This window comes from Phaethon aethereus (assembly GCF_964289735.1).
Source record: "Phaethon aethereus genome assembly, chromosome: 4".
Taxonomy (NCBI): Eukaryota; Metazoa; Chordata; class Aves; order Phaethontiformes; family Phaethontidae; genus Phaethon; species Phaethon aethereus.
Window position 1 is genome coordinate 15,969,801 of NC_138578.1, and position 121,896 is coordinate 16,091,696.

The window sequence follows — 121,896 nt, forward strand, 5'->3', positions numbered from 1 at the left end:
AAGTGAGCTGCCCTCCGCAAGAATAGAGCGAGAGGAGGCAAGGTATGCGTACTTCTGTGAGTACTGCTGGGGTGGAAGCTCTCCGGCTTTCAGTGTTTGCGCAGCAAATTCAATGTCAACATACGTACAGACAGCAGATCTCAGAGGAGTTAGAGGTAAATAGCCTTTCTTTTTGAGGTTTCTAGAAAGAGCTGCAGAGCTAAGGGAGTTCTTTGAGTTTTTGGCCTGTCATGAATTGGCAGATGACTTGAGAGGAGGGAGTCCCTGGTCCTTGTGCCAAGAGCGAGCTTTGAACCATGCAAGCTTTTGGCAGCTAGGGAACATTCACGCTAGAGGCTTCAGAGTCCTGGCCTCTCTTTGGCTGCCAGTGACAGTTTTTGGTGTTCTACTTTATTTTTATGTGGTCATTAAAAGTAAAAGTTAGGTGTCTCAGTTCCTCTCTTAGTCTAGCCCAGGAAGCTAAAAAAAGTCCCATGGGAAGCACATTTTCTGAACTGTACAAAATACCACCCCACTCGTTTTGGTTTGGCTCCCTAAACGTCGAGGAGTCTTGAAGTCTCTGCCACCAAATAAGAGCCTGGATCTTGACAAGCTATCAGTTAGGTGACAAAAAACTAATGACAACACTCAGGTGACTTGTGCTGCCAGTGGCAAATATAAAAGTTGAGGAACTGGCTATTACAGTGACAGAATCAAAAGTCCTGATGGAAAACGTCCAGTTTCTAAAGAATGCTCAGGAAAACCTCTGTGTGTAAAGGATTTTGGGAACCAGATCCAAAGGCAGTCGGTCAGAATGTGGCCAGTAGCGCTCATCATCAGGAACCACAAATTCTGCTCCACAGGAAATTGCTGTGTCTTTTAGAACTTGTCTGACAGCAAAACATTCCACTGGAAGAAACCTCTGAGCCATCCCAATTTCTGGATTTTTTTTTTTTTTTTTTTTAAATTCTTCTTTCTTCAGAAGTGTTAGTCAGTAGCATTTACCCTGAGAGCAGGATACTGGCTGGAACTGAGGAGCGAATGGGCCGATCTAGCAGGGTGAACCCTTTTACCACATAGAGAAGTGAACTGTGGGCAGAATGAGCTTTTCATGTAAGTGGAGAGGGCCAGGGGAGGGTAACAGCGATGATTACAAGTACAACGCAGCCTCTGCTTGTGGCGAGAGCAGACAGAGCGGGACTGTCCAGCTCAAGGGCCTGCAGCAGGCAGACATGAAATAGCTTGGGGGAGGCTAGTCGGGAGCTATTTTCCAGTGCAAGTAGCGAGGGGGAATTTAGTCTTATCGCTGCAGCAAACAACGTACTTTTTTACATAGAGGGCTTACATGTAGCTTGTGGAACAACACGGTGCTGGACATACGGATAGGTTTAAAGAAAAGACCGGGTTCGGTGACAACAGGTCAGTCCTGCCCGTGTGTTGTAAGTACTGATGTCTCAGGCAGTCACGTTAGGAGTACGTCAGATATGATGTACTATGGCAGCACCAAAGGGACTTTAGTTAATTAAATAGACCTTAGAAGTAAACATGAATGGACTCTTTTTTTTTTTTTTTTTTCCTCTTGTTAAACTCCTTGTTACACAAGATGAGCTGGGCCAGGATACTGGGAATGCCGCGGAGGGGGGGGTCTTTCCAGGTACACACGCTGCCACGACTGCAACAAGCCCATGAAGCTGCTGGAGCTCAGCACCAGGCGAGGTGATGTGTGGGGCGCTTGAGTGCGCCGGGACCATCCACCCGAGTACTGCCAAACCTGTACGCGCCGACGGGCTCGCTGTCGTAAAGCAGAGCTGCTGCAACCGAGTTAAGGTACTTGCGAGAGCTTTAGATGGTGGGTACGCACATGTAGGTGTGTATAATAACCTTTTGCAGTGCACATGGCGTTGTTTTCCTGATAAAATTGGATGTGAATTAAATTCTATTATGCAACTATTAGCGTTAATACACTGGCCGCAAGAAAGTAACAATGTGTTTATCGCAAAATGATTTTATCCATAAAATGTGATATCCCAGTTTTGGGAAGCGATTAAGTGCGCCCTTAATTATATTTTCCTGGTTGAAGTGGCTGGGAGGGTTGTTCTTCCTGACTCTGTCCATCCTGGAGAAATCTGTCGCGTTGAATAAGAATGAAACTTGACTGGTAAAAATGCAATCTTATCCCACTATCACCATATAACTGGATCTTATTTATTTTTAACTGAAATGTCATCTGAAAAGATGCAGTGCGCATTTTTATATCATGTTAACATTATGTTTAGATCTTTTCATTAAGTTCTAGGTATGCAGTCCCATTAAAAATAGGCAGCTAGGTATAGAAACATCAAGTCTTAATGCTTGCTTACTAAATATTCAGAGGGTAAACAGGCACTGCTCTCATAACACCTGCGAATAGAGCTATTCTGGTACGTTTTAGAGGTGTTACTGGCATGAGTGACAGCCACCAATGTATGCATATTATTTCAGAATCATACTGACGGAGGGAGGACTCCTGCAAGTATTTATCTTTACTTATATTCCCGTGCCATTTAAACTTTATTTTCTCAATTTCGGGAAAAAAAGATACTGTGATTTTATTGCTAAAGCAACTACTGCTTCTACCTGTAATGGAGTGCAGTTGTACGCTGTGCACTGGAAAGTCTAGATATCAGGAAAGTGTTAATCCCTGCAATACAAGAAGAAATACAAGACATGTACAGTTTATCGTAATTTATTTTGGTGGTTCTAGCAACACATTCTGCATTAATCTACCCACACAGTTTTAGAGAAGTTAGTCCTACAAGGAAGCCAAAGGACTGTTTGCTTTCTCCTCAAGCAACACTCGCTCTCGGTACCCAGACAACCTCTGTGTGTGTGACGCCACGCAGCGCAAGATGTGTGACGGCGTGAAGGTGCCCGAGGCTGGCCCTGGCGCTGCCGGCAGGGCAGTGCTCTGCTCCAGCCCTTCGGTCTGGCTTTTTGGCAAATCAGTTGACGTTGGCCGTTGCATTTGTAAGCGCTGCTGTGGTGGGCAGTCAGGCAGAGAGGAGCAGCAAGCCTTTCCTGAGTAGGGGCTAAACCAGGCTCCCGTGGTTATTTGTGGCAAAATGCTTAAGGAGGCAGCGAGAGCGAGCCGGGGAAACCGTGCTCGTATTCATGCATGTAGTTACGCATAAATAGGTTCTAAAGTCCTGCTTAACTATGCGTGAGCGCGTTAGTTACAGCTTTGACCCTCCCAGCTGGCTTCCTGTTAAATCTGGTAAAAAGCAAATTCTTCAGTCTAGCGTGTGAATGAACATTCCTGTCTTAAATAACAGGGAAAGAATAAAGAAAGTATTTGATTTTTTTTTTTTGGCCAGCCAGAAAGCTGGGTTTGGTTTTGGTCGCATTAAGCTGTGCTGCAAACATTGGCGTGAAGGTCTAGGGGCTTGGCGCTAAGAGAGCATTTTTCTACCTTTATTTAAACAGGCACCTTCCCAGAAGAGTAACAGCCCAAAGTTTGCAGTTCCAGTGAAATGCTGTCTGAGAAGTGCTGGGGGAAAAAAAAAAGGTATGTGATAGAAAGTAGGGGTTTGAAAAGTAGAGCAGAACTACATGCAAATGACACAGGGTACTACAGAAACTCCCAAGTCTTTTTTCATTAACTATAGCCCAAATTGGAAAAACACTTGGTTTTGCAGGTTTTTTCCAGACTTGTGCCATATGTTGCATTTTAATCACGGTTGAGGGGAAGGGAAATGGAACAATTAAACAAAAAACCAAAACCTCCCATCTTAAAGTAGGGAAATAGGCCACAGAGGCTTCACAGGCTGCAGAGAAATGCCAGTGTCGCTTTGTGCTCTTCTGCTGTACAGTTGTTGGGTTTTCTTTTGGGGTGGGTGGGTTTTTTTTCTTTTGTTTTAACCTGATGAAACATTTCCAGTCGGTGTGTGTCCCCTCACCCCCGCTACTGCTCAGCTCCAGCTCCAAATTATCTTTTTTCTTTTTTCCTTTTCTTTTTTAAAAAGGTGGGTACTTTGGTCAAAGACAGCTGTTGTGCACGTGTGGAAGCACAGCAGCTGCATTTCTGATGTATTGCCTGGTGTCTAGCAACTGGCTGGCTTCCTGGCATGCAGAGCATTATGTTCCCAAGAGCTACGCAACAAGCCCACAAGCCAAGTAAAACTCTGGTCTTTGGTTCAGATGCAACCTGTTAACTCAGCCTACATTTGCCAAGGCACGTGTGACGTCTGAGCCATTCTGGCTGGCCGGAGGCCAGCCGCGCCGGACCCCAGCCGGTGCGCGCTCCTGGGGAAACAACCTCCCACCAGGACTTTTAGGCCCAGATTTTTTAAAAGCAGCTGGTAGATTTGTTTGGTCAAGATGAGTCGCCTTGAAGGCGCTCACCTTTCAGGGGGGCATTGAACTCGTGGCACTAAACCCACCCCCACCCCTTTTCCAGGGGCTCCAGCTGGGCACCCGGGCCTCAGCTGCCCCGCGTCCAAGGTTAGCTGTCACTTCTGGAATTTTTAGCTGCTTCACTGGTAGTCTCTAAAACTTTGATGCAAAAGAAAAGATGATGCCTCTTCCCTTGCAGGCCACTCGAGTGCCTCTGCCCTGAGAAGATGACGAGCCGCTTACTGCAGCTCCACAGACGCTGTAGAGGTCAGAAGACCTGCGGGTAGGAGTGACTGCACTGGTGCTTTATTAGCTCTCAGAAAATATATAGCCGGGAAGAGGCTGTGCGGGCTCCTGCACGGTTTGCCTGAGTTCTCACCCCTCGGGCAAGAGGCTAGATTGCTTTTACAGCCAGTACTTAACCTTGCTGCCGAGACTCGTCAACAAGGAGCCCAATTAGCAGCAGATATGATGGTGGATGATATAATGCACGTCTGTTTGTTAGGATCACAACTAATATATTTTTAACACAGCGTGCATTTTAAAACATGGCTCTGCATAAATGATGCCATCCCCCGCAAAAGAATCCCCCTCTACAGTCAAGTGTTTGTTAGACAGAATTTTAGGGGGTTTTTTGGTCTGTCTCTTAAGCCTTGTTCTGCTGGGCTCATGATGACTATGGCAGGTGTAGGATTATAAGAAATAATTCTGCTGGAAAAGATGTCTGGTTTTGGGTTTTTTTGGCATATTGAAATATATGTAGATGCAGAATGAAAACAGGACAGTTCTTGCTGTCCTGAGAGGGTCAGTACACAACTTGAGATGTTTTCTATCACCCCACCAAGTATATAGGTGTATGTACAGTTTTTGGTAAAGCTAGAGAGGCCGACGGCAAGAGGACGGATGATGTTCTGGTTGAGATTGGGCCGGAGCTTTTAAACAGAGGGGGCCAGTAAGACTCAAGGGCTGGAGCAAGACTACACGAGCAGCACTTACTTAACTGCTAGCTGACTACTTACTTACGCAGGTGGGGTCAGTCCATCCTCTGCTCAGCCCCCTCCTCCAGACATGGAGTCACTGTCAGATTGCACGGAGGCTGCCGCTTCAGGGATAGCAGTGTCCCCTCTCCTCTGCCAGCCGAGGTGCTCTTTGACTCGCTCCGTGCACCTTCTCTGCTGGTTTTAAATGAACATTTGAACCTACATCTTCAACCATTGTCTCAATTAAATGAAAGGTTATAATAATTTGCAATAGAACTGTAACAATTTTCACAGGCAGATGGTTTTAAAACCATCGAGATATAATCAGGGCTTAGGAGATCACTCTCAACACCTACCTTTCAAAATTACACCGGAGAATTTCCGTGATCACCTTTTAATTGCTAGGATAACTATTCACGTCTAACGCTAAGCCCCTGCATACAGTATTGCTTTATATTACAGACATAGTGCGAGAGGAGAGAAAGACCGCGTCTTCTGGAACATGACTTACTAGCCTAATGTCAAGGCTGGAGCTGCCTTCCCTTCACCTCAGTCATCACCAGCGAGAGGAGCAGCTGTGGATTCAACGCACAAGCTGTCAACAGCAGCATGTACTCTAACAAGGTACTGTTAATGAGTTGATTAGACCTAAGTGAGGGCAGAAGGCAGGCCACATGTATTTAACGTTAAGATTAATTTAGCAGAGGATAATTTTTATCTAATGAATACCCAGATTTTTTTGTTTCCTTGGTTGGTGTTTAAATACTCTAACTTGCTTTTAGGATGTTCAGTATCTTTTCTTGTTCAGTGGAGTCAGTAGTATCTTCGCTTCTTGGAAATTTGTCTACTCTTAGGGTTTCCTTCTTTAGCATCCTCTGTGCATTTTAATTATTTCATTAATCTTCAGTGGAAAAAAAAAAAAGCTTTTTTTCTAAAATGCTGACCAAATGTGTGCATGATATTTTTACAATTAAAAAAAAAAATACATTTCCACTACCAACTTCTAATGTTCCTTGTTCGCCGCGTAGCTCCTCTTTAAGGGAAGAGTTCTCCTGACTTCATTTTCATTTCAAGCAAGGCCAGGTTTGCCAAACTACCGCTGGGGGATCTGATTTTGAACTGCAGGGCTGAGGAGGGTAGGGCCAGAGAGCTCCACATCCTCACGGCTGAGCCGACTCCTCACGAGAGGCAGCATCCCTCTTGCAGCATTGACCGGGCAGTTGGTACAAGCCGAGAGCCCACAGGGAGAAAAGTCCTACAGCCATCTGCTGTATTTCTTCATCAGGAGTAATAACCAGAGCTCTCCTTTTCAGTTTCAACTACTGAAAGGTAACATCTTACCTTTTTTCTTCCTATCTTCTTGTCTTGTAGGAGAATCCTTTCCCCCTCCCTCCAAATTAAGCCTAAATCTAAGATAAAAAAAAGAGAGGAAGGAAAACCAAAAAGAAACAAGAATATAGCCAACCTTTTTAATTAGAGTATATTGTACTTCCAAACTGGATACACTAGAAATTGGCAATGCAACATAAGATGCAAAGGAATATACCAGTTACTGTCAAAATGACCCTGTACAGCCTCATAATGCAAAAAGCTTTATACAATACAAATTTTTATTAATGTACATAAACCTTGACAGAATGATATTTGAACATAATACAAGTAAAAAAAAAAAAAAAAAGACAGAAGAAAGAAAAAAGTGCTGAGAACTTTAACTGAATTACCAAATGGAAAAACACGCTAGCTTTCGTTAAAGAATGCATAGTGAAAACCAGTATGAAACTACCTTTATGGTGGGGGGGAATTTATCAGAACTGTTGGTCATTAGTTGGTAGGGGGAACCTCTGGAGAACATTTCTTTCTTTAGCCTTGAACTGCAAACCAATTATTTTAGTATGCATGATAAATACTGTATTTTTTTCTTAAAAAAATAAAAACCTCCTAACTCACTTTTCCCTTCCTAGAGAAAACGTCTATAACTTGCCAGAAAGAATTAATTTATCCTTTCCAAAGTGCTGAACACATTTCCCAGGTACATTAAACATTACTATGTCAGATACCGGTACAGTGGAACATTGTCGAACACGTGGCGTTCGCAAGCTGGCAGCTCGTGCTTGGAAGTTCCAGCCCTGTTTAAACTGCCGTTTGGTTCATATAAAATGTCCTACTAATATTCCTACTTTTTCCTCCTAGGCAGCTGTATTTTACCTGCCCGTTTGAAAAAAATCAGCTTTTTGATTTGGAAGCGTTTGCTCTTCTATGGTGGGGTCAGAGATAGACGCATTGAGCGTATTTTAAAGAACTGGTATAGTTTCTGAATGCAGGTTGCATCTCTCTTGCTGTTGAGATACTCAATTTGTTATGCTTTGAGTATTTACTAACACAGCATTTTCTGCTTTGTCTGAACTCCCGGAGTTCTGGTGGAGTAAAGCACGGCAAACAGGGCCCTGAGTTAGTGAGGTTGTTTACAAAGGTTTGTACCCACTTTGGAACAGATGGCTTTTCTTTACTGCGTACAGCCGGAACTGCCACATGCTCGTTAGAACCAAAACTGTCTGCTGGAATGTAAACAAAACGGTGGGACTTCTCTGTCCTTTAATTAATAGTTCCAAGTGATAACCTGCTACTGTTTTGGGTATTTCCCCCTTGTAAATAGCTTCCAGTATGTTAACAGGAGTGCACAGATTGGGATGTCCTCACCGAGCAGGAAGAGTTTGGTCATGACAGCGGAGAATGTTTGGCCATCTCAGTGCAAAACAAACGTAGGAATCTTGCAAATAGGTTAAAGGATGCAAGCTTTGCATCAAAGAAGTATTTCTACACAAACTTCGTGTAAGAACAAATGAAAGCTGAGTTATGTTTCTAGTTGTGCATATGGCTTAGAGCCCTTGTGGACCAGAAATGCCTTCCTGAACTGGGGCGTTGCTTTAGTGCTGCCACGAACAAGGGGTTGGCTCCAACTGGCCTCTCGGATCCCCCCATCCCACAGCAACCTGCTGAAGAAGCTCCTTCAGGACAGCACGAGGAGGGGGGTGGAGAGCATGTCAGATGTGACTCAGGGCACCTCCTACAGCGGCTTGCCCAAGGGACAGACTCTGACAAAAGCTAGGGCAGGCATCTCTGATACCTGGTGAAAGACAGCAAGATCCGAATCCACGAGACACCATGGAAAACAATAATCCAGTAAGCAAGCGTTCCTGTAAGTCACATGATCGTTTGGAAATGTTTCTTATTTCACGATTCCAATTTTAATGCAGGGTATTTTTAATCCTGGTCTTTCTTCCTGGGTATTAAGTCAGTTAGTTGTCTAAGAAACACAAATCAATTAACAGTCAGTTACCTTCTCTTAAATTAAGATCACTCTTGGCATTTTGAGATTAACCAAGGTTATACAACCAATCCGCATTTGCTACTCCCTGCAATAAAGTGCTACATGTCATTTTAATGACCGCAAGTAGGAGCGTTAAATAAGTATAAAGTTAGCTACCTAGCAGTGTATGCTCTATCTGCCATTACCAAAAAGGAATAAAGTATTACTAATAACACGGAGGGTATCGACAGGACTGTAGAATTTGCAAGTACAATTGAAATACTGAGGGTATAAAAGAGAACTGTATGGTTCAAACAGCATCTTTTTGTAGCTTTATATTTCAAAGAAGTTACTGGTACCTTTTCAAATAAACAGTCTTCTTACCTTCAGCCCACAGATTTTTTTTTAAATTTTTTTTTTTGCAAGTGAGAAACAAACTAGTGCAAGACTAAAGCACTGTGCAAAACTGCCTTTTTTTTTTAGTCTGAGTATTTATACCCAGAATTTATCCATACCCTTTTTTTAATCCCCTTGTTGGATTTTTTTTTTCCACCATAGAATTCTAGTTATACAAGTTGTTCCTGCAAACTAAAAGGTAACCACTGCATAATACAGTATATATATATATATATATATATAAAATATTTATATGCCCTTTTAAATCAAAAGATGTATGCTATGGCCCAGAGGCAGGTGTGTGTTCACCTGCTTAACAGTTAAGAACTGGGCCTGCTGTGTGGGTGTGTAGATTGCGCAGGTGTGTGTGTACATACACACACTTTTCATTGTCACACTCTCATCCTGCAGTGCTGAAAGCAACTTTTTTTTCCTCATCAGTTCTACCCCAAATCCTCAGACCTTGACAACTGAGTACAAGGCATCAAACAACTACAGGAAGCTGCAAACAGCACTGAAAAAATACACCAATCCACCCCGAACCAAGCGTTCCTCCTTCCACAACTCTGCAGTTCAGGGGGAGACGGAGGGAAGGGTGGGAGCAACTGTGTGAAAAGGGGAAAAGAATCATAATTAAATAAGCCAATACAAGGGACGTTGAAAAGCAATGTCATGGCACGCTACAGGCAGACTCTCTTTCACGCACCTGCACAAAGCCCAAAAATAAAATGCATCAATATGTAATCTTACAAGTGCTGATTGCCATTAAGGACACGCTTTTTCAGCTTAACAAGACAAAATAGTTTCTTAGATAAGAGTACTGGGAACATGCCTCTGAAGGTAGAAGTATGCAGTAGGTCACCTCTTGAAGATTTAATAAAGCAGCTTTCATGTCAATGCAATAAGGATACACACAGAGCCATTTTCTAAACCTTACTAATGATATAGTACAAGTGTTCGTTACCTCTTCGGTCTACGTTTTGCAGCAATGTATATATACCTGCTGGGTTTGTCGGGGTATTTTTGGTACAGAATGGAACTGCCCTCAGACAGTTTCTGCCCTTTCTGTTAGTCCAAGGTAGGCAAGGAAGGAGTGTTTAGGTGAAGAGGCACCTCCCGGTGCAGTCTGAGGTCTGGGTGGATGGAATGTGAGATCGTAGTGGTTTTTGGGGAAGAACATTGTTAAAGGAATAAGGTGGGCAAACTCTGAGTTCCAGTATTTATCAAAGCAGAGGGAAGCGCCATTGATGGCCAAGGCTTTCACTGCCAAGTTTGGCTCTGCCCCGCTGCCGTGGGCAGCTGACATAGCCACTGTTTGCAGAGCCTGGGAGGCAGACATGACTGAGAGGGGTGACAGGAGGTTTCTGGAGCTGTTCACTGGTAGGAGTGGACTGGCTTCCTTGGAGGTTGAATACTGGCCCTTCTTCTCCTCTTCGGAGCAGTCCCCGTTCTGGTGCTTCTTCACGTGGCGGCTGAAGACAAAAGGGTGGGTAGTCTTGAACAGGCACTCGTCACAGCTGAAAGTCTGGCGTGGAGCATGCTTCAGTTTCTTGTGCAAGTTGAGATTGTCTTTGCGTTTGCAGCTGTAGCTGCACTGGTCACAGTGAAAAGGGCGCTCACCGGTGTGGACACGTACGTGTTCAATCAGCTTGTTGGCGGTCTTGGACAGGTAGCCACACTGGTCGCACTTGTAATGGTTGCCAAGGCGGTGTTCTCGGATGTGCATCTCCAGCTCCAGCTGATTTGCTTTCACTGTCTGGCAGATCCGACACTTGTACTCCATCTTGTAGTGAGTCTTCAGGTGGCACTCCATCGCTGCGGGGCGGTTAGTGGAGTAGATGCAGAATGGGCACCTGGCAACACAGCAAGCAAAGGCAGGGACAGAGAAAAGAGAAGTCACTCAGCTTGAAGACCTGCGTTCCTGGTTTAAGCTTGTCACTCGACCCCTCTCTGCGCTACTAAAGAAGAGAAAAAGGCACTTAGGTTCTCCCTGTAAAGCCTCTTTCAAATACTTGCTTCACCTTCACATGTCTCTACCTAGAGGAGGTTTGCCCATTTAATGGCAGTAGAGCTCATGCGTTCCTAGGAAAACACTGATTTGCTCAGAAGCAGCATCCCCTTTAATCTTCGGGCTTACCTTGGTGGGGAAGATTCTGCAAAGCAGGCCGGGTACTGCAGAGTGGGTGACTGATTCACAGGTACTCTGTGTAACGACATTCCTAGTGTTTGCACGAAGTCACTTGGGCCATGTTTTCCATTAAGAAGTGGTTTAAAGTGAGTGTTTACAGATGAGTATGAAAGCAGCTGTTTAAGTAAAGATGGAATAAACTTGTAATACCACACGTACAGCAAAAGCTTAGGAAATTCCTTTTCTGTGACCTGGAACAATAAGCTGGGTGTCCTGCTAGGAACAGCAGAGGGCCAGTCGGTTAGGATGATTTGTAGGGATTCCCATTTCTGGAAGATGAGCTAGCCATGCTCAAAGGGGGTGTGTATTTGGCAGCGTTTGCCACGGCAGGAATCGTGCCTGTGTGGGAACAGGATGTGGGCTCCGCTAGCTCCCAGCAGCAAGCGTCCGGACCGGGGTGGATGTGGCAAAGGGCCTCACCCCTGGTTCCTGGACCAGGAAGGGCCGAGAAGGCTGGAGGAGGGAATCTTGAAAGCGTGGAAGGAAGCCTGAGCTGAACATGCTTGGACACCATCAAACCCAGCACACCCCCGCGTTTGCTTTACGTAGCTGAGAGGAAGCTGGTGAGGACAGCTACCTGCCAGGGACGTCTCTGTATTAAGCAAAGCACACCCCCTTCCAGACCTAACCGGTGAGCTGAAAGAGCAGGCCTAGATAAAAAGGTACCACTAAAGCAGCTGGCTACTGTCTTATGGACATCTCCGCCTGCCGCTGATCTGCGTTCACTGTTTAGCAGCTCTGCCACCTTTAGCTCTTAGATGTTCTAGCATCTCCGATCATTTCTTAGCAGAGATCTTCTCTCTCTGTGTTTTCCCTTGCTACAACTGGTAGCACATACAGGTTTAATATTAATCTACCTGCTAATCGAGACACTTTTGAGCAGAGTGAGTAATACAGGAGGACAAATGGATACTAAAACATCCAGGCACTTTTCCTGATGCACATCAAGTACTCTGATCCAGAGAGGGAGCCTAGCATTGAGGCCGCTAACCTGATTAGCTCTATTGCAACAGAGGTCTCAGCTGTCTATGCACACATACCTCTCTTGGGCTGGGTGCTCTCTGGATCAGAATCTCAGATTTTGACTTGGAGCTGGAGGAATCATGTTTTTTTCTCTTCCCCCACAGCCAACAGGAGACTGAAAAATACAATTTACTTAGATCTCTTCAGGCTCTTCTGGATGCCTTAAAAAAAATAAATCAGAGCTTTTTCTTAGGTGCAGCTTTCAAGGTACCTAATTATTACTTGAGTTGGGCAGGAATAACTTATGTAGACTGAGAAGCTCATTCTGTCAGGAAGGACTGAGTCATAGGTCATGGTTTTTCTTTGGTAAATAGAACAAATTCTGTGCAGCTTAAACCCAAAGTGCATTAGACAACTGGTCTGGACGTCCAAGACAGCCATCCTGTCGTTCTGGCACCCTACTTGTTTCTCAATCTGGTCGCCTTCCCAGATTCAGTCATCGCCTCTCAAGTGACCACAGATCCCAGTTCGTGGAACTACTGAGCTGGAGACCAGATGCTGCCTGGCAAACAGAACCAGCTTTCAAAAACTGCAGCGCAAACTGATAGGAGCTATTCGTGGTAACGTTAAACGTGGTGCGCTCGTCACGTGACACTTAGAGCGCCCTGAAACCATCAGTTTGCTTAGCAAGAGCAACAGAAGCAGGGAGTCCTGCACTGAACCCTAGCTGGGCTCGAAGCGGTTCCAGCCTCTTTTCCTGCAGCAGCTGGAACAAACGGAGACCAGGGACATGCATCTTGCATAACGTCACGCTGCCCGCCCACGGAGAGCAAGCATATGGCCCCAGCAGTCACTCCTTCCCTCAGGGGTCCAACTTGGACATAAGGGCACACTCAGTCACTAGAAACACTGCTCTGCACCAACAGACCTGAAAGGACACCACCTTAGCCAAAGCCAAAAGGCTTTTTTCATAAAGGAGCATATTATTCGTTACATGTTAATTTATACAACAGTGATCATTCTGGGGCATGCAAACCAAAGCAGAAAGCATCAAAGTTATTAACTCTTGGAGAGGACTGACTTTGCATTAGTCGACAAAGGTTATAACCTTTAAGGTTAGAAGTCCATGCCTAGTTGCAGAGACCGTACAGGGTTTAGTTTCTTTGAGCCAGGTGCAGAACAGAGCCTGTGCTGCGTGCTCTCCTTTGCTCTGATGCCTTGAAAAACCCGCTCTTAGTTTGCCAGCACCTCTGTGTAGTGCTGCCTCGTTCTCTGTAGGGTCCATCGCACACTGTCTCCTATTTGACTTGAAGAGGGAAAGGACCATAGTTTCTTACAGCTCTAAGACCAGTGGATACTGCACCTGCTGCTAGGTTACCGATCTGCCATAACGATGCAAGCCTACACTAAAGGGCTGGGCTTGGGTCATCTAAATAAAAGGAAGCCCCAAATCTGGGTTATCAGACATTTAACTAACCCTTTCTAATTGACCTCCTTCTGTCCTATCCCCATAGTATTAGAGGTGCTTAACACAGTAAAAGTTTGTGTACTTGCTTTCCTTACTTGAGCCCACCGGTGGGGACAGTGTGGCATTTCTTGTGCTCCAGTAATTGTTCAGGTGTCTTCATGAACTTGTGGCACACGTCACACTCGAACATCCGTGTGATCAGGTGGATTTGCAGGTGGCGCTCAAACATATTTTTTGTTTTGCAGACGAAGTTACAGAAAACACATTCGAAGCCTGAAAAATAAAACAGGAAAATGTATTCTTACGTTGCGGCCACATCGACTGCACAGAAGGTGACAGTTTGTATTCGTTTAACAGTGTTTTACCTTTCTCTGACTTCTCTTCCGTGTTCACTGAGGTCTGACTACCAGGCACTACAGAAATGACGAGCAGGTTGTTTGAACCCTTGTTTTTTGGGGTTATGTCTGCATCTTCTTTACTGTTGGCAGAGTCGCTGAGTGCTGACAGCGAAGATGAAGATGGACTGTTAGATTCACTAGGTGTCTTCCTCTCTTCAGCTGAAAAACAGGAATAAAGAGCCATAACTAGTACAGCAGGTTAGATGGAATCTCAATGATCCTATTTTAAATTTCAGGAAAAATATTTTATTTAAAGTTAATTTTAACATGTTTATAAACAAGTCTGAAGTTAATTGATCTGTTAAGAAATCGTAGTCGTACCTCCTTCCTCTTTATTAGCATTTACGACAGTACATCTCTCAGTTTGTCCTAGAATTGAGTCTGTCTGTAACGGTAGTGGGAAGGAAGCATGCAACTCTACCTCATTACCAGGCTGAAAAAATCCCAAGAAAATGCTTTGATTAGCTCAGAGTTCAAAAATAATGAAGAACTTGTCACTTAGAAAGGAATCGGAGCTTCTGCAGGTTTGGGGTGCCAAAACCAGAAGTGCCTACCGGTCCAAGCTGAACTTCCCTCACCTTTCCGCTTATGTGGGTCCAATGGATAAATGTGGGAGGAAGGGCAAAGGAAGACACTCTCACTCATTGTCCTGAGGAGCATCCTCAGTAACGACTGTAAGATATATAAGCATGGTCTCAAAATTTATCTGTTCTTATTGAAGACCATTAAATTAAAAAAAAATTATTTAACTGAATCTAAAGCTGAAGCCCATCAGAGTTTCCTTATGTGTGCAATAAATGTACAAAGTTCAAATCCCAAACCCTAGCACACCCTAGAAATGAACAAGAGTCGAGAGTTCTCATATGAGAACTGCCATGAGCCAACAAGGCAAGGACAGGCAAATTATTACCTCCCACCAATGTCTTGGTTTAATCAGAGCTGTGTTAAAAAGAGACTTTACTAAAACTTTGTATTTTCTATGCGATAAAAGTCCCCCGATCAAGGCCTCTGCAAACACCGGTACCTATGTGCCTAGCTTTAAACTGATGAGCGGCACTTTTAAGCAAGATAAAAACGTAGGAATGCACTAATGAAATCTGATGACCTGAGCTGTCAATAGGGAGGATGACTGGGATATCATATAGAAAGAGTCACTGACCTGGGGGACCAGAGTAATAGAAATGGAATGAAATTTAATAGTACAGAGTACAAGGTTATGACCTGAAGGGCCAGTAACAAGAATTTTTGCTGCAAATGAGGAATGTTAAGTTGGAAACAGTCAAGGAAAACAAAAGAAGAATTTGAGCAGAACATGGGATGAATATGAGCAATCAGCATGGGGGAGCCTTCAAGGAAGGTAGATATGATCACAGAATGTTATTGTGTGAGCCATTCCCAGTAGCTGCTGCTGCTTTACGCTGCCACCACTACTAACTTCATTTCACTGTGTACAGCTGTGATGACATATGTCAAGAGCAGGGGTTCTAACAAGAACATATGCAGTAAGGGATTGGTACAGTGAGAAGACTGTGTTTCATATAAGAAAAGGCTCTGTACATATAGAGGAGAGAGCTTTGTTCTCCGTAAATATACCGAGGGAATAAATACTGGGGAAGGAGGGGAAAAAAGGTGGAGGGAGCAAGAGGTGGACTGCTGTTTCAGATAGAGGACAGTTCTGGCACAAGAACGACATATGTTTGTTCTGATTATCAGTAAGACACACGCTGGAAATTTTAAAAAGATCCCTAATCTTTAATGCAGGAAAATCTGCAGCTGCAGTAGAAGTAGTTGGTTTAAAACAGTTATACTTGTTTGAAGACATATGCCAACATCCTTACAAACTGGCCTTTTATGACTTGGTAACATCACAGGATCAGGGACTGGAGTCAAGTGACCCAGAAAATCCATTCTATTTTTTACTCTCTGTATTTGCCATATGTGTAAGCATTTGGTTGAATCACCAGCTGAATGGCTCAGTTTGACAGGGTGAAGGAAGAACAAGGGGGTAGGGGGTGTCTTTCTTTAGAAGACAAGCAGCAGCTCCAATCTTTTAACCACAATAGGAAGATACAGTAGAGCTCCGACGCAAGCTTTTCATGTGGCTATGGGTAGCGTTTCTCATTTGTCTTGAGTTCCTAGATATGCAGCGGAATTAGATGCAAACACCTCAGATAGCACGGAGTAGTGCCGAGAGCTACGCTGGCATAAAACCCCCTGAGAGCTTCCCAGTAGTTTGTGTTTCTGTAGTTTCGTTTAACTTACGTCTCTGTGAGCACAAACAACAGCAATCTTCTCTCCCTTCTCCTTCTCCACCCCTCCCTTCTCTCCCTTCTCCTCCCTGTTTTCCCAGTTTAATTCCTGGTAGGATAGGAAAAGCAATTTAGCAATGAAAAAACAGTGCTGGATGCAGTTCAGGTTCCGTATTGTCAACACAACTGTTAGTAGTTAGTGGCAGCAAAATGCTTCTGCCTCGTGTTATACGAGAAATTAATTAAAAGGATTCTAATTTTCTTCTCCTTAAATTATGCCAGGCTTCATCAGTTGGACTAAGCATATGGAGCTTGTTTGAAAACTGCTATTGCTCTTATCTTTGGCTGTTAAGTGAACAGGACCAGGGAGAGAACACGTTCTGTTATTTAATATAAAGTTACATTTATGGTATTGCTGAATCACAGTGTAAACTAAACATCCGTGTGAAATTCCAAACTGATAGACTGCGGAGGCAAACATACTGAAGAGTGAAGCTCAACATATTGGGTATTTCAAACTTACAGCCAGGTAATTAATTTGAGCACAATTAGCGCTCAAAGTCACCTTATCATCAGTGAAGTCAAACCAGGATTTTGATGAAATAGTAAACCAGTCCGAAAAACAAAGTATGCTGACTTCAACAGGGGAGAGGATTTGGGGGATAAGAGGAATAGGATGAAGGAGGGCTAAGTAGTCCTTCATTTATTTCGCTAAGCTTGAAAATTGATCTGCACTACCAGATTATTTGCCTGGCTGGAGTCCAATTCACTTCAACTTTGCAAGATCAGGCCTTAATTAGCAAGCGTTTCAGTGAAAGTGGAGTGCTAATGGGAAGTGTGAAGGTTGCACCTAAAAAGCAAGGAAGAGAGAGATCACTGCAGCTGGGAGAGAGGGATCATCACCTGTGTGCTTGCTGTTGACATGAGCCTTCATATCTGCCTCTTCCATAGTGACAAAATCGCATGCTGTGCAGCAAATGGAGAACATCCACTGCTCTTTATCCACATGGAGGGACATATGACTGACAAACTGGACATTCATCTCCGTCTCAAACCCACACACATGACAGCTGCGGGCAGAAGGGAATTCAAGAGTAAGAAACATAAAAAACCCCCAACCCACAAACAGAAGCATACTGCCTTTCCCTGAATTTGCAGGAAAAAACCTCACTGCACAGGCTTCTTCTCTTCTTTGCTGTTGAATGTTCACCGCAAAATTCTTTTGTCTGCTGAACTGCCTTTGAACTGATGGCCATGCCAACGTGATTAAGGGCAGGCGCAATGCAACAATCCTGTACATGCTATAATGACGCTAAATAATCATAAAGTTAATTAAAAACTACAGATTCCAGATGCTGCGCATCACCTAGCTGATTCCTTTGGGCAATAAGAGGCATTGCAGCTTTGCCAAGATGTTTAGTATGGCTGATACACTGACAAACGGAGAGCTTGCTGCACACTCCAGGAGTTATTTTCAGGCCCTGGAATGGTTCCCATGCCAAACTGGGATCTTGTGCAAAACTGCCTGGCAGTTTCAGTGTAAGCAAGTAAAAATGGGTTCAAACATTTCTTATGCTTGACTGGAAAACAGCAGTCATCAGCTACGCAAATAATTAGCGGGGATACAGGTTTCACAGCCAGTGCGTAAGCAGAGTGATATTGAGAAGCAACGGAAAGGACCCTTTAATTTAACTTTCTTTGCAGAGTCCTTCTCTTACTTTGATTAGGCCATTAACATTTAAAACAAGCCAGAAACATTTAAAAAGGTGTATACTCCAGGGCACTAGTTTGCTTTCCCAAGGGAATGGACTAGATAATCTAATCCAGCAGGTCTCATTTATTTCTTACTTCTATGATTTTGTAATTAAATCTGCTCTTGGCACTTTGACTAAAAGTAAGAGTGATTTGGTAATCTGCTTGGCCACTGGAGTGCATATCACAATTTGCAGAGCACACACCAGTGCATACAAGGAGGATGTCCAAATATCCATTTTATCTGGGCAGTTCCTTTTCATTTTTCAGGCAAATTCTCCTAAAGGTTTTCTTTCTTCCATCATGTTGGTCATGGATTGTATATACCTCCAGCAAATGGAGGAAATGTGTGTATCGATATAATGATTCTTATTACGCTTTACTATTTGATTTCATAGATTTGGCTGAAAAGAGTGGAGCTGTCGGAGGCAACTGGAAGTACAGTGCTTAAGATTTGCTGTGAATCTGCGTACACGATGGGATGTTTCCAAACAGAAAACTTCAACGAACACAACACTGAGTGTTAAAGAAGCTTCTAAGAGCCCGTCTGCCTCACAAAGACGTTTAAAAAAGCCAACCCCACATCAAAGCCCAGAGTCTTCCCCAATGGCTAGCCAAGGCAAACAGCATGAGGCAGCCAGCTGGGTTTTGCTGCTTATTCTAAGTCAGATATAGGCAAGACAAATCTTTCATCACAGTTCCACCCTGCAACACCAGAAGGGTGGCCCTGTGTAGCCCATCCTTAGCAGGCAGATAAGACATTCAGGTGCCCGTGTCTGCTGCACAGCCCTTGTCTGGGTCCTCACCTGTAGTAATAAGGGTGCTTCTTTCCATCGCTGCCTTCAGAAGTGACAGCGCTGACAATGTCCTCAGTGTCTGTACTCACCAGCTTCACAGAATGGACGGTCAGGTGCTGGTTCAGATTAGCACGGCACTTAGCAGCGTAGGGGCACAAGTGGCATTTGTATTTTCTCTCTTCTAAAAAGAAACAGAAAGCCTTAAATGTACACTTCATTTTGAAGCAAGCTGTTTTTAAAGCTGCCAATAACCAAGTATGCATTCCTTTGTGTTTCTCCGAGCAGCCTTCAGAATGAGGTACTTCGGGAGCTCGACGTTTTGGAAACTTACAGGAGTTCACAGCAATTATTCAGAACAAAACTAATTTGGAGGTAGTTTAGGGCTAGTTTTTTTAACTTGTTTTACCATTTGTAGTCAGATAATATAAAACTTTATAAACTGGAAAACTGGGGCAACTGCTGCTCTGAGAGCTGCAGCAGAGCCAATAGAGAAACAGGTCAATACTCTACAGCTACCTCCTTTACCTAGCATCTTTTATTTGATTTTTGGGTCCAGTTATTCTTGAGGTTGCCCATGTGATCACTTGCAGAGAGTTGATGTTTAATGATTTTGTATTCAAATCTGAGGGTGGGGAAGAAAGGGAATGCTGTATCATTAGGCCAGTTCCAAACACAAACTAACAAAAAAAACCTCACTCAAAAAACAGTTGAAGAAATTAATCAAATTCATCATGCGTTTCTGATGCTTCACAGCTTAAACAATTAAAATTAAAAATGATTTTATTTTGAATTAAGCATTTCTAAATGCTGGCAGCACATTTTTTGTACGTGCCAGGCTTTATTTTGCAAAGATTAAAGTAACCAAACATTAAACCAGCTTTTACAACCTTTCCCTTTGAGGAGCTGCGGCTCTAAATTGGAAATATAATGCTACAAGTGTTAGGGGAAAGGCATTCAACAGAGCAGCTTAGGACTAAGAAAACCCCATGATGCCATGGAACAGAGCATTTGAACCTTTTCAGCACAGTTCTGCTAGATAGTACAACATACACTGGCATTATACCAACAATATTTTTCAGCACTGCATCAGAAATTCTTGCTTTCAGGTTTTATTTTGTGCAGTGCACCTCAGCAGGCTGTCAGGCTGCATCTTCCACATAAAAACTCTGGTAGTCTCACTTGATTTAAAGCTCATACACTTTAAGAAAGTTGGTATGAGGTACAACAGCCCCTGTTCCTCTCAGGAGAACTGGATGATGAGAGCAAAGATGAATGACAGATACTAAATCCTTTCAGTTTCACCAGATCTAAAACACCAAGGCCAAATGTTTTCTTGTTCAGTGACATTTAAAAAGCTCATCAGGTGAACGTAAGAAAGGCTGTGCCTTCTCTTCAGAACTCCATTAACGGCCTTAGTTAACCAGTTGGTATCTACAGGCTGGTATTTTGGAACCTGGACAAACTTCAATTTACACATTTTGTAAAGATAAATTACAAGTAGGCGGTAAAGAAATGTTAGTTAACTCCCTGAACACCACCCTGATGTTCTGTCCTGTTTCTGCGCTTAGCTGTGCTCTAGATACAAGGAGCCGAGGATGGGCCACACACTCTTCTGCTTACTCTCGTCCCCCTCCGCTTAAACAAACCGTGATGAACACACAGATTTCCTCAGTGCCGTAACAACCAGCCACAAAGCACCGGCTTACCTGTGTGCAGCGAGAGATGCCGGGACAGAGTCTGCTGTCGACCGAACACTTTTCCACACACGTCACAGGGAAAGAGCTGGTCGTTAAATTTCCAAGACGGTAATCCATTTCCCACCTCCGGCCCCAGCTTTTCCGTTTCTATGCCAAAAACCACAGAAACAGAAAGTCGTATTTTAAGAACTCTGAAGACTTGCACATTTCATTCAGCAGAGTCCTGTAGGTGTCACATAAAATGCAACACCTCGGCTGCATGTTGTGTGATCTGGCACATGAGTTCACGTAAAAAGGAAACTCCCAGTGATGGAAAGGAAATTAATCCTTCATACAGCATCTTTCATATGTACTCTAAAGCAGAACACTTATTCAAGGTGTTCTAGACACAGACATAGCCAAAGAGTTAAGCCAGATTATGTAGCGAGAAAGTCAAGAGTGAGCAGGACAAAGCATTAACCTCTAATTCTGTTTTTGTGGAGAGACCACTCCTTCGCCTTTTTCAACCGCCCACCTTTGCCCGGTACATGAAGAAGGCCTGGTCCGAGATGGTGGTCTGTTTTACACTGGGTTATTACTATTCATGGCTGAAGGAAGATTTCCAAACCTATTCTTTTCTACTGACACAGGAATTCTTGCCACATGGGCAGTCTCACATAGAATGAGAACAGAAGATTGCCCAGACAAACGTTAAACGCAGAGGACACAGCACGCCAGTGAGCAGGTGGCATCCAGGGTAAGCCCTACCCCAGCACCTGCTGTCCTCAGGCATCAAAATCCCCAGCAGCTTAGAGGGCCATCAACTGAGACCCAGAGCAAGCCGTTATCTTTAAAGAAGTGTTTTTAATTGTTGCAGGAACGGACAGTCTGCCGTACAAAAAAGAAACTCCACACAGCATAAAACACAGACCTGAAAGCACTCTGTAAGGAAGTAGAGAGAAAAGGACTGGGAACAAGGAAGAGAAAAAAAGGTACACGGTGCTTCAAGTTAAAAGCATGGCCAGTTTTGATCTGGACAGAAGGGAGCAGAGAGCCGATGGGGACTGGGGTTAGCAGTGATACTACTAAGCTCAGTAAGACAAACAGTATCAGCAAGCCTTGTGTAAAGAAATAATTCTCCGCAAAGGTCCCGTTACCTGAGGAGAAGGGACCGCTGTTGTAAGAAGCACACAAAACTGCGAAGGTACTCAGCAGCTTTCCAAATACAACAGCCGGTGGCCAGGGGGCTTGGTTTACGACTTACTTCTGGTAAAAGACATTCAGACATTCTATTTCCACTGGAATGGAAGATGCAACACACAGAGCACCTTTCTCTAAACCAACACTGCCTGTGGGATTGCTGCCCAGAACTAGCTGCACCAGTGCATGCCGTGATGGAGGAAAACCATTTGGCTGGGATTTTCAGGTAAACAGGAAGAGAGGAACTGAGGACAGGATTACAAAAACATCTTATTGAGTGTTAAGTTACTATCATGGCAGTTGGCACAAACCAGCAAAATCTTTATCTGATGAAGCACTATGGAATAAATGCCCCCCTTGTACAGGCAACCCCTCACTAACAGAATCACCTACCACTGCAAATTTGACTGCTGTGTCCAAAAGAGTCTCTCCTTCAGAGAGGCGTCCAGATGGCTCCACTGTGGTTTAGGCAAAGAGCTGTCAAATACTGTAGTTAATTTAAGCAATAATAAAGACGATGCCTCATTTGGGGCAGAGATTCCACATAGCAAGTTTAGGGATGGTCATACTTGCCAGCACCTTTTCAGCTGCTGTTACTTTCTCCTGTGACCCTGTAATATGTACAATATTCAGCACACCAGAGGAATTATGAGGCACCTCTGAGTGCTACCATCCAACAAGACATTTTTCTTAACAGAATTTCTCGTCAGAGAACAAGTTCTGCCTATTCAAAATAGTAATTTTGTGAAATTAAAAAAAGGAAACTCCCCCGTCCCCTAAGAGCTGTAAGTGACCCATAACCTCCAAGCACTTCAATAAAGAATGATTCTTTTTGTTACTATACTTGAGTTCAAAACAATGGAAAACTCTGAGCCTGTACTAATGCTACAGATATTTTAGCAGAGCTTTTTGAGTACATAATCAAAACAGTACTTCAAAAGAGGAATATGGTAATAATTATAAGAGAAGGTCACAAGGGTCTGGGTTGCTTCAACATGGTCACAACAAAAATGAATTAATTGGAACACATACCAAACAAGCAGGCTCAATTAAGTAAATAAGTCTCTTAACAATTCACTTCAGCATTAGTCATCAGCCCTCTTTTATCTCTTAAGAAGAAGAAATATCCTCTTCCCTATGGTGGATTTATAGCTATCAGTTCTGGGAAGCTCATGGGAAACTGGAAAAATATCAGCTTTCCGATTATCTCGAGCTAGTGAAAGCTAGTCCCTTGCAAAGCAGCTGCGTACTTTTCATTGATGCAAAAGAGGACAGCGTAAGTGTTTTGAAAGTACTTCTATTTACTTTATAGATTTATTCCTGGAATCCTAACTACAGAGACTCAAGATTCTTCTCTTTCAGTTGAATCTTCTCTCTGTAGCAAAGTGCTTTTTCTATTCAGCATGCTTCTTAGCTTGTTCATGGCAAACCAGAGTTGGTCCCTGGTGCAACAGGAGTCTTGGCACTTCGTGGAAGACTTCACAGTTCCAAGGGAAACCACCTACTTCCACTCACCTCACCCTCTGGGCAGCTTTGTCTGCAGCCTGGGAAACTGGAGCTCCGTGTCCATACAGTGGTCCAGAAATCTTCCCAGAACATACCCAGCCACTGACCTCACCAGTGACCTGAAGAATCAGGTAAGTCAACATCCACATTCAATCCTTGGGCTCTGTTTCTAATTAATGTCAGGGAATGGTGTTTTCTGTGAAGCGAGTACAAGTCTGGTGACTCTGAGACCACAATACTGGTTTGTGCACAGCGTTCTCTGCGTATCCCAAAGCACTCTACCAAGACAGTCAGCATCATTATCCATTAAGAATACCTTACACAGCAGCCAGGAAGAAGATGGACTGAGACCAACTACTGTTAAATAATAAATCACCTTTGTGAGAGATGTCCCACAGAAATCCATTTTTCACCATGACATCCCTATACTAAAATGAAGAAAGAAAAAAAAAAAGAGGAAAAAAAGGACTTGATGTAAGATTTCTGCTTTAAACGAATAGCCCACAGAAAATTCCAAAACTTGTGTGTTAGAAAAGCATACATGACAAAATAATAGTGAAATTACTAAGTAAGTAATAGACTGCATTTCTGTACGAGTTTTGGAGTTTAAAACAAAATACGCTTAGTAAAATGGAAGGTCTCCAAGTTCTCCAGTACATCATTAAAAAGCAACAGAAAGATTAAGACTCAGTATATTACAGGATAGTAATAAAATTATTTTGAAATCATTTTGCATAGAAGTCTTAAAAGTTAAAAATTTTATGTAAAGGTAAAACTTCATTCTCAATGAAATTTAGTGAAATAGATCTTTATGGACACCTTTCCTGCCCTTCTGCATCACCTGGTATCATTTCCCTACGAACCCCAAGTCAACTTCATAACGAGTAGCTGTGTCAAGCTGATCATCCAAGATGGGGTTAGAAAACGCCAGGACGGTCACCATCTGTATTTTCCCTGAGGTGAGGATAAGGTGGGCATCAACTGTAGAAATATTGTTTTGTCCCTCCTCTCACCCCTCCAAATAGATTAATTTCTGGCAAACAAACCCCAGCAGCTTGATCGAGTTACTACTTAACCCTTCCCTAAACTGTTGGGCATAATTCTGAACATGTACGTATTTTCAGTTTTCACATTTAGTGATTAATTTTTTTTCTCTTATCCTCAAACTGGTAATATCAATGTGGAAAGTGTGTTAACTACCCCTTCTGAAAAGCCTTTAGCCTGACTTTTGTCAAGAAATGCGAGCGAGGATACCGTATCTGGTTGAAGCTGTAACTGAAGAAGAGAACAAAGTGTGACCTGAATACATAAGTAACTGTCTAGAGTCACCAAATCAGCCTTGTGACTGCTAGTCGCTGTCACGCACAAAAAGTTCCCCGGGGACTGGCTTTGGACTCTGATATGTGGTACTTTGATTACTTATTTTCTTTTACTTAGCTTATGTATTTTTCAATTACTGCTTCACAGTGGTTTATACTACATTATGTTTTAATCTGTTGTTCAATGCCATGCCTACCTTTATATCTTCATACTAATAACTGAAAAAATGAAACCACTATTTAACTGAAAAAGACAAAGCTAAGAAAACAAACAAAAAGTATGCTGAAGTGTCATTAAAAGAAGATAAGATAAATTCATATTTGTAACCTTTGCTCGTTTACTGTCTGCTCTCGTATCCTATAATTCACTTAAACAGCTACTTCTCTGTTTCATCTTCACACCTCCATAGACCTTGGAAGCAACAAAATCCACAAGGGCAGATCCTTATCGTCACATGGAATCTTACAGATATAAATTAAATAGATTATCCTTTGCAATAAGTATTCCTTAAAGAGGTAGAAGTGAGAGATGCTGATGAGTCTTAACAGGGAAGGTCAAAATTTATTCTCTCTCCATTCTTCTGGAAGTATGTTATATTTATACTTTGGGTTATTCAGACAGTTTGACACCACACAGATGGTCAAGAAGAAATTAGGTAAGTAATTCTGAAAATGAAATCCTGTGAAGGGAGAAAATAGAGTGGTGGTTAGACTATTTTCAATCAAGCCTGCTTGCAAGCCAAATGCGATGAGGAAAACAAGTTAGATGTCTAGAGGATCTGGTGACAGAATAGCCAGCCAGGGTGAGGCTGAGAGCTAAGAGGGAGAGATGGCCAAAATCAGAACAGGAGGTCAATTGGGAAAAGGTGGATGATAGCCCATAAAGAAAAAGAGAAAAGGAAGTGTGCAGTACCTCCCTCCTCATACTCCAGGGGATAAAACTTGACGCGAACAATACGAGATGCAGAAGGAAGCTCCCATGGGAGAATGCATCTAAAAAATTCCACCAAACCAGAAAATTAATAAACTGATTGAGAAACAGTGCTGGAACAAGGTAACCAGGTTTCTATGAGCTCATGGCAAGAGGATGAACACTACCAGTAGTGCAGATGTCCCACAGCAAGGCACCTCACTTTGCTCTGAAAGACTTAGGACATTAAACAGTCATCAGATAACTTCTGGTTACTACCAGCCTGAAGCAGATTGCTGCTAGCCTGTCCTTTGTGATCTTTCATGTACCCCATGTTTACCCAAGAGGTAAATATACTGTATGCAGCTCTAGATGAATGTCACAAAAGCTTGTTCCATTATTTCTATTTTCTTACGTCTAAAAGACAAAAAGTTAAAAAAATGATTTATTCACAAACAAGGTATTTGGGTCAGGCAATGATGCAAACACTGCTTTAAAAACATTTATTTGGTCAAAGAAATTTTCTTTCCTTCTTCTGCCTGCATTCATCTACATTATTATAATGTCTTCCTACTTTCTGCAGTGTCCCCATCATCAAAGATGCATTTTTTTTTGCTTTGGAGCCTTCTACGTACATATTCATCTGACAAGCACACTGTATTTAAAAATTGAGAACTCCTTTTGTGAAATATGTAATTAAGGCTCTGCTGCAAGCTTGTTTGCCAAAAGCCTGCGGAAGGATCGCAAGCTCAAAAATATATTGACTGTATGAAATGGCAGCGCTCCAAATAGTATATATCTTACTCCCTTCCCGACTTACTTTCACAAAGGTTTTATTTGTAGCACCAGAATTCTTATTTCAGTAAGAAAATAAGTCAGTCAGTTAAAATAAATGGTGGAATCCTTCCAGTGGAATCCAATCCAATCACAAGTAAGATATGTCTTGCGACTTATCTAAGGTATCTCTGATCACGAGTGGTCCTGCAGTCTTCATTTGTCCACATCAACATCACAGCAACCTGTCTGGACTTATTTTAGGACGTATCTTTTACTGTGAGCAGACTCATCTGCTATTAGCCTGAGATAAGCAACTGCTTTTTTGCCATAAAAGTTTTCTATACTCCCCACAAAAATAAAGATAATTTTTTTTTTTTTTTAAACTCAAGCTTCAGCTGAAATTGCAGGCTGGTTTGCATGACCCTTTTGTGGCAGGTTTTTTTAATGCCTTTTTGTAGCTATTAAGAGCAGCCAGTGCTGTCCCCTCTAATACCAATTCCGGGGCATCTGTTCAGACAAAGCCAAGTCCCCCGGCGTGTGCCGTGGGCTGGCCAGAGGTGAGCTCGCACCAGCCTGGCAGCCATCGAGCACTGACAGCCGAGCCCCAGGCCCTAGCTAGCATGTTCGAAGCATGAACAAAGGAAGAGGCTGTGTAGCCATGCTCTCAGTCACAACATGCCTCAGGTATGAGAAATTATTCAGGAGGATTTAATAATAGTCGTAACAATAAAAAAAAAAAAAAAAACAAAACACAAAATTATTGCTCAAATAAAAGAACCCTAGTTCCACTTGTGAGGGGGACGTGTACTTCTTGTTTCCCAAGTCCTGAAAAACTGCACATAATCGGACAGTCTGAGTGACAGAACTGCTGCACAGAGGAAGCCGAGAAAGTCTCCTTTGCTAAATAAAAAACTTTACCAACTAATACTCTTACTTTTTTCTCAAATGCTTTTGCAAATCTCTAACATTACTATGGAGCATGGTAAAAAGCAGTAATGTTATCATAATTCAAAATACTTCATATGGAATAAAATAGAAGCCAAGTGATTTTATGTATCAGTAGCACGGTGCTTCAGCTGCTCGTTCTAGAAACATCAACCATAAAAGTTGGAAATATTTCAATAAAGAGCTTGCACGATCCAGGAAAAAAAACATTAACATTGTGCACGGAAGTATTCCAAATGTGCAATGATAGGCAACAACCCTTGAAAAGGTCACTACGAAGTGATAAAGACGTCAGGGTTTTTGCAAAGAATAAAAACAAATAAAAGATGAACTTTAAAGATGCCTCCATAGAGGAACACTGGAAAACAGTGAAGCCTACTTCACTGCTAAGACTGAGTCCATTGCTCAAAAATGGATAGTCAGAAGCACGATGAGAAAAACAAAAGCTGGGTCAGGGCAAAGCCAAGGTAGGGACACAGGACTTCAAAACACAAGGCCACTCTCTACCTTCTACCTTTGCGTCAAAACTAACACCTATTTTAACTTCACTTACACAACAGAAGACTTGCGAGTAAACAGTGAGGCTTAGGTTTCAGCAAGCTGACAGGAAAGGCACCACCCTTCACAGTATGTGGTGGCTGCTGTAAAAGAAAACATTCTTACTGCTTTTATTGCAGATTCCCCACATGATAAGCAGCGAATCTCCCATTTCCTTGAAGCCCTTAACTCACTCTTAAGAGATTTACCTCTCTCCTTGCTCACTCTCTTATCACAAGCACATGCATCTACCTGCGAACCGTGTTCTCCTTCCTTCTGCACTACTCTCCCATCTGCCTTCCGCTTGGGGTGCGTTTGCAGGGCGCTAGTCAGCACCACGACTGCCCCGAACTCAACTAAAGCAACCACTAGGGCAAATTTGCACCCTGATTGAAATCATGCTCTGGAAGAAAAAAAAAAAACTTCTCGGCTTTACTTAACTTGTTTTTAAACAATGGGCTTTTTCATACATAGCTGTCCAAATAGCCTGGTGAATTTTGCATTTAATTTACTCTTGGGCAGACAAATATTATAGAAGACAACCTTGTACAAGATAAGACAGGTGAGGACTGGAGAGTCCCAAGGTAACTCTAAAAAGAAATGTCAGGAATAATGTGTTCCAATTCCTTTTGCAGAATGAGAAAAGTAATTTTAAAACCTGTCCTTCTACTTCATGTTGAGCTTGTATTTGGAAAATTCTCACATTCAGGAAACGGTCTGACTCAATGCTGATGTTAACTTTTACAAAAGATTCCAATATTAGGAAAGACAAAAGAGGATATGAAACTAGAGATGGGTTTGAATAAGATGCAGAGTCTACAACGCAGCATGCTGGGTGTTTATAAACCAGAAGCCTCACCTATCAAGTCTCTTTCAAGACCTTATTTCATCACCATTATAGCTTTGCTACTGAATTCGTATCACAGAATTAGAGCTGGAAGGGACCTCAGGAGGCCATCTTGTTTCTCCCTCACCCAGAGGCACACACGCACCACACACACCTGCCAGTCCCGATAGCTGCTTGTCTAACTTATTTTTTTAAAAACCTCCCGTGACCGAGGTTCCACAGCCTCCTGCTGTGCCAGTGCAAAACCACCCCACTGCTAGAAAGTTTTACTAGGTGTTTAACTTAAATCTCCTCTGCTGTCATTTAAGCCTGTTATTCCTTATTCTGCTCACATGAACATAGGCAAGGTTTATGCTTTTTTCTCTCAAAACTGTCATTTTACATATTTGAGTACCATGTCTCCCCTCTTTTCTTCTCCAGACTAAATGCACACAAATTCTTCAACCTTTCCACACAGCTCTTATTTTCTAAACCTCCGACCACTGCTGCTGTCCTCCACATTGTTCTTGGATTAGAGAGCCCAAAATTGAATTCAGGGCTCCAGCTGCAGAGCAGGATTACCACATGTGCCTTACAGACAACATTCCCGACACCTGAGCCGGATGTTTGCCCTTTCTGCAATGTGTACAATGTCAGCTTTACATACAGTGTCTGACCAAGACTAATCCAGACCCCTCCCTCAAGTTGCATTGCCTGGGCATTCACAACTCCCCCCCCCCCCCCCCCCCCTTCTTTGTGGCACTCATCGTTCCCCCAGGCACAGAATTTTGTCTTCACCGAATTGGCTACTATTTTCCAAACTGTTTCTTCAATTTCTCAAGATAAGACTGAGCTCTAATTCCATCCTCCGAAGTGATTATGGCACCTCCACGCATGGGGTCATCAGGACATTTAAAAAACGTGCTTTCTCTTCCATCATCCACAACATTAGTAAGAGGACTGATTAATACCAGAGCAAGCACAGACCCTTGCAGAACTGCATGTGGTCCCTGGGGGTTGACAGCTATGCTTAACCACTTAATTATAGTTGTACCTACTCTTGGTTTCCTTGCTTACTATAAGCATGTTGTGGGAGGCAGCACCAAAAGCCTCACTCAGCTCAAGAGGTCAAGTTTCTTTAATGACCTGGTAACAACTATTGTTAGGCTTCTTTCCATACAAATCTCCAAGTTGGTTACAGCTGTCCTTCCTGAAGCTGTTATTTTGCTGTTTTATCTTCTTCCTTTCCCAAAAAACACATTCTACCACTTCATGGTCATTCTTCACCAAGTTGCCTTCTGTCACCTGCATCAAAACACAGGTCCCAAGAACTTGCTGGACAGCCTTGTGTTGTCCTGAATTCACTTGCCAGCAGAAGACAAGGTAGGCAAAATCCCACATTTCTCATTCTGTACTTTGGATTGAGTGTAGCCGCTCAGGAAGTCCTTCTCAAATTTGACCCCCACTTGTGTCACATATTTATTTAAAAATATTGATAGCGACAATTAGTTTACTTTTTAAAAAATCGCTTGCTCTTGAATAACTATTAGAGAGTCAAAAAACATATCCAAAAAATGAGATGCCAAAACCTGCCCTGTTTGAAAGAGTAAAAAAACCCAGTTGCTAAGTTTTCTTTTTCCATGTGGGATAAAACAGTTATCTTTGTTTTGCTTTGGATTTTATGTTGGTGCTATTTCTTAAAAGCTTTTGGTTTACTCAGTTTAATGAATGGGGTCTAGCCTGGCTTTCTTCTGAATGAAACCAGAAGGTAATTGTTCTGAGTGAAATTACTTTGTTCTTCCATCCTTTACCATGAAGTTGATCCTGCTTTAGGAGGAACAAACATAAAAGGGAAATGAAATAAAAATAAGTATTTTTGCCTGTATGAGAAGACTGCACAATATGAGGGGGAAAAAAGTTACCCTATATAAAAGTAGCCCATAATAAAACAAGATCACAAATTTTCAGATAAATGTCAAGTGCCTTTTCAAGACAGCCATTAGACATGGACCAGAATCTGTATTTTTCTGTTTGTCTTTTTTAATTAACACCTTTCATCTTGAAGGTCCTGCAAATAAGTGGCAAAATAATTAGTGCAATAACGTCGCAAGGAAAAGAAGTGAACTCTGTATGCCCATAACAATTGATGCAAAGTCCTGCTATTTAGCATGTGTTAATCCTCCAGCGGAGGACTGGCCAATTCACCAGGAATTTCATGTGTTCCTCAGAAGGATCTGATCACATTCCCCTTAGCTGCTGTGGGAATTGCCAATAAATACTGATTGTTGAGAAAAATTAGAACATGTACAACTATGCACATGCTGCACACTTCACTTGCCCTATTTTAGCCAAAGAACGCACTGCACACATTTGAGCAAGAGGCAAAATGGTCTGTTCTGCATAACCATGTTTTCAGTTCTCAATGGGACTTTGTTAGCTTTGAAGACTATGTGGCTGCTCAGGACATAGTCACTATTACCGTACCACAGATCTGCTACACACATGCACTAGATGCAAACCTGTTTGGCAGCAGACCCAGAAAAAGCTGCAGGGGAAATGTAATGCTGTAATCAGTTGCAGCCATGTTGGTTATGATCCCCTTAAACGAACCAGAAATTTGGAACCCTCTGCTTGATGACTGTAGTGCAAAGTGGTTGTCAAGGCAGCTGGGTACATAGCAAAAGAAGGCTGCACCCAGGCAGGCAATCATGGGAATCTGAAGACAGGATGCGATAGATAAAAAACATGCTAGAGCCAGAGCCGCTGTCACAGTTTAGCACTGAATTATGTTGAACAAATTCTGGAAGATCTGTCTTGCTTTGGAGAACTATGCCAAGCACAGCTCACTTTTATAGCAGCCCAACTATTTCACCTTCCTAGAATCACTTTCCACAACTTGCCAGCTATCTGCCTCTTGCTATCAGACTTCAGAGAGCACCCACGATGCCCGACGGTCTCTAGCTTTCTGGAGAGTGCCAAGACAGAGAGGTACACCAGTCAATGTGTACCCAGGAGACATTCTTTTTGTATGAAGAATGAAAGTAAAATGCATGTTGGAGATAAGGAACTAAAATCAGTTACTCAAATCAATCTGCCACTCTGTCACAAAAATTTTCCTACCATCTATGAAGCTGTCATACAGGTTGGATTTGTCAGAGAGAATACTCTCCAGTATTCTTTTTCATGCATTTGCATGGATTTTTACACAAACGCACACATACACAAGAAGAAGAGTATCTGGTTGAATCTTACACCAGACAGGCACTGGAAGAGGAATAAAATTAAATGGGTGCTTTTGAGGACCAAGAGAACCAGACTTTGCAAGGCTTAGTGAGTACCTACCATTGTGTTCTGCAGGCAGCGATGACGGCGGTGTGGCACCTACCTCCAGCACCTCTTTCAACAAGTACATTTCAGAGAAATACTGAGATAGAAATGAACAACAGGACCGAATGCCTGATGGAGCATGTCTTGCCTAGTGAATTAAGTGCCACTCTACACTTTTTCACCCTGCCAGGAAGCCAACAGGGGTCAGGCACTCTCATCATCAAGAAACTGAAGGGGATATCTAATGTCCTGGGTGGGCAAAGCTCATAACTCAGACCAAAACCAAAAGCAAATAAAATGACCATAAGCACTAGTAATGGGATAAAGCAGGGGGAAAAAAAATGTACTATATAAATCAATTCACGTGCATGTGCACTCCCTCTGCAACTATATTGCCAATAAAAATTGCTGTTCCGTCACAGGGACACAAACCACTGCCAGAAGCTTGAAATATTCTTTTAGACTTTCAAAGAAGTCTGAAGTCCGGCAAATATGATTAAGGGATTGGAGCATCTGTCATACAAGGAGAGCCTGAAAGAGCTAGGACTGTTCAGCCTGGAGAAAAGGCGGCTTGGTAGGATCTTTCCAATCTGTTTAAATACCTGATGAGGGGAATAAGAAGATGAAGCCAGGCTCTTCTCAGTGATGCCCAGTGGAGAGAAGGCAAGGGCACAAATTAAAACACAGGAAATTCCATTTAAACATTAGTTTTTTGTTTGGTTTTTTTTTTTTTTTTTTTTTTTACTGTGAGCACGGTCAAACACTATCACAGGTTGCCCAGAGAGTCTCCATCCCTTGGAGATATTCAAAACCTGACTGGACACAGTCTTGAGCAACAAACTGACTGCTCTGAGGAAGGGAGTGGAACTAGATTTCCTATCTCAATCACTGTGTGATTCTCTCAAAAATAATAATCCACAGGTTCTGCTGTCTTGAATGAATTAGAAGTCAAATGCTTGTAATTGTGCTCTTAACCCCTAGTTTTCCCTTACAAATTCTAGCATTTAGGACTGTGAAGAAAGCCTTCCTAAAGTAAACAGAGAATTGCCCACAATGTGAAGTTAGAGGGGTTTTGGCTGATGTAAGCAAACAATAACCTTAGAAGGTGTGAATTGTTCTAATTAACTCCATGGGTACATAGCTGGGCAGTTATACAAGGGCAGTTTAAATGCCAACATTTCATTGCTGATCACTAGCAGAAATCCTCAGGGCTCATGCGTTCCACAGTCCCCTAAGGATAAGGGCATCTTCCAGGGTGACATTAGTGCCAACAATCCCCTACGCAGAAATCAAACCCTCAAGGTGTCCCTTCATTTCTGCAGTGCGGTTACAGTGGTCTCAGGGACAATGTAAAGTTAGAAGTAGGAAGTCTGGCAGCAGGCTCAAAGAGACCAAGAAGGAAAACTCACTGGCAACTTGTGAAGAAATGGAAACTATAGTCGGATTCACTCTAACCTCATATTCAATTTATTAAAGTCCTGGCTTTCTTAAGAAACCTAGTGCTGACTCAAAATTCAGAGCTGGTTGCTGAAGTTTAGTTTACTGCAGAGCACAAGAGACTAGAATCAAGCAAAAATACTGCTGGAAAATAGTATGTATGAATGAGCATGTCTGCAGGTTGGACCAAAAGAGATCTTGCTATCTATCTTGTGTGGCTTAAAGCATCTATAAAATTACAACATCAAGAGGCATATTGATCTTAAGGTGTCTTTAAAAAGGGATTGGGAAGGAAGACACATGCAAAATACTTCATACTAAAGAATATGGTATTTGTGCAACATGAACAGCTTGATTATTTATCACGTTCAAGTTAAAACTCTAAACCCTCAGGAGGTATTTTTCAACTACAGTCAGAAGCAAGTAAACACAATTACCTGTGGTGACAGCCACGTCAATCTCACACAAATGCTGAAATTTCACACGGCCGAAAGATACGGCCTTGCCTTCACCCTGCTCATCCCAACATTCCCACAAACTATTAGAAAAAAGAGATTAGTTCACCCCTTCCCCTGATCTGGCTTACAATGTGGCCACAAAAATGTTAGAAATGCTCTGCTGGAGAATGTGCAAAGATGAGGCGCAGAGAGCCAGCAGATTTTCCCCTTTAGGTATATTAAAGTTACAGTGGAAGCACTGCTTTAGAGAAAAGACGTAGAAGGAGGGTGTGAGTAGGAACAGTAATGGGAGAAACGTGTACATCTCCTGAATGGTCCTGTAGTTCCAAATGTACATTGTACTCTGGCACCAATGGACAAAATTTTAAAAGCCAGGGCTATTCATGGACTACATCTCCCCAAAAATCTACATCCTCCACTTCCAAAAGTCTATTTTAGCCATGTGAAATTCACTTACCACATCAAAATTACAGTTTTGCAAGAACTAGTAAATTTTCCACAAAAAGATGAATTTTTTTTATTAAATTTAATCCTCTACAGATGACATTGTTTCAATATTTGGCACTGTCAATGTAAATGAAGGAGAATACCAGGTCCTTGGTGAATAGGAGAGAAAATAATGATATATTATTATACTACACCCAGATATAAATGGAGAAAAAATACTCCCAAAAACCCATGGCTGGAGTCTTTGCCAATATTAATGAACTGACCAGAAAAGGAGTAGTGAATATCACTCATCTGGATTTCATGAAGGCAGGTTTGATTTACAGAATGAGTCAGTGAGATAGTGGAAAACTATTAAAACACATTAAAGATTGGCTAAGGGTCAGGAACACCAGCATAAGATCAAGTTTTTAATTTATCTAGTGATCTGGACTGAACTATATAGTCTGACATTAAACTCTATTCTGTCAAAAGAAGAGTCTTATAAAACAGAAGATAAAAAAGCCCTTCTAAAAGTGACTGTTTGAAATGAAAATTTTAATTTCTTCTCTCTACCTTTTGCCAGGACAAAAAAAGGTCATTTTCTATTCTTATAGGGGAAAGCTGAAATTATTGAATTGTTTTGGATATGACTTTGTATTGGACTTGGATACTATGGTAATTTTTGAGTGAAGTGCATTTGATTGATGTGGACATCAATGCTATTTTATTTGATTTCCATTTTTCAGTAAAAATGAGCTTATTTGGACAGCAACAGTAATACACAAAAGTGTAATGTAACTATAACTAACTTTGTATGGTTATTAACATACAAAATACCTTAAAAAAGGACGGGAAGTAGCTCCCCAAATCTATCCAATACTTTTGAACTACGTACTGTAGGAAACTACTTTCTTCCTTTCTCTGAATATTAAGAATTCATTGCAGATTATCAGGGAGTTCGCATGACTTCTGTAGGGCTGTTGAGTCCCCTTCTGACAGCTGTTGGAGATTTCATTGTCATTTCCTTGGGTACCAGACTCAAAAACTGCTGCACGAGAATCACTTCTGCCTGTGATACTGCTGCTGATCAGGATTACTTCACCTTTATTTCAGGCCAAATCCATCACTATGTCGCTATTTATTTAGTTGTGTGGTTTTTTTTTTCTCCAGTAAATGCCCTGATCAGCGCATTGCTTTCAAACATCTTTGAATTCATCTTTCCTAATTATTTCATAGTCTTTGGGGATCTTATATACTCAATGCCCTACAAAGAGTGCTCTTCCTTTTAAATACCTGATATTGCAATTTTCTTATAAACTTATAAACTTACAAAGAGAAGTGGTTTGTGCTGAAGAGGCCACTAAACTGAAGTCTTGGGAACTGAACTTTGGACCAACCATACTTAAAAATCCTCTTTAATAGCTTCAACACAAAAAGCCCCAGCATTGTATTAATAAAAGCAATATTGTCAATACGCAGAAATTTCAGAGTATTAAAGAAGTAATCTTGAGAGCTAGAGTAATAAGTGAAACAATTCAAATTACAAGGTCATATGCCTAGAAAGTAGGAACAAGAATTCCTGTTGCATGCTGAAATCATCAGCTGAAATTGTAAAGGAAAACATGTTACTATTTGATTAGCAAATGAACTAAGAGTCATCAGCATGTTATAAAGACTGTGATTAATCAGGAGAGGCGTTCCCAATGTACGTACAGAAGACTGCATGCTGCTTAAAAGATAATTGGTAAGACCTCCTATAAAATAGCATATATAGTTCTGACTACTCATATTTGCAGAAATTAATTTCCCTAAACAGAGGCAGAAAAAGACTATGATGTCGGTCAGGAAATGGAAACCCTATCACAGTAGAAGAGACTAAAAGACGTTGGCTGGCTTACTTTTCCAAATTGAAGGCAGGATTAGGGGGATGTAAAATGGCACATCAGATGGTCAACATCACAGGGGAGAAGAATTATCAGAGCTGAAGGACAGCATTGGTGAAACAACAAAAGTAGAACTTGCTGTGAATAAATTCAGGCTGAAGAGAGAGTGGTCCCAGCCCTTCAAAGGGGTGAGCTTCTGAAACAATGTCCTCATACAAATCATAAAGACGACAGGCTTAGAGATGGATCTTGATAATGAATGAGATTACATAATGTTGTTACCTATTATAGAAAAGAATTGAATTTGACACATGAGATATCTTACTGGTCTATGTTTCTGTCACTTTTCCCAATTCCTCTGCAGCTAGGGTGCCGAGAAGTCTGCAGACAGAAAGTTGGCAGGAGTCTGGGGATACAACCGCCCATATTGGTGCTCTCTTGGGAAGAAGCACTATGTACGTGGGGTTCCACCAAGGCCACCCAGACTAACTGGCAGCAAAGGCTTCCTGGTGCCACTCTGCCTGCCTGAGACAAGCCTGGTGGCAGAGAGCCAGCACAGAGCAGCAGCTCAGACCCCACGCTTGTTCCTCAGACTCTGCTAGCTGTGGTGACAGTGGCACCGAGTCACATTTTTGGATATAGGCACTGCTTAATGAACACTCTTGGCCATTAGCACTTAATCTGCTTGGATTTTAGTTGATGACATGAGGATGACACTGGTCTGGGAATTTCCCGTCATTTTCTTACGCTGTTCTTTTCTACTTCTTACTACCCTGTTTCAGGGATGAAGTAACCCAAAACAAATCTCAAGTGAAGGCATACATACCATTTATTGATGGGACAGCACATACACATTTCCACAGCATTTTCTGTTACATCCTGTTGTCCTCTACAATGGTTTATTACTGTTCCTTTACACTACTCTCTGCAGACATAAAGTTTTTTCTGAGCTATCCATAGCACTACATACACTATTTCTTCTTAAAGGCGGAAACCAGTAGGAAATCCACCTGTGGGCATTCTGCTGTTCTTTTACATGAATATCACATTTGTAATTGATTAAAAATTTAAATCACATTCCTGGTGCTACTGTGAAGTTGCACTTCAGGTCCAAGAATTTATTATGAAGCTGAGAAAAATCAACATATTTGGAATGATCAAGTTGTTCCAAAAATAAAAATGAAGGAGAAAATGGCAACTTTCAGTATATATGCTGCTATAACATATCAGAGTCTTATAATCATGGAGAAATATGTATTATAATACACAGACCTATCAAGGTAATACTTACATTCCATAAGGCAGAATATGAGGCAGCATAAACATACAAAACCCAGTTCCTTGAAGCCATTCTACCACTCCAGGATGTCCTAACGAACTAGATACTTTACATCCTTTAATCAGAAGATTAAACATGTCACCAAAACCCATCCACAGTTTTACTGGCCTCACTTAAAATTAAGTCTTACAGAGAATTAAAATTCTTACACGTTCACCTTGGTGTGATGATGTAAGAGTATCGCTGCTAGAGGCCATGTCCTCTGAGGTATCGAGCACAGCCTGAGGAGTCTAAGAGTTCTCATCTTTTATCTGGGTGTATGAATATTCCATGTTATGCCAAGGTCAAAAGCCAGGATTGAAGTGCTAACCTGGTTTACATTTTAATACTTAAAAGCACCACACCTGATCTGGTTCTCCTCGCCCCGAGTTACAAAGTCCACTACTTCCTTGCAAAAGTGCAGCTGAGGCTAGCCTGAAGACCCTTGTCCTTATGCTACAAATTTTCTTCTTCTTCCTGCTATGCATATTTACTCTTAGATAACATCTAGCTTTTAACCTCATCTGCCACTTCACAAGCTGTCAAATTACTATTCAAGCATTAAAAAAAATGAAGGGTCTGTTAAGCTGTAAATTAAATGACAGTCTATAGCTGAAAATTAGCAGTAACGTGCCCAAAACTTTATTGATTGCTAAGAAAAGGTGAATAACCCCCCCTACAGCTGGCTGTGTAATTACTCACCTCTAGAACCCAAGAGCCATTAATTTAAGAACAGACAGCCATGAACTAGCAAATGAGTTATTTTGCAACAGGACAGTAAAGGCACGTATCAAGTTTTTGCATGTGTTCAGTGCCACCTTGAACAGTATTGTTACCTATATTTTCCATTTCGAGGCAGAATATAACCCAAGCTACATCTGGACATAAAATGCCTGTCAACTAGCTCAGATGATCAGTGGGAATGTACCCACCAATACTGAGGCCTTTCAGTATGTTTTAAGAACTCCACATCCTTCCAAAAAGGTTTCTAAATTACTGGTAAAGGCAGGAAAATTGTATTGCCAAGCTCAGCCACTCTGATACATGTACTGCAAACATTTCATCTGTACTCTGAGAGATGGAAGTTGTCTGCTATTCTCCTGGCCAGTATCAGGAGAATAAGAGACAGTAATCTGACAACAGTAAAGGTCTTTTACATATGGGAGACACACACACACAAAACACCCCCACCTCTCTTAATATTGACAATTTTAATCTGTTACAGACTATTTCCATATTTACTATGGAAATAGTAGTTTGAAGACTTAATATAAATGCTTCAGCAATACTTAATTTTTTTCTTTTTCTTCTTAATAATAAGCACTTATTGGGATAGAGAGATAGTTGCCTTTTGACAAAGCAAACTACATTTTAAGAGCACTGGTCAGGGGTGGAGTTTACAGTAAGAAAATTTTAAAAAGATATATATTAAGAAAAAGGTATCTGACCTGGTGCAGATGTTCTTCCATGAAGAGTAGTTTCATTAGGCAGGAGATCTTTTGAGTTGGAAGTAAACGGTGATTGTCTAAATGTGTCTTCAGAAAAGAAAGGGCTATGGGAAAAAATAAGACATCTTTTTGTAAACAAAATAGCAGTTAATGGAAGTAGTAAATATTATTTTTGACCCTAACATCTTAATATTATAACAAATACCATCTTGTTAAAAGCCCTGTTTTACTTACAGAATTCACACTGAAAGATACACAGACCAAGAGGCAAGGTGTTGAAAACAGGCATGCTTTGATAAAATTGCATCTCGGAGTGAAAACCGAAGTCCTCCCAAAAGCCTTTTAGCAAATCTAAGATGTTGAAATATAGTTATCTCACAATACAATATGGATCATTAAAATTAATGCTTCAAAAATTTGTATTCTGTCGTATCTGGAAAGGGCAATCAGGAAAGGTAGAAAATAGTGGAATAATGGAAGATTATTTAATAATCTGAGGTATATAGTAATAATTTTTAAAACAAAACTTTTCACATTTTAGGTTAAGATGCTGAATAGTTCTCTTTTGACATGGCATTCTGTGAATGAAATTAACTCCACGAGTTTAATTTTTAAAGCAGGAAACAATTCATATAAGCTAACTGAATGGTTACTTCCCAAAGGTTAACAACTGCAAAAATTATCAGCTGTTTGACTCCAAAAACATACCATGCTTTGATTTTAATTAACAGCCAATAAAAAGTAAATTTCAATAGTGAATTGGCATTTCTGTCGAAGTATTTTGTTTTCTGCTCAATTAAAGATCATAACAGAAACAAGAATTCCTTGTCTACAGTCCAGACAGACATCAGTAAGAGGTACATCAAAACATTCAAAATGGACAAGGACAGTCTTTCTTGGAAAACTGTTTTCTAAGGCAGCGTATTCCATCTGCAGGCAAACTATCAATTTCTTCTAAGCAAAATGAGAATTACATTAAATCTGATCTCTCCTATTGAGAATCCTTAACAGGCTGGTATATAGTAGGTGTTTTAAAGGTGTGGGACAGGAGGCCAGCTCATTTCTGCAGCCTATTCTTATTCAGTAATGAAATCAAAGAATCTCTTCAGGATAAAGAAAGTAGTATGAGGTCTTATGAAGCGTTGACAGTGGGTAGTCCAGACCCAGAAAGTGTGTGCCAGCAGCACCAACCAAGTTGGCCCTACCAGTCCAGATACCCAAGGTGTCAATCTAAACAATGGCACTTGCACAATTTTTCCCTCATACAGTTTTTCTGCAGAGAGTGAACAACGTGTTCTCCTCTGAATCACTTGTATTCTTAGTCAGATCTCTTCTGCCTTTGGGAAACTTGTTGATAATTATTTAACTTGATCATTTAACACTTTTGGCAATCACATTATGTACTTTCGCATTACATTTTTTGGCCATTATTCATTTTGAGCTGTTCCATATGTACCTGTTAATGGGATATTTTGGTATTTTTACAAAAGTTTGAATATGACCATAAACACAGTCAACGTTAGGTTGTGCTGAAGGGTAAGGCATGAAACTGTCCCAAAACTGAACAGTTCAGTGTATGTGGATAGCTGAACAATGCATAATACTCAAGAAAACAAGTGATGAGGATAAATCAAAACAGCTCCAGCCCACATGTGCAAAACTTAAGTTTTTCCAAGACTCACACGCCTACTCAGGGGTGATATAATATAAAACAGACTGACGCTGTATAAAAATATGGCATCATTTATTGCAACATTCCTCTCACTGGTTTAATAATGATTTAAAAGAAAAACACCAATAAAAAAGTTTTATTACTGTTGTAACTCTTCAAAATCTTGTAATCCGCTCAGGTTTCCATGTTGGCCTGCCTGCTCGTGCTTTAGATTCAGTCACCGGGACACTGCTCCTTGCTGGTTCTAAGCAAAATGGATGATGCAGAGCTTATCTATTTCAGGCTAGGCCATATATCATGAACAGGTTGCTGTTGAAGACTGCATCGTGTTGTGTCCCAAGGATTTCCCTCTCCGCCATCGGCCTCCGGTGAATTACAGAACCATCCTTGGATACCTCTTTTCTGCCTTCCTAATGGCAGCTGAGTCTCTTCAGTGTTGGCCCTATTATTTTTATTTCAGAAGATATGTCCTCCAATTCCCAGTGCAAAGTATGGAGGGAGGAGCTCCTGCTTCATAGTAAGAAGCTACATAAATTGTTGTCAATCACTGCGCAAAGTCCCTTCTGATGAAGATTAAGCTTTAGGATTTTTTTTTTCTGGCTGCACTTTTCCAGTTTTATGGCTACACAGTTCTCTAGATGAAAGAAACTTATCTTGGCATCTTATGCTGGCGTACTCACTTCCAGATCATTTGCTTCTCCACTTTCTGTCTTCATATCACAGATGGCAGGCTCTACCATCTCACTCAGCCATTGAACTGTGAGGAATCCTTGCCAGTTTCGGCTGCTTAAGCAAAGTCATATGGAAGTATATGCTCGCAAAGTCCAGGAATACTCACAGGAGGAACAGCAACAGATAGGTGACAGTTAGAAATGTTAATACGGAATAAGACAGCAAAAAGTGCTTGCGTACCCCATCTTGCTGGGCTTTGCTGATTTAAGACTCTCACCAATGATACAGCTTAATCTCTCTGTTCTCCAGCTACTCACAGGTGGACAACACTGACCTCACCTTGGCTCTCTACAGCTGTAAGCAAACTTCCCATAACAACTGTGATTCAAATGCCTTTCTGTCACTACTCCAGATGTAGGTTGGTGAGCCAAATTGCAACACCACACATTTTCTTAATGCCGTCTGAGTGCCTCTATCCTCCACTGGCTGCTCCATCACATTCTATTTTTGAGAAGGCATCATGCCCCTACCAGTAAAGGCTTCCAGCTGTTTGTTTGGTTTTGGGTGGGGGTTTTTTGGCAAGGTCTTTCAAGTCAATCTGTTTGAACTTGCAGAATTTAGTAGACTGACTCAGTTCCCCTTAAGCAGCTCTTCTCATTCATGTCGTCTTCTCCTGATAGCTAGGTAAGATAAGAAAAGCACCCAGAAGAATTGAATCAGGCACTCAGGATTTCATGCCCTGATGGGTAGCAACCATTGTCAGGACTTCTCAGTAAAACTCAGTGCAAGTTTGACAACAGCCAACTGTGCTACCCTCTTAAAGGTTGGCAACCAGAAGGGGAAGTTGTCTTTGACCTGTCCTCAAACTTTCCAGTTTGAATTATCTTTGACAGATCCAAAAGCAGCTCTGGATTCTCGCACCAGTCCTGCCGGTAACATCATGAGATAATTGAAATCATTTTCAACTGACTATTTATCACCCTCTTGCTGCAATGCACACTGGATGGTTAATGAGTAGTTGGACAATACGTGCATTTATCTCGCTATGTACCTCTCAGGCTTTTGCTTTTTAACTAGTCACGGGAAGGCTATGCAGGCTGCATATCCCACAAATTCCCAAACTAGCAAATATGGGAACCATTCACAGTAGCCAGAAGTTAAAAGCTCAATTTAATTATCTTTCAACTTGTAACATCAAGAAGTCCCTAATGTACATTTACTGAGCTGGTCAGTTTATTAAAAACAAATTATTTATTACAGTTACCATGAATGAATGCGATAGGCCTAGGAATTTAACAACAACGTATTTTAGAGATATTTTCTTCTGCAACTGAAATGCTTTTCAATTTCTGTCTGGACAAAGTTGTCTTAGTTATCAGGCACTGAACACGCTGGAAACCTCTGTAGAAGGGTCTGCAGAGGCACAGAAGGTCTTACTCTATTTTTGAAGGAAGTCATCGTCACTTCAGTGTGCTCAGTTTCCAACCCATCCACACTGATTAGGGAACTTTCAGGTAGGAAATAAATGTTCCCTTGCCAATTCCTGCCTACTCCTCACCATCACGGGCTCCTAAGTTTTTAGCAATTCTAGCTACCACTGTGCATAAGAGCTTTGAATTTTTCTATATGGACACCTCACTTTGCTGCTCACATGTATGTAAACAACTCATGGGCTTGCTCACAGACACAATACTGTAAAGTGCATATTTCTTTAACAGCATGTGCTGTAATTGGATCATGTTTTTAATTCCTGGTTCATTTCATGTATTTTATTCATGTGACTAATCTTTAACAAATGTTTCATTGTCTTACAGCCTGACTTTTAAAAATTCATCTCTAGAAGGCATTGAGATGATAGAAATACTAAACTGAAATTTTATGAAAGAAATACAAGTTTGATGGAAGACTGAATCAAAATCACCTCTTCTTACGTTGGTCCATGTGTTAAAATCCAGCTGTCAGCCTGTTCTTCCCCCAAAAACTGCATGTACTATGCAGTTCCTTTTAAGTTTCAGGTTTTTGTAGAAAAAAATAGGTCTTAAAATGATGTGTGAATACTTGATCAGAGGAGAACAGTAATTTTGACCCTGAGGCCTTCTGTCTCATGAACTCTAAGCAATCAGATCTATAGGTGTAATTTTTCAGATATAGGTTACATTACTCATGAAAATATCTTACACTTGTAGCATCAGGTCACATTTGCAGGAGACAGACGCATATGAGTTCACAAGGCAAAGTGAAGCAATACCATTTACATTTACTACAGCTTTGCAGATAACAACGGACTGTACTTACCTGGCTGTAGTTCTGATGGCGTTATCTTTATTGTGGTTGTGCTCTTTGCTCACCTTTTCTGCAGTGGAACATACATGTTTTTTTGTGATTAGCTTATATCATATTTTCCCTATCAGGTTTTATTCAGCAGGACTATTTTAATGCTTTCTGACAATAGCATAATCCAGAGTAATTTAGGGTAAATGCTTACAGTATGATTAGAGAATGGGCATGATTTTATTTAAACTAGCACCCAACATATTGTTTCAACTTCATATTTCAGTGTTACTGTTCCATGCGAAGTGTGCAATACAAGCATTCATTAAACACAGTTCTGGCATCCTTGCCTTTATGCAATAGCTGAGGTTCACCTTCTTTGCCCAGAGAAATGGACAGTGTAGCCCCAAGAGCACTGCATGCTGCAGTCACTGGCCACTTATGCCAGTAACTGCCATCTATAGGTTCCCTGATACTCCAAGGCCTGGATCAACTAGTTGTCATAAATTATTTAATCAGCTTTCAAAAATACAGGAGTTTAACTCCAGCTTTTCCCATTCAGTTCAGATATTGTGAACCTGACCTGACTGTCATGGTACTCTAAAGCATATACTAACTATGGGGGACACTTGGCAAGGCTTTTGCGTTCCAAATGTGAGGGTAGAAGGGCTCTAACTCCTATTATTTTTCAACTTTGGCAATCTCACACTTTCGTAGCACCTTAATGGTTATACACGATGTCTTTTTATTCTTTAAATTCAACTATCGACTATTTCTACTGCTTTTACCTGATAACTGGAAGAGCAGCTCAGATGCCATCTTCACTGATATATCTTGGCTGAATAGATTTCTTTCTGGGAGCACACGACCTTCTGGAGCCTTCTGTATGTGTTCACTAATGTCTCGCCCTAATAAAGTGCTGTAGCCAACATTTTGGCTGGGTTGGCTGGGTGACACTGAAGCCTGCGAATCGGGAATGTCAACTTCCATTGGTTCTTCCTTTATCTTTACCATCTGGGTTTCCTTGTAACTCTCAGCTGCAAGTATGTATTTAAAAAAATAAACAACCACCACAATTATTTAATTAGGCTACAATTTTTTAGAGTAGTCAAAGCAGGAATCACAATTACAAAGTTATAATTTGTATACCGTATCACTGCAAATAGTAAAGGAAGCAAGCAGCTGACTGCTACAGTATTCTTCTGGGGTTTATAAATAGGAGCAATCTCTTGAAAATAATTTTTCAAACTAGAGAGCAGAAAACAGTTGCGTACTTGTAAATATGAGAGTTATATCACTTTCTATGAACACGGGGTGATCACACACCAGTTAGTGAAGCTTTGTTTTTATTTATTAAATGAAGTTGCAACAACGCCAGCTCTCCAAAGGTGGGCACTGAAGACCTCTTACAGGCTCTAAATTACTCCTTATCAGCAGAAGTACCAGCACAGACAGAGAGTATTGGTATGGGGATAGGGGTGGAGGAGGAAACTTCATCTGCTCCTCCTCTACTCTCTTTCGCTTTTACGAAAAATTCCAGGCAACAATGTGAAGAACAAGTTTGTTTATCTGCATATGCTTTCAAGATGAGAGGAGTATTCTGGGGCCCATGGTTTTCTGAAGTCTGATTTTGTAACAAGCATAGATACTCCCTCATACATTACAAAATACAATAACCTCAACAACCAGTTTCCATACGCCCATATCCTTCCCTCGGCTCCTCTCCAGTGTCCTACGTCTAGCAAGCAAAAGCATAGTCTAGAAGCCAATTTGTAGTTCACTTTCTACACCCGAGACTCCCTGGATGTTGCTGAATGCTCTGGTTTGGCTGCTAGGTAAGTAGGTAAGGGATCTTTTTTTTCTTCAGAATAAAAGCTCTGAAATCTGAAAATCAAGGCTCCAAGGTAATTTGCCTAACGCACCCCAAATACCTATACAGACCTTTTGATCCAGACTTTTTGCTGTGAAAAGAGAAGTTGAAGACCTGTAGAATTTATTGTCAATTTAGTTTCAGAGAAAGATGATGAGGGTTTTTTTAATGGTTTTCATTCCAAGTGCTCCTGAAAGGACACTGGTATCATAACAGAACTGCCCAACTAGGTGTTGCCTCTTACTGTCTGGATACTGACCCAGCACTCCAGAAACAGGCAGCCTAAGACAGGCAATATGCCTGTGAGAATATAGAAAATAAATAAATGCATGAACACAGTTAAATACCAGAAGGGCCACCCAGGTAAGGAATCTTCCCAACAAAAAAAAATGTACATGGGTTTTATTAATTTTTGCCAAAACCTGTAAACATACGTCTGGTACTAGCCAAGATACTGAAAACCTTAAGGAAAATCTGCTTCCATTTCCTCAGGATTAGCACTGATGTGCCCTAAGTTGTCACCTACGTAGCCTCCACAGCTGGAGTCAAGGGAAAGCATGAGTTTGAACTGCTCAAATTTCATGAGCCAAAGGAGGAAAAGGCAACCCTAGCACCTAGCAAGAGAGGCCGTGGTAGAGGGTAGGGACAGGCATACTGCAGCACACAGCACCAGAAAAGCAGAGAGCTTAGATGCTGAGTGGATTAGGACCCGAAAGAGCAGCCTGGCCCTTGTCCAGACTGGGGGGACGTCATCAGATCTCTGACCGTGGGCCAGCATGTTAACTGGTGCAGACAGGGGCTGGCCATCCTGATAGCATCAGGTCACTGATGGAGGCACTCCGCACGATAAGTTTCCTCACATGGATGTTTCCTTGTCATCTGTCAAATTTTGCTACTTAGAAGGCTCTGATATTAAAAATAAATAAATTAATACCAGTTTGTAAGAGAAAGCCCAAACAGTATTTTCTATTAACCTTGGGTCAGAGAGAAGAAAAAGGGGTGGGAAATCCACTACCTTCACCTGGTAAACTAATCTGTTGCTGCTCGCTCCATTTTTCCCTTCTTAACTCACATATGATAGTGTCAGCCTCACAGATTTTATTCCAAGTGTGAATGTTTCAAACACCACCAGGCCTTCATGTTTTCATTGTAATATTGGGTAATTGAATCTCAGAGGCATCAAAACATGGTTTGATCATCGCTGATAACATCCTCAAGCTAGTCAACTGGTTGCTATCATCTTGTAGTCTCTAGCCAAAGATGAACAGAATTCCTTTAGCATGAAGGCATATATATTCCACCTAAAATTAAAGTGATATGTGTCACCAAGTTCTTTTTCATTCCCCTGGTTTCTCCCTCTCCCCACATTCCTGTTGTTGTTAAGTGGAGAAAAAGTGGCTTTGCTGCCTACAGCACTTAAAAAAAAAAAAAATTAAAAAATCAAAGCCAGAAGATAAAAGCCACTTGGATATTTTCCAGGAATGATTTACATGAAGTGCTTTCAATCTTTTCTTATGACATTTCTTGACCTTTAAAAGAAATGTATAAACATTGATAAAAATCTTTACCATCTACAACCCACCAGATACATTCCAGACTTTGGAAATTTTCATAGTGAATTCTCAACTGAAGACAGGTTAGAAATATCATATAATACCTTTTTTGTCCTGTTAAGCAGATTTTTTTTTTTTAATTTTTATTTAAAGCTTCCATTAGCCTCTTACTATAAAATGACAGAACATTGCATCTGTGCCGAAAAGTGTAAAAATAGCATGCTGTGAATTGAAAGTGAACACAGAACAGCAAAGGAACAGCATCAGGTAACACTGTCAATCAAAAGCTCAGGTAACTCCGCAAACAAATGAGTTCTTCAGATGTCTGACAGACTGCGCTCTGCACCCAGCTGCCAAATTTAGGTGCAGGGTCGAGCTGACCTTTGCTGCTCTCTCTGCTTTTAAAATATTCTTTCTATTTCTGTTCCTGCTCTACACAGTTTAATTCCCTGTCCTGTAAATGCTTTTGAATCAGACTGATACGACCCCAACTAAGGCAAGAGTCAAGCAGTACCGATGACCTTCTCTCCCTCACAATCAGCCAGCACTCAAATTGCCCTAACTAAATTTACATATTTGATCATTTCCTTTGACCTTTATCTTCCCAGCTGCACCCTTTTGATCTGACAGAATGCCCCTACCGAACATGAATCCTGTCTCACACTACAACTTCAGAAAGCAGAAGACACACAGAAGACTGAAGGAGAATCTCCATGATAGTTTTACAAGAGCTAACGAAAGGGAAACACAGTCAGTCTGTCCCACGAGCAGCAATCACAGGCATACAATCCAGCTGTGCTAGATCTCATGCTGGCAAAAGACTGTAATTTAGATTGTGTCCATACCCATCTCACCATACAGGCTGTCAAACTGTAACTTCTTGAAGATTATCTTCTCTTCTGTGCTACAGAGAGTTCATCTGTGGAATAAGGTGATACCCCTTATTTCCTTACACAGGTATCTCACATGGTCATAGCGCAGCTGAAGTTTTCCAACTCAAGGACTGCTACACTGAGAGGTCTCCTGGTTCAAATAATTAAGACCATGACAGCTTTGGTTTTTTTCCACTTTTGCATTTCTCTTTGAGTAGATGGGCTAGGTAAATAAACTGCAATGTATCAGAATACAAAGTTAGTATACAAGAGTAATTTTCTTCATGCCAGTTTTTTATAAAAGTACAGACAACTAATTTCTAGCAAAAATCAGCCAGGGATAAAGACTCAAGTAGCTTTACAGTGTGGTAGAGTTCGCAGTCCCAAGGCAGGCAAAGAATAAAGTCAGGACCCTGAGTTTTAGGAAAGGAAACTTCCAATTCTTCAAGGAGTTAGTCAATAGAACCCCCTGAGAAAATGCCCTCAGGGACAAGGCTGGCAGGTCTGGAACAGAGCTGGCAGGTCTTTAAGGATGCCATAGAAGGATAGGATCCCGAAGTAGGAATCGGGAAGGGAAGGCAAGAGACAGCATGGCTGAGTGGAGACCTAGTAGTCAAACTAAAGGGCAGAAAGGAAATGCAGAGGCAGTGGAAGCAGGGACAGGTATCCTAGGAAGAGTACCGGGACGCTGCCCGGTTGTGTAGGGATGAGGTCAGGAAGGCCAAGGGGCAGCTGGAACTGAACTTGGCAAGGGATGCGAAGAATAATAAGAAGAGCTTCTACAGGCACGTCAGCCAGAAAAGGAAGGTCAAAGAAAGCATACACACACACACCCCCCCCCCCCAATGAACAAGACTGGCAGACTGGTAACAACAGATGAGGAGAAGGCTGAGGTGCTCACAAACTTTTTTACCTCAGTCTTCACTGGCAACCTCTCTTCCCACACCTCTCGAGTGCATGGACTGCAAGATCGGGACTGGGGGAGCAAAGTCCTTCCCACTGTAAGAGAAGATCCGGTGTGTGACCACCTAAGGAAACTGAACATATATAAGTCTATGGGACCTGATGAGATGCATCCCAGAGCCCTGAGGGAACTGTCTGATGTAGTTGCCAAGCCGCCCGCCATGATATTTGAAAAGTTATGGCAGTCAGGTGAAGTGCCTGGTGACAGGAAAAAGGGAAACATCGCACCCATTTTTAAAGAAGGTAGCAAGGAGGACCCTGGGAACTACCAACTTGTCAGCCTCACCTCTCTGCCTGGGAAGATGATGAAACAGATCCTCCTAGAATCTATGCTAAGGCACATGGAGGACAGGGAGGTGACTTGAGACAGCCAGCATGGCATCACCAAGGGCAAGTCCTGCCTGACCAACCTAGTGGCCTTCTGTGATGGAGTGACAACATCAGTGGACAAGGGAAGAGCTACGGATGTCATCTATCAGGACTTCTGTAAGGCCTTCAACATGGTCCCCCACAACATCCTCCCTTCTAAATTGGAGAGAGATGGATTTGATGGGTGGACTGCTCAGTGGATAAGGAATTGGTTGGATGGTTGCATCCAGAGGGTACTGGTCAACAGCTCAATGTCTAGATGGACAATGTCTAGACAGGGAGATCTTACTGCAGCCTTCCAGTACTTCAAGGGGGCTTACAAGAAAAACGGGGACAGACTTTTTAGCAGGGCCTAAAAATCCTACCCCTTGATAGGACAAGGGGTAATGGTTTTAAACTAAAAGAGGGTAGATTTAGACTAAATACAAGGAAGAAATTTTTCACAATGAGGGTGATGAAACACGGGCACAGGTTGCCCAGAGAGGTAGTAGATGCCCCATCCCTGGAAACATTCCAGGTCAGGTTGGACTGGGCTCTGAGAAACCTGGTGTAGTTGAAGATGTCCCTGCTCATGGCAGGGGGGTTGGACTAGATGACCTTTAAAGGTCCTTTCCAATCCAAACTATTCTATAATTTGATGCAGCGTCCACCTGCTCTAGAGGAGACACACTGAACATGGTCTTTTAATGCAGCACAGTCTGCTTTTCACTTCGAGATGAAAGTCAAAATCAAGTGTACAGATTTAATAAAAAACACAAGCCATGTAGTAAATATTGCTTTTGCTGATACAATAGCTGTCCAATGACTTTCCATTGCTGAAATCAAATGAATGCTTGTTAAATCATTCATGCTTTCTCCCATCATTTTATTCAAAACTTTATCCTGGAACTATAATTCTAAGTTGCTCGTATTTGCTGAAATGCCCATCAGCTTTACAAATTAACTTCATGAATCAACTTAGAAAAGGAGGCCTTTCCCATATGTCTCATAAATTGGACTCACGTACTAGTTTTCACAATCAAGCAGTCAGGGGTAACCAGTAGGTCAACTTGTACTGACTTCAAAATCTTTCAGTATGGAGATTCAGGCATTTTGTTATGCTAGTTGTTCTGATATGCTATAAACAAACACGCCCTAAAACATCTTAAATAAAACCTCAGAGGCAGGGAACAGTTGGTGAGCCCTGAAGGTTCTGTTACAAAGACACAACAGGTAACATCTGACATTCCCTAGGGCACTGTGCTTGATGCTTTATTTTGCTAGTATTTTTTTCAAACTATTGTTTTATATAAGACAACATCGATGGGACTTGACTCAATGGAATAGGATCCCGCATTAAAAAAAAAATATCATAACATGGTTTGTATTTGTTAAAGTGGAACCTCCAAACTCTCGTGTTACAGAATTCTGCAACTACAGGCTTAGTTGCACAAAAATGCAAACCAACAAAAAGCAAGGAACAAATTAAAGTGATAGACTAATTTGAATCATGATATGCAACTGCTGCTCCCACCATTTAAATGGTAGGATTACAGTGCTTACCTGAAAGACCCTACTTGCAGAACACAGCCAACTCCTCAAAACTTAGATCAAGAAGAATTTGATAAAAAGTCTATACATGCAGTTAATTGTTATTTTACAACATATTCCAATCTACACAAGTCTCCCAGTTCAAGAAAATTCTTGTCTATCATTTCTGCAGCAAGCTCTACCTTTGCAGAGAGCCTGGCTCCAGTTCTCCTGTCTTTACAAGCTGACTCTCCAAAGGCAAGGGGGACTGCAAGAAGCCCTTCTGCAAACACTGTGCATCCACAATCCCCTGACACTTTCAAAAAAATTGACATGCCCACTTTCCATAGCTTTGTGGCTCCTCCCAGCTGTCTGAACATCATCAAGGAATAGCAGTAAAGCAAAGGATCGGCGTGGTTGTTTAAACTCTTTAGTGATAATTCCTAATAAAATGAAATGAAATAAAAATAAAAATCCAGACAACCAAAAGAAGCACATGTGAACCACAGACATTGTCATTTGTTATTATTCCAAATTAGATAATCTTTTGAATTAACATGTTTTTCATTAAATATCAAGATTGCCCTGATATAGAAAAAAAGAAGATGATGAATTGCAGTAACTTAAAGTTATAGTATAGCATCTACTGAACTAAAAGCTAGGCTCTGTTATAAGGTACTAGTTCTTCTGTGATTTTTGTCATTTTGTGTGTTTTTTAAAGATCTATAGAGGAAAAAAAACCATAGACTTTGCAAACTTCCAATACTTCCCACCCTATACTTCTCCTATGAATGGGCAGTATTTTTTCATATTTTTCCTTCTTTTGAGTTTAGACAGCAGTGTTGTCATTAAACATGTGAAAACCCATCAATAGGTAAGAATCCATTACTATTTGAGTTCTTTTGGGATTATGTTATTACGCAGATGTCACGGAAAAGCTTATTAAACTGAGTGAACATACCATGGCCTGATATGAATTTCATGTAGTACAGCATTGTCAGGAGAGTGTCAAAATCTTGAAGAAAAATCTGGAACCTGACACATTGGAATAATAAATCTAGCTACCTAGAAACTTGTATCTTTTTCTATACTGTAACTAAAATACAGCTACACTCTAACCATTCACAATCAATTTCACATTTCTGCTGGTTAAAAAAAAACAAACGAACAACAAAAACCACTTGACTAGTAATAGATTTTGATCTGGTGATGTGACTTGCCATCTTTCTAGTTCCCATCAAGAGAAAGTCTTATTTTGGGTCATACACTTCCCCGCTTCTACAGAAGCGCCTGCTGCTGGCCAGAGCTTTTGAATGAGCTATTTAGAGACCAAGGAACAAAAGACTTCCCTGTACTTTCACTCCTCTGCCCATTATCAAGGCTCTCTAAGCAGGGATGCAAGCACTCTTGACAGCTCCCCCGCAATCTAGGTACGGAGACTCTTACGAGGTCCTGACAACAGCTATCTCCAAAGACAGCAGCCTAGCTCCATGCAAGTGCTTCCCCGAACAGTCCCCGGAGTTGTGAAAAAGAAATATATGGGAAGGTTAGTTTCTCTGTGCCCCACCTCACCCAAAGAATGTAGTAATGTACCTTTTCTTCACCATAGTAATAATAAACGAAAAGACTAACCCACTAAACCTGGAAAGATTTTGTGACTGCTAAGAATAATAGCTTACTAGCCACGGACTCGTTTTTGTTGTCAATTCACATTGCTGATGACAGCCAAGCATAAAGTCACCCAAGCCTTAAAATGAGGTAAATCTGACACCAGCTGTCCAGCCACAGGACACACGCATAGATAGCACTCCTAGTTTGGAAACTTTTAAAACTGATACTGTTGTTTAGTTCCTCTGGAAGTCTGTGCTATTGTGACTGGACTGGTTTTGGTATGAGCTAATTTAAAGCCTTCTCAGATAGTCCTTCACCTCGCTGTGCCCTAACGCACGATGTCCCATTTTTAGAATGGGGGTAGCATTGAGGTGTTCTGGCCTTCATCTTATGCTAGAATTGTACTATCATTCTTTCTTCTTTTTCTTCCTCTTTTTAAATAGAAGTTCTAATCCATGTGGTTTCAGTTAAATGTAAGATACAGTGTCAAAAAAATTAACTACAAGGTACAAAATAGGAAATTAGCATAAACGATTTCAAGCGGCTAAGGACTTAATCAAAAAACAAAAAAACCCACACCAAACCCCCACACTAATGAGAATAACCAGTTGTGCTGAAAGAGGAATTGTCATATAATTAGGTGATAACGGAGTTGATCAAGAATGCTTTTGGAATCAATTGTACGCAACATTTTACTTCGTGATCTTGGCACAAAAAGTAAGTATGCACTAATTGCATCTGCCGATAACTCAAAATTATGACACACTATTGGTACTGCGGAATTGGTGTATCACAAGAAGCACTGTGCAACCCGAGGACTGAAGTAAAAAAAATCCAAAGGAAATGAAAATAGTACAAAGGTCATGCATTTGCTAGTGATAACAAGCATATATGCAATACATGGGGAACTGATCCACTGAAAAGAGAGAAGAGAAAACAACCTAAGTTACTAGCGAAATGCAAAATGACTACATTTCACAAATAAGATATAGTTGAAATAAAGGCAAATGTGATTCGGACAACATTTCTAGGAAAGATGAGCGCATACTAATGTTATAGTTCAAGGCAACAGGGTAAAATATTACTTATAAAATGCTAGTACCTGGAATAGATTTTTATACACCTCCAGCTATGCATTCATTTTTGGACAAGGTGGCAAAACACCGTATGCTTCTGAAAGATAATACATGCCCAAAACATACTAGCAGCGTGACTATTTAAACAGAAAATGAGTTTTTAGCCTCAAACATTCGCATGTAAATGCAAACATCTATTTTAAATTTCAGTCTCCTCTGAAATCTACCTTTCTATTTACAAGACCGAGTGCATAAAACTGACCAGGGATCACCGGGTACACCACTTAATTAAACATGTTGACAAATAAATTAGCTTTTCCATGAAAGAGAATTGGTAAGAATGTTGAAAGCTGGTCCAGGTGTATTAGAAATAGATTACTTACATTTTTTGTAAGTGATTTTGTGCAACATTGAACAGGAATTTAAAATCTTGTAGGGATGGCACCCTTCCAAACAGAGATGAGAGCTATTTGCCCCACTCCACTATCTCCTCAAATCCGTTTGCTTACCACTCGATCTAGTCTCCAGTCAAGACTTAGTAATGGACAGAATTCACAGCTCATCTTTGTACGTTCATATAAATCATGGTAGTGATTTTATGTTCTTCTGTAAAATGTAGGTTGAAAGTCTGCACTGAGGCTCAAACTTTGCCTTGTTAACCCCCAAATACCATTTATTCCAAATGGGCATTTCATTTATTTTTAAATAGTAGATCAGTAATTAGGAAATTTTGTCTTGACTATCTGGATGGAAATGAGGTCTGCCTAGACATGCCCAAAAGACATTAGCCCCTTAGCTTGAATAATTCTTTGGAAGAAGTATGACTACGTATCAAGTGACTAGGTGTCACATTTGTGAACTGTGAGGCAGAAGATCTGAATCCAAGTGGGACACAGTGGAGAAAAAAACTGGTATAAAAGGCCATAGCATCTCCCGATAAGGTCCAGCTCCACCAAATATGCAGGATAAGGGCCTGATCTTAAGCACTGGTTGTGTGCTGCTAGAAGCATGCTGACAAGTCCCTCCATTACAGTGGCTAGTGATTTGCAGTAAGTCTCTCACAGTATGCACCAGCCCAAACTAGGCTCCAGAGCTGGAAAGGCCTTCCACTACACTGTAGAAGCTCAGCCAAGAGCTAGTCACACAGCATCTCTGTTTGGGAAAAGAGATTTCCCAGTGAAAAATATAAACCAGTGTATCCTTCACATCAAAGGAGACAGCAAGATCTATGCCTAAATCCCAAGAGGCTCCCATGAGGCTGCAACAATCAGCAATATTATTGCTCAGGGGATAACAGAAGCATGTATATCAGGAATGCAGAAAGCAAAATAGTATTATGTCGGAAATGCCTTGCTGAATTTGCATGCAGTGCAGGTTTTGGTAATTAGTAATACACAGAGAAAAGTGAAAATAACAAAGCAAGGATGTAATCCATTCAGTCTTTACCAAGAATATATAGAGTCCGGAAGGCCCTGACTTAAACCCAATTATATAATAAATCTAATAAGGGCACTTGACTGAAGGTTTCCCACTGACAGTAGAACTTCCAGACATACTCATTCCTGTCCTTCCCCTGCTCCCCCCGCCACCCGCCTCCTGTACCAGGAAAAAAGGAGGAAGTTTGTTCTTATTTTCACTTTATTCTGAAGAAGTGGCTTAAAAGTTCTAAATCACCAAAAACAGAGTGAAGAATTGCTTAAGAAAAATCTGCATTCTATCAGATAAAGTAAACATTAAAAAAAACCTAAAGAGGCTATTGATCTTAGATATTCCTCTTATATTTGTCCTCCTTTAAACTGTATCTTAGTGTTTTCCTCCTTTACAGTTTCTGCCTTAGACGGTAATTCAGAAAAGTGCAGGTCAAAAACAGTGTATTTGATAAACTTGGTATAACCCCACCCACTGGCTGATTCAGGAATACCAACTGCCTCCAATACCGACTAAGTAAATCCTACAGTAATTCTTTATCTTCTAATCTACGGATTAACCAAAAAGACCACTATCAGCAAAACCTGCTCAATTGCTAAGAGATAAGAAGAGAAATGTTAAACTACTGTATTTCTTACTACAACCTTTCAAAACTGGGAGTTCCCAACCGAAGTGACTGAAGACTTGTCTGAGATTTCACTCATAAAACCACATATTTAAGGCACAAATATTCTAATGTAATAGTCTGTAGTAAAACTATTTAAACACAGCCTGTTAGTGCTGAATTCAGGTTTCACAATCAAGAATCCTAGTGTCTCTGAAGTACTTGAGAAATCATTAAGCTACGGCGATCTTTCTTTATGAAAATAGTTATATATATTTATATGCACCAAGAAAAGATAAAGTCATGGGTTAACATTCATTAGGCTGTAAAGTTCTGTTACCAAAACACCATACTCAAACCAGCTACCAGCAGCAACCATGTGCTATAATCAATAACCAAATGTTTAGTATTTGGGAGTCTGTGAAAAATTGGGAAACTTCTGCTCTGATCAACTTTTGCACCTGGGAAGCACTTTTTGCACCATTAACATGGAAGGCTTGCAGATCAATGATCCAAATTCTTCTGCAAATTAAAGTATGTGGGTTTGAACAGGAATGAATTAATTACATGTTAGAATTTATGGGGGAGATACTAGTCAGTTAAAGTCTTTCAGGTACAAATTAGAGCTCAAGTTCAATGTTGACAGTATCCAATCGAGCCAAATAATTTCAGATAGGTTTGGCAGGGATTTCAGAAGTTGCTAAACTTGTAAGCATTTCCACTGTCACCTACTATATGACTTTGACTTAAGAAAATAAGTCTTGTGCAGTTTTGGAGAAGACTTAAAAACTAACTGATCCAGTTTAGGTGCAGAAGTATGAAACCCAGCTTCCCTGACTGACTTTCACATCTCAGTCCTAAAAATTCAAGTCTATTAGAAGTTCAAAGCCTTTTTGTCATTCACTTAACCTGTTCCCAGCAGGGAGAATTCACCCCTTTTGCTTTCCCTTAAAGTTAAACCTCAATTCTGACAGTTAAGACAAAGCATAATTAGCAGAAGATACATTTTTAATTGACTCCCTCCAGCTGTAACAGTACATATGTGTATACACATGCATACTGTCTACTTGACTGGCAGAAGTATGTATCACTAATGCAATGTAGGGAAGTTCAAGTGGTCCCCCTAACAGCAGAAAGCTGGCTCACTTCACATTATTTTTTTAACAGTGTATCTTATAATTCTGAGTACAAGATATCGTCAGAAAAAATAAAAGGCTTTAAAAGTCATCATTTATAATGCTATATCAGGTACAGTTCAGTACAGACACACATTCTTATGATGTTAATGAAGTGACATGTGAATAAATTGGTATTAACATGTTTTGGTACATTTTAAAAATGACAATACCTAAAAGCTTTAAGGCATCATTTCTTTTGACTTATCCCATAGTCATTAATTTGAAAACCAGAGCACAGATAATTGAATACTATGGCGACAGACCAAACTGAGATGTCTTATGTACATGAATCTGTGTAGACAGACCTTTTCAATTGTTCCTCCACTTGCTACTAAAGCTATATATTCCTTCTGCAAGGCAACCCTGCTAGCATACATGAAAAAAAATTAAGAAGTTGAATATTATTAAATATCTACCTGAGAGCTTCATGAGGAGTTCAGATGCTGCCTTGACTGACATGTCCTGCCTCATTACATTTGCCTGTGCTTCCTGTGGCTTGAGTTTCTCCTCAGGGATGTTTGTAGCTGAGGGTTCGGATTCCTGGCTGAACACATAGCTGGACTGAGATAAGGCTGAACTTGCAGCCTCTTCATCCTTAGGCTCCTCTTTCACTTTAAATTTAGGAGTCAAGGGCTCTTTTTGATTTGCAGCTGTCAAGAGAAGGAAAGAAGTGAGACTTAACAAGGTATGCAATATATAATATAAATATGTATATAAAAATACATATATAATCATAGAGCACCTAGTAACAGGAAGAAAACATAACCTGAGAAATGCTAGAGCAGGTGGTACTGGAAGCAAGCATGTCAAACAGTATTCAAAGATGCTTCAAGAGGTAAACAAACTTCTGCATCTTTTGTACAAAGGGACAGTTTTGAAACGCAAAAACTGCACGTACCAGAGCTCAAGAAACCATCCTTCTCCTCTTACTTTTTTGCCCCACTCCTCCTAAAAGCATTCCCCTGGTCAGTGGTTTGTAGGTCTTCTATAGGCTTAACACTAGTTTAAAACATCATTTCGCATAAGGGCAAATTTGGCAAAGCCCATGGGTACTACAAGAACATCCTGTTCTTAAGAGAATGGAAAAGAGGCAAGAGACGAAGAGCGGAAAGGTAAGAAACCTAAGAGGGGAGTAAAAGGGAAAAGAACAGCAAATTCTTAGGTCCTGAAAGTTGGTATTTGTTAAGAAAGAGAACATAGGGATTTTCAGGAGACAGCTCTGCACTGGAAGATGCTGTTAGAGCACTGTTCCAGGTTCCACATCCATAAAAAAGAGAGCAAGTTTAAAATAATCCTTTCAAATACTCCTTGTAAGCAACTGAGTAGTCTCAGAGAAAGGTACAGAGACCTTGGGGCTGCTTAAAATCTACACACTGAACAATGTTGTTGTTGAACGGTCTTTCTGATACCCCTTGACAGCAGTAGATCCTTTGCACTGCGTTTGGTTGAAGGGGTAAAACCAAGAATGCCTCTTAAACAATACTTCCAAACTGAAGCAATATAAATTCACAGCAGACTGTGTGACAAACAGGAGGCTAAAGAAGTTGCACTATTTTTCAGCAGCTCTTCTTACAATTCTTTGTTTGACCAGTAAGAGATACTTCCTTCCCTGTCTCTTAGGGGCTTTTTCTTGTTCAAAATTTCACTTTAAACTCCCAGTAACACACAGCAGATGACTTGTTCAGCGCCCCAAACTTTGATGAGTTTACACCTTTCTCGCCTCTCCAAACCTCTGTCTCCACAAATATGAAACAGAGCATCATCCCAGTTTTGTTATCTTTCTAAAGCTCACTATTTACCTCACTACCTCTCCTACATACTTTCCTCCTTCCACGTGACAATCCCCTGCCTACCCTCATCACTCTTGCAGATGGGCTCTGTCAAATCTCACTTGGACTACATAAGAAGGATGTAACCCGCCAGCCCTTGCACAGGCTGCAGCAGGGCATTAGAGGCCAACGTGCATTGCCTGCTGCAGACAGCTGTTTGTTTTACAGACCCATTACATGAACAGGAAAAGCTGAGGAAATAGCGTATCACAGGGATGGTAATACCCAGCTGAAGGGGCAGGGTGCTAACAGGTCAAAACAACACAACAAAATCTGGCAACATTCACCTGCTTAAGCCCTTGGTCTACTTTCTCCTCCACTTCACTGTGTCTTACCTACTCTCCAGCTCCTCACTTTCCTGGCTTATTTCCTCAGATACTCTCCTTCTATTCTCCCAAAATCCAACTCCTAGAGAATCTGAATTCCTGCATCCCATTGTGAAGTGCTCACCATCTCCCAGAGACCTCAACCCTAAAATATGGGGTACAATAGCCGCCTTTATCTCAGATAGACACTTCTATTTGCTACTTTCAGCTTTGTTCATTTTCACACGGTCCATTGTTTTGTGGTTTTCTTTGTGTTCAGTGTTTTTCTCTTTGTTTTTTTGTTTGGTTGGTTTTGGGGTTTTTTTACTTTTTTTAAAGCTACTACGTTACCCTGTAACACAACACTTACATCTTTTCAGTTTATATTCCAAGGTTGTTTTGATTTTTCTCCTTTCTTATTGGTTGACAACACACGACACCAAAGAACAAGATTAAAGCAAAGTGGCATAAACAGTGTACACATAGCAGCATGTACATACACATTGGTGCTGAAGTATTCACTACTTCAGAAATTAAATTACCTTATATATGTAATTTTTAATATGACCTATAAGCACTTTTACCAGTATTAGGAATTATTTTTTCCTTTTTTTAAAAAAGGAGCAAAAGCAGAAATATGAAACATCAAAGCAAGCTTTAATTCATAAAAATACAGTTTAAGGCTCTTAATCTAATCTTAACTTTACCAAGGTACTTGGGGGAAGGAAAAAAAAAAAAATCCATCTTCTTTATCCAGGTCTACATTCTTCTAGCTCAGTCTATTCTAAGGTTTGACCTGGAGTGATGAATGGTCACACAAAAGACCCTAACCTTCTATGCCACACTACCGTCTGCATTCCTTCTCTTTTAAAACATGCCACTCTAGCTGCTACTGATATGAAAAATACCCCCACCAGGAGCTGAATGCAACTGATAGAGAGCATTCTGCCTGAACTTCCAGAAAACGTGGAGAAAAAAAATCTTTTGAATTTATTCATTTCAAGAAGTTACTAATTCAAATTGTCCCAGAAAATAAAGGAAACATGAGCCTGAGCAAAGAGGTAAAGATGACCCACTGAGAACAACCATTAACTTGTGAAGCCAGCTATATTTCTGCCCATGAAGCAGGGCAGAAAATGAACCAGGCAGAGGAAGCACTACAGATCAGGCCAGCATATGCTTTTAGCATTTAAAGTACAGAGGTGTTATTAAACTCACATGCACAGATCAGTGTTAAGTTCGCAACCAATTGCACTGTGGTCCATTAAAAGCCAGGTTAAGAACAATCTATAAATCCAAAACATCCATACACAAATAGAATCAGAATTCTGTAGCAGAATTCATAGAATATCCTAATATAAACTAAGAACTTCTTCCAGAGTCAAGCGCTACACTATGCAGTAGCAGATGCCTTATGGATTCCCCTACCACAAGAAGGAGGATCAAAGGGGGAGCATTTGGAAGAAATTAGCACTTATTAAACCCTCTTATCACCAAGCCAAAACTCAGCAGACAATTTGACCCAATTGATGGGCCGGTGTCAAGTGGTACCTCTATGCTCTTCATCATAGGGTGTTCTCAAACTCTACTGAGATGAAGCGAAGCTCTAACAGCTCAGAGAACAAAAAATTACATGTAGTTCACCTCAGAGTTTAAGTAGTTTCATGGTAGTGACACACCCAGAATTACATGAACAGGGCATCCATCAAGTTTCTCTCCTTTCCTATGTCTCACTTTCCCTTTCCCTCCCTTCCCCACACATTAGTGCTCCTACTGTGGCAGCACACACTGCTGTAAGCCACTGCTCCCTCACACTTCTGAGCTGCCACCTGGGCTAACAATGCTAAAACTATGTTGACGACAAATCTATCAGCACAACACCATCCATAATCTAAATGAGCTCTTCATGAGATCTGCATACTCAGTTTGTCCCTGCCTGTCTACAAGACATCACCCATGAGAAATATAAAACATGGTCAGGGTCCCAAATCCAGAGGAAGTACTGAAGATGTGCATTTAGCAGCATTACATGAAGGGGAAAAGAAACCCAGAGTATCGTTCCTACCTATGTTGCTGGTTCTACCTACTCTAGCTTCTTTGTTTTGGACAGAAGATAGAATTAATAAATTAGGAAAAAAGTAGGGGTTTATTTCTTTAATTAACTGACAACATATTCCTTGAACTGACTGCACTTTCCAAAAATCAAATATTTTAATTGTGGACAAATCAGAAAAGTAGAAGAGTTACTTACCTCATTTTTCTTCCCCTCAGAAAACAAAACCAAATAAAATCAGACGACTGTTGGGTTGGTTTCAACCCAGTTGCTTCAATTAATGGGGCCTTTACTCTTTCTTGAAATACACTAAAGCAGATTCCAACGTAAATGAAGCCCAAATAGAAGGACAAATAAAAAAGGGAGAGGTTGTCTAGTCTATCAGATCCATACACTAAAACTAGAGAAAAATACAACACACAAAACTGAAAAACAAAGGACTCCAAAATCCCCACCACTCTTGCCTCTGTCCCATCTTGGATCCACAATTATGGGCAAAATTGCTAATATGTGGGAAACACCAACTATGATGCATCCACTAGTCATATTAGGGAACAATAAACAGATATGAGAAAAAACACTGCAAATAAGGGAAATAAAAGTTGACTGAGACCAGTTTTTAAAAAACCCTAGGATTGAGGAATCTTTTAAAAATTAGAACTAGACAAGGATTAAAAAGATGATGTTGAGATTTATTAAAATATATTTGAACTACAAAATCATTACTCCCCAGAAGGAATAACATCTTCTAGCTACATACATAAATAGATACACATATACTTAATTTGTATTTAATTTACATTCATTCTGAACTGCAATGAGAACAGACTGAAAGATGTGTTGCCTGCAGACTGAATCAAAAAACCCCATCAATTTAATTTTGAAATACACAGGGAGGGAAAAAAAAACCAAACCACCATCACAAAACCCACACAGCAAACGCAACCAACAGGCAGCAGTCTCTCAAGTAGGGTTGATAATCCTCCATTTGTTACATTCCATGTCCAGAAAAAAACAGATCAAAGAAGATTCCAGACTGCTGATTTTTATCTTCCTGGCAACTGGAATAATTTGATCCATTTGGCAAAAGTAGATGATGAAAGTTATAATGCTTTCCTCAAACTGCCAAAATGCCACAAGAAAAGCTTTGGGCATCTGCCATTAATCTGAAATGCTGATAGAAGCTGCTAACTGCATCAGTCCACTTACAAGGATTTCCAAATGCTCAAAATGTTTATAATTGAAAGAGAAAAATGGGCTGATTACTTCAAGCCAAGTTCAATGTTGCAAGTCACAATCAGCAAGGAGTTGGCCACCATTCTATCTGTCTGAGCAAAGAACATGAGAAAGAAAAAAGAATCCACAACAAAAATGCTACCACAAAAGGGGCCAAGAGAAAAAGCATCTACAGAGTCTGGGTCGAAAGGAACTGTGATGAAAATGCCACAGTACACCGCTGCACCATCGTATTATTTTACACACGATGCCTGACTTCAGCTACAAAGATGAGAGAGAACAAGCCAGTCATGGCTGAGGGAAAAGGGGAAAGGCACTGCAAATTGAATTGGTCTCCTTGACACCTTGCAGGAAAAGCTCCCCATGTGATTATCCTCAGAGCCACCATGGCAAGAGAATCGTGGCATGACTTCTATGTGAGGAAGAAAGGACAGTGTTTTATCCAGGTCCTACTGGACCTAGAGCATCTGGATGACGCAGGGAGCCTTCTGTTCCAGGTGGTAAGCTGTGAGCTGCAGTGGTTAAAAGAAACTGAAGACCTTTGACAGATCAGTTCCACAGTATTTGGAAGACACATTTCCCTGACACTGAGCATCATCATCCTGAAGGCAGCTGTGGTCAATAAAGCTTATGACTTGAGTCTTCTACTAATTTTGCTCTAGTAATTGAAATGTGCAGGTAGGTGTTGGCGTTCTGCATGGAGACTATGGCTTTATTTTATGACATTCAAGAACTGAGTAAAGGGTACAAACACGGCAGAAGAAGCCACTGGTGAGCTAATTGCTTTGCAAGAAAAATCTATGCAATTGGAACCTGTCAGAGAATCTCCAGGCTAAAATCCAATTGGGCTGATAAATTACGTTCAACTTATTAAACATAGAGGCTGTCTACACTGTAAGTGGCCCAAAAGGAGAAGTACTGTTCTGGCAGGACACAGTCTAGCTGGTCTCTCATTTCTTTTTAGTGCCTTCTGCCCTGGAGCATTAACCTGTCCCAGAGCACCTCAGGTTACCTAACCCTCCTGGGAGGGCTACCGCAATTATATCTCATTTTCAAAGCCCTCTACTCTGCCCTCAGCCAAACAAACTAACCTATGGGGCTCCAAGGAAGAGGATGAGAACTATCAATGAAAAAGCTACATTACAACTCAAGGGCACCCAGCATTGAAACATTTCTTTTTATCAAAGCAGTGGAACAGCAGAATAGACAATCATGACAAGTATGATGATGCCAAGACTGGTGATGCCACCTCTGGGCTTTCAAAGACCACTTAAAATATGAGGTCTTCCAAACCACCTTGCTTAAGTATGTGAAAAATGTATAAGCAGAGGCTAAGAAAAGGCCGTCTAACTATCCTGATCTTCTCTAAAGCTGCTTTGCATTTAAGGAGCTGTAGTCGAGCAAAATGAGATACAGCACTGAAGAACGACCAGTCCTGCTACTGTACCCTCAAAATTTCAGTGTTATAGTCCAAGTGGAATGGAGGAATTAGGCAAACTGCTAAGGCACCTGTAGGACCACGCATCCTCCCATGCCCCAAGACACCTGTTATAAAACTAAAATCCCACCTGCTAAACAAGGTTGTAATATCTGCCAAGACCATCTTCTCCTTTCTGGGTAGAAATCAAAACAACAGAATAGGTAAAATTCTGGGAAAGCTGGAGAAAAGAGGGGGAGGAGAGCGAAAGGAGCAAAGGGAAATTTGTGGCTGATAGGAAAGAATTGTTTGCAGCATGGAAATGTCTTCTCTCTACAAAGGAACAAAAACAGAGAAGGAAACACCACCAGACTGACCTTTAGATTTGTTTAAGAAAACAAAAACCAAACCAAACCAAACCGAGATGATTGAACTAACAATGTCTTCAATTCCCATTTTGGATAGATGTGACAGAAAGGCTCATGAGCTAGGACTTCTACCCAAAGTAATGGAGTAATCAGGGAAGCAAAAGAGCCATCAGTCTAGTCTAGTCTTATACTCCAAGTCTAAGAGTTTGAGTAGGTATTAAAACTAAATTGTAAGCACAGAGCTGAGTTTTAAGTTGTATCGGTCTGAGTACACAAAAATGCAGTTTGTTATCCTATTCTTATTACTGAATTAGAACAGAGCCTACACTGCTTCATCTTGCTAAATTCTACATATTCCTTCAACGTGTAAAACATGATGGGTATGATTTTAAGGATGTCAGGGAAATTGTGGATGTAAGACTAGCAATTGCTGAATAGAGATTTTAAGGGTGGTCACACATCAGTGGCAAAGATTAGTACAAGCTTTTATTTGCCCAAGTTTTAATTAGCTATGCTATTGCCCTTTTTCAGTTTTATTTTAAATTAAAGGTCTATATGGAAATTATGAAAATGTGAATCTGTAGAGACACTTCAAAGGGAGATCTTGATGACATCAGGGGTATTTACACTGACAGCAGCATTATGGAACTCACAGTATTTTTAAATTAAGGATATGGCTCAATAATTGCCAGTGCTGCGCTCTTACATATTCTAATTGAAATGTTACGTTCTGGCATAAACTATGAATCCTAAATATAGGCAGCATGGTCTTTTCTTTGCAACTTGCTACACAAATACATCAATTATGACAATTTAATTTGACATGCTTTTATTTTATTAACAATATCTGTTTGAAGAGTTCAAGCCAGTCAGTTCAGTACTGTCCATGGCAAATGCTAAAACATTTCATATTACTTGTGTTACCTTTAAGGAATGCAGTAATTTTCAAGAGCCAAACAGAATAAATAATCTAAGTGATTACTTAGGTCATGTATTAATATTTTGTATGTAGCTGTCTGATGATTTACTATTTCATTATTCCATTAACAGAATCAGCTAATAAAACACGAATGCAAAGTCCAAGTACTTTGGACAGTCACCAAAATCCCACGGTGGCATTATTTTCCAAAAGAAAGATTTGACTCTTCACACAATAGTGACAGCCCCAAACCCTCAGCATGTTACCTCTCCTTCCTCCTCTCTATTTTAAAGTTTCTCCATGCAAGTAACTAGGGGAACATAAAAAGAACTGCAGAAGCAGGGCACACTTGATAATATAAACCGTCACAAGATGAAGAGACATGCTTTCTAGAGTAATGCACTTGATGAACAAAGAGGTGGGGGAGAGAGCCCAGCAATGAAGTATGCTTTACAATTACTGTTTCCACACAGAATTCCTTGGAGATCAATAATGCAAGAATCCCATTCATTTTGATGGGATTCATTTATTTTCGAATGTTATGAAAAGTGACTCCAGCACATAACATAGGCACAGTAATAACTTCACCAGAGTACACCGGCCATTGTAATTTGGATCACTGCGAAAGCCATTTTTTATTACAAAAGAAAACAAGCCTTAGAAGTGGGTGGAAGGACACCAGTGTTTAAAGCTATGTGTTGTATAATGTCTGCCACTGAAGCTTTTGAAACAGGAAAAGCAAATACTTTGCAAATCAAGATATGAATGCAGTTAAAAAGTTTCAATGTGGAATTAATGGCCTGGGGGAAGAAAACATTCTGGCAAAGCACTAATCCAGCAAAGCACTGGGGCAACTTAAAGCATACAAGCAGTCCTATTGAAGAGGGGTAAGATTTGAAGGTAAAAACATGCTCATGCTTAAATATTCTTCTGTTTATATGTTGAGTCATCTGCTAATTGTCTTTACAAACAATAACCCTCTGCAAATTTAAATAAAATTTCAGACAGCCCTTGTTCTTGTGAATTTAAAAGCATCTCCTACCTTAAACTAGGACCTAGTGAATGGAATCTGAAAAAAAATTCAAGATTTGTTCTTATTTTTAAATTTACATGTGGTAATTTGTGTTATGCCTTATTTCACAAAACACGTAACTAACAATCTTTCTGGCAAGCAATGGCATAGAATTAGGGCTAAAGGGATCTCAAAAGGTCACCCGCACCAGTATTTCTCTTTAAATCTAAAGCTCCCCTAAGCCTTTTTGAAAAAAATTCAGAGGCCATTTTGAGGAGTGTCATCACAATTCATTTCAGGCCCACTAGAAATCAGGTCTAACTTCGAACATCTGTAAATTTTTTCCCCACTTTGCTTCTCTACAGCTTGCTGCTTGTTTTTGTTCAGCTGAAATTTCTTGAAAATGCTTCTGATGTCCTATGGTTCACTGACCGAGATACACAGATCTAGTCCATCCTGCTGCCCGATATGTGATCAACCATATCTGACAGGTAGTTATCTAACCTGTTTTTAAGATTCTCCAGTGACAGAGATGCCACAATCTCTCCAACCAAATTATCATAGAGGTTTAACTACCTCAACTTTTGGAAAGATTTTCCTAATGTCAGCTTAAACCCTACAGCAACATAAACCTGTTATTTTTTGTCCTAATTACGATGAATCGCCAACAGATTATTTCCTTCTCCTTGCGCCAAACTTTTTAATGCAGTAAAGGTTTATTAACGGCTCTCCTTAGTCTTCTCTACAGGCTTCACAACCTCACTCCCTTTTATCCATCCTCACTGGACACGTTTTCTAGAACTCCAGTCATATCTGCTGCTCTCCTTTGAAGTCTTTCCAACTCTTCACACCCTTCATAAACTGTAGTTCCAAAACCTTGGACTTCAGCAAGACTGAGAAGAGCAGGACTGTTTCCCCCTTCTTCGAGGCTGTTTCTCTCTGTATGCATTCCAGTACAATGACTGCCTTTTTAGCACCAGTGCGACATTGTTAACTCCTGTTCCTCTCCCACAGAACTGTAACCTAGCTAGTTGTTCCTGGTTTTGTATTTGTGCAACCATTTGTTGAAGAGTTGCACATTTATTACAGGTCTCTCTTGACTGCAACTCTTCTCTTTTGACTGTGAACTACTTTCAATACACTGTTTTCCAACCATCTGATATTCACTTCATCTAGACTAGAAAGGTACTGCATTGCACAATCAGAAATAACATTGAGAGTCAAGGTTATATACAAGCCTATTAAGATCCAATTAAAAAATTCATAATAGTTAATAAATACCAATTTTGTACCATCTTTCACCCTGGGCACACCAGTTAAAATTCTGGAAACTGCAACTCTTAGGTCTGAAGGGAGACAAGCACTCCTTGGAGTCACATGCTTGGAAAAAGAAGAGGCTGAAACTGCACAGAAATGAAAACCAACAGGCTCCGAGGTCCCCCGTGAAACTGGAGGCATACAAACTGACATCAACCAAAAAGAGGAGCAATAAACATTGGCACGCAAAAATAGATGTTCATTTAAACCATCAATATTCAATATTAATAAATGCCAAATTCTAAAAGTTTATATATCTATCTACTGCTTCTTTCTTAGCCACAAGGCCTGTCAGAGAAGAAAATTAGATTGTTTTGACATAATTTGGTCTCGACAAATCTGTGTTGGCTGTTACAATTGGCATATACAATTTGAGATGTCAAAAGATTTTTATCATTGAAAAGGTAAAGCAAATAATTGACGTTCTGATGGGCCTAACGAGAGAGTGTCGAAATAAAGAAATCACTGAAAGGAACCTTGGTTCAGCACAGCAAGCAGTCAAAAAAATGCAGCTAACAGCCAACTTGCTAAAAGAGGATTACTTCTATTCTAAATTTATGCACACTGTATGGAGGAAAGCATGAGCTAAACGTATATAACACAATATAAATCTCAGGAGAAAAGAAATTCCTTTCCTTTTAACATTGCTGCTCTTGTGTAGTAAACTTGGTGACTGGCAGTACATTTTCATCCAAATACGCACACATACAAAATTACAGATACATCTCACTCCCCCAGTGACTTTATAACATGTTGCTAGGTAACAGTGCACACAAGTCAGGTTTCAAGACCTTTAGTAAGTCACCATAAAATAACTGCATAGGCCTTTTGCATGAATAATGTACATTTTTATCCCTTTTTCTGATGTTGGTAGATCAGACACTGCAAACATGACTGTCTGCCAAACTGTAAACAGCTCCCCATCAACCGCTACATGAAAAACACCGCCTCAAAATGTTCTATGTTTTACCAGCTTTCACGCTTCCCCCCCTCTGCTGCTTTCTGCTCACATTCTTGCTACATGAGTACTGCCATCATGAGTACTACCATCTACAGGTCAGTACAGTTGATGTGTCGACCCACTTAGTGCACAGCTACCCAAATTTAAGATAGACATCAGAGCAACAACATATATGGGACAGCGGCCAGAAAACATAAAAAATGGATTTCAGAGAGTCCAAATTTGATTCAATTAAAAAAAACGGACAAGCAAATCAGAAGACTCATCCTCACTCATTTTTTGTTGATTGTAATAATAAATTATAGACAGATTTTTTTTTTTTTTTTTTTTAAGGGGAGGTTTCTGCAGCTTCTTCCAACACACACAGCAAACCATTTGTGCCAGCCCATTTCACATCCCGCTTGTCCTCAGCTCTTTTATATTTTCCTCGTTGGTTCCATGAAGCCTCAGGCTTGATTTCTTGTGTTTACCCTTTCTACTCAATTCCTCAAAAAACTGCAATCCCAGAGGTATAAAGCTCTGGGCAGATGAGGACAGCAAGGCTTTCCAAAATAAATGGCTGCAGTTTCATGAAGGCAATGGCATTAGGACAGAGCTAATTCCTTAGTTTACCTGACAATAAAATTTGCTAAAATGCAACTTTACATTCCATTTAAAGGAAAAAGGTGAACAATTACCCTCTTCAACAGAGAATATCTTCTATCTCCAAAGTCTAAAACTTGCCATAAGGACTGCCATCTCCTTGTCAAACAGAAGTTTCTTCATTGACATTTTTCCTGACTTTCTCTTTAAAAATTAAAGGCCAATTTTGAAAATATTTAGTATAGAACATCCCCCCCAGCGTGTCCACATTCTGAAGTGTTCAGACAAATCAATAAAAGAGCACATAAAACATAATAGATTCACCCTAAATACAGCCTCCACTTCAGAGTCTCACATATGAATATCATTCTTACAGCAATAATCTGACAGTGAAAGAAAATACAATAAACTCACGCTTAGCATTAGATACGGATTTCAATTAAAATAGTAAAAAAACCCAACTGTTCATCAATCTCCAGGACAACATTTTTTTTAAGTGTTAATAATCAAGAAATGCAGTAACATTCATACTTCACACATATTTGCTAGTTAGACCTCAAATACTACTCTGAAGGGAAGGTAACCAATAAAGCATTGGTCCTATTTAACAAATGGGTTAAAGGCAGAGAACTTAAGAGCTGAATTTCCTAACATGCTGGGCACTTGTGACTCTCAGTGATTTCAAATCAGTACTACAGGTATTCAGCATGCCTGAAAAACACACCAAATGAGATGTGCCTAGGTAATTGTCAATGAACATGAAAGCCTGGATAAGAAGTTCTCACTCCCAATCCCAGCAATTAAACAGCAAAATCCCTCTCTTCTCTCACTGTTTCCCCTCTTCCCTCCATCATGCACCTCTGCCTATCAAAAGAAAGAAGAAATTCTAAGTTACAAAGTTGCAATGTTTTTCTCTCTGCAATTCCATGACTAAGAAAACCTAAGGCAGAGTGTTTCTTAGCCCATAAAGGAGCAGCTGATGCTGCCGCTTACTGCTCAATTACCTGAGAGCTTCATAAGAAAATCTGATGCCATCTTGACAGAGATGTCTTGGCTGAATAGTGCTGATGCTGTATTGGCCACAAAGTCAGAGGCGTCTTTCAGCTTTGTGTTGTTGGGGGCTCTGTCAACAGTGCTAAGAGCAAAAGGTGCAGCTGAAATGCCATTGTCATCTTTGGGCTCTTCTTTTACTAGTAAAGGTGGAATACCTCCACTAGGCTGCCCAGCCACATCAGGTGTTTTAGATACAGATGCCGATCCCAGAAGGTCAGGTCCACCTCCTTCCCTCTGTGGTCCCAGGCAGGAGTCACTATTTAGTTGTGGTGACCCCTTCACCTCAGTTTCTGGTATTTCCTCCTTCACTTTGGATTCTGTCCTGAGGAAATGTTGATGGCAACGCATATGGAGTTTCAGGCTGAAGTGGCGAGAGGAGGTAAAAGGACATAGCTGGCATTGAAAGGTCTCACCTCTGTCTTGGTGCTGATGAACCTGGTTCAAGAGGTGAAAGACAAAAGCATGTATTAAGCAAAACAGTTTACTAGCATTATAGAAATCTCAACTCTGTATTTCTCACATAATTAGGAAAAAAAAAAAAAAAGAAGTTAACTAATGGGTAAACTCTTCATTCTGAGCACTTGGAAAAAGGTCAGGCACTGAGAACAGTAGGATTCTTTCACACATAAGTCAAAAATACATAAACATCAGACTCAACTAAAGAAAAAAAAAATCAGGAGCATCCATTTCTGCAGCATAGAAATGATGAAGTCTGCTTTGGATCAAACAGTCTTTACAACTGGATCCTGATGACCTGTCAGTGCATAAAAAGACTTCCAAGCTATAACTAGTAGCTTTCTTGATTAAAAACCAACCAAACAAAAAAACCCCTATTACATGTTCTGCTAAGCATGATCATTCTATGAAACCTCATAAATAACAACTGTTCAGAGCAACCCAGCAAAACACCAACCTGCATAACAACGTCCATCATCAGTTCATGTGTCATTAGAGTGAAAACACAGCATCTGGCAATACCAAGGCACAATTGAAAGACTTTGTTGCAAATTAATTCTACCAGAAAATAAGCAGCTCTGTTATGATAAAATAGAAACATGAGAGATGGTGTTTGCCATTTATTCTATCAGTCAATTAATGATCACAGTTAATCTTACTGTCCTCATATTTTGACTGCATGCTCCAGTATGACTACAATGTCTAGTATCCTCAGGCCCAATCCTGATTACTTTTTCAAGAGACCTCTATCCATCCGTTTGTAATAGTTTACATATTATTTGAACAAAATTATTTGAATTTGAATATTATTATTCATTAATATAAACTACATACATATAATTATACAATTTCTTATTTAACACAGTACTCATGAAAGGGAAGGAATAATTGAGCCCAGCATAATAGTGGCAGGTATATTGAAAAGTTTTCTCCCTACAGCTTCACAAAAGAATTTTAAATCCTGACAGTAGCACTCTGGGCTACTCCCTGCAGAAAGACTGGCAAATACATACGTTTTTTTCCTTACTAATTGATGAACATGTGATCAGGACAAACTGGCACCAGACTGAGCTCCACACATTCGTTTTCACTTGTGACTCGAGTTGGTTGGAAACATTTCAGTGAGACAGATTTTTGTTGGAAAATGGCAATTTGTTGAATGCAAAATATTTCACCTGAAACACGGAGAGGTTTGATGAACTCTTGGCAAACGAGGCGTGATTCCCCTACCCTGCTGAGTGGCACTCTACCCCCCACTCCCTGGGCTTGGCTCAGAAACAGCCAGCTGTGCCAGGGATCCAAGGCTCACTGCTGTAGCTTGGGAGTCCAAAAGCCCTGAGAGCTCCAGCTCTAATCAAAGCTGAGCTCTACACCAGGGAGCCTGGAAAACCTAGCTTTAGCTAAGGCTTTCAGCACTTTCCAGTCTCCTGCAGAGCTGAGCGCTAGTTCCCAAGAGTCCTGGTGCAGACGCTGCAGAGCTCTGGGGCAACAATTACATCTCCCAAACACAGCTCTGTCAAAATTCATGTTGGAGTTTCCCATGGTTGTAGATGTGGCCTGATTCATTTTCTACTAAGAGGAATTCAGTCACAGGCTCAGACCCAGCATTCCCAGCTCTGCATACACAGGACCGGAATTCAGGTCTGCTAAAATGCAAAGCTGGTAGACAGCCCTCTTTTAGCCCTTTTTGCATTCAGTGAAGACATATTTCATTAGTGCTGTATAACTTTTCATTCACTAGTTCTTCAAGGGCTCCAGAGATTAGGTACTAAACAAACAGATAGCAAGACAGAATTTCTCTTGGCCAGCCGCTTCACAGAATGACATTCTCATTATTGTATACATGACATTTACAGACAAAGTAATTCTGGAATCTTAAAATTGCACCTGACAACAAAAAAAAAATTAGAAACTAATGCTAACCTAAGACAGTTTTAAAGCAACAACCTTGCAGAAGAATAGCAGCACAATAAATTCTAAATACTAACAGGTTGCAACAGAAATGCCAACCAGATTGCTTGTCTACACTACTGGAAACAGGATGGTCTGTGAGCACACCAGTATGTAAGCACTCTTCTTCATGAAGAGCACCAAGATGTAATTAATGGTAACAAGCACTCTCACTATGGCAACTTTATCTCTTACACCCACTGAGATTCTGTGTGCCAGGGTTTCTCTCCAGGATCCCCTTCAATCAACATTTCTCTGCCTACATATTTAACCACTTCTTCTAGAGGCCACTTATCACAACCACCAATACAATGTCTTCTGAAGGCTGTCGCTGCTGCAGTCAGGTGGCTAAGTGTGTGGGAGCCTACCTTCTCTTCCCAGGAGCATGGCACGCCACCCCTGCAATATCTTTTGGAAATGGATGAGAATAGGGGGGACTGATTCATCTGATTTAGATTTTTCTCCTGCCCAAAGACAATAGCAGCATCACCAATGGTTTTCTCATAAAATAAAGTATGTTTATAACTTGCAGCCAAGGAATGACAGAATTAAACCCCAAATATTTAGAGTTTTGAAAGGAAGAATTTTAGATCTACAAAAGAAAAGAAACAACTTCAAGTCCGATATTTATTTTTGAGAAGTAAAAAATATTTATTTTAAAATTTGAATAGTATTAGAAATAGAAGCTAAGAATTCAAGTCCCTTTAAAGGAAAACCCATCCATTATTTTCTCATTGAACAGCAGCTAAGAGAGTCAAGATTTGCCATTCTATGCTATTTGGAGGGAAAAGTCAAGGCAGCAACTAGTTGCTGCAGAACAAGAGACAAGAAACCCTGCAGAGCTACACAGCCACAGGGGAGATCCAGGGCACGCAATGTTACAGTCCAAAAAGATGCCTTCTCCCTCCTTGAGAGAGGGAACAGCTCTTACACTGTGCTAATGTAACCCAAACCATCAGATGTCCTCTTTAGACTCAACCAGGCTGTTTGCTGCAAGAACCACAGGCAAGAGGGCAGCTGACAGGTTTTTGCCAAAGTCCCACTCTGAGCCCAGCTGCTGCCAGATTCGGATCTCTCTGAATTACACTGCACACAGCACACAACCTGCTCATACAGAATGGTTCTTTCAAAAACCCATAAAACTACTGTTTGACTTAGGTCAGAAACATTTAAGGACTTCTATCTTCTGAGTTTATTTCATTTAACCCCAGGTATTCTCCTTGACTGTGCACAAAGTGCTTGCATCATCTTCATTTCAACCCTACAGTCTTCCCAGTCTCAAATGGTATTTTGTGGTTCTTCAGATTTTTTTCAGTGTGTGCTTGATACGGTGTGCGCAATAGTTTTCAACAGAACTATAAGCTCCTTACAAACTTTAGGCCTAGTTGGAAGACTTGGGTACGAATTATCTATTGGTCTTTTTTTTATTTGTTTTTTTCTTCAAGTCTCCCTTGCTGCCTCCTCATTCCCACATTACAAGAAAGAAAAAAAAAGAAGCTGTTCAATTTATCTTCTCAATCACATGCATTATTTTGATCACACCTCCTTTCTATATCTGGCAGTCCCATTCTTTTCAGCTTCTTTCTTCAAAAGGTGTTCTTGCCATCCCACTAATAATTTTCATTGCCAGCTTTTAAAATCCCTTCTATTTCTGATACATCTTTTTGATGCAGTGACCAGAAGCAAGTATCGTAAGTGGCAGCATACCAGGTTAATAATAGCATTGTAATATTTTCAGTGTTATTTGTTTTATTCTACAGACATTCAAATATCTAATGTACTTTTTAACCACTGCTGCGCACGCCAAGAAAAGGTTTTCATTGAACTGTCTACAACAATACTCAGATATCTGCCCTGCATAGTTACAGTTCGTTATATCAGAGAGCCAGGTGCATGATTAGACCCTTGTTTCCAAGGTGCAGTACCTTGTATTTGTCAACAATAGCTTCATTTGCCCCCTTGTTTATCTGCCAGACACCCTCTTTTTATTCCCTTTAAACCTTTGCCTTTTCTAGTCTTGATTCATGCACATAAGGTTGTATCATCTACAATTCTCTTACCCAGTCATCATTTTGTGCAGATCACATTTGTTAAAATATGCACAATTCCACTCTTAGTAATGGAACACCCCTCTGCTAGCCTTTTGTCGTGCTTAAAATTGCTAATTCCTTCCTACCCTTTGTTTTACCATCTCTTGGTGAATTTCTAATTTGCCATAGTACATCACATTGCTTAATTTATTTGGCAGCTTCTCAGTGAGAAGCTTTGCCAAAGGCTTTTTTAAAGACCAAATAAATTTCAACTGATTCTTAAGTCCATGATTTTCTCGACATGCTCAAAACATCTTAGTAGAAGAATACATGATTTTCTTTTACAGAAACCACATGTCCCTATCATATCACATCATTCATATAATTGCATTTTTTTCTCTGTTACATTTTTTGTTGACATACTAACATTTCTGGTTATCATAAGCAGTTTCTTAAATCATCTTTTCATACTTAAAAGCAACATCCCTGCTGATTTACCAGTCAATTTAAGCCATGGGAAGTACACACTGGCCTGTACAGATGTACCACAGTTACAAATACGCGTGATCCCACCTAACAGGGATGAGGGGGGTGAGGGGGAACAGTGACACAGGTACGTCCTGCAATTTTGTAGTACCAATGTGGTAGACCTTTTCCCTTTTCTTAAAGTTGGGGTAATGCTTTGCACAGACTCTCCCTTCTAGTTAGGAGGTAAAGGAAGGGAAGGATCGGCATTCACCTTTTTTTTGTGGGACTCAATGGGGTTTTTTGGTTACTATTTTTTAAACATTCAAAATAAAAGGAAATGTTTTATCTGAGAATCTTCATCCCTAAGCAAAATCAGAACATAAGGGGGCTGGAGTGCTGAATCCATTCGCTATTATATTTGTTTCTGGCTACTCAGTCTTAACTTACTATCTGCGATCTAATTAATCACTTTTTTGTTTGCCTACTACAAGTTTTATTCTTCTCACCAACTTTCAAGTGGATTAACGTTTCCATGAGGGGCATATGTTTAAGCAACTGCTACAATCAACAACTACTACAACCTGGCCATTTAGTCACATCTGCCTACTACAGATTTTTTCTGTTTTGGTTTTTTTTTGTTGTTGTTTTTTTAAGATCTCTTTTAGTAAAATGCCTTCTTCTGCAGCTACATTTGAGTACACTTGAGAGATCTCCATTTTGCATCTATCATATGGCTTTCATTTCTTTTCTGACAAGTTCCCTCATTTTTAAAATACTGCACTTTCAAAAGTTTAGTGCTATGGCACTAGTTTTGATATGACCCTTCCCCTCAGGACACATATATTATTTATATAGTATTTTCTTTTTGAAACTATTTCCTTGCTTTGCTTGAAAGTAAAGGAAAAAAAAAAAAAAGCCTCTCTGCAGGGCTGGACTGGCCTAGGTGTTCACAAAAAATACTATTTTTTTCTTTAAGATTTAAGGTATCAATGCATTTCCTGTCCTATCCTTGTCTCAGATGCAAAAAGTGACAAGATTAAAAGGCAGAAAATTGAAATCACTTGTGGTACCTGTCTGAGACTCAGGGCACAGATTTCACTTGTTGAAAAGTTTGCATTACCCCCCTTGGCTGAGGGGAGGTAATGGAGTCACAGGTGCCTCCCAGGGCTCTTTAAGGTTAGCTTAAACCAAACTAGTAAAACACAGTCAGCCTCCTTCTCCCAATAGGCTGAAGATGCTTTAAAATAATCTGTTCTATACTTCACCAAAATGGATTAGGAATACTAATTCAGTTGTCTGACTCTAGCTGAGGAAGAAAGAAGGAAAAGCAAATCACTAAGGATTAGTGAGCACCTGGCTGCATTTTTCAGGGCCTTTCCTTATTGTAATTATCATGTAATTAATAGCCTCTCCCTAATCAGGAGGCCGATTGTAACACTCTTCATATTACACAGGAATATTAATCTCAAGATCTCACTACATGGTCCCTCTTCATAAGCAACAGAAGCAGGAATCACACAGGATCCTGTGGTTGAGCATCACATGACCTGCCTGCCATTCTGTCTAATTCTTCTGTTAAACTTAATCTTCCCTTTCTTCATTTTCTGTCATACCATCATGCTTCAGCATGTGTTCACAATGCTAACCTTCTTTTCTACTGCTAGAAGATCTGGCTCACCCATTTCTGCCTTATGTCTATATAGCAGCACAAGGAACATTTACAGATATTATTTTTGGCCATATGCTCTTCTTCCTCATTCCCCGTTCCAAGTGTTCAGGGTAATATCCTGTTGCTTTCTTGGAACATATCTGTATGATCTCACAGCCTATCCGTCCACCAATTGCTGAGGAAGATATGTGCAGGATCCAAAGACAGCAATTGGCCAAAGTCTGACTGATGCTTGTGGTATTGCTCTGAGGTAAATTTAATCCCTACTTGCCTACCAGGAAAAACAGAAAAGCCTGAATACATCTCGCCGAATTACGCCACCCATTTCCGTTGCTTTCTGCAGAAGTAATACAGAAGATACTCTCTTTCAAGAAGAGAACAAAATATTCCAACTGAATATATGTTTATCTAAACAGAGGGAAGGACTCAAGCACAAACCTTGCTGCCTGCTTGCACAAGACACCTGTCTCAGTCACCCATTCATTTTTTTCATTTTGTCCAGCTTCATTTTCAGTATTCTCAGCACCCCTGGAAACCACACTATGCTACCAGAATCAAATCTTGGGATGCTACCCCCAGATTCCTGGGGAAAAGGGCCAAAACTTGTCTTATGCATGTACTATAATTTGTCTCCAAAACAGACTAATAAAATTCCGTACTGTGTCTATTTTAGGATTTTTCTAAGGTGTCTATCATTGTGGAATCTAAATGCCATATAACAATTATAGATAACACTGTGTGCCTTAAAAGGCAGTCTACTCAGCTTCCCTTGTTCATTGTGTATCTGTGTGGAAACTTTCCTTCTGCTTCCCTTCTTGCCTTTCACTTCCTCGCCCCCAGTTGTGAGTTAGTCCTGGCAAAGTGCCCTTACTGGAAGAATGCTTCATCAACATGGTGAGTAGCACATGTAGATCTGAGTATGGTCAGGGCTGGAATCAATCCATCTCTCTGTTAAGATTATCAGGGGACAAGACACCAAGTATGCTGGCAATGCTGTATTCTGGGCCAATCAGTTTGACATGTTATAATTACCATAAAATTACATAGTATTTATATTATATAGTTACTATTTGTTAACCTAAAGATACACACAATAAGGAAGGCCCGTATGGAGAGACACACAAAGCACTCATGGAAATTAAATCTCTAAATGACCAGTTTCAATGGAAAAATGCCTACAAGAACCTAGAAAAAACAGGAGGTGTTTCAGCTCAGGGCTATGCTGCCTAGGAGGAAAAAAAGACAGCACTTAGATTTTGAGGACTGCAGCTGGACAAACACCTCAACAGGTTTGCCTGTCATCCTTATCAACGGAACATAAAACCTGAAAACCAAAGAGCAGCATAAAGGGAAAAAGCTTGGCTTGTGATAGCATCCTAGAATAAAAATTGGCTTATAATGAATGACAAACACAAACATAGTACCCTAATTTTGAGTAGCCTTTTTGGTTTTGAAAAATGTGTCTTCACCTGCAGCCACAGTTGACTCCTGGGGAGGGAGAGAGGGAGGGAGAGCTAGAGGCAGCTCTACCTTTCACGGGTTGCCTGCCAGGAAAGAGATAAAGCCAGGTAGCTCCCAAAGGATCCTAGGACAACAAAGAGAACTGAAACATCCGACTGGCACTACAATGCTGCATCCTAAGTAGCTCCCAGCTGTGCTGTACCATTTCTGATGTGTATTCATTCCATTTTGAACACTGTTGGCTTACATATTAGTCAATTATTATCATCTCATACTTATTTACAGACAGATTTAAAAGCAGCACTTTTTTTATAATGAGAAAAGAAATCTGATTTTTTTTTATTTTTAATCTTGTTATCATTTTATCCTTTCAAAGGGAATTCAAATTATGTCTGACACAGTTGGACACATGACTAACATGCCCCTACCTCATTCACCTGCCTCCATTTTGATGTGATACAAAATATTTTTATGAATAGCCTACTCAGTTGAGAAAAGTGTATGAAACCCATTGAAATTAAGGTAAAACATTATCTTTCATATTCTTGTGATTCTTTACATCTATCCATAAGACCATAAGAAGGACAAAAAAATCAAATATAGGTCATCTAGTTTTATAAGACAATTGCCTTCATCTTAGAGGGAGCAGTTTTACCAGCAAAGACTACTGGGTCCACTATGACCTACTGGACTGGATTGGCTGACTGAGGAAACTTAAGATCTTATCTCCATAGTAAGGCTAAAGGAAGCTGTAATCTCCTACATTATGTCAAGCAGCTCTGCACCTGACTCTGACCTCAATGATGTCTAACTGAGCATTACTTGGTAATAATTACTATATGACCAAATAATTAACACTACATGTTACGTGTTTGTACAGGGGGTCTGTTTTAAGATGACACAGGCTCAGTTAATTAAGGGTTTTATGTTAGGCGGACAGCAGAAAAGAGCACAAGGGCTTCAGATAGCCACCAATTTGATAGCACAAAGAGACAGTGAAAAGTCCCTACTTTTCTCCAACATACTACCTGTGACCACCTGCAGAAATCAACATGTCAAAAAGGAAGGGACAGTCCCTCAACCTGCAAATAACAACTCAAAAAAAAAGGAAAAAAACAGAGAACAAGAATTTCTGCAGGGAATAATAGGAATGTCCTATACAAAGCAGGGGACAACAACTGGTCTTTGCCAGGGAATAGGAAGCTTTTAGATGATGCATGCTTCTGTGCAGGCTAGCAAGAGCTGAAATCAAAACCCCTTTCTTATCATGCTGTGTTCCCATTCTTTCTACTCATCTTCTACTCTGGATGGCCATCTGAGCCCTCTAGCCAACATGGAACACCAAGTCCTAAAAGAAAGAGCCCATAAACACCAAAGTTCCTTGTACCTGATAAGGATTAGCATGATACACCAAGGATGCCTGGGGATAGTGCATTGATCCACAGAAGAGTTAACAGATGAGCCTTCAGACTTTAGGGGGGTGATTTCAGACCTAGCAAGGAGCTGAAATACAGTGAGATCTGCTGTTGTGATCAGTGGAATCATCTGAATCATTTACATTGAAGTGAATAGTTACTTGCATGTAAGCAAGGTTAGACTCCTCTCTAGTGATCTCACATTCTGCAATAGCATATGTAAAAGCTGAACAGGCATTTCTGTGCCCCTCCACACCAACCTGGTACTCTGTGACACACGTTTGTCTAAAACAGACAAAATACTAACTATAATAAAACATTTCACTGTTATTGTAAAATTCAACTGCATTAACGAGGGAAACTTTTTGCACTTCAGCTTCTTCATCCACAGGCTATTGGGACAGGTACCATTTTTACTTCACCAAGCATGTTCTACAGCTCACAAGAGCAGGCACTTTGTCTGTTGCAAACATGTAGTACTTCAACTAAGCAGACAGAGAACTTCTTTACATTTTTATATTTTTCCGTAACACCACAGATGATGCTTCCTTCAAAAGGTCATCTTCAGTTTGAGCCCAAAACTTAGGATGAGTTAAAAGCATGCTTTAAACTTAATGGAATCATTTGAAAACAAAACATTACAGTATAATCTGTCATTCATTTTGTTTCAGATTCTTCACTCCTGAAATGCCAGCAGTTAAAACCTATAGCAAGAAAAAAGTAAAAACTACAGGCCTGTCTATAGAAAGTAATGGGGAGATCCCCTGCTAGTGCTGGCCAAGTTGGTATGCCCACTTAGTGTGATGCAATGGCACACAGAGGTACTAGCTGGCATCCTGAAAAGCAGTACTGCTGTGTTTGCATGGTGTCATATCTCAGCTAACATCCCTGCTTCTGGTGGTTCCAGGTCCAGAAGTAAATCTGTCACAGACAGCTTGTGCTGCACCAAGCTGACATAACCCAAGGCAGTTTCCACATTGCATAAAATGGAAAGACAAGCAAAGGGAAAAAAAGTTATTTCTTTCTCTTGTTATGGTGTCTCTAAATAAAGGCATCCTTAAGTAGTACAGCTAGGGAGATTTTGTTCTTGCAAATGCAAATGAAATAGGTTTGACTGATGATTCAAGTGTATTGATTGTCAGCAAACGCCCCCCTTACCTTCATGTGTGATTTGAGATTGTCCTTGCGTGCACAGCGAAATGGACAGAGTGGACACTGATGACTTTTCAAACCTGTATGAATCACCATGTGCCGTTTCCAGTAACTCTTCCTCTTGATAACCAAACCACAGATCGGACACTGGAAAGGTTTTCCTCCTTCTTCTTCTGAGGCTTAGCAGAAGAGGGAAGAAAAAGAGAGGATCCTTTACAGCCACTTGTCGAATACTTTCCCCTTGTAAACATATTCAAGATATCATTTTTCAATGCTAGAATTTCATCTGCAAAGAGACACATCAGTTAAACAACAACATGTACCAGAAATTTCAGTTCCACCCGCCACATATCCCTTTTTCCTTAATCTAGTTATTCTCCTTCTAAGAAAGGTCACCATAATTTATAAAGGTTAATGTCCCAAACATCCTTTGGCTATTCAGTAGGGGATGCTATTCTATTTCACCTGGTCCTAATGTGCCTTATAGTTTTGAACTGAGATGGATGTCTCTCATAATCACCATTTTGTAGCTTCATTTCCTATCAAAGGCCAGTTGTAGTAGGGTATGGAAAATAAGCTTAACTGTTAAAAAATTATCTACTTCCATATCTGATGGGTAGCCAGCAGTGGAGCGGAATATAAAGCATAGAACAATCCACAACTTAACTGAAAAGCATGCTGGTATTGCATATCAGATACATTTAACTCCAGCAGTGAACTACTTCAGAACCCCTGCTGTTGAACTTCAGTTATGGCTCCAGCAGATGCTGCTGCAACTTCAGCCATCAGGGGTCTTTGTGTTGTGGTTTTCTTTCTGCTCCTCTAGCTGACAGAGCTTTAAATTTATTGCCTTCCTAAATGTTTGCACTCTACTGCCCAATTCACCTGAGATAAGAAAAGGATTTGGTGGCATTTATCAGGCAAATATGATTCATCTACTGAGTGTGGAACCGTGTCAAGGTTGAAGGAAAGAAATACCTGATGCTGACTTTACACAACTAACCATCCATTCATCCTCTCACCAAACTTCCTCCGCTTATTCTAAAGAAAGGAGAAAGGCCTAGTATTACTGTGGAATTGGAAGCCTTTTTCCCCTCACTGTAAAAGGCTATTTTCAAATACCCAGAGCTCAGCGATGTGCATCCTACTATTTGGAATTTCTCTCAGAATATTTATTGTCATTATCATCAGCTATTTCCTATTGATAAGGACATAGCAAACATCAAATTCCCTTGATGAGGAATTAAGTGATAAAAACCTCCAGAACAATTTGTCATATCCTTAAATATAAACCTTGCCATTAGGTAGGAAACAAAACCACCATAATTCAACTGATTAGGTAGTCATTAAGTACAGAAAAGGACATATTGTCAAAGCATGCACTTCTGCAAGTTCAGAATTTCTCCTTGTGAAATATTCTATCACACTCAATATTTTATCAAATTGTTCCCCTCTTTGCATCTCTGAAGAGTAAGCCAAAGCCAGTCCTATAATTGCTTATGTTTCAGCTTTTAAATATCTTTACTTACTTCTTCACAAAAGGCAGGAGAAAAACAAATGACAGAAAAAAAATACATTGATAGCATTTTTACCTATCATTTCTCTTCCTTCTATTGTACCTTTTCTCCAGCCTCTGGTTATCATCACAAAGGATCCAAAAGAGAAATGTGTAACAAGCTATTACCTGTTTTCCACCCCATTAAAATAAATCTGCAAACAAGATGGATCAATAGTAATTTAGCACATGACAAAATAGGCAAAGAACTGGACTGAATACATGTGACAATTAATGGCACACAGGAATGCCAACGCTCTGCAAAGCTGAACCATGTTACTTCTTTACTATACTACACAAACCTCAGCATAAGAAAAAAACTCATGGGCTTCAGCTTTCCTGCATTTATATTGTTGGCTATTTTATGTCACACTGTGTCAATTAGTTGGAAAGAGTGACTCCAGTGAGGAGAGAATCAGCCAGTGCTTCCCAAAGATGCTTCAGGAACAAAACTGCAAGCATTACGGGCAAAAAGTTACACCAAACGAGCATTCAGTCAGTAAAAGAAGGGTCTCCCAGCCACACTCTTTCAAAAACGACATCAGAACTTTAACAGAGGTTCCAGGCTTCCTTTTCAATTTCATCCCAAACACATGAGCATTTTATAAAATTGGCAATATTAATAGATTGATAGAAAAGTTAGTTTGTGCCACTTTACTATAACCTATGCAAGTAATGATTAGGTCCACCAAACCTGACATGCAGTTTCAGAGATGACTATGCTGTGACAAGCCATCTTCTTGCCTGTAATAATTCTGAGCAAATAGCTCAACATGGTAGACAAAAGAGTAGGAGGCATGCTCTTGTTATTAACACAGTCCTCTTTAAATAGCCTCCATCTTTGCTGTTCCTTACTTGTTGACATCTAATTAATCTCACTGAGTATTGATCTCATAACCAAAGCTACGTGTTGCTGGTGGGTAAGTGAATCAAATTCGTAACAACAAAGCAAACTCACCAGTGCCTTTAACGTTCAAAGTATGAGAGGGGAAAAAAACACCTCTCAAGCTATGCCTACTGGGAAAAGGTGTCTCTCTCTGGGAACAAGACCAAAACCACCCAAGTCTCAGACACACACAAAAACAACATTATAAAATAAAATATTTTTTTGCTTTTAGTGCCATAAGGTTGTAGGGGCAAAAAGAATCAGGAATGTGCAACATTTATTTTCATGGCAAAGATACAGGCTTAGCTGCCCTACTCAACTTTTACAGAAGTGAAGTCTTCAAAGGTCACTAAACAGTGACCTCTTTTTGCAAGCTGCATTTCTCCATGGCTGAAGGAATCAAGTAGTACAGCTGTCCATAATCAACACCCAGATATGCTAACTACCAGCTTGTTTTTTATTTTCAGTCAGTTAATTATTTAGAAAGGAAAAATCTTACTGGCATATCAGAAAATGAACTTAAAGAACTTCTGTTATGAACACTGCACTATAAAGTTTGTTTGGATGCCAACTGGCATTGGTCCAGTGCCTATGAACTGAAAGGAAACACCCTTCCTCTTGGGACACTAGTCCCATATACTATAAAAAAATGAGTATTTGTTCCTCGGTTACCAAGGACCTGAGGCAGTCAGCCCCCATTGTTATCTTTTAGCAGCCCAGTGTGCTTGGGCCTTCAGCAAAGAGAATAGTTGCTAGGAATTTGCAGCATCAGAGCTAGTTTATAAAGTGCCAGGACTACCAGCACACTGCACACTGCTGGTGCAGAGCACTCCCCTAGTATAAGCCGCACAGACAAAACCCACAGTTTGCTGGTCAAACACAGAACCTGGATTTTGCTACCAGCATTTACTTTTCCCCAGTAAAAACTTCTGATGTGAACAACTTTTTCTGCAGCAGGAAATAAACTAATAACTTCCAATAAATTTTAATCTTACTCCTTTTCTATACATTGCTGCCTTTCTTATATGAATGCCAGTCTTCATGGTGAAAGTTACGTTACGTTAATGCCCACAGCCACACTGTTGAGTAGCCAGTGGGTGTACTCCTATTCCCACATGAAAGGACCTTTTCCCGGTTTAGCTTATGTTACTCCAAAAAGGACTTCATCTAAGCTAATGAAAACCTGAGGCTAGTCCCATGCCAAGAATAGTTTGCCATTTTAATTGCCTTGGCAAAACACACCAGCAAAGCATTTGTAGAACACATGTAGCTCAGACCAAAAAAATGGTACTAGATGCACCTCATGACATCCCTCCCCCTCCTCTTCCAAGGGAGGAGTAAGCATTGCTGTCAATCCAATAGCTTCTACACTGTGAGCTTTCAGCAAGAGCTGCACAAGGAAAGATCAGACCTCATAATATCAATAAACAAAAAGGCTAGGTCAGAAAGACCGCAGTGCAATTATACAATACCCATGTCAGGCTTCACATATGTACACTGGCTTGCTACACCTGTACAGTCAAGATAGTGTTCCTGATAAAACTCAGCCTGATAAAGCTCTAATATACTGAACCACTTTGTGCACCTCATGAAGATAGCTGATATGCTTCCTTCCCCTCTGCAGCAGAGCGCCACTCCAGGGAGAACACTGATGACACCTGAAGTTGTATGTTCTACCAGAAATACAAATCGATGATGTGAACTTTTTATAAAAAGAGATAAAAGAAACCTTATTTTTCCTTATTTTGAAGATGTATCATTTAAATTTCCCTGCATAGCTTGACCAGTTCTTGAAAGCTTTTGTTATCAAGACTGTTTCTTCTTATTGCCTATAAGACTGATTCCTTCACTGCTGACAGCTGGAACTGGTGGAGGGTAGTCAGAAGTGTAAAATGGTTCTTGTTGAGAAAATTAGAGAAATGCAATTTGCCTTTTTTTTTTTTTAAAACAACAAAGAATTGTAAAATATCAAACGGCTGCAAAAAATTTTAACGAAAAGTGGCAACATCATAATATACTCCGGTAAATTAGGACAGGGCAGTAAGTGATTATACAAAAGTCCATTTGTGATAGAGACAGCAGGAGGGAGAACTCTCCCTTGTCCAGTATTTCAAAAAGCACTAGTTTTGTACCTGCTCACTGATACCATGAGCTCTCTTACAGGGATTCTTTCATCTTCTCCATTAAATATTTTTTGTGGACTTATTCTGAACTTGGTAAGAGGAAAAAATACCATTGTATAGAATTAAAAGAAAAAAGTACTGAACTGTACACTCTGATCTTTCAAATCTGGAAACATTTGTGACAGTTTGGTCTTCAAGCGGTATTTCAAAAAAGCTTTTCTATTGTTTACCTAAACTACCTATTTCTTATTCTCATAATACGTGGACTCAGACCAAATCCAGACCAATTGCAGCGATGTTATAAAAGCCTATAGCAAAACCAATACATTCTACTTAGTGGCTCAAACTGTATCCATACCTGTACTAGTGGGTTTGGATGCTCTTCCCTTAGGGACTGGCAGTAACAATAATTCCAAAGACTGTGGTGGAGTTGCTTTCTCTTGCTTCATCTCTGAAAGCTGCAGGGGATCCTCAGCAACCAGTGATTTCTTCTTCTCAGCCAACAGCGTGCCTGCAGCCCTTGCAGCAACCTCCTTGAGAAGGGCAGCTGAAGAGGTCATGGAAGCCAGAGAAAGGAAAGAACTAGCTGGAGGCGGGTGCTCCTGCCCAGGAGTCATGCTTCTTTCACTCACTTTCTTAGATAAAGCTGCTAACGTGGAGCTGGCTGACTGAGAACTAAAAGGTGAGGAAAAGGATTCGAATCTTACAGTGTCTTCAGTCCTTGAAAGAGATTTGTCCTGTAGAACAGCATTGGCTGCAGCTTTCAGTTTCAGGATAGCTGAATCAGGGGACAAACCACAGGTGGTGGTTGAGTTTGGCAACCACTTACCTTGATTCCATATAAAGTGACTACTTGCATTGTATTGGTCACTTTGTTCCTGTTTCTCGGCAAGCTTTCTGGCAAGAACACTTAGCTGCTGGGCATGATGAGCAGGAGGAGAGAAGGAAAGATTTGAGCCAAGATTTACGGGGGACTCAACTCTGCCATTGACTGTAACAGCAGCATCCAGCTTGAGGGAACCAGCCTCCAGTAGCCGCCTCAGATTACTACTCAGTGGCTTATTTGGACCAGGAGGGTCTTCTTCACAGAGAGATGACACATCAGGAGAAAGGTGCTCTTTGCTCGGTAATGTATCTCTTAGTGCCCCATTTTCAATGGATCCCAGCTCCACTGTGTTGCTGCTAGGAGTTGCACTTCCCAAAGAAGTATCTGGAGAAGTGGACTGCTCTTGGATTCTGTCTTCAAGAGACAACTTAAAGTTCTCCTGGACTTCTCCATATGATGCTTCTGAAGGAGTTTCTGAAGAATTTCCAAACCAGCGTTCTTCTTCACTGAGTTCACCTTCCACTTCTTCCTGTCTGGTACCATCTGTGTGGAACCAAGAACAACAGCATTATTCCCACATCTGGAGTAAAATAACTTCTTAGCTTGAAGTATGCCTGGCCTCTGCATGACTCTCCTGAATAGTCACCTAACATCCCCCTAAAGTGCATGAGCTTGGCATCAGCCTGGATTGAGTGACCAGGAAAAAGTTTTTCAAAAATGACTAAGTCTTTCTTTGAAGACAAAATCATGACAAGCCTGTCATCTTTCAATCAGCATAGCTAAAACAGCAACAATACAAATATAAAATGTATATTCATATATTGCAAATATTTCATTATCAGTATAGTCTGTACATCCTGCAAAATATTATTAACTCTGTGGTATAAAGCAGCGATTTAACAGGTACAGAGATTACTGGATACTTGTGTCTTTGTACAGCTAGCACAGGCATGCCTTCAAAAGCAGATCAGGTGTGTATCTACTCGAAGTAGTTTCTTCCAGTGTCTTTAAATCTCAGCCCAATCCTGCAGTGACCCCTAAAGTAAAATAAAATTTGTACTGATAATACACAATTCTTTCCTGAATAGCTGAAATGACTAATACATGAATGAGTCAAAAGCTCTCATCTCTCCAACTATTTGGGAAAGGAGTATCATACACACAAAACTAATCTTCAGGGCTTTTTTCTTCATATAGACACTACTTGCTCGTCATTTGCTTGTCACTCTTCATTAATGTTAAAGTTTTAAACACCATCCTAAACTGAACTTAGTTTAGCTGAAAAGGGGGAAGAAAAAAAAGTGTTGGTCTCAAAGCAGTTAGTTACATTTTTTTCCTCTCTGGTCACCGCAACACATCTAGTCCCTCCCGAGACCTAACTGACAGAGTTTAAAGCACTGTGACCCTGGACTGCTCTTCCTCCTGACCTATTCAAAGTCATACAGACATGACCAAGACTTTTTTTGCAGTCTTGCTGACCAATCAGAACATAGTTAAGAACAGCAACAGTGCTAGAATTAAATTCATGTTATCTTCTCTTGGCAGATACCTCTCACATTTCTTGCTCTAGACTCCATGTCCCAAGCTACAAAAGAATCTTTGGAATCATACTACAGCAAAACTTAGATTTCATGTAACCCTCCACTGACATTCTGCAAATAAGCACACATGATACATACTGTATCTATGATCATGTATTATTCCCAGATTCCCTATTTAATTCCAGCAAATTACAAAACTTTGAGAGAAGCTAATGAATAAAAACTTAGATTTATATTATTGCTTTGATCCAATGAATTCAGGGAGGAAAACCCCAGCCAGATATATGATGAATGTAGACATACCAACATACACTCCGAAAGCAAAGATTTTTTTTTTTGTAATGTATACAGAATATGAGGAATAGTCTCTCACAGTAAGTCCCTTGGCTCAAAACCCTTTGGAAAAAAAAATTCACCAATGTTTTAAGAGCCCACAATAAAACCACTCAGTTACCTTAGATTCAAGCAGAAAAGGGCTAGAATGTTTCCGATAAAAAATGAACAAAAGCCAAGAAAAACTTACCTAAAATTATTTTGATATTATCCAAGTTAATATCACAGACACAGCAAGATTAACAATAACATGCACATTCAAATAAAGATAGATGCTAATCAGTTGAGCCAGCACTTACGAAGGTTAAAAGAGAACTGAATGTATTCCCTTTTCACCCTGTGAACATTAAAAAGTAACCTGAGGCATGTCTGTAGAGTTGAGTGCACTCAGACAAGAGATCCATCCACTCGCCCCAGGTGTAAGCAAGTTGCACTTCGCCTATTACTCTCTCTCTCTGTCTCTTCTCCCCATCCATAAATAGGGAGGGAGAATTGCATTTCCCTTCACTCAGTCATCCAAAAATTACAGTTTGTGAGATATTTAAGCATAAATGATTACAAGAGGAAGTGGGTTTACTGTTTCAGATAAATCTCCAGCTTACTAAACGCCCAAATTTCTCTGTTCCTTGATGTGTACCTCTATTTCTTAATGTTGATATGATTCCTAGTTGCAACCAGCCTTTAAAATAACAGTTAAGTAACACTGTTTTACAAATCTCTCAATCTTATTCATTCTACTTCCACTAGAAATTAATTACCCCTCCTCACCTGCACCAGTTTTTGCTCTAACCGTAAAAGCAATGTCCCGCATGTATTTTCACCACCTATCTCTCCTCTCTAAAGCTAACATCTCCGGGAACACTCACAGCAGCTGAGGAACATGACACTGGTATTTGAAGTTGATGGTAAGGATGGACGGAAAGGAACTACATCTGCTATGGCGTAGCTGCAATACCGCTTTCTTCGACAGTAACACAACTACACTATGCCGGGAACCAAAAAAAATAAGGCAGCAATAGCAGGAGAGATAGAAACAGGACATGGATTGTCTTGCTTTTCCCAGACATGCACATTCTCCATTAGTCTTGCCTATATGAAGAGCAGCTACCAACATTTCATTGATGGGCAGCAGCAGAAGAGCAGTACTGTTCCTTTAAAGGCTTGCTACCAAGTCCAGAATTTCCCTCCTCTTTGGGTAACGCAGTGAGAGCTCCCCCTCCTGTTGCTAATCTACCTATAACCAACCACTCAAATACTCTCAGATCTCCAAGCTGTCTCCATAACGAAGGGCAAATTTCCTTTGCAGCATCGCTATCCCAAGAACCAGATGGATTTTATTTCCACCAGTGCAGTTTCTTTCTCTACCCAGAAACCAGACCTCTAACTGCTGACACAGTTCTAATTCTCCTCTTCTCAGTAATTCCCTCAGTTGCTGCAGTATCAAGTCCACTGTATTTTAAGGCTGTAAGGTTAATGCTGAAAAAGCCAGCATCAGTGTCTTATCATGAGCTCAGTCAAGCCTCCTTTTAAACAGTAGTCAATTGGTTTAGAAGCATAATGGTAAAGCCTGGCAATTTCATTTCTAAGCCAAGTTGCCATTCAAGGCCTTCGGGGCAGGATTTTAATTCACATTGACTTGTGAGCCTGTGAGTTTTAACAAGCTTGAGAACTCCAGGAGAAATCAGCCCAATCCACCAACTTTCCTATGATTTCAAATTAAATAAAACCTTCCCTCAGAAGGTTCATGGGACACCCAGACCAAGTTTGTCTGAAACAGGAGTCAACCTCCATATGTCTGTCAAGAAACTTCAGACGTATTTCACATCTGTGGCAGAAGATCTGCACGACATGTTTTTCCCTTCTGTCACAACACAGCTAAGGAGCTCCAATGAGAAGTCCCTGAAAGCTAGGAATAGAACTGTAACACCACATTTAAATTTATTCTCTCCACCATAAACAGACCATAGTTTGTTATTACAGAATTACTTATGAACATTAAGCTACTGGCATTTCATTTCTATTGCAGCCTGAAATGCTAAACATGGGTAAGAAACAACATGGAAGTTACAAAGCAGGAAAAGGTAACTTCAGAGTTAGAGGCAAATTCTCACTGACTTCATTTGGAACAAGACCTGGCTGGGAATCTCACCAACTTTTACTGAGTAACCACTCATCAGATTGCCTCTTCTCAACATGATTCCAGAGTCAAGACCTGTCAGTGCTTTGCTTTCCTGATTTCCATGGCAGTTCTGGAAGAACTGCTTCCCAAACCAAACCTGCAGAGGCTAGTGGAAGTTACAGGTGTCCTGCATGCTTTGGGACTAACCCATCAGACAGCACCCAGGAGCCTCACACAAGTACTTCCCACTCCTGTCGGCGATGACAAAAGGCACCCAAGTACTGTTGGGCAACTGCTGCCACTGATGTAGCCCAATATCAAACAATCTCTGGCAAAGCCACGAATGTGTGCAGAGCACTGTTTGAAGAAGTGCCAGTTCCCCTCGCTCATCCACTCATCTGCTTGTTTTCAAATACAGAGAAGTTCTGTTTCCTCTTCAGGAGATCAGTTTGACAGACAAGTCTTATTGATCCCAAAGTATCTTATTTCACTTTGTGAGCATCTGCCCTTTACTTAGAGTGGCGAATAGAATTTGACCCTGATATCAATAGAAATGTACATATTAACTTGCCCAAACTACTTATAGCTGAAAACTGAAAAAGACAAACATACTTGTTGATTTATATACTGAGCCACCCAATATCAAATGCTGGAAACTTTAACTGTACCAAACATAATGTATGCATGCCATTCCTGAAAGTGACAAGTGTCAGATTATCCACAGTTCCACTTTGTAGGACTTGGTGTGGAAAAATATGAATGTAGATCTAGAAACAGCCTGTGCAGCACACAGAAAAAGGAAGAGTCTCCAAGTTGTGTCACTGAGCGACAGGTATGGGTGAAAACATGATCAAAAGAACACCATTTGGACCACCAGAGATGATCCGAGAAGAGGCTACAGCTAAGGAACCCACCTCAAAGAGGCTGAATTTTCATGCCAAGAGGGACAAAATTTCACTTTAATCATTCAGTGCAATGAGTAAATTACAGAACTTCAATACAGGATTAGTATTGCAAATCCACATGCTACAGTGATATGAAACATATGGAAACTGTAATTATGGGATTACAGAATTAAAATTAAAACAAATACAAAAGTAGGTAGAAGTCAAATAATTTCAAAGCAATGTGCACAGGAAAATTGCTGATGAGAAATTAGGTAAGATTGCCCTAACTTCAGCAATTACATTTCAATAAAAATCTGGGAATCTACAGAATCAGGATTTAAAGGGATAGGAGAGCCAAACTTCATTTTTATTATCTTGATATCAAGTATCTTGATCTATATAAGGATTTCAGATATGATCATTCAAGATTGTGTCACTCTAAATAAAGTTATAATTGCATTTGTTGGCTATTTGGCACCCAGGTCATCTTCCTAATTTGTTGCCCCAACAGCTTATCTTACTCCATCTCCAATGCCTATCATAAACCATTCTCTGTATTATCTTGTACTAAAGACCATACCTAGGCCTACTAAAAGAGCTAGGATTAAGCAGTAGGTTTACACTAGGGAACTGAGGAGCTCTGCAAAGATACCTAAAGAATTTAAAAGGAGGCATTGAACTTAAATGAAGCAGTAAGCTACCCATAAGGAGTTCTAAGGAAACACCGACTGAGCAATCAGTTTAAGGCCAAGTAAACAGGCAGATACATCAAAAACAAGGCAGAGACAACACCTGAGCAACCTAGAACTTAGCCTCGAATGACATTTATCAAGAACAGCAAGAAAAGGAGAGTAAAGCAGCAGCTGACAACCGAGAAGGTATGTACAGCTGTAAAGGCATTTAACTAGTCATGGACAAGGAAGAGGTGAGACTGATAGTAAACTGGTGTGCTCATATTTGGCCTCCAGGACAGCTTCCCATGTCCTACTCCCTCCTGTCTGCTTTCTTAGAACCCTCAAAGGAAGATCAGGGATCAGGCCACAGGCCAAAATTCGCTCTTCTGGCAGTCCATTTCAGAATACCCTCTCTTTACCCATGCTGCAACCCAGGTCCCATTATATCCAAGTAAGAGGAGTTTCCCCATCACATGATGGCGGCATGTTCAAGAGGAGAAACACAGGCCCACAAGGTCTCCACCTTAGCTCTGCAATAGTCAGCCAACTTACACCCTTTAGAATGGGAACACAGAAGGATGCTCACTTCCTTCAGCCAAACTCGGTAACTACCACTGGCACAAAAGCCTTGAGATTTGCCAGAGACTGGTTGGTAGCCACCCTGGGCAGAACAGTTTTAGTGGAACATGGAAAGCAGAAGCCATACTGGAGAAGCTCCAGGATTAGGGGAGAGGAACTTGAAGTCCTAACTGCAAGCGGTACACAGAGAACTATCAGCCACAAAGCATCACATGAGAATTTAGTGCAGACCAGTTAATACAGAGGAGAAAAGAAGGAAAGAGCTAAGGGCCGACTACACTAGATACCTTTAGCTAAACTATGTACGCTGTGTAAGTACATCATTTTAGCAGTAGTAAAACATAATTACAAGAGAGTGCTTGCTAATAGCACATGGTCTCTAGGTATCAGCTTCACATAAGCTCTTTCTGATTTCACAACCAGGTACGACAGAAAGCAGCATGCAGAGGCCTAAAAACGGCAGTCATATCTAGGAAGTCTATTCTGTGGCATCCTGTATAAATTGCTCAGTTCTAGCTGCCTACAAACTACCCTTTTTGTATTCAGGCTGGTTTTTAAGCACTTCAAATAAAAAAAAATGAGAATGTCATTCCTTTGGGCTGAACAACCTTTGTGGGCTCACAGACCCACCAGACCATGTGGATGTGCGTGCTGTAGGACCACCTCAGAGAAGCTGGGCACACTATGCACCGACACTCCACAGGCTCCACCTCTAAAAAGCACTTACAGCCACATCTGATTAGACTATATATATCCAGAGCAGCAGCTATGTTGTTTTTCCCACAGGGATGCTTGCAAGAAAATCATGATTTTAATAAAGACACAAAGGCCTGCCTTAACTCCTTTTATTGTATCAACTGCAGCAAATAAAACTTAAAAGTCACAGTTACATAAACGGTCATGTGCTAGAGCGCCCTCGGTCGCCCCTGCTCCCTTCATGATTTCTGTGACCTGTAATAGGTAAGCAGCACAGGAAGTCACTGTCCTCTTTCAATGGAATTTCTGGCTTGCCCACTTATCAATGGGATGATTATTCAACTCTTGACCTCATCACAAAATGGTTTAGCAGTATTGCTGGTGCTTGAACCAAATTTCTCTACTGCAGGCTGACCTAGAGAGAGCAGCACAGCTGCAAGAAGGAACTGCCAAAAAGCCATAGCTCTTCTGTTCTGTCCTTCTCCCCTGTGTTCAAGATGTGTGAAAATACTCACACAATTAGACAGGAAAAGAAGCCCTAGGTAGGGCTCTCTATTTCATCTCCACATCTTCTAAAATAATGATTTTTCCTAACTGGAGGGAATGAGGAGAGGGGAAAAGAAAGCCACAGCTTTTAAAGACAAGGCATATATCCTCTACTTTCATTCCTAACTTAAAGTGACTTTGAAAAAATCCACTTACAAGAAAACCCCAGACTATTCACCTAGCAATTTCTCTCGTACTGTTCTTTTTTAAAAAGGTCTCCAAGATGAACAGGATTAGAGAACGTTAATTACCTTTCAGTAACTGGAACTCTTCAAGATGCTTGCCCACATGCACAAACAACTGTGAATGTGCAGAAGTATCATACATTCAGGTTTGTCAACTGCTAGACAACCACAGATGGTCTCAAAATGCATGTACAGCACCTCAGTTTCTTCTCAAAGACAGAATCCAGGTGTGAGGGACTATTCCAAGGAAGAAGGGAAGCAGGATGGATTACTGAAAAAGCTTGTCACAGACAACACAAAACTGCCTTTATTTCCTTTCCCTCAAAGGAGAAGAATTTTGTGGTAGATTGGAAACAGAATCACAGAATCACTAAGGTTGGAAAGGACCTTCAAGATCATCAAGTCCAACCATTAACCCAACACCACCGCACCCCCTAAACCATGTCCCGAAGCGCCACATCTACACATTTTTTGACTACTTCCAGAGATGATGACTCCACCACCTCCCTGGGGCAGCCTGTTCCAATGCTTGACCACTCGGTGAAGAAATTTTTCCAATCTAAACCTCCCCTGGCACAACTTGACGCTGTTTCCTCTTGTCCTATCACTAGTTAGTTGGGAGAAGAGACCAACAGCCACGTTGCCGCAACCCCCTTTCAGGCAGTTGTAGAGAGCGAGAAGGTCTCCCCTCAGCCTCCTCTTCTCCAGACTGAACAATCCCAGTTCCCTCAGCTGCTCCTCATAAGACTTGTGCTCCAGACCCCTCACCAGCTTCAGTTGTCCTTCTTTGGACATGCTTGACCACCTCAACATCCTTCTTGCAGTAAGGGACCCAAAACTGAACACAGTACTCAAGGTGCGGCCTCACCAGTGCCGAGTACAGGGGCACGATCACTTCCCTACTCCTGCTGGCCACACTTTCTGATACAGGCCAGGATGCTGTTGGCCTTCTTGGACACCTGGGCACACTGTTGGCTCATATTCAGCCAGCTGTCAACCAGCACCCCCAGGTCCTTTTCCGCTGGGCAGCTCTCCAGCCACTCCTCCCCAAGCCTGTAGCGTTGCATGGGGTTGTTGTGACCCAAGAGCAGGACCTGTCACTTGGCCTTATTAAACCTCATACAACTGACCTCTGCCCATCGATCCAGCCTGTCCAGATCCCTCTGCAGAGCCCTCCTACCCTCCAGCAGATCAACATTCCCACCCAACTTGGTGTCATCCACAAACTTACTGAGGGAGCACTCGATCCCCTCATCCAGGTCATCGATAAAGATATTGAACAAGACCTGTCCCCGAACCGAGCCCTGGGGAACACTGCTTGTGACCGGCCGCCAGCCAGATTTAACGCTATTCACCACAACTCTCTGAGCTCGGCCATTGAGCTAGTTCTTTACCCAGCGAAGAGTAAACCTGTCTAAGCCACAAGCTGCCAGTTTCTCCAGGAGAATGCTGTGGGAGATGCTGTCAAAGGCTTTACTAAAGTCCAGGCAGACAACATCCACAGCCTTTCCTTCATCCGCTAGGCAGGTCACCTGGTCATAGAAGGAAACCAGGTTGGTCAAGCAGGACCTGCCTTTCATGAACCCATGCTGGCTGGGCCTGATCCCTTGGTTGTCCTTCACATGCCCTGTGAGCACCCTTAAGATGAACCACTCCATGAGCTTCCCCGGTACAGAGGCCAGGCTGACAGGCCTGTAGTTCCCAGGATCCTCCTTCCGGCCTTTCTTGTAGATGGGTGTCACATTGGCAAGCCTCCAGTCGTCCGGGACCCCCCCTGTTAACGAGGGCTGGTGATAAATGATGGAGAGTGGCTTGGCAAGCTCCTCCGCCAGCTCTCTCAGTACTCTTGGGTGGATCCCATCAGGCCCCATAGACTTGTGGGTGTCCAGGTGGCTGAACAGGTCCTTAACTGTTTCCTGCTGGATTATGAGGAGCTTATTGTGCTCTCCACCCCCGTCTTCCAGCTCAGGGGGCTGAATACCCTGCGAATAGCTGGACTGGCTATTAAAGACTGAGGCAAAGAAGGCATTAAGTACCTCAGCCTTGTCTTCATCCTTGGTGACAAAGTTCCCTGCCATATCCAGTAAGGGATGGAGATTCTCCTTGCCTCTCTTTTTGTTGTTAATATATTTGTAGAAGCATTTTTTACGCTTTTTAAATTTTTTTTTAATTTTTTTTTTTTTTATTTTTAAGCATTTTTACATCCCTTACAACTGTGGCCAGATTGAGTTCTAGCTGGGCTTTTGCCTAATTTTGTCTCTGCTTGACCTAACAAGATCCTTGTACTCTTTGTGAGTTGCCTTACCCTTCTTTTAGAGGTGATAAACTCTCCTCTTTTCCCTGAGTCCCAGCAAAATCTCCCTGTTCAGCCAGGCTGGTCGTCTTCCCCGCCAGCTCTTCTTACGGCATGTGGGGACCGTCTGCTCCTGCACCTTTAAGATTTCCTTCTTGAAGACTGTCCAGCCTTCCTGGACTCTTCTGCCCTTCAGGACCATCTCCCAAGGGACTCTCTCAACCAGTGACCTGCGTCTGCCCTCCAGAAATCCATGGTAGCAGTTTTGCTACCCTCTCCTTACTTCACTCACAACTGAGAATTCTATCATGTCGTGGTCGCTAAGCCCAAGATGGCCTCCGACCATCACATCTCCCACCAGTCCTTCTCTGTTTGTAAACAGCAGGTCAAGCAAGGCACCTCCCCTGGTAGGCTCACTTACCAGCTGTGTCAGGAAGTTATCCTCCACACACTCCAGGAATCTCCTAGACTGTTTCCTCTCTGCTGTGTTGTACTTCCAGCAGATGTCCAGTAGATTGAAGTCCCCTACAAGAACAAGGGCCAGCGATTGCGAGACTTCTGCCAGTCGCTTATAGAATGTTTCATCTGCCTCTTCATCCCGGTTAGGTGGTCTGTAACTCCCAGCAGGATATCTGCCTCGTTGACCTTCCTCATCCTTACCCATAAGCACTCGACTTGGTCTTCACAATTGTTGATTTCTATACAATCAAAACTCTCCCTAACATACAGAGCCACCCCACCGCCTCTCCTTCCTTGCCTATCCCTTTGGAAGAGCTTATAGCCATCCATTGCAGCACTCCAGTCATGAGAAGCATCCCACCATGTTTTTGTGATGGCAACTACATTATAGCTGTCTTGCTGCACAATGGCTTCCAGCTCCTCCTGTTTGGTGCCCATGCTGTGTGCATTGGTGTAGATGCACTTGAGCTGGGCTATCGATTTCACTCCCAGTGAAATGGAGACAGTGGCCTTTTATTTTCAGCCACGAGACCCAGCATAAGTGTGTCAAGTGGGTTTTATGAGCTGCCAAAAAGATCCTTCTCTTTCTAGCAAAGTATCCATGGAAGAGGACAGAAATACATGGTTTCTCCTGAGGTGAGGTGTCACTACTTGATGAAAGTTCTCAGGGCTCTTGATAGACCACAAGATAGGACCTTATAATGACAAGGCTGATCTCCCCCAAAACAAGTTCTTTAAAAGATAACTCCTAGTATGATGGACTTTTGACATCTTGCCTCCAAGACAGATTAACTATTCTTCTGTTCTAGGCAAAAAGTTACAGTTAGTAGCTGTGGGATCAGCATTTGAGGAGTGTTGCTTCCATTGGGATTCAAGAGATTTTAAGCAGCACATGAACAGGCATTGCCTTAGAGTGCACTTAGAAGATGCTGTTAAGGTGACAAAAGCTGAAGACCAACAGAAGTGGTTGTCCTGTGCCCACCCCTTACATTTGCTCTGTTGTTTGTTTGTCTGCTTGGTGAGCCAAATTCAACTCACTAATCTGGCAGAAAACTACTCACTCTGCCAAGAAATCAGAACAAAACTGATGCAAAAGAGGCAGGAGAAGGAGTCAACAATCTCCGCCACCTATCTCCTGAGGTCTTTTGGGGTGCAAAGCATATCACGTCTTGTCAATGAAAACCACCAGAGGATTCTCCCTCCCATCTCAAACCTCAACAACATACTACACCTCTCAGGGAAGAGCTGGCCTGTGCAGTCAGGATGGCCACAGCAGCCCGTATCATGTAGGCTGGGACATCTGCAGCTGGGTTGGCCACCATGGCCTCTTCTGATACTGATTAAAAAAGCCCTCTTCTCTAGAATTGGTTGGCAGCATCTTCCTGGGAGAAGAAATGTCTAAAGACCCCAAATAATATCTTAACAGTGAGGCCCAGTAGTCAGCAACCCTGAAAAGTGGGTTGTCTTATAGTGTAATATATATGTAACATTGTTATGCATATATGTACCTATACATAGTATATGTGTATAATAATATATGTATAATATTTGTCTCACTACAATTTAGAATTGCTTTGTTCTAGCTGGATTTTGCCATTATGTGAGGCTCAGTGAGCTGAAGTACTTGAGGTGCGTGCATGAAACAGAACAGAACACACATGGCCTTAGAGGAAGGGAGTATTTTTGAAGACCATTTCTCAAGTCGTATGCTACAAAAGAGCATCCTACATGAAAAGCTTTCATCAGCTGACTTGACCAATACTTAGAACTCTTGGAGAGAAGGTAGACAAAGACAGTTGATTTTTATGATTGAGGTTTTCAGAAGAAACAAATATTTCTGAAGTTAGCTTATGCTGCAAAGGCTGGCTAGTAGCCCCAAGACAGATTCATAAAGCACATGAAGCATCAGTATAGCAATATATAGCAATAGAAGACCATGTTCCTTACAAAACGTATTTTATGGTACCAATGTTCTTCTTGTAACACTTTTATGGAGACTGAGCAAAATATCACAGCCAGCCTTATTGAAAGGTTCTTCTGCAGGCCCTCATGAACATCCTATAATAACCTATAGTCAAGTTTGGGCACACCTTTCATAAAGCACAAGGTAGTGATCAGACTGATTTATACACTAAAGGAATATGGCTAAGTGAAAACCTGAAGTCTGTACATTAACATATCAAAGGAATACACCTCTTTTGCCTGATGAAAACACAGAATATGATAAACCGTTTGCTATAAAACCAACCACTTTTTTAGGCAGCAGCTTCCGAGCTAGATTCAAGTCCCTTATCAGGAATTTCAGGCTTTCCCGGGTCTTTTAAAACCAGCTATGATATCAGATTAAGACTCTGACAGTGTATTATAAATTTGAGGACAAACTAAATATGCAGGAGATTATTCCCGCATCTCTATTTGAAATGGGAATCAGCTTTAAAAATCTTTGATGGTTCAAGTGGTCCACGTGCAATTCTCCAGAGAGATTCCCTGCACCTGGAGTGGTAGTGTATCATTCACATCAGCGCACATTTACCATTGTGGGCTCACTTATATGTTAAGTTCAGTACAGCGATTAGAAATTCCACCTTTTCTTAGTTATAAGGAAGTTTAAAAACTCCTGTAAATTATTTCTAGTTAGCCAAAATTCACTTTGCTTGTCCATTTGTTTTGCAAGAGGCTGCTGCGGTGAGAAAGTAGCAAATACCAAAAAGTAATAGGGATGCTGACACTTCCAAAATAAGAAGAATTAAACATTATTCTCAAGACTTCTATTATCCTTAGCATATAGAGTCAAGACCTATCGTCTCAGCCTACTTCCTAAAGGAGGGGAAATATTTTAAGATTTCCTACCATGTGCCTTCATATAGAAATGAAACCCTAAAAAATTCTAGCAAACAATTTGGAAAAGCTGGCTACAACCAGAAAGTCTCTAAATGAGGAACCTAGTTTCCATTCTAGATCAAATTATTGTCAGAGATAATCACATGAATGCCAAATGGTCAGTATAGGAATCCATAATGTTTTAAAGCCATCCTTAAATGACAATTAACTCCATGAATGAGAAGAGATTTTATTCCTTTGGCAGGTCATTAATGAAATCTTCTCTGAAAGGTTGCTTACAGAACACAGAATTAGTGTCTGTATTAGGAAATTCCAAGCAGAAACACAAAACTGCCTATCTTAAACACAGTCCATTTACAAACCAGAGGCTCAGTTACTCATTTCCAAATGGCTACTTGCTTTGCAGTAGTTCGATTCCAGGTCATAGTCTTCTATTGTATGTTTGAGGTAGAAGACATCAAAATACAGATTTTTTTTTTTTTTTTCTGACGAGATCTCAGGCTGCAATTATCCCTGACTACAAAAGAAAGAGACATAGAAGGAAGGAAAACCATAGTCAGACTAGACAATCACTATGAGCTCAAGCAGTGAAATAACACTCTCAATCTATCATCACATGTTCTGTTTAGGTGTTATGGAAGACAAGATCCATTCACTTGGACAATTCTGCTTGAGAAAATGGAAAGATCACACTATGTTATTAAGATATCTAAAAGAAAAAAGCAGAATAGCAACCTCAGTTCTTTAAACTTTTCATCCCTTAAAATGTAATGGATTTCAAGAAAGGAGGTGGGCACATGGGAGTGATCATGGAACTAGACAAAAACTTGACCTATGACTTGGAATAAAAGGCTCAGAAATAAGGGAAATTTATTCCTTTTCAGAAAGGTATGCCTCTGCCTTGAACAGCTCAGGTAAGACCAGCAGAATTTCTTTCTGCATACCTTACAATGCTTTTTGGTGCTGTGATGATCAGTCTCCAAGACAAAGACTAAGCACAAGACGTGGTTTAGAGAATCTATCTGCTGACTGGATGGCTCAAGGCATTTTACAGTGATTTTATTCTTCTTGGCTGTCAGTGGTATCCACAAGGCTTTGGCAAACAGCAGAAGAAAATTGGGAGAAGCACCTTTAACGGTGCTTTTATGTAGCGAGAACTTCCCAAGAAAAGAAGCCTCCATAGCAAAAGTGAAGGCATTAAGCATGAATAGTACAGTTTCTTCTACCACATTTTGTATGATCTGGGTGCAAAAAGGCTTTGCTTTCTAATCTTCATTTAACTTGGTAGCAAATAAAATTGGTGGTCCACTCTGTTTTGAATACCTGTATTCCCTGGTTTTGAGCTACATCTACAAACTGCCTGCTCTTACTCAGTGCCTTTGATCAGCTAAGAAGGCATCTTAATTAAGGCCTGCGCCTGACCTGCCACCTCCCCAGAACCAGCTGCAATGATAGCTGTATCAACTCTTTACTGTGACAAAATGCATCTTCATTGCCTGAAATGCACTGCAAGCCTCAGCACAATCACAACCCCAACAGTACAAAGTAGGCACAAGAATCCTCACATGTTCCTCACAATTTACAGCAGCCAAGAATAAAATGATCTGTTTATGCTACACATTATTGTAACACTGATTTACCCTCAATACTTGCAACTCATTTTAGTGTGGCTAGTCAGTTAAAACTGACAGGGTCACCACAGCAACATGATTTTAGTCACCCGTACAGTTGGAAAGGAAGCAGATGAGAAGTTGCAAGAGTCAATTCGGCTGGCAGAAGGGGCTGACTAAAGTGAGCAAAGTGTTCAAACATGCCACTTTGTTGCATACAAGCAATTTGCAATGAAAATAAATAACTCCCTGATCACAATTGCAATTTAGCATTATGGCCTGGGAATGACCATAAGTTTACAAAAAGTTCTCACATTACCTGAAAGACTAAAATTGATCTAAAAGCTCCAGGAAAAAGACACAAATCACCTATGCTCCAAGCTGTGCTGTGCAGGGCAATTCCAAACTTTCCTATGGGACAAACCATTGACCAAAAGGCTAATTGAGGCACCAAAACCACACTGGCTGATTACCTGCTCCTTCACCCATTCATTTCAAGGAGTTGCCCTCATGTGTTGTACACACCATATAGGATCATGCCCTTAAGCAATCCAGAGTAAATTTACCATAGCTACCATGATGTATCAGAAAAAATTGTCTGCTAAGGTTGATAAACCGGTCAATTACCTGCTTCCTTGACTTTTATTCTTGAGTAAATGTTTTCATCCTTACATTACCAGCACCAGTACCTACGAGAAGATGATCTGTACATTGCCAAAACCAACTATTTAGATTACTAGCAAATCCTTAATTGCTATAAACAAGATTACAAGAGGCATTATTTTAAAAAGGTCTATATACACCAAAACGGTATCTCCAGAAAATAAAGCTCCCTTGCTGTCATCATTATTTGAGGCCTCTGTCTCCACATTTACTCTTGCTCTGTGCATGACCCTCAGTGCCCTCTCAGCCCACCTGAACGCCACAGCAAGAGCTGATAGCCCCTGCATAGCTGTGCGTATACACAAAATTCCCAGTTGCCCCTCAGCTCCTCCTGTGAAGTTCAAACCATCTTCCTCCCCAAGCCACACACTCCCTGCACCCCTGTAAAATACGAAAAAATCATTAACATACAGAGGAAGGCAAAAGACAAGCAAATACTACTGAAGCACTGCAGTTTCCTGACTTCACATTCAAGACAGAGATGCTTTAGTGCCCCTGGTGGGAATCTAAAGAACAATCCAGTCCTCACAGGTGCCAGGAGAGCATGGGAAAACCCCAGAAGGCCACCACCCTTGCCAGTGAGCTCATTGGGGCTCAAAATGGAATACTAAATTTACAGCAAGGCAGATGCACATGATCTCACGTAAAATTCCCCTTTCCATACTTCCTTTCTCACTGGTAATACCAAGAGATTTCCAGAAAAGGAGAACAAAAAATACCTGACTACTGACACAGAAGCTGAAACCAAAAGGATAATGACTGATCATCCTTCTTCCTCTACACATAGAAGTCATTAAATACAAAGGACTGTGCAATAGATCTGGTTTCTGGTTTTGCATCTCTTCACAGGCATAGTCAAATTTTGGAACGGAAAAGTGGAGAACTCCCACCACGGTTTGTACAGGGACAGACTAATGTAAGTCCAGCATAGCTTCAATACTTAAGGAAAGCTCTTCAGGTTTCAGCAGCACTGTAAAAACATACAGCAGCATCCAGAACATATCTAGTCATTTCAAGGAGCATGTTTTCCATCTTTTTCCCCACTTCCCTCTGTTCCTCTGAGGAACAATTGCTCTACAGATGCACAGCCTCAACTATTGTTACCTCAGTTTCCTTAAGAAACTGCAAAAGTGCATCTTTCCTACAGGACATCTGATTAGAATACAGGCACTCTCAGGCTGAAACTATCTTTTTCTTGGGTCACAAGCGCCTGGGACAGCAGGCTGACTCCCTGGCTTGTACTCCTACACAAAAACAAGGGAGAAGGGAACAATATTTCCTCATCTCTCTCATGCACAAGGTAATCCTTGAGAGCACTTTCTGACAGAAGACCAGGAGACACTCAGCTGAAAGAGTCATCATAAGTCCTACAGAAGAACATGGTGTTTCTGAACTGCTTTCTCCATGACTACCGACTCTAATTTCCCAAGCCAGGCCAACAATGTTGGGGATAATACAAATGGCAACCTTCACTTTTCCTCTTCTCTCCAATGGATTAAAGGCATGCTGTGTCTTCTCTTGAACCATTTCCAAATAACTCCTCATTCTATTAACTACTGAAACTGCCAGTAGTCTTCAGGGAGTGACACTGATAAAGTAGTGATATTACTAAAATGAAAAATGGATATTTTTCTACTTTCCTAACCAATCTTCTCCAGCTGGTCTAGAAAACTTGCCATAAATATTGAATGTCAAAAGGTGAAAAAAGAGAAGAATTACCAGTGATAAAAGCAGTGATTATAACACAAGTGGTTTTGGAGAAAGAGAAAAAGGAAGGAAACTAGTCCTCAGTGTAGTAGTGCCACACAAGGACTAAAGCTGAAGGAAAAAAAAAAGCAAGCTGTCTGTGAAGCTCTCCCAATAGGTGTGAAGAATCTCTGAAGAGCACTTCCTGTTGAACCACAGGAAAAAAAGAAAAAACAAGAGCTCACAAAAGCTGGAAATTTCATGTCTGTAAACTGTCCTGCTGAGCCTCCAGACATCCCCATAAACATCATACAACCCCAACAGCTCTGTCACTGCAGTCTAGAACTCTTGGAACCAAAAACTGTTCCAAGGAACATAGTTATAACTTAGAGCACCAGTAAAACAGCAAGAGAAAAACTCTCACTTGCTAAAGGGAGGTTTTCATCTCCTGAGCACAAAGTTAACCCAGCTGGCTTCTAAGGAAAGAAGAAGAATACAGCCTCTATCTCTCTGTGTCTTTATTGCTGCAGAAGGCAGGCTGGCTGCTCTTCCTACAAAGGACATACTGGAGTTTGAAAAAACTGTCAAAGAAGTGGTTGCATTTGCCTGTCTTGATGATATGATGTACATTCTGACCCATGCTTACTTTAACTTTTTGGTCAGCTCATTATTTCCTTCTCTGAGCATGAGTAAGACATCCCAACTTCCCAACGGCTCCAGTGGCATTCTGGCAAAAGCAATTCATTCCACTCGATTGGGAAGAATCGCTACCGCTACATATTCAATAATCCAGACACTTCACTTCTGTTTACACATAGGGCTAGGTTCTCTCCTGTGACATGTGAGTATTTGGCAAAGGAGGAACACAGCATGAGCCTTTACAGTGCTTTGATTCTCCCTTGTGTTTTCTAACCTAGACTCAGCCTGGAGACTGGCTTATCAACAGCAGCTGGAAATGGCTGTTAACTAGCAATAAGCAGATGTGAGTGTGTTCCAGTTGTGGCTTCATCTCTGATTCACAGCCTCTTCTAAGTTGCAGTGATACGAAGATACATGTAACAAGAGTGTTATTTCTCTCCTAGGAACACCCCTATGCAATGAGAATCCCCATCTGGGAAGGCCAAGGCAACTTCCATAACATTTACATCACCCTAGTAGCACAAGGGATATCAGAAAGCTGGCCCATTGCTGATAATAAACATTTTAAAATAATGTTAAGTGGAACTCAGTGAAGTCATCTTAAATTATTCTAAATATTGAAGTTGGAAAGGTAGTGACAGCAAATACTGTGAACTTTCTTTCCTGTTTATTAAAATACAGAAAGAGAAAACCCCACACTAACCACTCAAAACACTGACTCCTAGAAAAAGACTTTTAAAATATATGGAACTGTTGCTTTAGAACACATTTATGAAGATTGTTCTAATGATCAATAAAGTAAAAGAAACAACAAAATCAGCCAGAAATCCCTATCTCACCTTAATATGGAGGCTGCAATAAACAAAACATGGGAAGCCTCAGATCAAGCTGCTACACTGCCTTTAATTATCCCTAATGTGTTTACAACCTCTATCAAGGAGTCAAAAAGTGAAGGCAGGAGCTCAAAAACCGTATGTATCGCAATATTCAACCATAGCAAGTGACATCACACCAGCGTACCTGCTTTAACAAAGATCTCCTTTGTTTTTGACTAGTTTCTATTTATTTTTGCTATATGCAGCTTCTTCTGCTCTATTTTTGGTAAATAATGTGCTCCTGATTTACCATTTTACTCTGCCCCATTACTCACCTGAGGTGCTTTATGCACATTAGCTTTCCATCTGGTTCAGAAACAAAAGGTTTAGGTTTCAGATACTGAAATTATTCCTTCCTGTAAGTGTCACAGGAATCTAGTTCCCTATAATTTTTTTCCTCTCTCCCAAAGTCAGATTAAAACGTGGCAAATTATATTCTCTGTGTTTCCAATTCCTCCCACAAAGATGATATTATGGTAACGTATCTAAGGGAAGCTTCAAGAAGTGTTTGTTTTGTCGTGCTGTGTTTGCTAGCAAAGACAGCTGCTTTCTCTGTCCCTGAGAGGATTGCTTGGGGTTAACAAGCAAAGCCAAATAAGAGAGGATTAGGAAGCTACTCGTAGTGGTAGGCGAACATACAGAAACAGACCTTTCCATGTGGAATAGGCTCTCCTCACTCCTAGACACACTGTTTAAGACACTGCCTCAGCATTCAACCTTAAGAAAAGTCAGAGGTCACAAAATTAATGTGCAAGCACTGAATAAAAAGTGGACATTCCTCAAACCTTATGTTATTAAAGAGACTGAGGATCCTGTGCCAAGCTCCTGGTACAAGAAATTAGTGCTGTGACTACTTAGGGCACAGACACAGCATAAATGGCTGCAACCCATTTCTACATTCTACCTAAAAATTCACCTAAAATTCAGATGCAGAGGAATAGCTAGAAGCAAAGGGTAAATTTCATGTTCATGTGCATCCCATTGCTGGCTTTTATGCTGAACAAACAAACAAGTGTGCCAATGGCAGTGGGACTGGATTTTATTTTTTTCACAGTGCATTTCTTGGCCGAAAACTCTGTGGGCTTTACCAACACTTTTTATGCAGGCCAGTAAATGCTTTCAAAGACAAAAACTCCGATTCTCACAAGAGTATGTCTATACTAAGTAACGCAGTGCTATGTAGTGATATCTGCGCCAGCTTGAGTATACCCACAAGTATTATAGCTGAATTAACCGGGGTAGACTGCTGTGATAACTGCCTCCTGTACACAAGGTAGCATATTTAGAGCTTGCTTTGTTATGTCAATGTGGCACAGCACTGTGCAGCAAGACAATATAAACAATTATGGTGAAGTCTATTTAGACCTTATGGGCAATGTAAAAGTACCTCAAGGTGGGCAGAAGAGCCCCCTTCAGAGTTATTCACTGTGCAAAGAACTCCCTTTAGCAACACAGAATAGACAAAAGGATTATGTCAGCCCTTCCTTTCCAGAGCAAGGAGCAGGGTGACAGCCTAGGGGCAGCAGAAATTAGAGCAGCTCTAGGCTGTTATGCTTACACTGGTGCCTGAGAAGGGCTCAAAGCGCTAGAAATACAGAGGGAGGTAAGGGGAAGTTCTGCTCCAAACACAGATAAATAAATGGGTCCTCAGTCACTAGTTGCCAGATCTAGATTTCGCATAGTGGTCTATAAGGGGAAAGACTGGCTGTGCTTCAGGAAAGCAAGCAAACACGAACAGCTACACCACCAGCTGCTATCTACACCCACTGGCCTACCACCCTCTCTGTTCCTTACCTACTTTTCACTGCTTGATCACTTAGGTGTGGTAGACCTGTTCTTATTTTAATGTTTGAGAGGTTTGGGATTTTTTGAGATGAGTAATTATTTGTACTACTATGCAAGTCAAACCAAAGTCTAGAAGTAGCTTGCAAAAAATTTTTGTTCATTCATAAAGTCACACGTGGGGATCACTCATTATGCTAATACACCCGTTAAAGCCATCAGTTCTTTTAATGCATTTTTCTAAAAGTTATTTGCCATTTATTTGAAAGAATTCACCGGAATCCTCATTTTTGCCCTGATAGGGCATCTTACAAATTCTAACAGGCACCAAGATCCAGGATGTGTCCATTCACTTAAAACAGGAAGTTGTAATTTTAAAGCTAGCTTGTGCCAAATCTTCTGCCTTACAGAAACTTTCAGATAAAATCTAAGATCATGCAGGGAAGAATTCTTTGTACCTGCATAGAAAGCCCTGTAATAGAGGAAAAACATCCAAGCAGCAAACCCCAGATGAGGGCCAGCAGAGCTATAAACCCTTCTTGAGGAAGGGAATCCCCAGAGGTAGGACCACGCAGAATTCAAAGGGATGATGACACTAGCTTGCTTTGAGTTGCTTCAAAAATTTTATTTCTACGCTAGTGATAGAGCATCCCAAATAAAAGAAACCAAACAGTGCAGATGTTTGGAACCTAAGTTTGCTTTCTGAAACTGCTTATTAAACCACTCATTCAAGACCTCTACCATGCGGTAATCCTTTCATTTTTAACATCATTTCTGCTAAACAGCAGCTAAATCATCAGTCTTGCATAAAAACTTCTCTCTTTTGGTCTACTGTACTATCAGCACTAGTCATTCTTTCCCCCCAGCTTCCATCCCTACCACCTACGTTCCAAGAAAAGCAAGGGAAAGGACTATTTATTGAGCCTGGTTTTTCTCTCCTTACTGCATGTTTCTCAAAAAAATCCCCCATAACTCTTTCATGATTCTAAATTAATCAAACTTGGGCTCTGTGTGTGAATTCTTAACCTGCAAAACAAAACAGGCTTGTCTTAAGTCTTAGGCTTAACTTGGGATTCTACTACTCAGTGTAAAGCAGGAAATTCTTTGAAAGGCAGGAGAACCTTTAAGGAATAGAGCTAACTACTAAGCAGAGAGGTTCAGACTAAGCACTCAAAATCTTTGGAGTCCAGAACAAAAAGGGTATCGGCCTGTAAATGCTACTGAAGGTATGCAAGGAAAAGAGAAAATGTTTTTGGGAGCATAATGCTTCCATAATTGTGACTCTAAGTTAGTCTGTAAAAAAGAAAAATTAAGACAAGCTCTCATGTGAGCTTATGGATACATGTTAGTGAATCCTTCATTAAAGTGGCCACAATGCAGCCTATATGTGCAGAACCAATACTGACTGTACCCTGTAGCATGCATCCTTTCAACTGAAGCATGGGTCAAGTCTGAGTTTTATTATTTAACTACATTTAAAAAAAAAGAAAATCCTTGGGGAAAGGTATATTATCCACCTTTTTGAGTTGTTTGGGTTTTTTTCCCTCCAGCCCAACACAATTTTCTTATTCTTCATGCCCATATCAGCCCATATAATTTATTATTCTTCATAGAAAACATTTTTTTAAAGTGGAATAAAAAGTTTTACTTTGGGGGGCTGAACGAGAGAGGAAGAGAATTTTCCCTACCCCCTTGAAAACTGGATTCTATTACATACTGCTAGCTGCTTTGCAGTCCAGATTTTTGGCATATTATTATTTTTGTAAAACACATGATACTTTAGCCTCTGTACATCCTGAAGGGTTTTGTATATGTAATCATAAATCATACAAATCATGTACCGCAAATGGCAAACTAGGCAACAAAAAAATTATATACCAGACACCAGGACAAAATGTTATCTAGAAGATACACTCTTCAGGCATGATTCTAGAGTAGTTTAGTAGCTGTAACAGTAGAAGGATGCCAGGCATAAGCCATATTAGCTCTCCCATAATATAGAAATAACATCTATATTATGATTTCCTTGCAATGTGAAAGAAAAGAGTCCTCTATGCTGTGCTTCATGACAAATCACATGCCTCATGAAGCTTCATGTTAGAAACCCTTTTAACTTCCAAAAAGTCCTCTTTTGTAGGTCATGCTCTCATTATCTTGCTCTGGGATCTCGTCTGATTAAATTATAGGAAATTACTAATACTTCACTTTGAACAGCCAGCTCCTCCTGGCTCTTCTTCTTTTTTTTCTAAACTTAATTCCTCCTACTCCTGCCTTCTTACATATGAAAAAGACAACAATCACTGTTACAAAGATTAAGTCATACTCTTTTTTCATCCATTTTAAAATTTAAAATTAAAAATGCATTCTGTCTGCATGTTCTTACACTCCCCATTCCACTGCCCTACCTGCAAGTTTTCCTGTTTGGCCAACTAAAAAGTTTGTCGGTTTGTTATATAGTCTTTTGCACCCTTGCCCCCTCTAAAATTTAATTCATAAGATCCTAAAGACTCATATAGCTTAATGAGCACAACACTGGCTCTTTGGCAGTCCAATTTATACTCCAGTGTGATTTATTCATATCTTGTACTATCAGACAACACTAAGACATAGTCTACCATTGAATGGCTTTAGACATTGATCATTGAATGATTTTATACAAATGACTTAATTTGTATAATGAAAAAAAAAAAAAGCATACAAATTTAGAGACAGATACTTTACATGTCAGAAAGAATCCCCATAAAGGGAGAAGATATTTCTGAAAAGTCTATGACAACTTTGCTATCATGAGATAGAAAAAATAAGAGCAGTGTTTTCAGGTGGATTAATGTGGTTGCCACTCCATCCACCAAAAAGCTGCTGTTCATTTGAGAGGTGCATTACAGTACCACCAGGACAACCATGATGATAGCAATAAAATTATTAACCTAATCATACTAAGAATAATAATTTTCCCTACATGGATCCTCTTGTCGACAATGAGCTATATCATGACCCCTACAGCGGTAAGAGGTTAAAAATAGTAAATAGAAAATATGTTAAAAGCTTCCCCTTGTACACACAACGTCTGCTAGTAAGGTAATAAACTCTATTAAAAGAGAAAGATTCCTGTTCCTGGCAAAAGCCTTTTGTCTTGGAGGCAACTCTCAAATGCTGAAAGGCTTTCCTGACATTGGGAAGTCTTTTGAAAAACCCATCCAACACATCCTCTCTTGCTATCAGAAAGTATCAAATGAAGCAAGCTGCAGAAATAAAAAGAAGGAAGCTCTAAATCACTGTTAATTTACTTGTTTGACAGTATTTTCTTTACACTCTGAGGATATAATCCAGCAATAAAAAACCAATATAATAAAAAGCTTCACAGAGTTTAAGGGTGTTTTTTACTGTATGGAAACAGCTGAACACTTCAACATACTATGTGAAATAGCTAACACTATACCTGACCATGAAAGCAAGAAGAGGTATACCCTCTCATTATCACATATCTAGCTTTTGATATTGAAACTAATATTGTATCAGTTCTGTATCTTCTTAACAAAATAAATCCAACAGAAAATACCACTGCAGTTTGTCCTACATTAAACACATTCTTCAGAAAGCAGTAGTAGTTCAGACTTTTCAATGTAGCATCTAATTCTGCCCGACACTGTATAACAAATGCAAGCTTTGTATAAATGGTATTGTGGAATTCATTCACAAACTGCATTGCTTATAAGCCTCTGAGACAGAATCAAAACCCAAGGAGTATCGATTGCTACACTTAAGGCAATGTAGCGGTCTAAATCTTAAACATTTACTCGAGTACCTCAAAACTTCCCAAAACTTTTACTTTTCAGGCTGAACTCTTCCAAGTCACATTTGTGCAGTTCAGAGGAAACAAGACTTTCAGGAATTCTCAGAAAACAACAGTGTGAGGTAGAATGGAAAATAATGCAACAAGGAGAAGAAAAACAGTTTTTTATAAAAATTGTATTTATACATACATTTTTAAAGATTCTGGTGCTAATTGTATAGATGAGGAAAAAAACCACCTAAGTGCTGAAGTAGCTGAAGGGGGGGGGGGGGGAAAAGCCATAACAGACACGCTAAGGAACGAGCAAAATTCCTTTAAGCATTCCAGTGAAAATGAATTGACTTGGACTTCACTGGGTTAGTGACATCCAAAAGTAATTGTAAGACACACGTGCACTGGGAAAATTTTTGACTTATGGACCTAACTCTGTCATTGCAAATTGAGTCTACACTGCCACAGTATTTAGTCACCAAGCAGTTACCAAAACCTGACTTCCTTACACACAGAAACTCCATTACAATACACATTAATATTCGAGTCTCAAAGGGCCCATCCACCTGAATGAACCCTGAGGTTCATCCTGCTTTGAGCAGGGGGTTAGGCCAGGCGACCTTCAAAGGACCCTTCCAAACTAAATTAGCTGTAAACAACTCCAATGACTGGAGGCACAACCTTAACTTTGCCCTGGTAAGCAGATGCCACCAAAACACAGTATTATTGCATCTAGTAATAACAATCCTTTTTTTCCTTCAAAACTGAAGCACCAGTATCTAGCAACTCCCTTGAAACTAATTTAAATTGTTGCAACAGCCTGGTACATCTCTAGCAAACTCTTGTACAGAGAACTCCTTCACCATAGCATGCGTTTTGGCAGGACAGTCTTCTCTTGGGAAATTACCTCTCCATTTACACACGGGCTGTCCAATGAAATCAATGGACACAAGTATAAAATCAAGGTCCCGGTCAGCAGCAGCTGCATACCGTCACTTCAAGCTGCGTGACAGCATTCTTCGGGTGCATTTTAGGGTATGTAACAATTTATAAGAAATTAATTGAGGCCTAGGGGTCCTGAGAACACAGGTTCCTATCTAAGCTATACTACTGTCCACAGGACTTGCCAGACTATGTTACATTTGCTCAGTTACACTGTAGCACTGGTAGATTATTCTCTGTATCAACATCTTACTATGTATTTCCCAAACAATTGCAACAGAATCCAAAATATCACAGAGAAGTTCAGTAAGACACTACACCATTTAGGTGCACTGGAGAGGATTCATGCGCCAGCAGCAACATGTAACGTAACACAAGAGTGAATCATAGTTTGATACCCACAATGGGGCAGAGTTAGGTTGAATACAGCATTAGCTGTACTCTTTCTAGATATGCATGGTGCACTTTACATTCTTCTGCATTACCTGTCTTCTACATTAATACTTCAAAATGAAACACACACACTGTTCCTCTAAGGAATGTATTGCTAAAAGCAGCTGAAATTGTAGAATAAAAATGTATTTTACACTGAGTACCCATTAAAGCAATATGTTGCTAAAAAAGAATAAATCACTATTTATAGCATTTGCAGACTGAACGCAATGGATTCCAAGGCATTTTTCTTAATCTGCAGGAGTGCAGGCTATTCCTGCAATTCAGTATACCTGCAATTCTTCCTCAATTATCTAATATATTATTATTATTGTTGTTGCTGTTGTCAAATAATAGTTTTTAACCCAATGCTATCTAGTTGTGAAATAAATTAAAATAAATCCCATTTTTGGGATGTCCCACAGCATTCATGTGGGACAGAGCATGTGCGTGTTTCACACATCAGGAAAAAAACTCCCATGAATGGCACTAAAAAATTAATCCCAAAGAACTGCAAATTAGGCCGTGCATTTAAAAAAAAAACAAAAAACACCAAACAAAAAAAAACACCCAACCAAATAACACAGGCACAACTCGATTTGCACAATGAAGGCAATTGTTCCCCAGCCCAGAAAAAGCCGTGACTTCCCCCGGCGCGGGCGGTCAGGAGGTCGGGGCCGGGGGGAGCCTCAGGCGCAGCCCGGCGGCAGGGGCAGGCGAGGGCCCGGCGCCGGAGCCGAGTCCCCGCCGCCGCCGCGCACAGGAGCGGCACGCCCGAGCGAGCTAAAATGGAGCCCAGGTTTGATGTCAGCCCGAGAGGCAGGCGGAGGGCAGCCGCACCGGGGCGGGGGCGAGGGCAAGGTCAGCGCCCGCCCCGCCGCCTCCTCCCGCCCCGGGAGTCGCTTTTCGCCTCCCCTCTTCCCGCAGGGCTTCTGCCCAAACCGGGGCGGCGGCGCTCGCCCCCCCGCCCCCGGCCCGAAACGCCCCTCCAGGGGCGCGCAAGGGCCTGTGCGCCCGGGCTTGGCCCCTGCCCCCGCCCGCCGCGGCCGGGGCGCTGCGGAGGCGGCCGCCGCGCTCCCGCCGCCTCCCCCGTGGCGGCCGCCCCGGCCGCCGCTCTGCTGCCGGCGCGGCTGTTCCAGCGGGCGGATCGCGAGAGGGCTGCGCGGGGGCAAATGGCGAGAGGAGGGGGAGGGAGGAGGAAAATTAAACCAACAAACCCCAAAACATAAAAAAAAAAAAAAACAAACCCCAAGCAAACCCCACAACTCAAGCCCTCGACTCCGGCGGAAAGGAGCAGGAGAGTGAAATATTTGCGGGGCTGCCAATGCCGCCCCGGCCCGTGTGCCGGTGCTGGAGGGGTGGGGGCCGCTGCCCCTGCCCCTTCGCCCGCACAGAGGCGGGGGGGCCGCGCCGCGCTCCACCCGCAGCGGCGCCCCCCGAGCAGGGGCCGGGGCCGCCCCGGTGAACTCCCGGTGACCGAGCCCGGATCCGGCAGCGGCGGCTCAGCCCGAGCCCGGCGCAGAGGGGCGGCGGGCACGCTCTCCGCGGATGCGCCGGAGGCAGACAAATGACCCCACCACCCCACCCCCCGCTCGCCTTAAACCAACCCCGGGGCCAAGCAGGGGCAGGGTATTTTTAGGTCCCTTCCCCTCCCCGCCGCCTCCCTTCTCCATAGCTGCCGAGCGACTAATACAAGGGGGGTGAGGGGGTGGGGGGGAAGCGAGCGGGAGAAAAGTTAACTGTTTTGCAAAGAGGGGAGAAAATAGGCGGGGAGGGGAGAGGGAGCGAGAAGGAGCAGGGCAGGGTGAGCTGTGTCAGGGGATGTGTGTGTGTGTGTGCGCGCACGGGGCGCCCCAGGCGGGGGATCAGGACGCACTTTAGCCCTGTGCTCTGCTGCTCTCGCCTGGGGCAGCGCCGCCGAAGCCCGAGTCTCGCCTGACCCTTCATTTCACTGCGGCCAGGAGGAGCCCGGAGCCCGCCGCCGTCTCTCCCTGCTCTGCAGGGACCTCGCCTGCCACGGTCTGCCTCCCCACCGCTCCCGCCCTCGCCGGCCCGGGCGCCCTCCGGGGCGGCCATGGGGTCGGTGTGGGGTGCCTCCGCCGCCGCCGGCCCCCGCTCGCCTCCCCCCGCTCCCGGGCCGCCCAGCCCCGCCGCAACCTTTAGCCGAGGACGGACCTCTGGGCTGGTTCCGCACAAGACGCCAGCAGCCGCTTCCCCTCTCGCCGCCCTCCCCTCCGGTGCTAGCCCCCCTCCCCACCCCAATAAAACAGACACCCCCCCCCCGGCCCCCAAAGAGAAACCCACACCGCCCCCCCCCCCCAGCACAAATGCACAATCACGGGCGAGGGGAGGGAGAGGGAGGAAAGGGCGAGAGACGCGAAGAAAGAAGGGGGGAAAGGAGAGAGAGAGGAAAAATTAAAAGGGCACAAGGCTGTTCATCACCAACATGGCTGCCTTAGCTCAGACCTAAAAGAGGAATAACCCGGGCTGTGTCTTTGTCAGTTTCACCTCTGTAACCCTAAACTAATGCACGAAACGACGGAGGCGGCTGCAGAGGGGAAGGAGACGGGGAGAGGAGGAAGGAGAAAATGGCAAAAAGAGGGGGCACTTACGTGAAGAGAGGCGCTTGGGCTGCTCCTGCTTCCTCCTGGGCATTTTCCCCCTTTTTTCACATTCTCCTCCTTGGTTTAACGGGAGATCAAATAAGACCGGGGGGGGAGGGGGGGGCACAGACAGGCACAAAGCCGGGGCCCCCGGGGGAGCTGCTAACCGGGGCGGGTTTTCCCTCTTCGCCGGGGGAAAGGGGGCTGAAGCCGGTTTTCCCGGAGCCACCGCGAAGGGCTCCCTCTCCCCCTCTCTCTTTCTTTTTCCTCTCTACACCCCCCCCCCCCAACCCGGTCGTGCACCTGGCTTGTCCCCGGTCGCAGTATCCCTCAGCGGCCGGGGACGCGCTCCCGGCGGGCGAGCGGGCGCCGTGCCGGGGCGAGGGCTGGAGCGGCGGTGCCGAGGGCTGCGCCCCGCGCGCCTCCCGGCCCCTAACTAACACTAATGCCGGGATCAAAGGGCAGCGGCGGCGGCGCTCACGGCTCGCCCGCGGGCGGCAGGCAGCAGGCGGGCAGCAGGCAGGCAGCGAGAGGCAGACAGGGACACACACACCCCCAACACACACACCCCGGCGGGCGGGCACACACACACACACGCGCGCGCGGCCGGGCAGAGCAAAGGGGACGGTGCCACCGCTCCCCCGCTGCGCGCCGGCGGGGTTCAGGGGGAGGATGCGCTGCCCCAGTCCCGCATCCGCGGCTAATTCGCTCTTTAACACACACCAAAAAAAAAGGGGGGGGGGGAATATTTGTGGGTCTCGACCATTCGTACTGCAATTCCCTCATTTCTGGTGGGAAACAAAAATAACAAAAATCACCTTTTTTTTTTTTTTTAAATTAAGACGTTTTGTTCTCCTGTGTTAGGAAAGAAAAACTGCACCAGTGCAAAGCCAGCCCCACAGAATTTCTTGGACGTGCTCAGCTATTCCTCCACAAAGCAGAGGGGCCGGAGGGGCTTATTGGCACTGAACTTTAGTAAAGGGGGAGAGGGCGATTAGATACAGCTCCCTCCGTGCCAAATTAAGCGTGCAAAACAAGCAAGGCAGGAAGGTGGGCAAGTTAGTATGTGGACACGCTCTTCCAGTATCAGGTTCTGACGATTTCTAGTGCAGGTTTTAAAAAGTGGAGAGAATGCAAGCAGCATGAAAATCCCAACTCCTCGAGAAGAGCGTGTGTGTGTCTGTGTGGGGACGGGGGGAGGAAATCGAGATTAGGTCACCCCTAATGGTTGATTCAACTGCTACATGACACTCCTACAGGGCACACGGCAAGCTGGACCTCTGAAATTTACTTTTTTCCCCCGCTATAATGCAGGTATATGAAGCTTTATCCTGAAGCAATTCCAAGGGTGCATTATGAAGCCCGGATAGCAGTTTTCATTAACTGATACGTACTTTCATTACTTCACAAATCACACATCTTTCTTCAAAGACAGACATGAAGGGAGGGGGAATAGAAGAGGGATTGGGTCTCACTGAAGCACAAAAGGTACTTCGTGAAAACGAAGTGTTGTCTCTGTGACTTGCAGTCATTCGGATAAAAGTTCACACAGAGGTTGTTAATGATTTAAACTCTAAAACCTGTTACTACAATTGAAGTAAAACTGTTTGAAACACGTTGTTTCATATAGATCTCTCTTTCTGTAAGGAAACTTTGAACTTGGCAGAATACATAGTTGAGATCATGAGTCAGGTGTCACAAAAATAATTTAAAAATGCATTATTCTAGAATGTATACCTGTCAGATTTTTTTTTTTTGCTTTTGACAACCTGACTCATCATTTTATCACATCATTTTTAATCCTAACTTCAAAACACTTTTTTGTGGGTTTTTAAACAAACAACTGTCTAGGAAAACACAAACCAGAGTTTTGCAACCTTTTAAACAATTTATACTCTTAATCACCTCAAGTTAGAATGGTTTTAAATAGTATTGTACCCATTTTACAGCCACAGCTATATTTTCTACAGAAAAAAAGCCTAAGTAAGATTTAGAAGATTATATATATGAGAATCTCAGGTTCATTAGCATGCATATGCAATTCTGAGTTTGAAAACCACATGTACAAAGCACACTTCTACTGAGACAAAATAGACTCCTCCTGACTTCAGCTGGTTTACCATCTCACAATACAGCTAAAATACTTCATTTTCATGGAGAGATTTACTTATTTTTAATCCAGAAGTAAAAACAAAAGTGTGAACCTGACAGAAACAGGGCTGGAGATTAATCCAAACAGCTACCTTACACTTACTCATGATCAAGAGTACCAGAGTCAGAATATTTAGGTCCTGTCTTTTCCTTCAGTTCTCCAGATTATGCTGTTTTTGGAGATCTGTATAGCATTAGTAATGATAACCAAAAATATCAGAGGCATTCTTTACTACTGCTCACAAACCTCAATTTTGACATGCCTGAGACTAGCAACAGAACTTTGTTCACTAATAAGAGTTGCAGTGCTAACCCCTTCTTAATTATTTTTTCAATACACTCTAATGGCAATTGTGTTGAACTATGCCAGCTTTGTGAGCAGTAGCTTTCTGTCTGTCCAAATGATCCTATCTGTGCAGGAGGCCAAGAAGTAGCCATTTTGGAAAGGGAAAGAGTGCTGGCTCTGTGCTATGATCCACCGCTTCTGTGGCAGCCCTTCTTCGGGTGCTCTAGGAGAACGGGATGTAAGAAATACTGTGTTCTGCATCATCACTCTTTCCACCCTCTATTCCTCATGCATTTCTCACATAAATTAATGTTGACATTGTCAGCATTAATTTACAATACACTGTGTGGTGTTTTTTTTTTTTTTCCTCCTCCATCATTTGAAACCCCCTTTAGGGGAGTTGAGGTGGCTGCAGCAAAGACACTACGGGAACACAGCTCTTTGAAGGGCCATGGGGACTGGCAAGACAATAGAGCAGCACTAAATCTCTTTGAGGGTGACCTTGGCTTCGATAGACATCCCAACAGTTTGCCTAAGAGTTTAGTGGGCCAAGCCTTAAGCCTGTTCTGCAGTGAAAGAAATCCCAATGGTTGAATGAATTATCTCAGGGAGAAACTTTATAGTGTATAGCTTTGAAGAGTTTCTAATCCCATGCCTGGAAATACTCAAATACTCTATATGGCAACAATTTGGTTCTTCATATCTGTCCTGGCTAATTGTGTTACTCCACATATTGTCCTAATCAATAGATCGTATCCAGCCATCACACTGAAATCGAAGATACATCAGTCCTAACTTTACATTCTTTTATATATTGGTTTAAGGAAGATGACTAAGGGCATGATGCCATTTTAAAAATAATATTCCATTTTATGTTTGGTGGTATAGTAGGAAAAAGAATGAAGTCAGCTGACCATACTTTTGAAAATTTCTAGTCTAAACACAGGAAAATAGTTGCAAGTCTTCCACAGATAACATAATATAAATAATGCATGGCTTCTGCAGGTCCTACTATTAATAAATAATGATTGTATGGCACCTTCCAAACACCAAACCTAGTTACACATATGAATTAAGTTCAGCCTCAGAAACCACTTTTGAACAAAGTAAATATTTTCTTCACTTACTCAAGTAAAAATGAAACAAATCAAGTAAATAAGATTTTACACAGTAATAAATGATGTTAACATTCTTAAAACCTTTGCAGGGTGTCTAGCATCCAAACTATCTTATGTAATTTAACAAATACTTGAAAATGTTGCTAAACAGAAACCAAAAAGTAGGCTGACATCCTTGCTTTATTCTTTAAAATGTTAAACAGTTCTGTTCCCAGTCTCAGATTTTTTTTTTTTTTTTTAAAAAAGTGTACTGAGTGGAAAAATGGGACCATTTTAACCAGTTCTTGGGCCCCATACCAATCCATGGTATCAGGACATCTCTGCTTAAAGTACAGCCTACCAAAATGATGGTCAGATCAGCTGTGTGTCCCTGCGCATAAGAGGAGAGCTATTAAAGAGGGTCCATGGGCTCTCTTTAATGGTACTCCCATCTTTAGATTAATTTCCTATTGAACAGAGAAGATATTTGCCTATAGCCTCTGTACATTCAATATCTAATATGAGGCACACTGCTTTTCATTGAAATTACCTTCTCTCTGCCACACCCCTTGAAGGGATATCCTCAATGGCCTAAACTCCTCTTTTTTTTAATTTATGTCAATATTTCTACGCTCAGCAGTAACTATGAATCAATCCTGCAAACAAGATTTGATTACAAACTTCTCTTTGCTCTAAAGCATTTAAGAGGCAAACACAAGGGGATGAACAAATCCATAGGATAAGTGCTCATGGATACCATCATCCATGTCTGCAAATGGTCTATAAACAAATAACATTAATGGATTTGTGGTAGTAGTAATAATAATAAATAATGACAAGTTAGTGACTGGCCACCAACCAGTTTCACAAAGGCCAGTAAACAATGTTCAGAGGTCATTACTATCTGATGGTTGTTTCCTTGGGAAAGATAACAAACAATTACAAAGTGGGAGGTGGAGTTGCATAACCAGTGGATCCTAAAGGACAGACAGGCTTTAGCTTCTGCAAAAGGCAACCAAGTTCTCCTTCCCCAAAGTTTTTAACATCTTCCTTCTTAAAATGAAAGGAAAATTACAGTTTACTGACTGTGAACTATCACAGCAACCTAGACGAGAACTCTTTTTGGAACCCTTGAAAACACTGGTAGCGTTCTCCCAACAATTTAGCTGCCTATGCCATGCTGGTGAACAGAGGGCGTATTGAATCGGGAATGTTCTTCAAGACCAAGACTCACGTGAATTCCACTACAATCTTGCAGCCTCAGAGTGGAGAGGCATCAAGGAGGAGTGTAATATATCCTGCATCACTTAGCTAAACCACAACTAGTTTTCTCAGAATCTTGTCTAAATCCTGGCAAACAAACTAGCCATAATAATTTTGTAATAATTTCAACACAAGATGCTTCTAGTTGAAATGCAAATTTAACATGTTAATACTTCTTAAGAACCATGGTGTTTATATTTTTCAGCTGTTAGTATAGCACACTACCGAGGAAAGGTGATATAGCTCCTAATTTCAATTAAAAAAAAAATAATCAATACTTCAAGCTGCTAGCCTTAAACCCATCCTGATATGCAATCCTAGATTTTGCAGGCCAGAAATACATCATCAGTCTGAAGAGGGACTACATTAGTGTCCACATCTTTTTGTTGCTACTCCAATGCTATGGGACGGTTCTTCAGATTTACCAGGTCTCGTGATTCTTACCTTACCATAAGCACAGTTGGCTTTTCAATTCCGTAATTCACTATAGCACCTCTTCACAGCCCTTTTCTGTAAGCACATTTGCAAAACAAACAAAAAACCTCCCCCAAAACCCCCAAAAAACCACACACCCTCATTTGAGCCTATGACTATTAGACTTAAGTCTACAGATACTTGAAATGCAGAATTTCTCCCCCAAATCTGAGCCAGCAACACCTTAGCCAGCACAGATTAAATACAGAAAAAATAAAATTAATATTTTACAACATAAAATACTAAGCAACTTCTGAACTGATGAGAAGAATTTGTTTAGTCAACTAGGGACTGGAACATTTAGCTCAGGTCTATTACAGTTACAAATATGGAAATAAAAAAGGATAAATATCCGCTCCAATCCTAATCTTTTTGCACCATTCTCCATTTAAATGCATTGAAATCAATAACTTTACCCTATCCTAAGAATGGTTTAGGTTAAGTCAGAGTGACACCCAAAGCACTCCCTCTGTCATTTTGCTTCCACTTAACATTTTGTTAGTCACTGGTTAATCGAAGGTTTAGGCACATGCTCAGTAGCAAACACCTGCCATGGTTTAAGACATTACCATCTTCTTGGAGAAGCTAACTGCTTCCACCCCCAAACTGGCAAAACCAAATGCATTTGGCCTCCTCATCTGCTTCAGTGTGAAGTCTTGCAGCTTAGTTAAGTAGCAAGGCAACAACATTTTAAGCCACAGCTGTTTGCTAAATGAAAGTGTGTCTAAGTTCCTAAACACCTTGTTACATATACGTTGAGAGGCAGAGTCTCTGCTGCACCAGCAAGGTGGCAAATTCCTTGGGGAAATCAATTCTGGTTTCTCAGTTCACTAGCTAGTTTTCTGTTAAAACACTAGAGTAATACTGAGACTGCTCTGGATCCCAAGAACTGGCAAGATCCCAAGGAGCTCATCTACCATCTAGGACTGTGCATTTACCAAACTCATCTCTCTCCCTGACATAGCGCCTTGCCAGAAATACAGCAGGAGGAAGGCAGGCACAGAAGTGGACATTAGCGGTACTGATGCCAACTACGCCCTCTTTGCAATACCTTAACAGCTTAAAGAAAATAAAAGGGCAACTGGGAGACAAGAAAACATGGTGGTGCTGAGATCTTATGTTCCCAAAGAAACAAAACTCATTAAGGCAATGGAGAGGAGGAGTATGTGGAGATCAAGCTTCTAGCAGACTTCACCTGCCTGGTGTGATGAATTTCACATGGCATTCAGCTATGCTTCACCATGCTGCATGTCCTCCCTAATCAGCCCTCACCTACTGGCAGGCAGAAGGGTTTGGGCTGCAAGTCAGCCTGCTGTCACTGCTGCCTGCTGAGCATGAAGTCATGTGGCCAGTGCCTCCTGTAGGGAATATCTTCTTGCATTGGCACTTCCCCACAGTACCAAACAGCACAGAGGAAAAGGTTATTTGTCTTTTGAGATACTAGGAATAAAGTATAGTCTCCTCAACACCTGCTGACACAGTTTGATGAAAATACCATTTCTAGTCCCTGCTTTTCAGCAACACTAAGGCCACCCAGTGTTTTCAAGTTTGTAGTTTACAGTAAGATGCAAATTATTTGTCCATAAGTAGACTAATAATAGAGTAGCACAAAATTTCGTGAGTAGGAAGAAGGGAGAAGAGGTAATGCCTGGAGGGAAGCAGCTTACATTTCCACACAAAAAAGCCAAGGGATGCACCCTCAACAAGTTTGCAGATGATATAAAACTGGAAGGAGTGGCTGATAACAGCAGATGGTTGTGCCACCTTTCAGAAGTACTACCTTGACAGGCTGGAGAAGCGGGCAGAGAGGAATCTCATTAAATTCAAAAGGGGAAATGCAAAGTCCTGCATCTATGGAGGAATAATCCCAGGCATCAGCACATCCTGGGAGCCTACCAGCTGGAAAGCAGCTTTGCCAAAAAGTACCTTGGGATCCTGGTAGACAACAAGCTGACCAAAGGCCAGCAACACACCTTCATAGCCAAGAAGGCCAACATTAGGAAGATTGTTGCCAGGAGGTCTAGGGAGGGTGATCATGCACCTCTGAGGTGCTGATGAGGCTGCATCTGGAGTGCTGCATCTCCTTCAGGGCTCCCCAGTACAAGAAAGACCTGGACTTACTGGAGCAAATCCAGCACAGGGCCACAAAGATGATTAAGGGACTGGAGCATCTGTCATATGAGGAGAGGCTGAAAGAGCTGAGACTGTCTAGCCTGGAGAAGAGAAAGCTTGAGGGGGATCTTATCCATTTGTACAAATGTCTGATGAGTTGAAGTTGAAGGTACGAGACTCTTCTCAGCAGTGCCCACTGACAGGATAAGAGGCAATGGGCACAAATTAAAGAAAAAAACAAAACAAAAACCCAGAAAATTTCATCTGAACACAAGAAAACAATTTTTTACTGTTAGGATGGTCAAACACTGGCACAGGTTGCCCAAACAGCCTGCTCTAGCTGACCCTGTCTGAGCGGTAAGGTTGGACTGGATGATCTCAAGAGGACCCTCCCAACCTAAATGGTCCCGTGAAAGTATTGTAACATGAGCATTTACTATTTCCTAAACATGGCATTCGTGTCTGGTTTTATGGGAATAGTTTACAAAATACAAATATTCCACCCTGCTTTTTTAGCTACTAGGACTTTTCACTGAAAACAGCCTTATGGTATCCAGAATTCTTTAATGTCCAAATACTTATTTTTAAAATTCCTACTGTTTTATGAGCTACTTCCTAATAGAAAACATTCACTAATCATTCCAAAACCATGGTTGGTGTTTCACTCCCTCAATCTTCTTCCCTCAGCATGGTTCCTATCCTGAAGATTTTACAAACTAAATGAAGCTATAACTGCAGAGCAGGTAGACGAGTGACTGTATTTTTAACCCCTCTGAAATGCATGCACTGGAAGTTTGCTGTCTTTTTTC

At 41.3% G+C, this 121,896-nt stretch overlaps 1 protein-coding gene across 1 annotated transcript; it reads right to left on the reverse strand.

Moving 5' to 3' along the window:
* Positions 1-10,078: 10,078 nt before the first annotated feature.
* ZNF827 (zinc finger protein 827) lies at positions 10,079-113,756 on the reverse strand (the record flags this gene model as incomplete). Its single annotated transcript, XM_081999258.1, has 14 exons — positions 10,079-10,886; positions 13,748-13,925; positions 14,018-14,209; positions 17,203-17,369; positions 18,858-19,029; positions 20,555-20,692; positions 38,845-38,948; positions 43,484-43,541; positions 44,248-44,496; positions 56,909-57,142; positions 69,496-69,979; positions 80,152-80,324; positions 85,068-86,078; positions 113,714-113,756. The coding sequence occupies 14 exons, from the start codon at positions 113,754-113,756 to the stop codon at positions 10,079-10,081; spliced, it is 4,011 nt and encodes a 1,336-aa protein (XP_081855384.1).
* Positions 113,757-121,896: the final 8,140 nt, after the last annotated feature.